The following is a 113,452-nucleotide window of genomic DNA, read 5'->3' on the forward strand; positions in this document are numbered from 1 at the left end:
ATGATGCCAAAGCCTTCAGGGCCCAGGAGGAAGTTACCCTTAGTGACATCAGAAGCAGTTGCCTGGCTCAGGAGAAACACGTTTCTAAAGAACACCTCAGCAAGAGTCTGGGATGGTGGACCGTCTGCCAGACAGGAAGTAGTTTGAGACAGAATGGAGATAAGGATAAAGTGGGCTGTGTTGTGAAGAAACTTTCTTACAGAACTAAGTGAGGTGGGAGAGGAGAGAGTTTTCACACTCAGCCGGGAGCCATGGAAGGTCTTTGAGGAGGACCAAACTCAACAGCCTCTGCTTCCTCGTGACTCTTCTCTTAAATTTTATTATTTCTACCACTTGACAAAAAGTGCAAATGCTTCTAGAGTAGTGGTTCTCAACCTGTGGGTCGCGACCCCAACGGGGTTCAAACGACCTTTTCACAGGAGCCATCTATCAGATATCCTGCATAACAGATACTTACATGACCATTCATAACTATCAAAATTACAGTTGTGTCGTAGCAACAAAAATAATTGCAAGGCTAGGGTTACCATACTATGAGAAATTGTATTAAAGGGTCGCAGCATTAGGAAGGTTGAGAACCACTGGTCTAGAGAATAATTCAGGGTTAGGAGCAATACTGGTGGAGAAGAGAGGCAGTGAGGGGTGCCCTGCACTAAGAAATTAGAAGAACAATAACCCTCAGAACTGGCTCTTGTCCCTTTGAGACAATCAACTTGCGTTGGGCAAGTAAGAGTCTCTGCAGGGGTCAAACATGGCTCCTTCCGCCTGCCAGGATCACAGAGAGTAGAGGCATGGAGGGAAAAACCAAGGTAACGCTGAGCCCAGCGGGGCAGGAGGTGCTGAGGGGCTGGGGAATCGGCTGATTGGAAGAACGTATGAACACGATCACTTCCTGTTAAGTCCCAAACCTGGGCCAAAGCACCAGGGCAGGAGGAGCAAGAGCATCCATTTTTCATGCTCCAGGCTCGAACGTGAGAAATGGGTCGCAGGGGTGATGTGGAGCAGAGAACGGATGAAACATTGATAAAGAGCCAGGTTAATATTTCAGGAGGGGCCGGGCCACAGGTGTGCAGGAGAGAGGCGCCCCTCCCAGCTGTGGTGAATCAGGAAGTGCCTGCGTGTGTGCATTTGAAAGGGAAACTGCCAGAGAACTAAGGGTCCCGAGTGACACAGGTGCTGTGTGACCAGGATCCGTGCTGCTACTGTGTGTCTGCGGCTCAGCATTAATTCACGTGCTCCCTAAGGTTAGGCCTTAACTAGACCCTGACTTGAATCGTCCGCACATGGCGCTGATCAAGTGGATGCTGGAAGACCAGCCTAAGGACAATGAGGAAAACGCTGTAGTAAGGGCGAGACTCCAATATATTCATGACTTCCAGCTGGTTTCCAAATCCAGTTTAGCTCTAGAAGCTGGCCTTCCCCAGACTCAGTCCTAGGGGTCTCCCACAGGGGCTGCCGGGTAGCACCTTCCTCCTGGGCGCTGCTTTCTCTCCTAGAAAACGGAATTGCTGGCACAGTGGCAGTTTTTCAGGTTCAGAGGCTTGGGTTTCAGCTTTCAGTGGGCATCACAGGCTGGGTTGCTCAGGGTTGAGGGGCTTAGGGGTACCCTACAGCTGAAGACTAGGGCCTCACCAGGGTCTCTAGACTCTGGACAATTTTACCTACCAGGCCCTGCAGCCTCTTTGTCTACACGGGGCAGAGACCCAGTCACTAAGTTCCCTGAATTCAAGCCAAACCAGGCAACTCTGTATTCACTGAAAATTTTTTTTCTTGGGAAAACACAGAGAGCAACCTGAAAGAAAGAAAGAAAGAAAGAAAGAAAGAAAGAAAGAAAGAAAGAAAGAAAGAAAGAAAGAAAGAAAGAAAGAAAGAAAGAAAGAAAGAAAGAAAGAAAGAAAGAAAGAAAGAGAGAAAGAGAGAGAGAGAGGAAAGAGAGAGAGAGAGAAAGAGAGAGAGAGAGAAAGAGAGAGAGGGGGGAAGGATGGAGGGAGGGAGAAGGGGGGGAGGGAAGGAGAGAGGGGGGAGGGAGGGAGAGGAAGCCAGGCAGTGGTGGCTCACACCTGTAATCCCAGCACTCTGGGAGGCAGAGGCAGGCAGATTTCTGAGTTTGAGGCCAGCCTGGTCTATAGAGTTCCAGGACAGCCAGGGCTATACAGAGAAATCCTGTCTCTAAAAAGCCAAATCCAACCCCTCCCCCAAAAAAAGAGAGAGAGGGAGGGAGGAAGGGAAGGGGAGGGGAGGAGATTGGGGAGGGGAGGGAAGGGAGGGGAGGGAAGGGAAGGGAAAGCAAGCACAAAGCAAAAAAACACATATAGACAGACGGACAGATGGACAGACAGACACACACACACACACTACAATAACACTCATAAAAACATGCTCATAAAAACATAAAAATCAGGGGGCTGGAGAGACGGCTCAATGGCTAAGAGCACTTGCGGTTCTTGTAGAGGATCTGAGTTCAATTCCCGGAACCCATATGGTGGCTCACAAGTGGCTATAACTCCAGTCCCAGGGGATCCAATCCTCTCTTCTGACCTCAGTTGGCACCAGACAAACATGTGGTGCACAGACATGTATACAGGTAAAACACTGATACGCACACAAACAAAAAACAAAACGTCACAAATTCAGAAACCATAATATACAAGCAGAAGACCAGTAAGATAAAAATGCACACACATAGCAATAGAAGACCAAAGAAAAATCTACAAACATACCACGGAGTTAATCTATGCTGGCCTCTCCTGCTGGCTTGGAGCCTGCCCTTAAGGGCTTAATAACCAATTTTAAAATAAAGCTTTTACATTGAAAATGCTATGTCCCAAAGTGAATGTGGCACCCTGGACCCAAGGGCCCAGGTGACTTGCCGCCTTCAGTTACACAGGGCATGAGGTCTTTCTCTCCTAGAGCCTCACACAAACAGCCCCGCACACAGCACCATCCCTTCCTGCCTGTCCTCTATAGCCACCCCCTTTCTGAGCAACCTTATAGGACACCCTCGCATGCCTGAATGAACTTTTGTCCTGCCCCGTCTACGTACAAAGTGCACCCCTACCCCGCTAACCCCTCATTGTTTCCTCAGCAGAGTAGAGTCACCAGGGAGTAAAGCCTCCAGGCAAGGCTCTACAGGTGGGGTGGTGGGATTTGAGCTAAGCACTTTTGTGCATATAGCAGGGCTGGGCTTGGTGGTGCACCCATGCCTGTGGGTGAAGTATTAAAAAGGAGAGGCAGGAGCTGGTTGGCCCCATTGGGGTCCTGCTTGGTCCCACAGAAGAGTTGCCGCTCCGGTTTGCTCTGCTCTACTCTTCTCCTGAGCCCTGGGGGTCCTGTTAGGGGAGCTACGAGGGGGCTGGCCCCGGCTCCTGGTACGTTAGGAGTAGTAACACAGTTGTGCTCAGAGCTGTAGAACATTATCATGTGTGCATTATTGATAGCGATTCTATTCTGCCGGCAATGAATTATTGACAGGCCAGACCATGGCTGGTGAGGGGCTACAGAACAGGAGAAGCCCTGGGGTGGGAGTGTGGTGGGGAGTGGCAGAGCCTCACAACGTTGTGGGAAGGTGTGTGGTTAAGTCAGGAGGATCAAGGGTCAGAGAATGTAAGCATGCTTCTCTCGGCCTCTTCGCCATCTTTCCTTACCCTGTCTTCTCTTCCCGCCTTCTCTCCCTACCCATTACCCACTCAGCCCCAGCCTCTCTCCTTTCTTCTGCCGCTCACTTGTGGATCTTGAAGAGAGTCTCATCTCTGTTGAAGACTATCTCTGTGGACTGGAAGGCATTCTGCTGAGGCTTGGCCCCAGCTCTTAAGTATTCAGATACCCAGGGGCTGGACTGAGAGGCCTGGTTTAGCCAGGTTGTTAAGATCTCGGTCCATCAGTGGAGGTGGCCAGGGTCCTGATTATCACAGGCATGGCTTTCATTCACTGGTCACACACATTCTTTCTCCTTTTCTTTTCTTGGGTTTTTGTTATTTGGCTTCTATCTTTTTGAGACAGGAAATCATGTAGCACGGGCTAGCCTCAAGGTCCTGATATAGCTTAGGATGACCCTAACTTCTGCCTCCATTTCTTGGGTGCTGGGCTCACAGGAGTCTGATGTCATACCTGATCTCACCGGGCTCTTAATATATGCCAACACGGGGCTGGAGAGATGGTTCAGCGGTTAAGAGCACTGACTCCTCTTCTGAAGGTCCTGAGTTCAAATCCCAGCAGCCACATGGTGGCTCACAACCATCAGTGATGAGATTTAAAGCCCTCTTCTGGGGTGTCTGAAGACAGCTACAGTGTACTTATATATAATAAATAGATCTTAAAAAAAAAAAGTTACCTTGGTCAATTATGGTGTCTCTTTATAGCAATAAAACCCTAAGACTTTATATATATATAAACACTTATGCGCCAAACACTTATGAATTTCCACTCAGTTCGCGCCAAACACTTATGAATTTCCACTCAGTTCTTCCAGCAGGTCTAGGAAGGAGAGACCCACTGTTCTCGGGTGCTTGTTCAGGGTCACACATCCAGCCGTAGCAGAGCTGGTTCCCAGCCCAGAGAGTCAGGCTCTAGTCTCAAGCGTGTCTGCATACCACACCTGTCATTTAAGACCCAGTGCTAGGACCCAGGACTCGAAGCATTCTGTACTACACAGACCGTGTGCACTGTGTCCGGGGTCCCCGCCTGTGCTCCTGACCACCACACTGGCTCTGTGAGTGGCTGTCCCCCAGTGGGGAGATTAGGAGCAGGTTTTATTTGCTTTTTTTTTCCCCCTTGCTTATCTCTATTTTCCAAATTTTCTACAATGAATATGCATTGCTTTTGTAATCAGAAAAGACACACATAGCAAATTATATTTTTAATAGCATCTCTTCTCCTCCAGGGTCCCTGGATGCCTCTAACCTCTCCCACAAGCCCCTCCCCACCCTCCTTTGGCAGCCCAGCTCTGTCCCCAGCAGGAGGGGGAGGGGTGGGTCCTCCCTGCAGTGTGGAGGATGTTGTCACCGTGGTATCACCTTCTCTCTTCACCTGGTCCAAGCCGAGAGCTGTGACCAACGCATCAGAGGGCAGCTCCCTCCCATCTCCTCTGGGCCTGGCTCCTTCCTATGCCTCTTCAGGGACTGGGCATCCCACCATACCTCTATCTGCACTGAGCAGCTGCGCGGGCTGCTGGGCCGGGGCCAGAGTAGCTCTGCAGAAGGGATTCTTGTTGTGCCGTCTCCAGCACCCAGTACCTCTGTCTCCTGCTGCCAGGTTGCCCAGGGCTCCGCAGCATTCCCTAACAGGGCTGCTCTGAGCTCACCTGCAAGGTGCTGGATCATCCGCAAGGTACCCGAGGGAAATTGCCCAGGGCTTCCCTATTCCTGGCTGTCCTGGGTATAGTGGGGCAAGCAGGAGCCTGCACCCATGATAGGAGTCACACTGAGGGTGGCTGGCTGTGTGCTGTGGCATGCTGTCAGATACCCTGGCCTCCACACTCAGATCCGGGTGCCAGCCATTGTCGTAAGTCAAATGGCAAGGATGCCAGGTATTACTGAGGGATGGCATTTCCTGTCTCACAAAGGCAACTGGCCCAGGTGGTCCTGACATATTGTCTAAACTTACTGTGAGTGTATGTGCACACACACACACACACACACACACACACACACGAACACACGAACACTACATTCAGAGGACCTGCTAAACCAAATTCCAGTACATCCCTCCTGTAGAATGCCATGTCTGCCCCTCCCCCTTCCTTCTCCTCCCTTCCCTTTTCCTCTTCCCCCTCTCCCCTCCCTCTTCTCTTTCCCTTCTTCACCCCCTCCCGTGTCTCCCCTTTTCTCCCTTTTACCCTCTTCTTGCTCCTTCCCTTTCTCCTTTCCCCTTTAAGATATAAGTATCTTGATATATTGTCTGGCCAACCTGGTCTCAAGCTGCTAGGCCCCAGGAAGCCCTTTACTTCAGATACCCAAACGGCTGGGGTGACAGTCGGGCCTCACTTCCCGTGGCAGATCACGTAAGTGTCCCACCCCACTGGTGAAAGTTGGAGAACTCTGCCCCAGCAATCTGAAATAGCACAGTCGTCGGGATGTGGAGTGGACCCATCACAGTGCGCACGCCTGTTTTAGTTTTAAAACGAGACATTTCCGTTATGTCGGTGTAAATCCACCTTGGGGACTTACTGAGAAATGCCCTCCCCACAACTGTTAGGATAGGAAGTGAGTTAGGAGCCACAGCTAAGGAAAGACTGCCAAGGGACAAATGGACACACCTTGGTTAGTCTGTGTCCGTCCTTTTCTGCCCACCATCAACAAAATTACGAAAATGAACTGAACAAGGTGAGACCCTGAGGACTCTGAACAGCTGTCCAGCAGAGCCAGAACAAGGCTGCACCTGTTCGCAGCTTCCAGGGCGTCCTCTCCAGCACCGCCCTGCTCTAAGCAGTGTCTGATAGACAAGCGGCCCTGGGACATCTGGGCAAGCCTGGTTTAGGCTCTGGGAAGGTTGTTTTAGTACTCTGGGGCATCTCTAGGGTGGCTTCCCTCTCTGGATCCTTCAGGCAGGTTTCCAGTCTTTCCTGAGGGTCTGTCTGGGGAGATGTTCTTCTGGAGGGGATGGGGGAATCTACCTTGATACGGGCCAGGGAGGTACAAGGTGTCTGTTTCCTCTCTTCATTGTGGTCGTAGATGCACTTCTGACTGTGTAGATGCACTTCTGACAGTGTGGGGGACGGGAGAACACACATGAATCGACCTAGGAAGAGGTGGACCTGTCCCATTTGAAAATGCAAATGTAATCTCTACTGGTTTTGCAATGCCCAGGTGGGTTCAAAGAACCCTTAGGTGGCAACAGCCGCAGGGGGCCCTGGGAGAGTGAGTGTTTGCCCTGAAACCTTGGGGACACTGATCTATTTGACAGCCTGACTCACTGGACACCCTCCAGGTTCATAGGACAGAATAAATAAAATCCCCCTGAAGCCAGGAGTGAGCCAGTGAGGCAGTCTTTCTTCGGATGAGCAATCAAAAGAGGAGACCTGGAGGCAAGAGGGGTCCTGGGATTTGTGGGGCCTCAGTTCCCACGGTCCTGGAGAAGGTATCTATTAGCAAGAGGCTCAGAATGGAACCTGGACACATTCTACTCCTAGATGGTTAGGGGCAATCCAGGTGTGTACTAGACTGGGTAGCCCATACCAACTGTCCCTTCAAAAGTCACCATGATCAAAGAATTAGACAATCTTACTGGGCATGTGGGGAAACTGGGGCTCTGAGAGCTTGGGGGACCCCAGAACTGGAGTAGAAGTTGTGGAGTGGAACCTGCCTTGGGTGGGCCATGGCACCACTGAGCTGGTATTCTCCAACACTGTGGCTCCTCCATCCTCAGCCCCTAAGGGGTTCAGATCTCTGAAGATGGGGAGCATGGGTAAGGGGGGGTCTCACACATAAGCCAAAAGAAACAACCCATGTGTCTGTGATTGTCTGTCTACAAACTTAGCCTGATACCAGGAGTGGGGAAGGGGACACAGGCGGAGAGCTGGGCAAATAGAGGGAGGGGTCTTGGCCTGGCTCTGCTGCTGATGGGTAAGTAAGTCCCCATGAGCTGCAGGGACAGGAACAGACGCAGGCCACAGAGAGAGACAGACTGTGGGTGGAGACACATCTGCCCCAACCCCTCCCACAGGGGACAACAAGCCAAGGGTCTCATGGGAATGGTGGTGTCTTTGCAGAGGGACCCCTCAAGAGGTGGCAAGGTCTAGAGATGAACCTGAGGACTAAGGATGCTTGAAACTAAGGGTGGTGGCCAAGGAGCTTAGCAGAAGTGGAAGGGGACAATCTGCCAATACAGCAGCCACGGCCACCGATGGCCACTGAGCACCTGATATGGGACTGGAGTCACGAGGGGGGTCCAGTTTCCTATTCAACTTAATTTAATTCATTTGCATTTAAAAACAAATCCTCCATTCACTTATTAGAAAACTGTTTAACATGCTTGGAAGAACGTGAGTACTTTATCGAGGTAAATTTTATGAAATCTAAACACTGATCAAGTAATTCTAATGAAATGACAGTGTCCAAATTAAGATGAGGGTTCAGGACAGCACCAAAGGAATATAATAACTTAGAATCATTTTTATATTGATTGCATGTTGAAATAAATTGTATTCAGGACATGTTAAAAATCTACCCAAATAGCCCGGCAGTGGTAGTGCACGCCTGTAATCCCAGCACTCTGGGAGGCAGAGGCAGGCGGATTTCTGAGTTCGAGGCCAGCCTGGTCTACAGAGTGAGTTCCAGGACAGCCAGGGCTATACAGAGAAACCCTGTCTCGAAAAAAATCCAAATCCAAAAAAAAAAAAAAATCTACCCAAGTTAATGCCACCTTAAAATTATTTTTGCTTTTATAATGTGACCACCGAGAAATATAAAATTGGGGTCTAGGAGGTACCACATAGGGATGAGAGCCTGAGTTTGATCCCCAGAACCCACTTAAAAAGCTGGGCATGGTGACCTGGATTTGTAATCCCAGTGCTAAGAAGGTGAGGACAGGTGTAGCTGTCCTGAGGCTTGCTGGCCCGTCAGCCCAGCCTTAATGAGCCCAGTGAGAGACCCTGTCTCAAGAAAACTACACGGACCTCACCGGAGGTTGTCCCATGGCCTCCACATGTCATGTACACACATGCCTGTGCACACGCACATGCACAAACACATGAAACACACACACACACACACACACAGAGAAACTTTAAAATAATGTACACATGGAGCTTGAGAGATGGCTCAGCAGTTAAGAGCACTGACTGCTCTTCTGAGGTCCTGAGTTCAAATCCCAGCAACCACACAGTGGCTCACAACCATCTGTAATGAGATCCGATGCCCTCTTCTGGGGCGTCTGAAGACAGCTACAGTCTACTTACAAATAATAAATACATAAATCTTTTTTTAAAATGTGCACAGCCTGCTTGCTTTAACAGCAAAAGCTGTAGTGGCCGTGGCTTAGGGTCCTTCCCTTATATCATGTGGAGTAGAAGTTTCTGGATATGTCATGTGATGAAGACTCACGTGGTGTTTTGCTAAGGCAGACAGACTCGTGTGGTGTTTTGCTGAAGCAAGATCCGTTGGAGGACACGTGATGTTTGGAGAGAGAATAAACAGGACTCCATGGACAGCGACTGGGTTCTTGCACAGTTAGCTTTGCAACGTTTTGTTGGTCTCACATCTTTATCTTTGCCTTTGCTGATCTTTGTTTGTTGAGAGAGGCACAGCAGAGATCCGGCGTCCCGGCTGGTCCTGGCAGCTTTTGCTAGCTCGTGCCAACTCTGCTGATTCATGTTTAGTATCTTGGCATTATTGAACTGGACTGTTAGTATCCTGACAGGAGACTGGAATCACCCTGAAGAACTCCTTCTAAACAGGTCCATATTTCCTTGTCTATTTACCATCTTTCTCCCCTTTGGACCTTTGGATGGCGGGCCAGAAGGGCGGGGATGGGGGCGGGGGCGGGGGCGGGGCATCGAAGCATTTCAGAACCCTTATTAAAAGTAGGTTTTTAAACATCTAAGCCTACAACCATGCGTGCTGCTTTTCTTCTTCCGGGCAGTTGACAGTTGGCTAGATGGACAATCTCCAGGGAACAACTTCTGGCTCTCGACTCTCTCCAGTGTCCGGTTCGGTTTGTTGGCCTCCGATCTTTTCTTGGTTATCATTTCTCTTCACGCCAGATTTTCCTCGCACGTATCTTCATCCCAAACACATGCGTGTTCACACTTGTGATGGAACTGTGGAATGTCCTGCCTTCCGTCGTCCACGGTGCATTTGGTCCGCCTGATAAAAGGTGGGGCACCGAGCTGATTATTTTCCCCATTCTTTGGAGGATCCGCCACATTCTGGGACTATTTACTCATGCGAAAGCATCTGCCAACACTGCTAAGAAAGACAGCATGAGCCAGGCGGTGGCGGCACACGCCTGTAATCCCAGCACTTGGAAGGCAGAGGCAGGTGGATTTCTGAGTTCGAGGCCAGCCTGGTCTAGAGAGTGAGTTCCAGGACAGCCCAAGCTACGCAGAGAAGAAACCCTGTCTCGAAAAATAAAATAAAAAAAAAAAAAAAAAAAGATTATGTTTGCCACTTGACAGTGCTTGAGATCTCAGATACTGGCTTCATTGTTATCTTGGAATACGCATTAGCCGCTAAGTGGCTCAGGCAGATGTGAGCAATAGGATATCTTCATGATTTTCATGATTCCAAGGGTACGTAGGACCCGGTCTGTGGGTTCTCCAACAGGAGGGAGGAAGAATGCTTTGATTAGAAGTATATTTCATTCCATCAGGACATGATGGTACACAACTTTATCCCAGCACCCAGGAGGTGGAAGCAAGTGGATGGGTCTTTGAGTTCAAGGCCAGCTGGGTCTACAGAGTGAGTTCCGGGAGAACCGGGTTACACAGAGAAACCCTGTATATGTCTATGTCCGTGTGCCCATGTATGTATATTTCAAGATAGCCAGAATCCAGGGCTGCAGCGTAAAGATCGGGGGTTTGTTGTCAGTTCTAATGTCCCCATTCCTTTGGATGTCTACGGGCCACACCCAAAGACTTCCTTAGTGTGGCCCGGCAGGAAAGGCGAGCTTCCCTCTCTTTTCTGATTCACCTAGCACCTGCACAGGCACAGGGTAGATGGATGGTTTCCGGGGAGCAACTTCGGGCTCTCGCTGGAAGTCACAGCTTGCCTACCTCCCCACCCCCTGTCACCATGGTAGCCTTCCTGTGACTGAAGGCCGGAAGAGGCACCCAGGAGAGCACGAAGCTGGACAGATCCTCAGATGTGACATGTGTCATGCCTGTCGGCTCTGATGCTGTAGAAGGACACAGCCCAGTGAAGTGCAACACGGGTCAAACTGGGAATGTCTGCATTCAGGCTACCAGCTCTAAAGCTCCTGGGTCGGCCTGAGACTGCCCAGATCTGGCCAGAGAAAGGAGGTTGGGGCCTTCTCAGGCCTAAAGGGAGCCTGATTGGCTGGCCTGGTCTGGCCTGTTGCATCCTCTCTGCCATTCTCTCTCTCTCTCTCTCTCTCTCTCTCTCTCTCTCTCTCTCTCTCTCTCTCTCCCTCCCCCTCCCCCTCTCTCCCCTCCCTTCCCCCTCTCTCTCCCCCCCACCACCCCCTCTTTTCCCCTTCTTTCCCTTCCCCTCCCCCTCCCCTTTTCCTTCCCTCCCCCTTCCCTCCCCCTCCTTCCCTCTCCCTCTAACCTGTTGCCCCCTGATTGGCTCTGGATTCTCTGCTTACCACCCGATTGGCTGGCCTGTCCCTGATTCCCTGCCTACCTGTCATGGGATGGGTTCTATCTCCACCTTTGAGCTGATCCTTGTCACAAAGAGAAAACCTCAAGACAAAATTCTACACGGATCCCCTTATCCCACAACCAGAGTCCATCAGACCTCTATGTAGAGGAGATGGAAAATAATGTCTACGGTGCCATCACATCTAGACGGACTAATAGACTGGGTGATGTCACAGGCCAGCAAAGGACCCAAACATTCTCCTTCCTGTTTCCCTTCAAACATTCCTGCCTGAGGCAGTCTCCCCTTTCAGCAACAGCCCAACTCGGGCTGGGTGGAGGTGGGGATTAGCGCATCACCTACCACTGAAAAACGTGAAAACAAAACAAACAACAATGGACAAAACCAAAGGACGAAAACCAAAAACCAGAATAGAGCCATTTCAAGTGTGAATTCAGTCAACAAACTGACATTTCTCCTTTAACTTCTGTAATGGGTGCTAAGCATGCTCAGCCCATATAGACCCGTTCTTTCTCGAGCCAGTCCCTGCCTGAGTCATCCCAGGGGTGCTCATCCCAGGGATGCAGAGGAGCACGCCTGCCTCCTCCATTTGTGCAAAGACCCCAGCCACTCACATTGTTGGTCCAGGCTCACTGTGGTTCCCAGCCTTTTACACATCAGGGGTGAGACTCTATAAAGGCCACACTGTGTAAACCAGCGTGTCTGAAGGAAGTAAATGGAGAAAGAACCTGGACCCCTCTCCCTAGCTCTTCTTCTGTAGCCACTTCTGGGCAGCTGCTAGGAGAAACCCAGGACTCCCTAGATTACAGTTTGCAAATTACGGTCCCACAGAAAAGCTCCAAAGCTGGAAAGACTTTGGAACACAGGCCTTCCTCTTGCTGTGTGACAAGAGTTGCAGGATCTTGTTGACCGTGTGAGGATGATGAGTATGTCTGGATCTGGAGACGAGCACCAATCCCACCAGAGAGAACAGTTGCTATTCCCAGAAACAAGGCAACGACTCCATCATTCCCAAAGCAGGTGGCTCAGGAGGCTCCGCATCGCTTCAGACGGCTGTCTTCCAGGAAGCAAGTCACTCTAGACCAGAAAGACTTCGGATCCCACTGAGACATTGACTGTCCCCACTACTTGATCCCACAGCTTTGTCACGATGTGTAAAGGTGTGCCACAGCTCTGCAAGCCTTTGGCTCCTCCTGGACTCACTCTATTGCTCCAATCTTGTCAGATACAGATGTGTGTCTTGCAAGGTCAGCACAGATCAGGCAAGAAGCTGGCAAAAGGAGCGAGTGTCTGTACCTGTGGACACCAGTGGCTGCTGAGAGTGTGGTTCTGTGAAAACCAAAGGCTGATCCTCTAGCAAGAGCAACTTTAGGCTGCCAAGATTCCTTACAAGCCCACGTCTGTGTTCGGCCGACTCTCTACACATGTACCAGGCTGCGGGAGGCAGCCCTTCCTCAGGCACTTCCCATCACCCATGGCAAATTGTGTTCTCCGTGCACTTGAACAAGCCAACAAGCGAGGCCCTGTAGCCTGACACATGGAAAGAGATGGTCAGCATGTTGTTTATACACAGAATTTTATGTAGCTCATGCTGACCTCAAACTCACTTTGTAGCTGAAGATGATTTAGAACCCCCAATCCCCCTGCCTCTGCCATGTGTGTGCTTCTGTTGTACAGAAGTTTTCTCCTGATTGAAATATTTCACCCTGCAAGGAAGCTCCTTAAGACCCAGGAAGTAGACAACTCACAAATCTCAGGAAAATCCCTGAAACTCACCAGATTTGCAGGACCCCTTCCCTTCCCCAAGGTTACATCACATTAAGGGGTGTTGGAGAAAAGAGACTCTCCAACGTGAGGAGCTGCCTGCAAGCCCTGTGGAGATCCAGGGTTCCAGCTTTCATGAGTTGTCACATATGCTGGGGTGAGATTTTTGTGATGTAGTTGTATTTGAGTGATCTAAGCTTCTGATAGTAGCCCTTCGCCAATTCTGCTATCAGTAATCCCAATAAACTCATTGATCCCCAAGTTGGACTTTGGTGTTACTATTACTTTGGTCTCTTGTCAGTTCCCTATCTGCAGCTATTTGTTCATATCTCCCAAAACTAGTGCCACATAATCGCCACCGTGCCCAACTGGGTGATGATACTCTAGGGGCTTTGGTTATGTGTTCTGCTTCTCATGAAGCCCTGGAGACAGGCAAGAAGCCTAAGAACTACCTAGTCCCTCATTTCACAGCCGGGGAAATAGACCCAGGAGGAGGAAGAAGCAGCAGCTTGGTAATCTGGCAGCCCACCTTCACTGGGACCCTCAATGATGTCCATGTTGGCTTAGGTGGAGTTCCTGACAAGCAGCTCCAAACCTTCTTCCTCTGGAGGAGGCCAGCACCCGGCAGGACCTGGAATGACCTGGAAGGATCTGGAAGGATCTGGAACAACCTGGAAGAAAGTGGAACAACAGCAGAGTCCAGTATACAGCAGGAGCCTAGTAGATAGCACCATCGTGAACACCAGGGATAAGTCACACGGGGACCCAAGCATCAACAGTCTCCAAACCAGTGCTGGAAGAGGGGGAAGATGAATGGGTGTTAGGCAGTCACTAATGGACACCCGAGGATGTGCTGTCTTCACAGGGAGTCTTTGTTTTTCTATGTGCTTCCCCTGGAGTGGCTCTATGGGAGACACAGTGACTGTTCAACAGGAAAAGACCAGACCAGACCCAGGACTCTATCATTACCATCTATCATTACCAAGAAGAGGCCTTGTTTGTACAGCTAGCACACGGTGTCTAATAGCATGGAGAGGCCCCAGGACAGAGGCTAGAACCATGGGTGTGGGCAGTGTACAGTGTGACCCCAGCCATGAAGTCAGCTTTGGGGTCTCAGAGGTACCTGATAAATCCCATGACCCAGGTGAGCCATTTGAAGCAAGTCACCCGGCCTCCAGGAGCCTCAGTGTCTAAGCAGAGCCTGGAGCATAGTCCTGGGAAAGGAGGGTGTCTTAGCCATAGTCTTATTGCTGTAAAGAGACACCACGACCATCGCAGCTCTTAAAAAGGAAAACATTGGGGCTGACTTACAGTTCAGAGGTTTAGTTTATTGTCATAGTGACGGAAGCATGGCGGCATGCAGGCAGACATGGTACTGGAGAAGGAGCTGAGAGTTCTACAACTGGATTCCGAGGCAGCAGGAAGTGGATGCCACACTGGACATGGCTTGAGTATCTGAGACCTCAAAGCCCACCCCCATAGTGACGAACTCCCTCTAACAAAGCCACGCCTACTCCAACAAGGCCACACCTCCTAATAGTGCCACTCCCTATTGGGTATGAGGGCCATTTTTTTTTCAAAACACCACAGAGGGGTTATGAAAATTACTATGGAGCCAGGTCCACCAGCTAGGTCTCAGGGAGGATACATAGATACATGCTTCCCTGTGGGTACAGATGCCCCTGTGGGAGGTGACCAGTTAGTGAGAAGGTGTGAGAAGGACAGGGTTGGAGAACGGAGCCAAAGAGGAAGAGGCCAAAGAGGAAGAGAGGGGACTTGGGAGCTGCTTTTCTGAAAGAGACTGGGGCAACCCAGGGTTGGGGGTTCTCAGATGAGGAGCCTCAGAGAAGGCAGTAGGGCAGTAGGGCAATAGGGCAGTAGGGCAGTAGGGCAGTAGGGCAGTAGGGCAGTAGGGCAGTAGGGCAAGTAGGGTGGTAGGGCAGTAGGGCAGTAGGGATATGAGTAGGGTAACATATCAAGGCCAGTATAGAGTAACTTTTCTAGGGTTGGCAAGAGGGCTAAGCAGGTAAATGCACTTGCTGCAAGTCTGACAACCTGAGTTCAATCCCCGGAACCTCACGATAGAACTGACTCTTGGAAGTTGTCCTCTGACCTCCATGTGTGCACGGTGGCATAAGCGCTCACACGCACTCCCACAGTCAGTATAATATTTATAAAATTCAATCAATCAATACAATAAACTTTAACAAATAAAGAAGTCACATTTCCAGGAACAGGACAGATGATTCTGTCGGTACAGCGATGCTTCCTGGGCAAGTATGAGGACCCAGGTTTAGTCACCTAGAATTCACTTAGAAGTCTCCTGGTGCTTAATGAGGTCCCAGGCCTGTCCTGACATAGCATGCACACTCAGTGACTTAAGTAGCCACAGTATCTCACGGTTGAGGAGGCTAAAACTCCAAGCTCAGGGAACAGGCTGTGTTCCCTATAAGTCCGCAAACCATGCTGGCCTCTTTCCCAGCTTCTTCTAGCAGCCAGTATCACTGGTGCTGCTGGTGGTGTGGTGGCCTTTGCTGGAGCGTCCTGACTGCCCACCCTCCCCCACTGCCTTCCCTGTGTGCAGCAGTGTCCAGGTTTGCCCCTGTTTGTAGGGACACAGTCCCGTTGGATCAGAGCCATTCTGTGACCTCACCTAAACATGAATACATCTGCACAGACCCATCTCCAAATAACGTGACGGTCCAAGGCGAGGAATTCGAATGCACCTCTTAGAGAGGGGAGCAGAGCACAGGCCTCAGAAGCATGTCAACTGTCCACATGGGCACTTAGGACTTTGATGACGTTGATATAGAACAGGTAAAATCTATGGGGGAAACTGAATGGCGTACAAGGACCTTTCCGTACCAAGAGATGGGGCTAAGAGGACTCTCTTAGTTGGGGTTTTACAGCTGTCAACAGACACCATGACTAAGGCAACTCTTATAAAGAACGACATTTAATTGGGGCTGGCTTACAGGTTCAGAGGTTCAGTCCATTGTCATCAAGGCAAAAAGCATGGCAGCGTCCAGGCAGGCGTGGTGCTGGAAGAGCTTTGACTTCTGAAGGCAGCTAGAACAAGGGTCTCAAAGCCCACGTCTACAGTGACACACTTCCTCCAACAAGGCCACGCCCACTCTAACACCGCCACACCTCCAAATAGTGCCACTCCCTGGGGCCAAGCATCCTCAAACCACCACAGAAGCCTTCCAGGAAAATGAAAGTTCTGTTTTTGAGGGATATAGTGGCTGCCATTAGGGGAGGGTCCTATCCCAGCAGGCACTGGGCTAGTCACAATGCCCACTCCGCCTTCCTCGACAACAGTCATAGAGAGGAAGGCATTTATCTCCCTGTGCAAACTGAGCCGGAGATGGCCAAGTCTTTTTTCTTTTTGGTTTTTCGAGATGGGGTTTCTCTGTGTGGCCCTGGCTGTCCTGGAAGTCACTCTGTAGACCAGACTAGCCTCAAACTCAGAAATCCCACCTGGCCTCTGCCTCCCAAGTGCTGGGATTAAAGGCATGCACCACCACTGCCTTGCCCAACTGATCAGTGTTTTGTCAACAATAGAAACCCTGACTAAGACAGGAACCAAACTAGTGATTATGCAGTGTGTTGGTGTGCAGAGGCAAGGAGAACCCTGTGTGGTCCAGGGTAGCCTGGCTACACAATGAGCTCCAAAACTTCTAAAGGCTATTTAGGCCTGCCTCAGAACAAAAGCCTGTCACTTCCCCAAGTCACTGGGTTAACCTAGTTCAGGACATTCTCTTATAGTGGGATGCTATGTTAATAACTTGAACAGATTCTGCTGCGGCTTCGAGAGGAAAAATATGCAGCATATTTTCCCATGTAATAATAGGCTTGCGAGTTGAAGCCAACCTCAACTCAATCAATGCCTTCTAGCTCAGCAGTCTTGAATGGCAGAAATGAGGAACGATTTTTTTTTAACCTTTTTCGAGACAGGGTTTCTCTGTGTAGCCCTGGCTGTCCTGGAACTCACCCTGTAGACCAGGCTGGCCTCAAACCCAGAAATCCTCCTGCCTCTGCCTCCCAAGTGCTGGGATTAAAGGTGTGCGCCACCACCGCCCAGCAAGATGGTCAAGTCTTAATCAAAGCTGTACAACTGTGAAGCAGAGGAACCCGGGCTGTGCCTGCAGAGACCTGTCACCCCAGCTATTTAGGGGACTAAGGCAGGAGGATCACATATTAAAGATCAGCATGAGATACAGATTCAGTTAAAGGCGGTCTGGAAAACTTAGTGAGATCTTGTCTTAAAATAAAAGGACTGGAGCCCAGTAGTAGAGCCTCTGACTGTAATCCACCAGTGAGGGGCTGGGGGGCGTGGCCCCAGTGATAAAATGTTTGCCTAGGATCCACCAGTGAGGAGATGGGGACATGGCTCAGTGATTACATGTTTACCTAGGATCCACCAGTGAGGGGCTGGGGGCGTGGCCCAGTGATAAAATGTTTGCCTAGGATCCACCAGTGAGGAGATGGGGGGCATGGCTCAGTGATTACATGTTTACCTAGGATCCACCAATGAGGGACTGGGGGTGTGGCTCAGTGATAAAATGTTTGCTTAGGATCCACCATTGAGGGACTGGGGGTGTGGCTCAGTGATAAAATGTTTGCTTAGGATCCACCAGGCCAGAGAACAACTTTTGGGAGTCAGTTCTCTCTTCTTCTACTTCTACTTGGGTTCCAGGACTTAATCTCAGGCTTGGCCACAAGCCCGCTGAGCCCTCTCATCAGCCCGGTGCTCAGCTAATCAATACAGTATCGTTCAGGTAGGTTCTAGTTAGGACCTTCAGGCAAGTCCAAAGACCAGAAAGGCAAATGAATTGACAAGAAATAAATAAAGCTCTCTCTGCTAAAAATGACACACGCTCCGTGTAAAAAAGAAATCTGATGAATCTACAGAAAAGCTAGAGGAATTAATAAGTTTCACAACTTCACAGAAAAGATCAATGTTTAAAAGTCAATTGTGTTCCTACATATACTGACAAACAGCTGAAATTTTAAAATTTAAGTAGCATGCACAGTAGCGTTGAAATACAAGGTGTGTAGAAAGAGATCTGACAAAAGAGGTGATATTTCCGAACACACCGTAGATGACATTGCTGATACAAATTAAACACCCAATATCGTTAAGATATCAGATCTCAAAGCTGCTGTAGAAAATAGAAGGCAATCACCGTCCCAGCGGGCTTCCTAGCTGACATCCACGGGAATGTCTTGAAATTTACATGGAAATAGCGCAGGGTCCGGACTAGTCAGAACTCCCTTGCAGGAGAAGTGCCAAGCTAGTGAGCTAATGTCGTATGATGTCAAAGCCTGTTGACAGGGCAGCACCATCAAAAGAGAGCAGAGTGGAGTAAAGACGGGGGAACGGAGACGTGAGGTATCACCTGCCCACAGGTGTGCGACGGAGTTTTAACGTGGACACCAAGGGCATGTCAATGGTCTGGGTATTTTTGTTTGTTTGATTGGTTGGTTTGGTTTCTTTTTAAGATTTATTTAATTCATTTGATGTGTGTGTGGGTTGTGTGTGTGTGTACATATATATACGTATGTATGTATATATATATGAGACATGCCAAGAGAGGGCATCAGATCCCACTACAACAGATGGTCATGAGCCACCCTGTGGTTGCTGGGCCTTGAATTCAGGACCTCTGGAAGAGGAGTCAGTGCTCTTAACCGCTGAACCATCTCTCCAGCCCCCAAAATGGTCTTTTCAACAAATTATGCCAAGATGTTTGGATATTTGAAGACAGACAAATGGATGGATGGACAGAAGGAAGGAAGGAAGGAAGGAAGGAAGGAAGGAAGGAAGGAAGGAAGGAAGGAAGGAAGGAAGGAGAAAAAGAAAGAAGAAAGAGAAAGAGAGGGAGGGAGGGAGGGAGGGAGGAAAGGAAGGAAGGAAGGAAGGAAGGAAGGAAGGAAGAAAGAAAGAAAAGAAAGAAAGAAAGAAAGAAAGAAAGAAAGGAAGGAAGGAAGGAAGGAAAGAAAGAAAGAAAGAAAGAAAGGAAGGAAGGAAGGAAGGAAGGAAGGAAGGAAGGAAGGAAGGGAAGGGAAGGGAAGGGAAGGGAAGGGAAGGGAAGGGAAGGGAAAGGAAAGGAAAGGAAAGGAAAGGAAAGGAAAGGAAGACAGAGAGAAAGAGGAGGGAGACAGCTGACACGGAGGGGAGGGGCGAGGAGCTCTCTAACTTGGAGCCTTGCAATGTTCACAAAAAGTAATTCGGGGGCTGGAGAGATGACTTAGTGGTTTAGAGCACTGTTCTTCCAGAGGACCAGGGTTCAATTCCCAGCACCCACATGGTGTCTCACAATCGTCTGTAGAGGACCTGACACCCTCTTCTGGTCTCCTCAGGCACCAGGCACATACATGATGCACGCAAAATAAAAATGAAAAGCAAACACAAGCCGGGCGGTGGTGGAGCACACCTGTAATCCCAGCACTCTGGGAGGCAGAGGCAGGCGGATTTCTGAGTTCGAGGCCAGCCTGGTGTACAGAGTAAGTTCCAGGACAGCCAGGGCTATACAGAGAAACCCTGACTTGAAAAAAAAAAACAAATCCAAAAAACAAAAACAAAAAACGAACACAATAACTCAGCATGGATCACTGACCCAGATGCTAAACCTTTAAAAAAAAAAAAAAACTGTACATTTTCTAGAAGAAAGTGCATTTTCATGGAAATTTTTTTTTCTCCCTGAGTACAAACCTGTTGTAGTACAAAATAAATACCTGGGGTCTGGCTAGGTTATAAATAACGGAAATACACGGCTTGCAGTTGTGGAGGCTGGGGAATTCAAGGTCACAGGCAGTGTCTGGGCAGGGCCTGCTTCATAGCTGGAGTTTTTTTTTTACGGCCTCCTTAGCGAGAAGAAACAGCAACGTTCTGTTCTCATTTGGTAGAAGAGATGGAAGGGCCAATGCCATTTTCTGGAGGGCAGAGCCGTAAGACCTGTTACCTTTTGGCTTAGTTAGGGTTTCCATTGCTGAGAAGAGACACCATGACCAAGGCAACTCTTATAAAGGACATTTCATTGGGGCTGGCTTGCCGATTCAGAGGTTCAGTCCATTATCATCGTAACAGGAAGCATGGCAGCGTCCAGGCAGGTACAGTGCTGGAGAACCAAAAACTCTACTTCTTGATCTGTCAAAAGACTGTCTTCCAGGCAGCTAGGGAGGCCTCAAAGCCCACCTGCACAGTGATGCATGTCCTCCAACAAGACCACACCCACTCCAACAAGGCCACACCCACTCCAACAAGGCCACACCCACTCCAACAAGGCCACACCCACTCCAACAAGGCCACACCCACTCCAACAAGGCCACACCTCCTAATTGTGCCACTCCCTCGGCCAAGCATATTCACACCGCCACTGCTTCTAATCACCTGCGCGGCTTTTCTGTGCCATCTCCTTGGAGAGTAGCAGTGAGAATATGGCTGTTAGAGGGGTGCAGATATAAATACCTCCCACTTCAGACCCAGAGCAGGGGAAGACGTCCATTCTGGGCTCGTCTGTTCAAGTGATTTTAGCACAAGACAAGAGAAATAAATACCCAGTGAGATGATTGGGAAGGAGCAGAAAGATGCATTATTTAGCTCAAAGACTGTCTGTCTGGCATGGGGAGCTGGCATGGGAAGCCCTGAATAAATGTGTGTCCTTGACACAGTTCTCAGTGCCAAAACCCCACAAAGTCTTTCCCAGATGAGGCTCAGAGGGACAGCAAAGCCTGTGCAGAAAATATCCACCACAGCTTTCTACCCCAGGTATTAATGGCACGAAGACACCTCACCAACAGAGACCACGCCTACTGAGATTAGCTGAACCTGGCTTCTTTATCCGGAATAACCCCACCTCCTTGTTCATGTGTATGCAATAGTCCCGCCTCCCTGTCCACCTGCATAATGTAAATACTAGAGCTTCAGAGACGCTGAAGCTTCTCCGTCAGAGCCCAGTCCACCAGGTCCCAGCTTCTCTGTGGGTCTCTGTGTTTATCTCTTCTTCATTCAGAAGCCTCCCTCTGCTCAGTCTCTGGAACCGAGCTGGACATGGCTGTCTAGAATCCAAAGCCCTTGAGAACAAAATGAGCGGTATTATTTTGCTGCCACAGTCAGTTGAAGGGTATACAAAATCAATAGATAAAATCAATTGCATCCCCCCCAAGTACTAAGACATGCGATTTAAAACATTTTACTTCATACAAATTAAAAACATACTCATAACTGTAATAGGAATCTTTGTTTCAAGTTTAAAACCAAGAAGACTAAGAGAGGTGCTGCTTGTGTTTGGGAGACTAGATGTTAATATGTAATGTTCATGAATTGGTATCTGCATTCAATGCTATCCTACGGGAGTCCCCAAAGCTCTTTTATTAATAATAATATCAATATTAATGTTTCTTGGCCCTAAAGAACAGCCAGCTGAGTGTGTGGAACAGCATCTGGGGGTTGCCAATTGGAAGCACTCGTTGAAACTCTCAGCGGACCATCAGAACAGAAGTTCAGCTCAGTAGGAAGAGATGCGGGAAGAAGAGAAACAGGTCTGAGGACCCCAGGTTACTTAAACAGGGGCCAGCCTGGGAAATGGACAAAATTCTCATTTGGGAAAGAGACAAAGATGTTCCAATGTCAGATGGGGGTATTCACCAGAGACCTGACGTCTGCCAAAGACCTGGGGCTAGCCATGGGCCTAGCCAGCATACAGAGCTCCAGTACCTCAGGGCATACCCCCTTTTGTAAAAGTTGCCGTGTTTCCGTGTGCTTAGAATGACACAGCCCAGATGCAGGCCTGCCTACCCAGAGCGGCTCTGAGCTCACCTGTCTCTGAGGGCACCAGCATACCTCAGGGTAGACCTTCTATATCACAATTATACTAGTAGCCTGTCTTCCCTCCTAAGGGCTGGCTTGTTCCAATCCCTCTGCCTGCCCTGCTGGAACTGACCTGGAATGAAGTCAGATCTCAGAGTTCCTCACTGAGGGGGGCAGCCCCGTCCTTCCTCTGGTCATGGGATCTCTGACACAACAGTGAATGAGAGTCTTGAGACCATACCCATGACCCCACGGAGCCGAAAGGCTGACATCTCCAAGGGGGGCCTCCACATGTGATTTTAGATGTTCTGGGTTAGCATAGAAAGCCTGATGGTCACAGGAAAGGACCGTGAGGTGCACGAACATCATGAATGTGAGCTTGTAAGATGGCGCAGCCAGGAAAGATGCCTGGTGAACAAGCCAGGTAATCTGAATTCCTTATTCAGATCCCACAGAAAAGGTAGAAGGAGGGAACCTACTCCCAAAGTTGACCTCTGACCTCCTGAATCCCCTACTATAATGAATAAAATTTAATTAATAATATATCAATTTAATAATAATATATCTATTATATTTAATAATTGTTATAATAATATAAATTTAATAATAATAACATTTAAAACCCATAAAATACAGCATGTAAAATACATGTGTGTCGTGATTGGATATTCGTTTTATGGTAGTCATGTATTTCTTCATAATTAGAAACATATTAGGATACAAGAATTATGTGTTTGAGGGATGGAAAGATGGCTTAGGTATTTGCCACTAAGCTTCAAGTCTTAAAGTCCCATTCCTGGGACTCACATGGTAGAAGAAGGGAACTCCAGCTCCTAAGAGTCGTCCTCTGACCTCCAGGCACGTGCTGCAAGGCCCGCATAGGACACACAGTAAACAGATATGTGAGTGTTCCCCGATCACGAATCATCTTCTTACATGCTATCAAACCTGCGGACATTAGTGCTCCCTCTACGTGTTGGGAAATGAAAGTCCCTTACATATTTTGCATCGTTTACACACACCATATCAATTGACTTACATATTTAGCATAGGAAAGTTGATTAAGCTGGGGGATTATCATCTTGTCATCAGCTATGTGATCTATATAACCAAGCAATGTTTTTGACTGTTTTATATTTAGACAAGTGCACATTGCATTCATATTGAGATTTATTTTCATGGTGAAAACCATAACTACCTGATTCCAAGTCAAGTTGAAAACATAGGCTGTCAAAATAATATTAAAAGCTGCAAACGGGGTAAGAGGCTTGAAGATGAACTCTAAACCTCTGTAGGGCCAACAAGATGATGGCTTTTGTCAGCAAACCTGAAGACCTGAGTTTGAGTACCAGGGCCTCCATGATGGAAGAAGAGAAGCGACTCCCACAAGCTGTCCTCTGATCTGACATGTGCTTCCCACACTAAACAAAGAAGCCTAATTAAAACAGTATAATCTTATCAGGACAGAGAAAAGGGAGAGAGATGATTGGAGAATGGGTGGAGAGAAGAAGGTTTATGGGACATATGGGGAGGGGGGATCTGGGAAAGGGGAAATCATTTGGAATGTAAACAAAGAATACAGAAAATAAAAATATATTAAAAAACAGTATAATCTGATGTAACACGTATAGAATGTTAGGGTGGAGTTGGGTACCTTCCGCAAGAGCCCAGAACAGAGCGTAGCCTACTGATTCTGATCGAAGCATCCACAGCAGCTCAATGGGGAAGGAAATCTTTTCAAAAGATGGCACTGGAGCCTCTGGTTAATCATGTAGAGAAAAGGCCACCTTTCCCTGTCCATAAAGAACAATCAGGACTGTCTCACACACCTAAACACAGAAGGAAACAGGAGATACAAAAAAAAAAAAAAAAACCATGATCACAAAAGAAACATTAAAGAACTGCTCTCTACCAATCTTTAAAAATTAGATGTAATGAGAGACAGAGGCAGAAGGATCCAGTGTTCAAGGCTAGCCTGGTCTCTGTGAGAACTGCTCTCAAAACAAAAACAAAAACAAAAAAGCAAAACTAAAACATTGTTGCTTTGAAAGACACTGTTAAGAAAACAGAAAGACAGGTTGCAGACTCAGAGAAGACTCACCTCACCTCTAGCTGACACAGGTTTTGTACACATTATATTATCAGGTAGTGGTGGCACATGTCTTTAATCTGAGCACTTGGGAGGCAGAGGTAGGCATATTTCTGAGTTCAAGGTCAGCCTGGCCTACAGAGTGAGTTCTAGGACACCCAGGGCTACACAGAGAAACCCTGTCTTGAAAAACGAAACAAACAAACAAACAAACAAACAAACAGAACTCCTGCCAGTCAGCAGGACAATCAACCCAATAAAAATGAGGCTATAGATTTCAACAAACCCTTCATGAGAAAGATTATTAAATGGCTGATAAGCACATGGAAATGTGCCCAGCATCATCTCAGTAACCAACAGGGGTGGAGCAACTAGAACTAAACTGGCATCACTGTCTAACACGGAGTGACAGCCGAGTGTATCGAACCTTGCTCAGGGTGTAGAGAGGCTGGTGAGGGGGTCTCGCACGTTGATGATAGGGATCAAATGGCAGCAATGTTTTTAGAAAGTTTTGCCAATTTTATTTTATTTTTAAAAATGTATGTGTGGGACTGGAGAGATGGCTCAGCAGTTAAGATCACTGACTGCTCTTCCAAAGGTCCTGAGTTCAAATCCCAGCAACCACATGGTGGCTCACAACTATCCGTAATGAGATCTGACGCCCTCTCCTGGTGTGTCTGAAGACAGCTACAGTGTACTTAGATATAATAATAAACAAATCTGGGCCGAAGCGAGCAGGGACTGAACGAGCAAGGTTAACCAGAGCAAGCCGGGCCGACCGGAGCGAGCAGGTTTGACCGGAGCGAGCAGAGGTCCTAAATTCCATCCCCAGCAACCACGTGAAGGCTCACCACCATCTGTACAGCTACAGTGTACTCATATACATAAGTAAACAAATAAATCACTTTTTAAAATTGTTGTGTGGTCTGTAAGGATGGCTCAGTGGTTAAGAACCCTGACTGAAGTTCTGTTATGTGAACGTATGTCATACGTGTGCGGGTGCCCGTGGAGATCAGAAGAGGGTATCAGATGCCCCTGAGCTGGGGTGGTTGTGAGCTAGCCGATGTGAATGTTGGGAACCAAACCTGGGACCCCTGCAAAATCAGCAAATGCTCTTACGTGCTGAGCTTCATCTCCGGTCCCTTGGCAGTTCTCGAGAAAGCTAAATATATATTCACCTGATGATGACCCAGACGTTTTCCCCATAGGTATTCACTGCAGAGAAATGAGAACATATGTCCACGAAAAATTGTATTTGCTCAAGAATATTCACAGCAGCTTTGATTGTGCTAGACTAAAATGGGAAACAGTCCAAACATCTACGGCTAAAAGAATGGGGGGGGGGCGCGGAGGAAGGAAGGAAGAAAAGGAGAAAGAGAAAAGAATTTGGTATACTCAAGTAATTAATATGATTAAGAAATAACAAAAGATGAGCCAGCTGTTTGAACGTATCACGAGACTTTGAGAAGGATGCTGTTCACAGAGGACATCCTCTGACTCAGCTTAGATGACTTCTGGGGACAGGTGAGGGTCACCTGCAATCTTCCAGAGCTCTTGAGTGTGGCTGGGGAACGGTTGGGGGTCTTCTGAAAGGGCAGAGGTGTTCCTGTCCTGACTAGATTCCTAGGCCTAGTGCTTCGCCAGGTTCCACAGAACTTCACATAGTCTGTATTTTCCCCGTGTGTAAATTACACTTCTTTTCAAGAGGGAGTTAAGGAGGTAGCCCTGACAGGAAAGACAAGAACCTGATTGTAGGGGTTCTTTGACCTTGGTCGTCAGAACTTTCAGCCTGGTTCCCTGATTCAGAGAGTATCCACCCAGTAATGTCTCTCTGAGTCGTTTTTGCGCATGCCTGGTGCCTTTGGCGGCCAGAAGAGGGCAGTGGATTCCCAGGAATTGGAGTTAACAGAAGACCGTGATCCGCCATGCGGGTGCTGGAATTGAACCCGGATCCTTAGGAAGAGCAGCCAATGTTCCTAACTGCTGAGCCACTCCTCTAGTCCTGTCTTTCTGGATCTTAATTTCCACGCGTGTCCTTGAGCGATGAGGCTATCTTTGGGCGGTGGCCCCTGGACTTTTTTTTTTTTAACATCTCCTTTCATTTGCAGCTCAAGGTTTTCCTGTTGAAAACACCCTGTCACACCATGTGTAAACGAGTAAAATCTTGGAAAGACGAGCCGTTGTTCAGAGAGAGTGTGCAGCTCTCAACAGACACATCTAACGGCAGTGTGATCCCACTTAAACTTGCCAACCGGCATGGCCAAGTTCACAGTCCAGAGTGCAAGAAATTTTGTAGCAAATGAGCAAAACCAAAGGAAAGCTAAATATTGAGAAGAGGCGTATTGACGACTTCACTCCCAATGAGACCGATTCCAGTGCTGATCGTGGATGGGGTTAGAGTTCAGAAGGAGGGATTTCCCTGTGTCTGCCCTACGAAACTGGTCACTTACCGTAGTGGGGCTTTTCAGTGTACACCTTAGAGAAATGAAAAATAAATTGTCCTTGGTCGCCAGTGCATCTACGGGGGACCCTCCTCCCTCCTGCTCTTCCAGAAAGAGTGTGTGAATCAGCTCGGATGGTTCCCGCTGGAGGATGTGCCTGGCGTTTGTCCTAAAAACGACAGTCCGTTATCTTCAGCGCTGGCTCAGTCTCCAAGAGAAGCGGTTGCAATGCCGAAAGCTCAGAACTACAAGAAACACGGCTTCAGAGGTTGTCGCTGTTCCAAATTCCTCTTGAATTGTCTCTTGCCTTTAGTTCAAGTGACAGCTATAACTTCAGCGACTGCCTGTCTGCCTCGATGCAAACCGTCCAGAATCACGTCTCCAGGAAAGCTGTGCTTTGTAAAGAAGTTGATTTAAGTATGAACCCCATGGAGTGGGTTGTTTATGTAGCCTTGCCCGCTCTGAAAGGGATAGATACTGCATTTAATTCTATAAAACTGTCTATTATCGCATGAACGATATTAGAAGCGTCATAAATGCAATACAGAAACTTGACAGACTTGGCCTAGCAAAAGGAAGTTGTATTGCCAAGAACTGGATTCTTACACGGTTAAGATAAATATAGAATAATGTTACCGGAGATGCTTTTATTAAATAAGGTATCTCCCTGTTCACCTGAATGCATTGAAGTTGGAATGTCTTCGCAGTCAACTATGAGAGAGCAGAAAAAGATTGTTTTGTGTTTTGGGGTTTTTCGTTTTGTTTTTGGCAGGGTAGTAATTGTGTTCCCTCCTTTTTTCTGACCTTTATATCCATAATTCCCATTCCTGAATTAGGAGAGACTGATGGCATGGGCTGGTCGTGAGTCACAGTCTGTCCCCAACAGAGACCTCAGATCAGTCCTTTTTCTTCAGATTTTTATTTTCCTTTTTTTTTTTTTAAGAAAAAAAAAATACTTATTTTTATTAATGTGGGTATGCATGTGTGTGCCTGATAATTTGTGGATGTGCCACATCGATGCCAGAAGAGGGCGTCAGATCATCCCGAACTGGAGTTACAAGCTGTTGTGAGTGAGCTGCCTGGTGTGGCTTTTGGGAACCAAATGTGGGTCATCATAGTAACTGCTTGCCACTGTTGAACATAAGAATATTTTTTCTCTTGCCAGACTTGGCAAGACGAAAAAGGCATGGTGGCACATGCCTTTAACTCCAGCACTCAGGAGGCAGAGGCAGGTTGATCTCTGAATTAGAGGCCAGCCTGGTCTCTAGAGCAAGTTCTAGGACAAGCCAGGGTTACACAGAGAAACCCTGTCTCCCAAAACCAAAATCTCTCTCTCTCTCTCTCTCTCTCTCTCTCTCTGTCTCTCTCTCTCTCTCTCTGTCTTTCTCTCTCTCTCTCTCTCTCTCTCTCTGTCTGTCTCTGTCTCTTTCCCTCTCCCTCTCCCTCCCCTTTCCCTCCTCCCCTCTCTCTCTCTGTCTCTCTGTCTCTGTCTCTCTCTCTCCCTCTCTCTCCCCTTCCCCTCCTCCCCTCTTCCCCCTCCCTCTCTCCCTTCCTGCCTTTTCTCCACCCTCTTCTCTCAACCCCTCCCCCCCCCATAGTTAGATCTCACTATTCTACTTATTTGAGGCAGTCAGATGTACTGTTACATACACACACCGGGCTAGCTGGCTCCAGAGCTGCCATGGATTCTCCTGTCCCTGCCTCTGTCTCGCCACAGGAATGCTGACTTTCCAATCTTAGGCTGCGCAGCTGACTTTACATGGGTTCTGGGCATGCAAATGCAGGTCCCTCATGCACTCCCCTCAAGCACGTTAGCCCCTGAGCTGCCCTGTGGCGCCCTGGTTTCCAGTTTAATACGCTCACAATTCACATCCACCTCCAGGACCATTCTAGTGACCGGTGAGAAAGCACGCCCTAAATCAGAAGGACGCGAGTGTGTCCACAGCCCTTCAAATCACACCAGGGATTCAAGGGGTTCTGTGAGCCTTGTCTGTTGGCTTCCTGGGCTCTGGCTTCTGGAACCAGTAGCCTGGGTTTGAGCCTGCCTCTGCCCCTTTAGTGGAGTCATTTAAGCCTCAGTTTCCCTGGTTTTAATGTGGGAACGTCCATGCTTCTTCTGGCTTATCTCAGTGATTGGCAGCTAATTCTTCTGGCACTCCTGGCTATAAGAGCTGAAACCCTCCATGTGGCCCTCAGCCAGTGTCCTTATCTTTTAAGCGATAACCACTCCTGAGCATACCAGTCCGTGCTGTGCCCACAGTTGTTTGCCGGGGAGTCCACAGAGACCGGGGAGTTCTCCACTTCCCCCAGTCCACACCTCCTTACCACCTCACAGCTTCTACTGACTCCAAATGCCAAACACTTCTTTTGCCCTCTAGGTATTCCCCTAGGTCGACTCTCTATAGCCCTGGGACAAGGTCCTCTTGTTGTAGGACCGCTCAGTGGCTGCCACCCTCACAGTCCACCCCACCTCAGATTTCCATGACATATAATCCAGAAGATGTACCCTGGCATGGCACCATGAGGCCTTCTGCAGTCAAAACAATGAGTCCTTGCTGTCTCCCTAATTAGATCTCAGCTCTAGCACACAGGACTAACCCTGGCTGGGACCACCCCTCCTGGTCTCTTCCTTCCCTAGTATGTGATCATGTAGTTTGTGGCACACACACACACACACACACACACACACACACACACACACCTGCCAACTCTCCTCAGGGGCTTTGTCCTTTGTCCCTGTGACTTAATGCCTGGAATCCTTTTTTCCCCTTTTCCATATTTGCAGCTTCCTATCTGGCCCCTGGGTATACACACCTCGTAGCACCCCAACTTTAGGACAGTGAACTCACCCAGGACATGTTGAAGGCATGCCTGCCTATAATCAGTGCCCACTCTACAAGTTGAAGTGTGTGGCGAGGGAATATCAGAACCCCTGGTTGGAAATGATCATGGATGTCCAGATGGGCAAATACCAGATGGGAGACATCTTCCAAAACACTTAGCTGGTCATCCTCAGCTGCCAGCGTCATTGGAAATGATGGTAGGGTGCCGAGAAACTGCTATAGCCAACAGGACCCTACGGAGTCACCGTGAGACAGGTCCTGACTGGGACCTCATTACAGAATGAGGATACAGGCACGTGCCAAGGTGACTTGTGTTAACTCTACTTCCACATAATGTACCATCACAGGCTCATCACATGAAGTAAATATTCCATACGTGTGTCAGACATAGCCAAGGGGACTTCCTAAGGGACATGGGAAGCTTTTTGTACTGTACATTTAAATGTTTCCGCAAGCCAAAATCATCACTAAAATAAAGGTTACTTTCTTTTCTTTTCTTTCTTTCTTTTTATTTTATTTATTTATTTATTTATTTATTTATTTATTTGCTTTCTTGGATTTGGTTTTTTTCGAGACAAGGTTTCTCTGTGTAGTCTTGGCTGTCCTGTCCTGGAGCTCACTCTGTAGACCAGGCTGGCCTCAAACTCAGAAATCCGCCTGCCTCTGCCTCCCAGAGTGCTGGGATTACAGGTGTGTGCCACTACCGCCCAGCTAAAGTTTACTTTCATAAATTGCCTATAAAAGAATTTTGAAGGCGAGTGTGGAGGCCCTTGCCTGTAATCCCAGCAATCGGATGGTTAAGGCAGGAGCTTCAGGAGGAGTTCATGGCTAACCTGGGCTACAAAAGATCCAGTCTCAAAATCAGGCAAAATTAGAGACAGTGTATGTATGACTCAGGACAACTTTTGGGAATCGGTTCTCTCCTCCCACCCTGTGTGAATTCTGGGAGTGAATTCAGGTTGTCAGGCACAGTAGTAAGTGACTTTACCCACTGAACCATTTGACCAGCTACATTGATTTCTTTATGTACTGTGTGTGCTATAAGAGTTCCTGTGTGTGCACGTGTGTGCACATCCCTGTGGAGGCCAGGGGATCATGTTAGGTGTCTTCCTTAAGCACTCTCTCTACCTTACGTTTTGAGAGAGAGATTCTCACTGAGCCTAGAGCTTAACTCCAGTCCAGGGTTTACAGGACTCACTGAACCATTGTTTTTACTGGGTGTTCTGCATCTGAATTCAAGTCTTTCTGGGTTCAGGTTTGCAGCAAGCACTTGACTGACAGAGCCATCTCTCTGGCCCCTCATCTCAATTTTTTTTTAAAAGGTAAGTTCCGGCTTGAGATCCACTCTGTCAGATAGGACTCTCCATTGTCCTCAGTTTACTATCTGGGTCTCAATGCCTTCATCCGTGAATGGGGTCCTCACAGCACCTACCTTGAGTGCCAGCATTGAATCTGATAGTAGCAAATTGAAGGACTTCAACCACCATCACTTCTGCAGCTTACAAATGACTTGGGGGTCCTTCTGTCCCGGACTAATTAGGAGAGGCCTCGTGAACTTAATTCTCAACTCTTCCCACTCACCGTCGCGTCTCCCATCACCAAGGCAAGAGAAATCTCTCTTGGGAGGGTCCAGGAAGAGTGGACAGAGACCGGTCCATAGCCTATTCAGTCTGCCTTGCAGTCTGCTGGGCGCCAAGGAGGCTGAGGCTGCAGTGCGCCGCCTAGTGGCACCCGCGAGCATGGCCAGTGTTGGAGATGGCACGTCCAAGCTGCCAGCCACTCTTTGAGGGAGCAGCAAAGGCTGCTTTCAAAGCATAATTGTTATGAAATAGGCAGCTGTTACTCAGCTAGATCAGATGCATATTCCTTTTAGTCCTGAGAAGTGGTGATTATTTCCTTTTTTACAACGCAGGGGACCGATGCCCGGTAAGTAAGATCTCTCAGCAAGCAGGTAAGAACAGCGGGGAGTCCGGATGGGGGCAGGGATTTGGGCGGGGACCTGGGGCCTGCATTCATCCGCTGGGGTCCACCTTCCAGTCCTACCTGCTATCTTGTTAAGGGTGGTCCGGTCCCCGAAGCATCTGTAGCCTCCATTAAGGGTCAACACTGGCCCAAGCTCTCAAAGCAGTTGCACCCAACAAAGGCTTCCCTACCTTCCTTAAGCCTGCCCCCCTCCTGGCACATCCCCAACATCCCCCAATAAGTCTCTAAGACATGCAGGTGGAGTTTGTGACTCCTTCTCATGGCCCTTGTAGGCCTTGAATCAACAGCCTCTCTTTTTCTCTTGCCTCATAATGCATCCGACTGTGTGCAGGAAACTGTATTGACATGCCATGATAAATAGGAAAAACGGAGGCCAGCCTTGGCAATCCAGTGCCCTTGTTTTTGCTAAACTAGAAGCGGCACCCCCTGCCCTGACTGAGTGCCAAGGCACAGGGTGTGACGACTCTTCTGGGAAGTTCTGTACAGCTTCTCCACTGTGTTACCCTTAGGGCTGTGGGGCCTTATGCATGGGAGAGAAGTGGTCATTCCCAGTTGAGGGCCAAAGATGAGGTTCCCTGGACTACAGGGGGGCTAGCTCCAAGTGGCTGAAAAATGCATCTCCCTGAGATTTAAAACAGATAGGGCCAGGGGAAATATGGGAGATTCCTTCAAAAGGCTGACTCTAGTTCCAAAGAGACCTCTGTGAGCAGACATTAAGATTGGAGAGGTTGGGTGATGGAGGAAGACAGGGCAGCCAAAAGGACACACAATCATGAAAGAATATGAATCCTTTTAACAAGATATATTTATGTATAGAGAGCTCTACCTGCTTATACACCTGTGTACCAGAAGAGGGTGCCAGATCCCAGGGTAGATGGTTGTGAGTCCATCATATGGTTGCCGGGAATTGAACCCAAGACCTCTGGGAACACAGACAGCGTTCTTAACCACTGAGCCATCTCTCCAGCCCATGAATCTGCTTTTTTTTTTTTTTAATCTAGTTTCCACTCTGTTATAGTTTGTGGAACTCCATGGCCTCAGACTGGCTATTCTAAATGCAGAGATGTTCACAGAGATAGATAGAGCCCGGAAGCAACGGTGCCAGGGTTAGAGTGGCCGCCTTAAGCTTCGTGATGCTTTTATTTGTGAGTTAATTAGAATAAAGAGATGTTTGCTTTTTTTAAAGTAGAGAGAGAGCTTCCAGACTGAAGGGTGGATCAGGACTAGGTAGGAATAAGGGAATTGCTAGATATTCACACACCCCTTTTTCCCCAGAAGTATTTAAGCAACTTCTAAAGAAACCCCCCTCAATATCCCAGCAGGGGTGTATGAGCCTGTAGATCTACTGATCTCTAGGGCACAGCACCCTTGACCTCCTTGCCTGGATCTTGGGTCTGAGCATGGGATGTGAGTGTCAGTACCCAGGCACTCGCGTGTGGAGTGCGTTTCCTGCCAGTCTTTAAATATCCAAATACCTGTTTGCCTTTCCAGTCAGATGTCTCTGTGTGTGTGTGCCTGGAGCTATGTTTGGGGTTTTTAATCTCACCGGCTTTGGTCTGTGGGTGTTTTTCTAGGTGGATGCCTGTTTGTACACAGGGTGTTTCAGGAAAGGTCACCTTGCACCTGTGTGTCTCTGTTGTGGATTTACTTATATGTTCCTTTGCAGGTCTGTCCAAGGGGCGTGTATGGCGGCATGCTTGCGGTCTGGAATGGGTGGAGCAGGCTGGGTGTGCTCAGTCTCTACTGTGGCTCGAGCTGTTCCAGGCCAGGCTAAAAATAGCCCGTTTACCTTTGCCCTCAGAAACCCAGTCCTGCCCAGGGCCTGCACTCCACCCGGATTCGTCCTCCTGGGCCTAGGTGGCCAGCCATGATGTAGGGCATCGCCTATAGCCACAGCCTCCTACAGATCTCCAGTCGTCACTTTGTGGAGCTGGGATAGAGGGGGCGTCCAGAAACCCCGCTTTCATTGCCTCCCTCTCCAATCTAGGAACAACCTGGGAATCCTGTCTTCTTTTGGGTATCTCCCACCCTCCCAGACTTCAGAGCCTGGCTAGGCTGCTCTCTCCCTGAAGACGGCTTAAAGAGGAAAAGCTTGCTGACAAGGTCAGCCGCCGAGGACTAGGGGGCAGCAGGGAGCCGCTTGGTATCTGCCAGCTCCCACTCAGAGCCAATCTAGGCCCCAGGGAATCGCGGGGGAGACCCCAAGCGATCCTCCCACCCCATCCAAGGTCTCACTAAGTAGCCTTGGCCTCCTCAAACTCACCAAGATTGTCCTGCTTCTGCCTCCTGAGAGAGTGCCGGCATTACGGGCGTAGGTGGCCATACTCCGCCTGGAGGGCTTTCCCCCTTATCCCCTTCAGCCTTCACTCAAAGCCTGGACCAATGGTTTTACATCTCTATGCCCCACTTCTGTCCTCTGTAAAAGAGCGGGTATGGTACTGCTTCACAGAGTTGTGGAATTAGCTGAAACGATGCCCACGAACGGGCTGCCACACAGAAGTGCTGTGAGCGTCACGTGAGCTGATGCACAGACATCTCCCAAGTCTCCTCTGGTCACATACGCTCATGGGCCCACCTTTGGGTGATGAGGACTTCCCTCAAGAACCTTGGGAACAGACGCCACCATTTGTCTCCCCACTTTCTTTCTATTCCCCACATTCTGCTCCTCAATCCCTTACGAGACAGCTAACATCATTATTCCCCATTTCACAGGTGACAGTGATGGAGGCGGCTAAGCAGCGCCTTCAAGGTCACGCGCCTCAGGAGCAGTACCAAGTTTATACACTGAGCCAAACACAGCAGCAGGCCCCTCCCCACACACGTCCTTTTATCAATTGGACCGGTTCCCCATATCCTAGGATGAACCATCCTTCCGGATCCCACGTAAAGAGTTCTGTCCTGGGTCGTGGAGAAAAAGAGAACCAATCACGATCCTAACTCAAGCCCAACTATCCACAGCTGGAACTCCCCACCTACATCCCCCGCTCCACCAGGACTTGTGTGTGCGACATTTTTCTTAAACACCCCCCCCACTCCCATTTGAGACCGAATCAAAAGCGAAAGCTGATTCACATCCAAGTTAAGAAGTGCACGAATGTTTATTTCCTCTATTTTTGGAAAGAAAATCCGGTAGACACCGCCGCTTTCAGCGGACCGGTTTTCCGGTGCTTTGGATCCTGCGTTCTTCAAGGATCCCCTCTGATAAGGCCCCAGCGCGGCCGCGCCTACACAGAGGTAGGGTACCCCCTCGCTGGGCCCCGAGGCTCCGCCCCCGTCCCCAGGCCCCGCCTTCTATCGCGTGAGGCCCCGCCCCGGCCCGCTGACTCTAAGGCGAGCGCGCGGCGGCGCTGGGCATTGTGGCCGGCGGCAGGGCGGGTGAGGGCGCCGAGCCGCGGGGAGCGGCAGGGCGCGGAGGGGAGCACACACCCCACTCGGACAGACTTCGCGGCGCGGCCGCTGCGAGCGCCGCTGAGCGCACTCCACTGGGATCGCACAACTTCGGAGCAGGGCGCGGACGGCGCTCGCAGCAGGAGAGCGCGGATTCGGCGCACGGGAGCTGGGATCCCCAGCGGCGTCCGACTCCCGGAGCGCTCCGAGTCGCCGGGCAGCCTCCCGGCGCTGCGTGGTTGCCCGCTGCGCCCGCGGAGGGCACGGGCTGGCGCTGCCGGGCGCCTGCGAGGACTGCGAGGCGAAGGCGAAGGCGAAGGCGGCGAGGCTGGGGACCGGGAAAGAACCCCGAGGGAGAGGCGCCCGGGCCAGGCGACAGGAGCATGAGGGCCCGGAGCGGGGTGCGGAGCGCGCTGCTGCTGGCGCTGCTGCTCTGCTGGGATCCAACACCGAGCTTAGCAGGTAGGTGCGAGGGGGAGTGTTGTGGGACACAGGGATGCGGTCCTAGTGCGTCCCAGAGTCCAGCTGCAAGTTCGGGTGGTTCTTGGCGGAGTCATTGCGCTCCGAGAACGCAGTGGGCGCGCCCAAGTTAAAAGGCAGCTTCGGTGCCCGGGAGAGGGGGCGATGCATGGCCACCTGGGGTGCCACGTAAGCTCGAAGCTCCCTGCTCCTGCCTCCAAGGGGTAGTTGCTTCCCGTGGAATGGGGTCTGACTCACTTGCAAGTGACCCCTGATTGCCACCGAAAAACTGTCGCTGTCAGGGCCAAGTGTGTATTCGCTGCGGTTCGCTTGCAACTTAAGTCTTGAGTCCACGCTCCCGCGGGCTGCACGCGCAGCATTCTGAGGGTCAGGGTCACGGAGAGGGAGCGGGAGACTGCGGAACCCTGGAAGCGCTTCTTCCCCCTCGGCCTTTGGGGAGCCGAGGCCCGAAGGCTTTAGCTATAGAAGGGGGAGGGGTTGAGCCCTATATACCCTGCTCTCCGGAGGTGCGGCACGGGAGGGTGTGAAAAGGTTTCGTGGTTGGTGGATTGTTTTGGGGTGAGTGTTGGCAGAGAGTGGAAGGGCGTAGTGCGTCTCCTGTCGACTTTGCCTGTTTTCAATAGGTTATTGACATTTTCACTGTCCGGGGTTTAGACCAGGTGAGCTCGCCCCTGCACTGCACTTGGACCCAGTCAAGATGCCCTCAGAGGGTTTGGCGGACTCCTAAGTTTATAAAGTCCCTAGTTCTTACAGGCTCTGTAGTAGCTCGCCTAGGCGTTGCAAAGTGGGCTGCGGCTTCCTAGGAAGAAGTATACACTCGCACCAACCTCTCTGGTACTCAAGCCGGTGAACTGCTGCTAGGGTGAATCGACTTCCGGAACTGCACCGAGTAGGCAAAGACCTCCCCGAGCAAAGGCTGAGAATGGGGAAAGTAGCCGAAAGTGCTGGAGTTGACGCACCTCTCCCCACCCCACCCCCACCCCCCTCAGTGATGATGGCATCCGCTCTCCCCTCCTCCCCACCTCTCAGTCTTCAAGAGCTAAAGGTCCCTCCTCTGGAACGAATGAACCAACGATTCCCACGGCCCGAGCTTGCTTTTAGCACATCCACCCCCCCCCCCACTTTTTATTTCTCCCCAAGCCTTGTGCTGTAAAGTTACAACACTCAATCATTTGATCCGAGTTAATTATGATTTGGGCAGGCTTGGGTATTTAAAGCAGTGTTTTGAAGTTGGAAGGTAATGATGAAGAAAGGGAGGAGGCACGCTAAACCACCAGCCTCGTTTTAAAGGGTGCACTTAGGTGTGGGATGGCCCGGATTGGGTGTTAGTTTCTGTTTAAGAGTATCTGGGAATGGTTGGAGGGTAGAGTGAAGACTTTGGAAATAGCACGTGGGCCAGGTTGCATCTTGGGAAACATTTTTTTTTTCATATTTATCAGCAGGGTAGTGGGATCGGGAATAGATACCACGGTTACTGGGGGTGGGACTCCATTTGGAGAAAAATAGGACTGCTGGGCCCAGAATTCTCTGGGAGGGGTGGGCTGGGCCAGGAATGCTGGAGACAGCCTGCGTTTTTCTGCTTAACAAAGCATTCAGCCCCCATCTACCCCGGAAGAAACTCCAGGCCCAGGGCTTTGATGGATTTGGGCATGAACGGTGCCCAGTCAGAAATGGTCTCTAATACGCAGCTTTGATTTCTCACCAGTGAGCGGAAGCGGTGTTGGAATTGTGTTCATTACATGGCACGGCGGGGTCCTCCTGCCCACTAGTCTGGAGAAGGGCCAGCTGCCGGGGTCTGCCTGCTGCCTTCCTTTGCCAGAATATGCTGCCCTTAGAGCCTACCTTCTGGAGGGAGAGCATGCCTCTTCCTCCCACATAGCCTGGTTTCCCCAGTGCCACAGGCACGAAGCATCTTTCTGTTGCAATGCTCTTTGGGTTTTTTCCAGTGACTCCCCCCCACCCCCCGTTCCCATTTCACTGATGGGGAAAAGCGAGGCCAGAGCTCAGGCTTTCCCACATCTTGTCTTCTTCACACCGATCTCTGACTAGGAAGCTGGGTTCCTTTCTGTTAGCTAGACCAGCTTCGACTATCAGGTGGGGGTGGGGAACCGTTCTTCCAAGCCCTTCCACCTGGCTGTGCTGTGAAGTCTGTTGCTGAGGCAGGAGAGATTACTGGGAAGGCTCTAAACACAGTCCAGGTACATCCCTCCTTTCTCCTCAGAATCTGGTAGTCAACTCCTTGAGAGTGCTGAGAATGTATCAAGTTTGATTCTGCAAGATCAAAACCAGACCCGTAGAACCGCAGACCCTTAGGAAGACACCAGCCAGCAAATGACTGAGTCTTCAAGGCACCGTCTGGCTCTGGGAGCTCCCTTCTACCCCGCCCCACTCACACAGGCCCTTCCAAGGCCCTCTGGCTGGGACGGTTGAGCTGGGAGTTGAGAGCTCTTGATCAGTCTTTTAAAGGTGCAATTAAAGAGGGAGTTTTCCTAGCGTCTGAGCCGGTGTGGCTTTGGTTGGTGTCTTAACCCTCCTATCCCTCCACTCTAAAGCTGAGCACCCAACTCCCTTAAACAAATGGAAATTCAAGTGTCTTAATGGGCTTTCTCATTAACTCGGAAGTACAACTGCAGGGGAGGAATTTCTCCTGGAATCTCTCTGCTCTGGTCCACCTCCTGCCCCTACACAATGGGGGAATTCCAGGATCTAACAACTCCCCCTGTTTTTTAACTGCTGGAGCTTTGGGAACAGTGTTTAGAGTTGCCCAAGGTCTGGGTAGAGCTCAGCAGAGACAGGATTCGAACTCGGGGCCCAGGGGCCTGCCTCGGCTATTGTTTCAGCCTCCTCCCTCCCTCCACCCTCACCAGAGGTCAAGATGCTGAGTGCTGTTGAGGTGCCACCGATGTTGGAAACTTAAGGTAGCATCCTTTTGGCAGTTGGGTTTCACTGGACTTGCACAAGAATGGGGAGAGAGGGTTAATTGGGGAGCAGAAATTCTACTTAGCAAAACACTGCTGGACCAAGGGCTGGGCCTGGGGGCCTCAAAAACCAGGTAGACGCTCACAGATGACACCAACACACAGCTCCGGCTGTAGCAAAACATAGGTCACCGGCTAGGCTCCGTGGCCTACAGTCAGATGTCCACCTTTTACAGGGTCACATTCATTTGTAGAGTTGGGGACCCAACTGTCTCTGCTGCTTTGCTTACGGAATCCTTAGGTGAAATGCACCATGACCCCATTCTTGTTCGTCTGGGCTAATATGAGGTTTGGTTTCTCCAACATCCTTTCCCTGAGTCACCCCGATGTGACTAGGGTAGGGCTATGGGCTGCCCTGGACTTTGGGGGACACGCAGAGTAAGCTATATCCCTTCCATCCAGGTGCTTGGGCAGCAAGGTTGGTGATCCTGAGTGAACACGACTTAATTGTCCCCGGGGCTGGCCAGCCACAGTACCATCCTGAGGGCCCCGGAGTAGGGTTTTAGGTAGCAGGTTGGCAAATGGAAGCTCAGGTCGGCAGGAAAGGGGCAAGGGGCTGGATCCTGGGCTGTGAGTTGAAGTTGGTGGCCGTGGGCCCAGAGAAACTGCTGCTTAGGCAGATGGCCTCCAGAGGGGAGGGAGAGGCGGCTGCCAGGCCTGAGCTGGCTCCTCTGCTGGCATCCTTCTCCTCCGCCTCTCCACCAGCTTCCTAAACAGCTTCCACAAATGGAGTCATTAAAGCTGTGAAGGCAGAATGAACCCAAACACGTGCGGGCTGTGCTTCCCCCCGCCCCCTTTTAAAGGAAATTTAGAATACCGTAATGAGAATCATTCGGGGGGGGGGGGGGGACCTTGTGTCCGAAGGCACGGAGAGCCCTGCTCCCCTCCGGATTGGCTGGGTCCTGAAATCTGGGCTGGAGCGCCACCTCCTGCCCTTTCGGATCCTGTACGGGCACGGCGCCCGGGAGGGGGGTGCTCCTCCCCCCTACTCCCCTGTACCTGGACTCATGTTGGTGAGCTAGGGCAACAAGTGAGCCCCCTCTTAAAGCCTTTTGGGAGAAGACTGGCACTCCGAAGCCGGCTGCCCGCTGTTCCCAGGGAGTTGGTTGACAAGCCAAATGTGGATCGCAGGATCCGGAGGCTGTGGATCGGATCGGAACGGAACTCCGCTGCAGCCCGCGGGCAGACAAGCCCAGACTGAGCTCCCTGAGCCGCAGGTCCCCACCCCCCACGCGCCTTCCTCTGGCTCCTAGGCTTCCCGAGGCTAATGGCAGGGAAAACATTTGCTGAAGTGCAGGCATAAATCAGCTGTCTACCCCCTCCCTCCTTTTGTGTCGTTGTCTCCCCCTCCCAAAGCTCCGGGCTGCTGGGAGCTCCTTCTCTACCAAACCGCCTGATTAGCATCTCCGGAGCTTGGAGGTTGGACTCAGTTCAGTCACCTGGTGTCACCAAGTACCAACCACCCTCCACCAAAGCTCTCCTGTTCCTTGTGTTTCTCCTCTTCGTCCCTCCTCACCCCACCTAAACCAAACTGATGTGGGTCTGCCTAGTCCTCGGAGCTCAGCGGTGCCGCCTAACCACTGAGCAGTACGTCCCGCTCCTTTCCGACGCCCCTCTTTCTCAGCTTCCCCAAGGTGCCCCCAGCACATCACAACTTCCCCGGCTCCAGCAAGGCGGACCCGTGGGTGTGAGATCGTGTGCTGAGGAGTATTTGTGAGAATGTGCGGGGTGGGAGGGTGGCAGGTGGAATTAGTGTTTGGGAGGGGGTGGGGGGGATGCTATTTCCCTCTTAGGTGTGTAGTGGGGTCTGTGTGTGTGTGTGTAGGTGAAGTGTGCTATTTCCCTCTTAGGTGTGTAGTGGTGTGTGTGTGTGTGTGTAGGTGAAATGTGCTATTTCCCTCTTAGGTGTGTAGTGGTGTGTGTGTGTGTGTGTATAGGTGAAGTGTGCAGGAGGCACCGAGTGTGCTGTGGTTTCCACCTTTTGTATAGGAGGGTGTGGCTTGTGTGTGGCTGTATGGCTGTGGATGTTTGAACATGTGGGGGTGTGCGGTGTCATCTAGGTGTGGTGCGTTTTGTTTGGGTGTACATAGGTGTGTGTGATGAATCATGACAGGCCTGGGAAGCTCCATCCATTGTATCTTGTCAGGGATTCCTCTTCAGGACGGGACCTGCCATTGCCCTGCTAGGTTCGAGAAGCCCTCTGGCTATCTCACTGTGCGCTGTGCGCAGGGTCTGGCCTGAGTGTCAGAGCCTGTTGTTGGGAAGGCTGGGACCAGGAAGCTGAGGGTGAAGCCTTGTGCCCTAGAGGGACCAAGAAAGGTTACTCATAGCCCAGGAGCAAGGTCCGTTGACCCAGGAAGCTGAGACCCCTCCTCCAGCCCCAGCTCACCCAGAGCATGGCTGTGGGGGGTGGTCTGGGGGTTTGGTGTGAAGGCTCACCCTCGGGCCTGACTGACTCCTACAGCCCATCTCTCTCCGGGAGGTCTCTGAAGTTTTCTGGGGAAGGAGCTTGCAGAACTTGCAGGAAGGGTTGTCTGCAGAGAGGTCTTGGAAGGTGTGGCTGGGCTTGGCCGTAGGCACACCTGAGCGCACCTCGCTCGCCCACTCACGAGCGAACCACAGCACATCTCCCATTCCTCTTACTGCTGTCTTGGTGGAAGGAGGGCACCCTGCCCTCCCTGTTTGTGCCCACACTAAGGACCGCCACCATTCTACTCTCAGATGACATGTCATATTTGAGGAGATTCACACCCCAGCTCATGTGCATAACACTTCATAGTTTGCAAAAACAAAACAAAACAAAAAAACCTTTCCTGTATGGGCTTCATCATGCCTTCGAGCACCCCGCCTGGGAGGTAGATGCACTCCTGGAAAGCTGAAGAGACAGGCCCAGATCAGTCACAGACACCCAAACTCTGGCTCCCATAGAGGTGACAGTCTATAGGGCACCCCGGTGTCCATCCCAGAAATGCAGAATGGCTCCTAAAATCTTGGATGCTACAGGAAGACAACAAGAGGAGGACAACAGCAGAAAAATCCTAAAGGTCCGGGGGCTTCCTGGAGGCAGCGATGACCATACCTGGAGCTCCACTACCAGCCCCCTCCCCCTATCCAGGTCTCGGGAACCTTGAGGATGCCCCTCCCAGTGCCTCTGGCACCAGGTAGAAACTGGGGCAGGAGGTTGAGATGGAAAGGTTTCTTACAGCGCTGTCTCTGTGTCTCTTAGAAATGGGTGGAGCCTAGTGAGTAGGGGCGGAGCCCAGCAAATAGGGGTGGGGCCTAGCAAGTAGGCATTAAGTTCCAGCCTGCTGTCATCACCCCTAAGCCCTAGTCTTCATATACCTCCTTTGATACCTTCTATGCAGGGGCCAGTCCCTAGGGCCTTAGCTGCCAGGTAGGGGGCTAACATGGCCACTTGGGATGCTGAGAACACTAGCATAGTCTCCCCCAGCCCCAAGTGTCATTTACTGGCTTACTTAACCACTGCCCTACCTCAGCCCCCTTGTTTTGAGGTCATATGAGCTACTGTGCCCAAAGTAAGAAAGACTTATGTAGTGGCCTCTTACACTGTTAGCAAGCTCAGAAAAAGGAGGGGGTGTGGTCAGGGAGCTTCAGGGCTTGGAGGCCCAGCCCCTCCTGGCCTCCAACTTGAGACTGCGTCTTACTGTTTATTCCTCTGCACTGTGACCCTGGGCCATCTCCTTTCCCTCTCTGGGTCAGGGTTGACTGCTCTCTCTCTCCCTGTCTGTGTTTGGAGTCTAGAAGAGGGAGAAGGTAGATCTTTAAGGGCTGTGGGGGTTTCTAGCTAGCAGTTAGCAGCAGACAGAGCTACCAGCGACCCAGAACCACTTCACTTCATTTGCGTTTATAGAGGCCCGTCTGGAAAGTCGATTTATTGACAGAGATGGCCGTGTGTGCATTATGTAGCCCTGGGTCTCTGTGTCTGTCTCTGTGTCTGTCTCTCTCTCCCTTTCTTTCTCTCAGTGTGCCTGCCTATAAATTACCTTCTAGGACTTAAGTTCACTTTCCCTGCTCCCTAAGCATCTCTTGCCTCAAAGACGGAGAGCCCCGGGTACTAGGGGCCTCAGGAGGCTGAAGGAAGGAAGGAGCCCGCCAAGGCTTAAGGGGGTCTATAGCAGTTCTAACAGGACAGACAGACAGACAGACAGACAGACTGACAGACTGACAGACTGACTCTGACTCCGTTCTATTTACTTTTAGAAGTAAGGGAAACTGATTTCAGGGCAGAGGTGAGGATTCCTAGCACACACTGGTCACAGGAACCCCAGCCCACCCCCCAAACTCCCCCCCCCACCCCCCCACCCCCCCACCCCCCCCACCCCACCCCCACCCCCCGTCATCATTATCATCATTACCGGCAGGATTGGAAACAACAGGAAGTGATGGCAGGGAGCTGGGGTCAGGAAAGTCTTCCTGGAGGAGAAAAGGGTGTCTCTTAAGTACCCCTTGAAGGATCAACAGTTTGGGCCATGGGTGGAGGGAATGCCTGGAGGAGTTATTCGTTTGTGGGGATGGAGGGAGAGAGACAGCCACAGTCCCACAAGGAAGGCTCTGTAGATTTGTGTCTGACTCAGAAGACTTCTGGAGCCTAAGGTCTCTCTGCTCAGCGTTGAGCAAAGAGCCCCTGGCTTTGGAGCCTAAAGGATGTAATTTGGTTCAGTTCCCTAGCCTCTTGGTGCAGTTAGTTCCCTGGTGAGCCATGCGACAAAATCTGACCCCAGTTGTGATCCTCTGAAGTCCTTTACCTCCTCTTTGGCTCTGGGAGGGGGATGGGCCATGCTCTCCTGAGTGATTCTGTGGGAGAAGAAGGGACAGAGCCCCCCCCCCATAGGGTAGCAGTATCCCCCTTGGTGGGAGAACAGGGGAGGTGGGGGGGGGGACAGGGTGGCAGGAAAGAGGCTCGCTTTTCTGCTTCTGGTGGCCACCCTGCTGCCTAGTAACTCAGAGGCATCTCCAGCTCTGATCACCCACTAGTCAGGCAATCCCCCAGAGGCCCTGTGTGGCGCCCGGAGGCATTACTGGCGTCAGGAGCTGGAGCTGAGGCCGAGAGGCTGATAATGCTCTCAGGCAGGCGCCCGGCTGCCCCAACCCCGGGGCCCTCGGCACCTAGCGCGAGAAGCAGAGCTCATAAGAAGTTAAATCAGAAATGCCAGTGAGTTTGTTCCAAGTTCCCCACAAGTCATTTTGTAACACAGAAGGGCAGAGGCAGAGCCAGCAGTGACAAGAGGTGGGGTCCCAGGGAGCAGGACCCATCACACCTGTCTTGGGGACCGGTTAAAATGACCAGGAGATAGCAATGCGAGCAGGGCTGTCAGCTGGGACATCAGTCACTGTGTGGTCAGGGGTGATGGGGGAGCCTGATATGTCCTGGGACCAGCAGTGTCAGGTGTGAGGTGGCAGTAAAGTGAGACAAACACTGCAGGCGCCACTGGCCAGGAGGGAGCTCTGACCGGTGCCTGTCAGCCTGGATGAGTAACCGGAGAGTAGGAGGTGCCCATCTCTCTGCTCAGCCGTCTCCCCTCTGTCTTGTCTGAGTCTCTTCTCACTAAGCACTTAACAAAAGCAGGCCCAGTAAGTGCTAAGAACTAAGTGGTCAGAGCCCTTGGGTGAGAAAGAATTTGTTCCGAAAGTCTTATAAAGCCACGAGGAGTTAATGAAGTTTTGCGTCTAGGTGTCCTGGTCCCTGCTGTGTGGGTAGCGGGAGAGCAGACTAGACACACACGAGGCTGTCAAATCTTTGCATTTAGCCAGGCATGGTGACACACACCTGTAACCCCAGGGCTCTGGAAGCAGAAGCAGCGACATCACAAGTTCAAGGCCAGCTTGGGCCACGTAACCAGTTCCAGGCCACCTAGAGCCGCATACGACTGTAGCTCAAAAATAAAGCTGTATCTGATATGCGTGCCCAAGCCCATCGGTCACGGTTTGGAACTGCACAGAGTGGCCCTTGCATGGACCCTGGCTCGGCTGCCTGCAGCAGGTGCAGGGTAAGCAGCTTGCGGGAAGGCACAGGGCCAGGGGAGCTGAGTCCAGGCCCAGCCCTCCGCAGCAAACTGCCCCTGCCTTCTTGGCATGAGTGGGGCCTCGGCAGCGTAGCAGGTTTGGCTGCAGGGTCAGGCTGCTCACGGCCGCCCCGTGGTGCATCCCGCACTAATATTCAAGAGCATTCCTAGGAGATAAATATCCCCGGGCCCTTGGCTGAGGCAGCGAGATGCCTGGCTCTGCTACCAGTCTCACAGCTGGGTACCCGCTGGCCCTTGCCAGGAGTCACAGGCTGCTCTGAACTCCTGTCTGGCAGTTTAAGCAGCCCGGGTCGCTGGACGCACTGACCCCTGCTGCAAATTTCATCTGGTCTCACATTTCCTGGCTTGCTCCCTCCTCTCCTCTTCTCCCTCTCCCCTCCCCTCCCTCCTAACCCTCCTCCTCACACCCCCACCCCCATCCCCACCCCCAATCTCACACAGAGGAACAGCAGAAAAAAACCTGGAGAGAAACTGGAAGCCTGGTTCTAATCTCATTCTCAAAGCGGATCTGCCCGGTAGCATTAGGCAGGCAGCCTGTTTCCCTCTCTCCTTTCTCTAATCAAATAAGCAGGGCCCGCCCTGGAGTCAGAAAACACAGGTTCAAGTCCTGACTCCATCTCTAGGTGCAGTTCCCTGAGCCTGGGGACTCTCCTGTCTTCCGGTGGTCCACCTGAGGGTTGTTGATTGGGAAGGTGGTGGGGGTGGGTGGGGGGTGGGGAGGGATAGTCAGCCTCAGTGAAGGGAGGGAGCCTACCCATAATTCCCTGCTCACCTTTCTTCTTCCTAGAAGGTGCTGCCCGACAGGCTATACTAGACCTAAGGTGGACGGGATCATTCTAGGGGGGCGGGGGAATCTTGGAGCCATCTTGGATAGAGCTTTAGTTGGTCCATGAGGTCATTCGTAGATAGATCCCAGGGGTTATCAGTGGAGGAGCCTTGTATTATCAGAAGAATCTCCGGGAGTTTGGAAGCTTTGGCTCAAAGGCCAAGTCTCTGTGTGACCCAGGGATAACAGACCCTCCAGGACTCTTGTTCAACCAGCCGGGACAAGAAACAAAGAAACAAACAAACCAAAAACTGAGCTGGGCAAAGCCAAGCCAGCGCCAAGCCAGCAAACAGCTCTGCAACTTGCAGAGAGAGGCCCCTGCTTTGGAAACTGTCCTCTGAACCCCCTCAGAGGCTGTGACCCAGGGATTGCACTGCCCAGAAAGTGGGGCAGAGAGAGAGAGAGAGAGAGAGAGAGAGAGAGAGAGAGAGAGAGAGAGAGACCAAGTTCCTGTCTTACATGGCTGGAGCCTGCTTGCTGGCGCCTGAGTGGCCCTGGCTTCTTGCTGGCCTGGCTGGGCCGCAAGTACTGAATGACGAATGTTTGGGCCGCTTTCCACACCTCTCCAGGCCCCCTTGCCCTGGCATGTGCCCTGTGCTCACGAGCAGAGGAGACCGGGTGCCATGTCAGGGCAGGTTAGCGTCAGCTCCGGCTTGGCTGGCACGTGAGCCAGCGTACCATCTGCTGTGCCCCCGGTCGAAGTTACATAAGCCTCTGCTGGCCACCGGTTCTTAGAAAACGGGCAGGTCGGCCTGTGAAGTCTGTTCCCTTCTGGTCCACCATGGACAGGCCAAGCCAATCGCAGGCTGTCCAGAGAGAGAGAGAGAGAGAGAGAGGGAGAGAGGGAGAGAGAGAGAGGGCCTCTTCTCTAGTTCCTGGGGTCATACTGCTTCCTATCTTGGGTCAGATGCAAAGCATTTCTAAGAATGCATTTCATTGGGGGCAATTCATCTGGAATCACCAAGACCTTCGGTTGCCAGCAGCCTGCTGCCTTTGGCCAAGAGGCTTTGCTGCTTGCCCTGTTTTCTCATCTGAGATGTGGGAATAGCATAGCCTGCTCTCAAACAGCCCACAAAGGGCTGAACCAGATTATCCCTACGGACGTCAGAGGAGACGGTCCACGGTTGTGCTCGTGATCACTGTCCATTTCTATTCTCTTTTGTTTCTTTTTTAATGTATGTATGGTGTATGTGTGACCACATGCATGTTGGAAACTGCAACATGCATGTGCGTATGCATGCGGAGGCCAGGAGAAGATGGTGGATACTTAGCAGATGCCTGGAGAGTGATGGGTGCTGACGGGACAGAAGGACGTGGCTGTCCTCAACTGCAGACCTTCTACCATGTAAGTGGGTCTGGGGAAAGACAGGAGGAATGATGGAGCTCTTCCAAAGATGGGCCCAGCCTCAAGGCAGCCCTTGGCCATGTAAATATGGCCTGGGAAGGCATGTTTACTAGGGTGTGGTAGCCACAGGAGTATGCCAGCGTCATCCAGGGCATATGGGGCTAAACCACCTCAGTGTGCCCATGCAGCGGGGCCTGGCAAGCCAGGGGGCACTCGAGCCACTGACTGGAAGGGTGTGCTCAACCCTGCGAATCTTGCTTGGTGGTCAGTGAGAGTTTATAACACCTTGATGGTGCAGTCCACCCTGATCTGGATCCTGCAGCCTTGCAGAGGAAGGGGCGGGGCCGAGAGTCTGCCTCTTCTGAGGGGGCCACTGGCAGAGTCGGGTAAGGCAGGCTCCCCACTTCCCACCTTGCTTGGCTACTGTACCAGAGCGTTTGCCCACAGCCAGGACACTGTGGAAAAGGAAACCAAGAAAAATCCCTGGGTGCTGGGGGCTCTCTCACATCGTGCCCCGCCCCTGCCCCCGCCCCCGTTTTCCTTTCCAAGGCTCTTTCTAGAGAATTCTTATGTTTAGGCATAGAAGGAGCTGCCCTCAGATCTTTTTAGGGACGGTAAACAGCAGTGTCACCACAGAGCGCATGAGGGTGACCTCTGGACTTGAATAAGCCAGTGTGAGAATCACGTCATCCTGCTGGACACCTCCCAAGCTTGTGTCTTCACACACTTTGTGTATGCATATATTCCTGTGTGTGCAGCTGCGCATGTATGGGGAGGTCAGAGGACGGTCTGGGGCATCGTTCCTCCGGGATTATCAATCTCTGTTTGAGACGGGGTCTCTAACTGGTGTAGAATTCACTTAGCAGAGCTCTAAGTCGGATAGCCCCAGGAATCAGCCAGTGCTGGGATGCAAGCGTGTTCTACTCTGCCTACCTTTTCTATATGAGTTTTGGAGGTCAAACTCAAGGCAAACATTTTACTGATTGAACAGGACTCTGAGCTCAGAGAGGGAAGCCTCTGCTTCCAGCAGAGCCAATCCCAGGCGGTTTCCAAGCCTTCCCGCAAAGGTAGAATCAGGGACCACTCTCCACAAGCCAGTCGCCATGCTAGAAATCGATGTTACTTTCGTCTGCCCACTGACTGACCAGCGAGCGACCCGGCCTGCTTTTCCTGAGCGGAGGCATCTGAAGACGCCCATCTGCCCTCTCCCTGGGTACGTGGGTCAGCCCCTCCAACCCAACTATGTCCTGTTTCCTTTCTTGACGTAACTGAGCGGTGGGTAGCTGGGACCTGTGTTCCCTCCAGGCGAGGTTCCAGATCCCACCAGACTTCAAACTCCATCACCTTATCTGGTACCATTCTGTCTGGGCAGTTTTGGTATTGTGAGAGGAAAGGCCACCCCACCTTCACTGACTGGGGGAGCCATGGACGTGCCCTGGGTGTGTCCCAGGCTTGTACCGTGGCCAGAATGGGGCTGCTTGCACAGAGAGCTACTGAGTGACAGAGACTTGGTGTGGGTTTGGTGCAAGGGGTTGGTGGTGGTGACAACTTTGAGACGTTAGCTAGGACACAGTGGGGGTGATGGGGTCATTGTCCCCATGCCCCTCCAAGGCAGAGATGCTACATCTAAGCAGTATACTTCTCTCTGAGACTCAGTTTCCCTACCTGTTAGGAGTAGGGTTAGCTCAGTAGACACCCACCCTTCCTTCATTCCGTCAGACAATGTCTAGTGTGACCATAGCCCAGTCGCCCATGGAATGTCCTGAGGAGTAGAGAGAAAGTATTAATATCCATTGGCCTCACATACCTAGGCGCCATTTGAACACAGCAGGAAATCACCATGGCGCCCCGTGAATGTTAGAGGTGTTGGCTGGAGCGTGGATTCCATAGCTCATAAAGAAAGAGCCCTTGCTTCCGCATAAGGAAATCTATTCCAGTGTGGAGCCCTGGAACCCCGAGCTTAACCAGACCGACCGACACCTTTTTGTCCTGTGTCCCCTCAGATGTCCCCTCTTAGAAAGCTTCCTAACAGCACCTGCCACCGCCTGGAGTTCTCACCTTCTCTGGTTTATCTGGCCCCTCCCCCCACGAGGGCAGGGCTGTGTGTGTCCCTTGGGAATGTCCCAGTGGCCAGAACAGTGTCCCACTCAGAGTAGGCCTCAGTGAGCATTTGCTCGCTAAGTGTGTCACAGAAGCGGCAGCTAGAGTTTGCCCGAGTTCACACACCTGCCTCTCTCCACCAGGGTCTGCAGATCTAGGTCTGGCTTAGACATTGGGTCTTCGCCAAGGCTCCCAGTGATTCTAGCCTGTATTCCCCAACAGTAGCTGAACAGAGAGATTTAGAGATTCCCCTGACGGTGGCTGTAGGCTTGGGCCTGGGTGCTGGGACTCCAGCTCTTTTGTACTTCTGTCTGCAAAGAAGGCAGAGGGCTGGCATTAGGTATACTCTGGACCCTCATGTCCCATTGACATTTGCCTTTCCGGTGATGCCCTGAGACCTCGCGGCTTTCTTTTGTTCCACAGAGCAAACAGTTCCCTGGTGAGGTAACCAAACCCTATTAGGAAACTGGTATCCAGTCTGTCACTCCCCCAATAAATGGTAAAGTGATGTCCGGGGCCCTGTTAACCCCTCTCCTAGTGCCTCAGAGATATCGTCGGCTCTGGGCCGCCGCCGCCGCCGCAGCAGCAGCAGCAGCAGCACCATTTCAGCTGAGCTGTGTTGGAACCTGTCTCTTCTCCCCCGACAGCACACAGTTTAAATAAGATCTTCATTTACCAGAAGTTCACACCACAGCTCATGTGTTATATGAGAAGCAGCAATCTCACATTTGTTCGTTGGGGAATGCTGTTCAGGGATGCGATTGGGGGGTGCGGGGGGGGGGCTTGTGGGGAGAGCATCACAGAGACGGTACGTGAGGAAGGAGGGACTCATGGAATCCGAGCTGGCAGCCCAGTCCCAGCGCTGGCAGTGCCAGGCTCCTCTTGGCTCAGCGTGGGTCTGCTGGGGGGAGGTGCCATGGTTCTGTGAGCTGACCTCAGGCTGCTGGAAAGCTCGGAGCCGGATGGGCGCGTGATGTCACCACCACTTCCGCCTGTTGGCACTCCCAGCAAGGCACTGGGTCATTTACACGTCTTCAGTCTGTTAGGAAGAGAGAGAGAGACTCTTGGTGAGAATTTATTGGTTGCTTCTGCCTTCCTTAGAAGCCTTTGTTAGGAACCTAGTAAGGAAGGCACTTGGTGACCATAGACAGCCGTAAACCCCCACCCCGAGTGTCTCCTCCGCACATCCCGGGCCACATAGAAGTGAATAAGCAAATTCCAGTCGCAGGGTGTCTTCCAGCCAGGGTATGAGGTGGGTGACATGACCCTGCTCATACAGAGGGGGAAACTGAGGCACCTTCAGTGTTGAGCTAGGATCATCTGGGCTGACAGGCAGGTTGCTACTGCATTTCCGAATGCGGCTGGAGTCTTTTCTCTTCATACAGTGACCAGTCTGCTCTCTGACCTTGAGGTAGGATGATGCCTCAGTTTCCCCCAAAGTAAACCAAGAGCTGAACTTTGGCTGTCTTTCAGGAAAGCAAGACCCTTCAGATTTTCCTTGCAGGCTTCAAGGTGTATGCCACACTAAGGACATGAGGGGAAGAGGGTCCTGTGGTCACCTCATCACAGGGTCTGCCCGCGGTCCAGGCTCATGCACCTGTAATAAATACCGAGCTGACAGTTGTTAAGCCGCATCCCCAGCCTCTGAATAAATAAAAAGCTGCCTAGAATAGCAGGCCCGGAAAATGTTGGAGGTTCCTGCTAGCTCTCAGTGTCCCTTCCACTGGCCAAACCTGTTTGCCCAGATGCCCACCCACTCCCATTGTCTCCTCTCCCTCTCCCCTGTGACTCCCCAGTCCCCTGTCTATCGCTTCAGCCCCAAGGGCAGGTACTGCCTGGCCTGGCTTTTGTTCATAACCCTATAGTCTGTCCAGTGCTCCTAGCTCCTTCAGCAGCAGAGCAGCTAACAGAGACCAGCTCTGCAGGCGACAGCTGAGGGACAGGCCAGTCAGGCCTTCCTGGGGCTGGGGGTGGGGCACAGAAGAGATGCCCTCCAGTTCAGTCTTCAGAACCTTGCTGGCCTTGCCTTCTGGGGCTCTTCCATCCCTGTGATTAGGAACCAGCGACTGCCCCTGGCAGAGGTCACCAGTAAGTTAAAACCAGGACCCACAGGTGGCCCCAGGATGTCCCAGAGCACGTGGACACCATTTGATGGTCTGTGAATGTTGTGTGTGAGCTCTCTGTGCCTCCTGGCTTTCTCGGTCCCAGGTAGTTCAGCTTCTCAGGAGCTGTTAGGTCTCGTGTTAGGGCTGTGAAATGTTAGATCTGGGAATGACGGCACAGACCTGGAAAGCCCCTTTTATAGCTAAGGATACTGAAGCCTCCAGCAGTGAGTGCTTCAGACTGCTGTTCAAAGTTCAGAGTGGCAGATCCTGGGTTTGAACAGGAGGAACCTGGGGCCTGTGCCCTTGATCCTGACACAAGGGAAAGGCCCAGGAAAGGCCTGGCCTGGGAATCCATCACGGATAAACAGCGCCCACCCAAGACGCGCCTTCCACACTGGAGCCTGGGGTCTTCCTGAGTGTCCTAGGGGGTCATAGTGCTACTCTGTGGCCTTCTTGGGGCTGCTGGGTCCTCCCTTTGTGGGGTATTTTCTCCTAGATCAGGGGTGAGTGTCCTAGAATTTGGGGTAAAACTTGCATGGGGGTTCTGGGGTGCAGGAGCACAGCTAACCAGGGGACCCAGCTAGTCTTGTGACTCAGACAGTCCTGCCAGTTAAGGACTGCTAAGTTAAGGTCTGGTTGTCCTTGGGAATCTCGGTCCCTCTGCCTTCTCTGTTGGGGGAGGTGAGAGTTTAGAGCTGCGGGGGTGGGGTGGGGGAGGGGAGCGGAGGTTTAACAGGATGTGGCATCTAGTCCTTTCCCGGTAGGTTGCATTCCTCTCTGTCTGGGCCAGAAAGTCCCCCCCCGCCCCCCCCCCCCGCCATGTTTGTCCCCTAGGACCCAGGCAGGTCCCCTCTGCCCTCCCAGGCTCAGATGCAGATGTGGCCTCCTCCAGGCCTCTCGCACCAGTGTGCTGCCTCTGACATTCCGCTCCAGCAGATAAGGATCCTGTCTGGCGCCTGGGTGCTTTTTTCCTCCTCTTTTCCAAATCTGTCCCCTGATTATCTGCAGACAGCCCCTCTCCAGGGGGCCACCAGGGACCGGTCTGAGAGCTCCGAGCCAGACCGAGGTGGAACCAGTTAACAGCCACCGCCCCCCATCCCCCACTCCCACCCCCTCCAACCCTTCTCATCTCAGCCAAGCTCCACAGGAGGTTTCGCCCCAAGCTAAGGACTAGTTTCCTAAGGGTAGGGCTGACTAGCTTTCTCTGGGAGAAGGGAGTGTGTAAACTAACGGCTGGGCCTGAGTAGGCCTTGATGGGGACTGAGGGTGGAGCCACTCCTGTGGTCCTGCAGTCCTCAGCCCTGGGCTGGATAGTGCCCAGAGGGGATGTGGTGGAGATTGCAGCCAGCCAGCCAGACATCCACATCCTGTGGGAGCAGCTGGCCTGGGAAGGGCTCGGGACACTTCGGGACGGTGAAAGGGAGTGCCAATGGGCTCCCAGAGACTCTGGGGAGCGGTCCCCCAACACCCATGATGCCCTCTGGCTTCTGGCTTTCCCAGCCTTTGAGCCCCATCCCCTACTTCCAGAGCTTCTGGCCTCACAGGCAGGCTACTGAGAGGATGGACCAGAAGGAATCCCTAAGCCCTCTGGCGAGCCATTGAGTCTGGTCTGCTCTCTCCCCTGACCTGACTGCATCACAAGCCTTGCCTCCCTGGGAGGTGGGAGCCCTCAGTTCTGGCTCCTTGGTTGTCTTTGTCAGTTACAACCTTTGTGATTTTGGGGCAAGTTCCTTTTGGTGTGTGGATCTCCTATTTCTGCTGTAAACCGAGGGTGTCTTCTGGTAGGGGTAGGAGGAAACAGTCCCCACTTTTCCTGACCCTTCCAGCTTCCCAGAGTGGTTAGAGGGGACGGACACCCACAATTAAGAAGGCAGCCGCTGATACAGCCCAGGCCAGGGACCCCCAGTACAGGGCAGAGCCTATGAAGTGCAAACAAGGCCCTCTCACCTGGCACTCTCTGCGGTACAGGCTTTCCCCAAGACTCCAAACCTTCCCTGCCTCCTGCTAGCCCCTCCCCAGCCTCTAAAACGCCCGCTGGGGGTGGGGGGTGGGGGAGGGAAAGTTCAGCAAGATCATCTTTATGGCTTCCTGGACCAGGAGCCCGAAGGCAGTATGAGTTGGATTTCTTCTGAGCGCCCCTGCCCCCTACCCCAGCCTTTCAGCTCGTAAATTTACAGTCTAGGGCCAAGAGGAACTGTCCCTAAGCTGTCAGCAGGGCGCCCACTTAGTAACTAACCTTTGGAGCTTCGAGGAGTCAGGTCGCCCGCCCCACCTTGACAAAGCCAGGCCATGGCCTCTTCCCTGTATGAGATGTTTTGCCTTCTGTACAAGGAAGATCTGCCGCCTCCTTTGGGGAGATGAATGAGGAGACATGAGGTTTTAGGGGGCCTCTGGAGTTTGAGGCTCCAAAAGACTACGGGACTCCCAGTATTCCTAATAGTAGCGAGCTCTTGGCTTTATACTGCTTTTTTCTGGGTCCAAACAACCGAAACAACATCCACGGAGCTCCCAGAATTTCACTTATAGTAAGAAGAGTTCACCTATAGCCCACTTGGGAGGCGGAAGCAGGGCGATCTCTTGAGTTCAAAGCTAGCCTGGTCTATAGAGCAAGGTCCAGGACTACACAGAGAAACCATGTATCAGAAAGAAAGAGAAGAAGAAAGCATCTGTCTGGATGGGGCCTGGGAGTTGGGGGTCCTTATGGCTTAGGGAGGAGGGGGAGGGATATTTAGATGAGGGTGGGGCTCGCTGGTGGGGATGGTGGGGGTGTGCAGGCTGGTTAGGGTTCTGTCCCAGTAAGAGAAGGCTAGGAGCCCAATGTGGGACAAACAGTAAAAGGTCAGATAGCCAGGAATGGTCCCTTTGGGTGTGAGCAGAGGCCATCTTGGGACCACCAGAGGCCCCTCTTCGTTGTCACAGCTCTGATAACTGATTGGCTTCAAGTCACCCCTCTCATGCCTTAGCCCTTAGGACAAGCTCCTGAGCCTATCTGAGCCTCATCTTCTTTTTCTTTTTTGGATTTGGTTTTTTTTCGAGACAGGGTTTCTCTGTGTAGCCCTGGCTGTCCTGGAACTCACTCTGTAGACCAGGCTGGCCTCGAACTCAGAAGTCCACCTTCCTCTGCCTCCCAGAGTGCTAGGGTTACAGGCGTGCGCCACCACCGCCCGGCTGCCTCATCTTCAACTACAGAACAGCATCCTTAGCATCCTGCCATATAACATTGCCCCCAAGTTCAAAGAGCCCTCTGGCTCTGGCTTGTTTGCTCCTACTGGAGCCTGCATCTCAAACTCGCTCTTCCTGATCCTGTCCTCAGCTCTCTGGCCTGTAAAATGGGTAGAGGAGCCCTCAGGCGGATGGAAGTAAAATCACCAAAGGTCCTGACGGAGCCTGACGCATTCTTAGCACCAGTTAGTGGAAGGGTCACTGCCCCTGAGTGTGTGTGTGTGTGTGTGTGTGTGTGTGTGTACCCGCCCGCCGCCTCCCCCCCCCCCCCCCCCGTGCTAAGCGGTGTGCAGTGGAGTTGGACGGGAAGCCTCCTGACTCCACCTTCAGACTATCGACACCCCTGTTTGGAAAGCTGGAAGCATCTTTCCTGGGGAATAAATGATGTGTGCTGGGACGTCAATACTTGAATTTATTTCTAGCTGTGACCAGCCAGAGGGTCTGGGACAGTGGGGGTGGGGCAGTGGGGAAGCAGGCTGGAGCCCAAGCTGGGAGAAAGAAGTGAAGAGGTGGGTGAGGTCCCCTGTGCAGGGGTCCTGGTCCTCCTCCCGTGTCTTCCCACAGGTCTAGGTACAGCGTAGGCAGTGCTTCATTAACTCCCCCATCAATGAACACCCGTCATTGATCCCCCAACCCCCAGATAGGAATCAGGGCATCTGAATAAATCGGAATGTAGAAACAGGGAAAGCCAGTGGGCCGCAGTCCTGACAGGAGACTCACTTCCTGTTAGGGACTCCAGCCTTTCCATGAGGTGGAGCGCCGCCAGGCACTGGTCGCTTGTGAAACTTGGTGTTTCAGAGTAGGGGCCAGGAGAGCCAGGCAAAATCCTCCAGAACCTGCCCTAGCGCTCACAGGGCTCCCCCGCGGCGGTGGGGGCAGAGCTGGCCTGGGTGGGTCACCGGCCAGACCTGCCATCTTTACAGGCGTCTAGCTTCTGCCCCCCTCCCTCCCCTTGATGCTGAATAGCCCACCACCTCAGCTTCTTACTGCCCACGAGGTTCGTGGCAGGTTCTTTACCTCTCTTCCTGGACGTTCAGCCTCTTCCGTGCCTCTTCCCAGGATCTGGAGGGGGAGTGTCTGGACCTCCTCAGGAAAGAGCTGCAAACTGTGGCGAAGCAACCTTCCTGCTCCTCTTCATCCGCGAGCTGTCCCGGTGGACGGGGAGCAAGACCAGGTTTTAGGGGCCCTCTGCAAGCCATCCTCAGTGCACCCTCTCCTGCTGGGCTACCTATAACCTAGAGAAGGCTGACTGCTCTCCTCTTCCTCCTCCTCCTCTTCTTCCTCCTCCTCCTCCTTGAAGTGCCAGCCAAAGCTTCTCCCCAGTGCATTCCTGGAGGCTGGCTGATGGGTAGCAGGCTCTGAGAACTGTGGATTTCAGGGGAAAGCATTTCCCATACAAAAATCGGCACGAGACAGCAGCTCCACCAGTTAGGAGACCAGGTTACTCAGAAGAGGCCCCTCCAAGCCTGGGAACTAAGCATGGTAATGAAGAAAATGAACAAGGCGGGTCTGGTGCATCAAGTCTGAGCAGTTAAGGGCGCCCCATGCAGGTCCCTGGCCAGTCCCTTCACCTCATAGGCAAGATCCCTGTGAATTCATTCTCCCAGTACAAGAGCAAGATTCCCTGTGGTAGCTGGCACCAATGACTCCCAGGCGACTGGAAGCTAGGTTCTTTGGGTCTTTTTCCTGAATTTCTATTCTCTGGTCTCCACTAGCTCCTTGGACTCTAAGCACACATGGTGCATAGACTCATATGTGGGCAAAACATTCATACACAGGAAATTGATGATGACGGTGACGGTGATGGTGATGATGATGATGATTTCTTTAAAAAAAAAAGTGTAGGTCTGGGCTGATGGCTCAGTATAGCCATATGTGTGTAAGCCACTGTGCCTGTCCGGTGGGACCTGCTTGTCCACGAGAGGTGAAACAGAGTCAGTGAAGGGGCCTTGAGGCAAGTGAGAGCAGGGCGTGGTAGGCTCTGCCCTTCCTTCCCCAACCCTGTGCCTCTGGGTTTTCCTCAGACACTCTGCTTATAGCAGAAGCCCTAGGGATCACAAGCCATTCTCCTCGTGGGCAGCGGGTGCAGCCTGCCCTCGCGCCCACTACACGTTTGGGGTAGCTTGGCTGCCTTTGTGCTAAAATTGCTATCCTCCTCTCCCTCCCAGTCCTCTCAGCTCGGGCTAGCTCGGACTAGCCGCTCACTACCAAGGACCTGTGGATTCCTCGCCAATGCCGTCTCCCGTTTCTCTAGTAAAGAGTCCTTAAGACTCCGTGAAGAAAGGCAGGTCTCAGAGGGAGGGCAGCCAGTAGCCCAGCCATGGAGGTTGGGACCATGGCCTGCCTGTGATAGGCCCAGGCTGTGGCATGGGAGTTGACAGGTCAGGAAAGTGTGAGTGGTGAGGCCTGGTAGATGCAGTCTCCTCATCCTTTCAGTGCCCCTTAAACTTTGGCCTCCCACAGGCCACGTGGTGACTTTTGCTTGTTTATTTGCTTGTTTGTTTGTTTTTGAGACATGGTGGCTCTGTTTAGCCAAGGCTGACCTCGAACTCACAGAGATCCGCTTGCCTCTGACTCCCAAGTACTGGGATTAAAGGTGTGTGCCACAGTGCAGTGACCTCTGAATGGTTACATCTGAGCAGAGGCCAGAGTTGGGCCACATCATGCCCTCCTGTGCCCACCACAACCTTACTACTTCTCAGCCTGGTTGGTGTCTTAGAAACTGTGGTGCGGCAGGGAGAGAGCACGAGTTGCGTGTTCCTGCTATTCCAGACCTCTCTGCCTGTGGTTCAGGCAGACTCCTTCAGTCCATACACCCAAGGACCAAGAAGGTGGAAGGCGGCTTTTATGAAGGTTCCAGCCTAGAGGACAGGTTCAGATGACCCTCTCTGAAGCTAGCCGCCTGATGCTTGCTGTAAGTTTTGTGGTACTGTCTAATTTTAGACTCGGTGTGTCTCTGAGCCCATCAAAAGGCTTCCTGTGTGCCAGGGCCTGTTCCGAGCACTCGGCCTGCGTGGAAGCGGAAACTAGGTCCTCAAGCCACAGGAGAGGGAAGAGGGCAGTCAAGCCACCAGCTAGGGCCTTGCATACGTCGCCATACCCTCTGAGGTCTTGTGTTGCTAGGATGTTCTTCCATTGGAGGACAGACAGTGCAAGCAGGTCCAAGAAGCCTAATGGGTCACCTAAGCCAAGGCCACACCAGTGTTTGCATCATGGAATCTGGTATGATCATATCAGGTAGGGTGAGGGCACAGAGGCAGAAATGCACCAGTAAAGTGTCTCTCCCTTTGTTCCTGGGCAAGGATGGTGTGGACTTGAACTTACAGTGATCCCTGGCCAGGATGACAGCAGGTCTTTTTAACCTAACCCATCCCTAGGAGATCTCTAAATCATGGGCTGATAGAGCTGTTGGGAAACCTCCTGTTATCAGTCCAGTGGGAGTTCTGTGTGTCCAGGGCCACCCAGGGATGCAGGATCACAGTGGTGCCTCTGGGTTACCAGGTAGGGTGAGGCCAGGTTTTGAACTCCTGAGTTAGGCCGCTGTGCCCTTTCTCCACAGCGGGTGCGACCCCGTTTAAAGAGATCAACAGTCTCCCAATGGTGGAGACAGACTTGCTTGCTGGGGAGTTCTGAGGGGCTTTGCCTTCCAGGGCAGGTAATGGGCTTAAGCTATGCACCTTGGGGCACCTGAGTGTGACAGTCTCTTTTGTGAGGAAGGGTCCTACAGGCTGGTTCTGCCCAGGCGAAAGCCCACACAGAGAGAATGGAGGTTAGGCTGTAGGTAGGCTGCACCTGCTGGGGACCACAACTACCCAGCAGGAGTTTCCCCTCTGAGACAGGGCAGTGTGGGGCCGACACAGCTCGCAGCAGTTCTTTGCAGAGCTGGAAACTGGCAGCGCTGGGGGTTCAGTCTCTTGTACAGGGCTGTCCCCTGCTAGACCATCATGTGTCCCTCAGAGGGCTAGGTCTGTGTCCCAGCAGACCAGAAACATCCGCTGCCTCCTGTGCTACACCTCTTCTCTGGACCCCTGGGTCTTGTTGTGGGGTTAGTAGCATTGGGAGTCTCTTGGGTCCAGGAAGTATCTCACCACACCACTGTGCAGATACTTTGCCACACAGGAAGGGTGCAGGCTGCCCAGTGTAGAATTGGGAGGCTGCCTCTAGTCTCCGTAGACCAGGATGACTGCAGACAGGTTCCTGTCTGCAATCTTAAGCTGTGACTGCTACAAGAGGGTGGCTTCCCACTCTGGTGCGCCTCAAGTATATGACATCCTGTTCCTGGATGCAGGGGTCTGGACCTAACCTCCTCAGCATCTTCTCATGTGTCAGATGGTATTACCATGGTAACAGATCGGGGTGGGGGGACTGAAGAACTGTCCTACCTGGGTCTCCCCCTGCTTAAGACTACAGAACGGGGTAGCCCCAGCTCTCCTACCCCCTCTGGACCGGACTTTCCTCTTCTGCTTTCCTAGATTAATAGAGGGGATCAGGTAAGCACTCAGGTCATAACGGCAGCCTCCCCGAGAAGGGGGAGGAGGGGGAAACGCTGAGCACAGGTGTCTGCTTCTTTGCGCAGCTCCTCCTATGCACCGCGAGCTGGGACTGCCCCCACGTGCTTGCGTGCATGTTTCCGTGCGTGTGGTTTGTGTTCCAAGCTGGGCCACAGACTTTGGCGTGCTGGCGCGGCCGGCCGTGCGTAGCTCTGGGTGACCACTGCACGCAGCCCGTCTGGCTCCTGCCAGCCCCTCCCCAACCAGCTTCCCACTGCTTCCCTCTTCCCCCAGCAGCCAGATGTTTCCCAGATGTTCCTCGCTTCCTGCCTGGCTCCGTGCGATGGATGTGCGTGTTTATTTTGGGTAGCCCACTAAATAATAACCATTTTAAGAAAAGCTTTTCATAACCTTGTTCCCACGAGGAGTCAGAGTTCAGGAAATAATCCTGACTCTATTCACTATTGTCCTCCCAGCTCCTTTCTCACCGACCGACCTCCCCCCTACCCTTGGGGACTGCTTTTAAAAAGCGTTCTTTTTATACCACATGGTGTGTGTGTGTGTGTGTGTGTGTGTGTGCTGTCCGGGACTCTAGCTCCGGGACTCTAGCTCTCTGAGAAACTGATGCTTGGGAAAGTGGAGGGAAGCTATGATTCAGCTGAGACCTCCTTAGGAGCATCTCTGTCATTGTCGCCTGGAAGCTTGTTTGCAGAGTGAGATCCCAGTGCTACCTAGACTCAAGCCAGAAGCTCCTAGGCCTTCCTACCACACTTCACGCTCAGAGCTCAACTCTGCCTTGTGGATGGAACCGGGAGCCCAGTGGAGCAGAGCCCGGCATCATCAGCCTGGGCATAGGCAGGTCCTGAGAACACAGAAGCTTGGGCTTTGAGTCGTCCTTCTGGGTGGTCTGGGGCAGAGGCAGCTTAGCTAACTCCCTCTGATGATGAGCGCAAGATGGGTATGTTGGGTGTTTGTATCCAGAGCTGATGATGCCTTCCTAGCCTTGATCAAGGCAGCAGGCTGGGTACCATACTAGCCTAGCCACAAAACCTGGTAAAAGATCTGGGTTCTTCTAGTCATCTGCCCAGCCCCAGATGTACTCTGAGAAAGGTCACATGTATACACACAGACAGACAGACAGACAGACACACACACACACACACACACACACACACACATGCACGTGCACTCTACTCTTTCTCCCTCTCAGTCTAGAGGACCCTGGCCCTGCAGGGATGCCATGGAGTTGTGTTCTGTCCCTGTGTGGCCTGGATGGTGGCCTTGTCTCCTATTAATAGAACAAATAATATAGCCTCTAGGGTTGTTCTGTAAATGATCTGATGTCCTGTGCATGCCTGCGGCTCTTCCCCTGGCTCTCAGTGACTCTTTGCAGCTGGCTTGGGTGGAGACAGCAAGGGTCCCAAAGATGGACCCGCTTAACTCCCCGCCCCCCACCCACTAGCTGATAGATTAACGGGGCGTGGGGAGGACAAGGCTCCCACCTGTGAAAAGTCAGGCAAAAACCAGAGTCTGAGCTGACATGGTGATATATATGCACCTGTGATCCAGTGGTTGGGAGACTGATGCAGGAGGATTGGGAGTTGCAAACAACACTGAGCTACAAAAACAAAGCAAGAAAACAAGAAACAGAGGGGGAGAGCGGGGGATATTCTGCCTTGGGGGTTTGGAAATAGACTGGAGCTCTGTGCCCTGCAGGGGGGTGGGGGGGGATGAGCAGCACGGAGACTCCCAACGAGCCAGAAGTCCCCAGGGAAGCATATCAGTGAGGCTTTCCCAAGGAGCTAGATGGCTTGGTGGCTGTCTCACTCAGGGGCAGGTGGGTTCAGAGGAGGATGGGGGGGGGGTCTCTGCTGGAATCTCCCCTGCTGGGTTGTCAAGAGAGCCTTTCTGGAAGAGGCAGAGCATTCTGTGGGAGCCTGGCACCCCTTCTGCACTGACACACACACAGTCCATCAGGAACCACTAGGTGAGTGATGGGTAATCAGCTGAGGAGCAAAGCCATGTGGACACTTGAATAAATGTGGGTCATCCTGTCAGAACCAGCACCGGGTTGACACCACCCTCTCTCCCTCTTGGGCCTTGGAGCCATAGCACTATCCAAGGTGGCATGGAACTGAGTTAGGCCCACAGGGGAGCCTTGAGCATTCAGCGGCTTGCCTCCGCCCAAGGTCCAAGGCATCGCTGTTCCCTTACCCATCCCCCATCTGACCAGGGACCTGCCTGGTCATGCCTCTGCTACTCCAAGAGCACTGGTGGCGCCAGCAAGGTCTGGGCTGAGCCTTTGCTTAGATTCCAGCATAAACCCAGTGTGAGCGTCATCAGCCTTGACCATCCACCAGCCGTCTGCTCGGACCAGGCAGGTTGTCCAGAGAGCCGGTTTGTTGGACAGTAATTGAGCTCTGGCATTTGGCAGAGGTTCCAGGAGACGGTCAGAGCAGTTAAGGGACATTCCTGTCCCAAAGCTATAAAGTCACAGAGATGACGGGGAGGGAGCGCTAAAGAGGAAACACCCCAGACATTGGGAATGCGATCTGGAGTTGGCCATGGCCACACAGGAGCTGAATGAGCTGGCGACACTCTCTGAGAAGAGTTCTCAGTCAGTGTGTGAACCCGAGGTGTAAGGTATCAACAGTTCTGGCTCACGTCCTTCTCACTGAGGGCTCCACGTAGGCTGTGGGTATCGCAATGGATGTCCGGTGGCCTTGCCCTGTGTCATCCTAGGGACTCTCTGTCTTCTACCTGGCATTTACCCTCAAGCCACGCCCATGCTGACTCAGGAACTTGAGTGTGGGCTTTTCCCATCTTTGAGCCTTGAGTCCTGGTCAGGGCATGAGCAGTGAGTGGCTTTATTCCCATACTAGAAGCTTCCATACATCACACACAGCTGGTTCGGGGACAGCCGCCCCTCTCAACTAGCTGTACCTGGGATGCAGGGCGAAGGACGGCTCCCCGTGACTTGGAGGTCTCAATGTGTGTGCTGACCCATCTCTCAAGCCTTAACAGTGAAAGGATGGGGAACTTCAGTGTATGACTAGCCACCCCGGCTGTCTTCTCTCCCTGGGAGTAATCCAAGCCCCAGCACCCCTGGCTCTAGTTCTCAGCTCCTGGGGTGGGGTCGTCCTGAGACCTCCCTCCATCCTGCCTCCAAGGAGCTGAAGAAGTCTGGGCACTCCCCTTCCCGCTGCACCCCTAGGGGAGACAGCCTTGCCTCTAGCCCAGCGGTGCTTAGCCAAGCAGGAATGGTCTCCTGGGAGGCTACATGGCCAGGAGGAAGGCTTTGTAGACAGAGCCAGGAGGAGTCCCAGAACAGACAGCTGGAAGCTGGTGAGAGGCACGGAGGAGGGGCACCTTTGCCTGTTCCCCTTGAGCTGGCACTTTTTTCCCCCTCTGGGTGTTAAAGTCAGCTCTTCCTCCCTTTTCTCCTATTCCTGACTACCTGCTAAATAATTTACATTTGGGGGCCTAAAGGGCTTCAATTAGCCTTTAATTTACATTAGTAATTTATGCATTAGGCAGAATGGACACGCGGTTCATGTAACAGCCCCCAGTAGACCCATGGAGATCCGATGAGCTCCGTGGTCCCACGGATCTCAGCATTTTTCTCTGCAGCCCAAGGTCTTTGTTTTAAAAGGGGCTCCCTTGCATGCATATTGACCAGAGCCGGAGCCGGAGCCGGTGGCTCTCTGCTCACCAGGGCTCAGGGACGCTGTCTGTAATCACAACGAATGCAGGCTCACACTCATCGCAGGTAGACATACAGAGACGAGGGTAACAGTCCTCCCTGGCCTATGTATACCTCCTCAGAAAGCCGTAAATGCTCACCCCATCAGATATACCACCTGCGCGCATGCTCCTGTGCGACACTCCTCAGTATTCCTGCAGATGATCAGTACACACATTTGTCCTCCGCACCTGTTGTCCCAACCTTACCACTTCGGATGGGGACCACAGGTATTCATTCATTCACACAAGGCATTCTGTGGCCAGGAATGCGGTCCCTCCTTGTGTGCCTCCTTGTGGGCACCTGACCCTAAGACCTTGAATATAGGCCGTGGCTGCATGCTGCCAGCTTCCTTGTTTGGCATGGGCTGTCACTGCATGTGAACGCCACCTAGGTTTCTTGGGCATGCTGCCAGCCTGGGCCTTGGCACAGCCCAGGCTCTTGCCCTGACATAACAGTACTGTCAAGGGGACCACATTTGGGATGGCTGGTTCTTGGCTGCCTCCAGAATCCTGGCCCAGCTTCCCCTGCTATATCTTGGGCCCTTGGCTTTCCAGGCTTGAGGACAATGGCGACAGAGAGTGATGACCTCCCACGAGCTTGTTTGACTGAGGTGTCTCCCTTGTTCCATACTCCCTGGGCAAGGCCCTCGCATCTGGAGCTGTCGCCCTGAAGTTGCTTCCCAGCGGTTTCCTCTGTTCTCGGAAGAGCCTCTGGCAGGATCTGTGGCTGCTTCTGCCTCTCTCACAGCCAACAAGGAGAGTGAAGGCCCATAGCCAGGTTGTGGAGCGGGTGGTCCACAGTACAGAGAGAGGACTTGGGAAGAATCTGGCTATGGATCCCAGCGCACATGCTCCTGCTGCTTAGACAGAATGCAGAAGCATTCTGAGTTCCAACCTAGCTTGGTACAGAGTGGTGTGGCTACAGGTGTCCGTTTCCCTATCCTCTAGGGTGTCTGTGGTGGTGCCAGACACCCGCCCCCAACTCCAGGTGTGGAAGCCCAGAGTTGACTCTGTTGAGTTTGAACCATCAGCTTGCGAAAGGCCTCTTAGCATACCGGAGCCTCACAGCCCCTGTTCTTCAGGATGTCCTTAGTGGGGCAGTACCAGCCAGGCAGACATGAGAGTCCTCTGCCTTTCCCCGCCAACCTTCAGGAATGCCCCTGTTCATCTGGACCCAAACAGTATCTCCTTCTTTGGCTGCATGCTCTAGGCCTTCTGGGAGGTCTCAACCATTGTCCCCACCCCCCAAAAAGCCTCCATTCCTGAGTAGGACATCTGAGTGGTTCCTGGAGTCCTATCCTAGTTCCTGTCCCTGACCCCAGCCTCCCTGGATTCAAGCAGCCTGTGCCTTCAACCCAAGGATGCATAAAAGTGACCTAAAAGGCTCATGCCAGAAAACCTGAGGCTGGTCTGTTGCGTGTTGCCTGGTGTATTGGGCTGAGAGCTCTAGAGCCAGATATGAAACTGTTTGCCGAGGTCAGCATCGCTTAGTGATGTCTGCTTTGGGGTGGGGACACAGTAATATTAGCCGTCATAGAGCCAGGAGCAAATTACAGTGTCTTGTTACATCTCCATAGTGGTTCCTACAGGGTTATCCCCTGGCTGCTTATAAAGTAGAGAACTTCTACCTTTTCATCTCAAAAACCCTCACATGGAACCCATGTGACACTGCTTATGGTGGGTAGCAGTGACTGCCAGCCTCACACCAGGAGGCAGGTCCCCGGGCACACCTGCTGGGCATTGTTAGAGTACGGTTAGCCTCTGAGAGTGAGGGACTGTCTGGATCACGTGGATCCATCGAGGAAGACCATCTTAATTGTGGATGGGACCATTCCCGGGCCAAGGAGACCCGTGGGTGATATAAAACCCGAGAGGGTGAGCTAAGCACTAGCGTCTTATTCGTTACCTGCTTCTGGTTGTGTGTAGGTGTGGCAGGATGGAGTGGGGTTGGCGTGGGAAGGGGACCTCAGAGGAGGTCTGAGTGTAAAGCAGCCTTCTTTAGTATCCTGCTCGGCTCTGGGTTTTTTGTTTGTTTGTTTGTTTGTTTTTGTTGTTGTTGTTTGTTTTGTTTTGTTTTGGTTTGGTTTGGTTTTGGTTTTTTGAGACAGGGTTTCTCTGTATAGCCCTGGCTGTCCTGGAACTCATTCTATAGACCAGGCTGGCCTCGAACTCAGAAAGCCTCTGCCTCCCAGAGTGCTGGGATTACAGGCGTGCATCACTACTGCCAAGCTATCGGCTCTGTTCCTATTTCTGAGACAGAGTCTTATACATCCCAAGCCGATCTCGAAATTCTCGTCTTCCTGCCTCTGCCCCTCCCTAGTGCTGGGATGCCGGGTCTGTACCACCCCTAGGTTATGAGATACTGGGGATCGAATCCAGGACTGGATGTATGCAAGGCAAGCTAGCTACAGCCCTGTGTTCCTTGGCTGCCTAGCCTGTGCTCCCCGCTTCTGGCGCCCACTCAGCTCGCCGCAGACTCCTTGGGACAGCCCAAAGCCTGCCTGCCTCACCCCACCTGGAGTACAGGAAGCACCAATGCTGTTGGCAAGGCTCTCCTGCCCCTTTCGCCAAAAGCTGGCCACAGCTGCACTAGCTGCCCTATACTGGTGCATAGGTCCCAGCGCGAAGCTGGTACAGTGTCCACCACCTCCTCCAGAGTCTGATGCTCTGCCCTTCCTCCGACACCCGTGCCCAAGAGATTCTGATGCAAGGAGCCGCAAGAGCGACTCCCCAGGAATGAAGCCGTCTTTCCACTCCTCCCCTTGCATTGCCCAGGAAGTACTTGCAACAGGCCCAAGGACTCTGTGGTACAGACTGGTGTCACCGTTCTCCATCTTTGTCTTAGACTAAACCGAGATGGCCGTGGGCGTGTGTGTGTGTGTGTGTGTGTGTGTGTGTGTGTGTGTACATGTGTGCATGTGCTGTGTCCAACCGGTTCCAGGACAACCCGGGGCCTCACCTCCTACTCCCAGGAGCCCTACCAAGCTCCCTGGCACCTGGCTGAAAGCATTTCCAGGGTGCCAGAGTGACTGTTTTCCCCAGAGGCTGCCTAGGGGGCGGAACGCTGGAACAGCTGGGTAGATCAGGAGTGTGGGTGGGTGCTTCCTTGGGTGTCCCCACAGCCTGGGTGGGGAATACGGTGGCAGAAGCCAGGAAGTTAGCCATGCTGTCTCACCAGCAAGTTTTCAGTGTCTCCCAGGAAGTTTTCAGGAAGCACCTGTCCAAAGTAGGGATTATAGTAGGGACCCACTCCTGTCCACCCAGCTGTCAGTCTGTCCGTTCGTCTGTCTACTGTCATTCAGAGCTGCTGTAGGTCCACACTTCCTGGCAATGCAGTCCTCTCGTTCACTACATAGGGAGACTGATGCTGAGAGAGGACAGTGATTTGCTCAAGGTCGCACAGTCAGTTAATCATATCTCTGGGACTGGGCTCCAAAGTGTGAGTCTTGGTTCAGTGCTCTCTCCACTGTAGCAGGTGGCTATGCAAATTGATGTAAATGTTATGCAAATTAGAAGGACTTCTTACTAACCAGCGCCCTGGGGAGTAGGGTGTCCAAGTGGAACTGCTAGAGAAGTGGGGTGGGGAGATGTCCTCTTTCACAGATTATCAGATCTCACAAGGTCTGGGAAGTCGAAGGTCCCAACAGTCTGTGGATCCAGGAGGACAACTAGGTAACATGTCCAGCTGCTGCTGCTGCTGCTGGGATTATAGGGTCAACAATGCCAGGAAATAGCCAAAGGAAGCCTCTGGGATGGGCCCTGGAGCCTCCTCAGTGGCGTGGGCCCAGCTTGGGGAGACTTTTCTCACGGAGTCCTCAGACTCCCGCGTCCCATTAAATGAGCTGACCTGAATGAAGGGGAGATTTATTTCCTGGCTTTGGAGTGAGCTCGGTTCCTCGCCCCTCACTTTCCTCCTCACCAGAGAACAATCAGGGTCCCCAGAGGTACTTTTCCTGTGGGAACAGGTGCAGCCCCTGAGCTCGGCCCCCAGGCTGCCCAGAGTGCCATTCACTGGGGAAGCTTACATCCCAGCATCCCTGGGTCCTTCGAAACAACTCCAGGCTCTGCTGCCCTCACAAGGATCTGGGAGTCCAGGAAGAGCTTTATTTGCTTGTTTGTTTACATTGTCCAGATAAGTGCAGCGCATTCCCTCCCCCTACCCCCCCCCGCCCCCCAGAAAAAAATTCTGAGAAACACTCACTCACTCACTCACTCGTAATCCCACCCAGACCTGACTCCTCCTTGCCCGCTAGTACATTTCCTCTCAGGCACATGCCCGGGTTTGTTTTATGGTTTAATCATGTACTTAGTATCTCTCTGATCTCTCTGTAACATCCCCCGGGGACTGCCCTTGAATAATTGGGCAGACTTCTTTCTTAGCTTCGTCCTGTCTTAGGCCTTCCTTACTCTGCCAGAGGGGCATTTCACTCTGGTAAGTAAACACGGTGGCGAACATCTTTGTGATCACAGCTAGCAGAGTCCCTCCCGAGAGTTTCTCAGAGAGTTTCTCAGAAGTGGGGCTGCAGGTGGAAAGTCGTGCCCTGTGTCGTTTGCCCTGTCGGGTTGCTTTGTGGATTTGGGGTAAGAGTCACCTCCTAGCTTCACATTTTCGGTAGTCCCAGAGGGTGGGTAGCGAAGTGGCGGAATCTTCCATCCATCACCGTGCCTCTCCAATTCAGGGAGGCACTTGGGGGGCTCCTCTCACTTGCAGAACCCCTAGAAGCACCAGCTTCACAGAGCAGGCCACTCCTCATGGCTAATTAGCGCCATCCATCCAGTCAGATCTGGACCAAGCGGAAGCCCTTTAAAGCAATTTGCTCTTTTAATATCACCCTTGTGATCTCCTTTAATTTCCTCAACCAAACTTTGTTCATGGAGGGAGCCAGAGGCTCTGCTGCCTCACCCAGCTAAGCTAGCAGGCTGAGTCTCACCCTTTCCAACGCAATCAACTTCCAGATGATCTACTGAGATCTCCTTCACTCCTGGCACCCTGCACCCCAAAACAAAAGCGCTAAGCATCGCATGCCACAAAGGGGGAGGTGTGGTGTGGAAGAGGTAGCTGTGAACAGGGACAAGGCACCCACACTTCCTGGGTCGCATTCTTTCCGAGGGCCCCTGAGGCAGAGGTAGATTTTTCCTCTATGAGCTTGCTGTAAAATCATCCTCAAGGCTGAATGACTTGATCTCTTCCCAACCTTGGCCCTTCCCTCTGGATAACCAGGTGTCACTGTGAAGAAAGTTGAACTGTTATGGTCATAAAGGCTTACTCAGAAGGGACTCGGTGAATCCTGTGTGCCTGCCTGCCTGCCGCACCTGCACAGTTGCTGGTGCCTCACGGAGCCACATGCCACCCAGCCCCTGCACCTTCAAGAAGGCAGGCGCTGCGGAGCCAGCAGCCTTGGCGGTGGTGAGGGGAGAGACTAGAGATTTATGGCCACCTTCTCCTCCCCACTGTGCCCCGCCTGTAACTGGTGTATTTCCTGCCTAATGGAAGCTCACACAGAGGGAAATAACTCTGCCAGGAATGGATCTAGTGACAGGGGCAGCCCCCACAGGTAAAGAGCGAAACGGGAGCCTGGGGGACGCAGACGGAGGCCTGAGCCCAGCCCAGAAAGCTTGGAGAGAGAGCAGATCTAAGCATCTCATCCTTTATGGACATTAATGGGAGGGAAAGCAAGGCTGGAAGAGGGTCAGGACTTCTCCAAAGTCGCATACACATTTCTGACTTCTGAGCTGAATGCGCACACACACCCACACACCTCTCTGCTGAGTTGTAGGAGCGCGGTCCAGCCAGCATGGAGTGAGGGAGCAGAGAAGATAAACTTGAAGAAGCCATGAGGACATGGGACAGCTGTGCAGGGAATGTCAGGGAGGGTCAAGGGTGACAAGGACCGCGGGGGGTGGGGGGTGGGGGGTGGGGGTGGGGTTGGAAATGGCCAGTATCCGGGATTGTTGAGGAGGACAGTGGGCCCACTTTGGGTCCCTCGTTAGCTGGAGCATCCTGTGGTTTCTCTGTCAGGCGCTGAGGAGCAAGCAGGAAGGGACTGGACCCCAGGTATCAATCACCACGTGCCTTTCGACTGAGATGGGAACTTGAAGCCTGATTCCCACCCGGGTATCCCATAGCTCCGTGTGTCTTGCCACTCACGTCTGCCCGCCCCACCCCCACCCGCTAAATAGAATAATTATATTACCTCATGGGAGAGGTGGGAGGCTGGGTTGAGCTTTCTAAGCCTACGGGAATGAATGCTGTCGTAGTTCAGATTCTTAGGTCCTGCTGTGTTCTCAGCCTCCTCCCCTGAAGGCCTCAGAGCCAGTCACCTAGGTGGCCAGGGCTCACACGCTAGAGCCCACTGAGAAGCGGCCAGCACACGGGGCCACTTGCCTAGGCTCTGGCGTCCCTTCTCCTTGGCATCCCAGTGCTGGGCCGAGAGCTCCTCCTCCTCATGCATGCCAGGTGCTCCTGGGAGGTGTGTGTGTGTGGGTTTGGGAAGGTGTTGTTTCTGGCCGGGGGCCCAACAACCACCTGGGACCTCACGACAACATGTGCCTGTTTCAAGGCTGAGAGGTGACTGTGGCCAGGTGTGCAGAGAACGCTGCCAAGTCACCTGGTCGCAGCGGTTCCCACAAACACTGAGTGCGTGCTCTGTATGTGTGCCTTGCTGATGGTCGCGTGGAGGTGTGCCCACTCCGCAGCCAGGAAAGTAAAGGCCAGAGACCTAGAGTGCCCGTCCAGCTAGTCATACCTTGTGTGAGTTGGTTTATCCTTAATCTCTCTGTCTAGGGACTTACAGGGGAGGAATAAGTCTCAGAGAGGCAAAGTCACTCACATAAAATCTCAGTTTTTGAATCTGAGTTCCTGTCCTGTAGGTTGGGTTCCTTTTTACTAAAGGCAAGGCCCCCTCAGTGTCTGGGTGAGGTAGGTACCCCTAGCTCTGGGTACCAGGCCCCCACTTCTTGGTAAGACTGGAGGCACCCACACTAATTGCTTTGTGCTTGTCTCTGCCCATCTGTGGCCACACTGAGATGTGGAAGGCAGATCAGGTCAAAACCTGGTGCCCCTCCCCCACCCCGGTCTTATTCTTAAGGGTCAAGACTACAGCTGCCCCTCAACCTACTCTTCTACCCCACCCCACCCCACCCCAAGGCAGCATGGCATCTTCTCCAGCAGCTGAAATACTTTCCCTGGAACCTCTCCTCCTGACACCTCGGTCTCAGGACAAGCCACCGAACTTAGAAGCACTGCCTATCTTGAGGAGGGAAGTCTGGAGTGGGGAAGGCTTTGCCAGAAGAAGTCAGACAGCATGGGGGGTCTCCCAGGTAATCGTCCCAGATTCCTATTTGGAAGAGGCAGAAGGAGCCAAGGGTGGATCCGTGCAGGGAGCCCTTACCTTATTCCCTCCCTCCCCCAGTCACCATGGTTCTCAGGCATTCGTGGCTGTTTCTTTTGGGTTTGGTTCCCAGTCCTGCAGAGAGATCATCCTTGTGATGGATAAAGGTCTTCCTGTCAGAAAACCAAGCCTTCAAAGGCACTCTTCCTCCCCTGCGCCCCTAAGGGCGCCCTATCTAAGGAGGGGGGATCAGGCCTCAAGGTGCAGGCCTGGGGGGGGGGGGGTCTGCAGACCAGCTAGCACTTGAGTTCTGCAGGCCGAGCCAGGATGGAGGTGGCTATCGTGGGCAGAGCCGGAGGCGAATCAGTGAAGTAAAGTAGATAATTAGAAAAATGACAGTGACTAATCTCAGGCTTGGACAGCCCTTTACAATCTATAAAGCACTTCTGCATTTATAAGACTGAGGTGTTTACTTATCCAAGGCTGTGGACGAGACGGAGGAGCCTGAAAGGCTCAGCGCCATAGCCAGCTAGTTAAAAGTCTGTGGGGCAGACTTGTGCTCCAGTGCCCTGCCCTGCCCTGCCCTGCCCTGCCCTGCCCTGGCCTGGTTACTGTCATACCAGGACTATGTTTGCCTTAGCAGTGGGAGTCTCAGTGTGACTCGCATTTTATAGAGGAGGAAGTAGGTGGCTGGGGTAAGGTGGAGGGTGGAGCACGGGTCGCTCATTTGAGACAGACAGCAGGGCAGGCAGTTGTTCTTGAGGTGAAAGCCATTGTCTGTTGGGGACTACACCTGAGACCCAGGGTTTGAGCTGAAACCTCCGTGAAACAAGGCAGTGGCAGAATGAGACTTTTGCCATTGTCTCTGCTGGTGGGGACAAGCAGGAGCAGGGCTCAGTGGCCCGGCACAGGGATTTCGGTGCCTTTGCCTCTGCCTGTCACGAGGGGCATCTGGGCCTGCACTAGCCTCGTTGGTGATGTTCTTACCTCTAAGAGCCAGAGCTCTGCACCGGAAACACATCTTAGAATCCAGTGCTCTGTGCCAGAGGCCACAGTCTGAGGAAGCATGAAGGTGCCGTGGCCTCTGCCCAACCACACCGAGGAGGTGGAAGATGCCTGAGGTCAGAGAGTAGGCTGGGCCTTGACTATAGAGGTCTCGGATTGCACAGGGTGTGGCCCATAGTCCGGGTGGCTAGCTGCTCTGTTCCCTAATTAGTGTCCTTCTGAAAAATGCCCTCCGGTCCTGGCTCCGCAAAGCAGATGAGGGAGTTAGGTCCCCTAGTCTCAGGGGCTCCTGGTTTTCTTCCATGCAGTGCCCAGAGGCCCAGGACCTAAGCTGTGAAAGAGAGGCCGGGGCTGACGGAACTGTGTCCTTCTGGTCCCATCCCACAGGAACCTAGAGCAACTCTTACACACACACCCTTGACGCTGCTGTCAACAGCCAGGATTGGAGGCACCATTGAGAGGCTCTGAGGGTTCCAGGCAGAGTGGGTGAGAGAGGAAGGACCTTAGAGACTCCACCATCGCGGGTTACCTGTGGCCCGAGTGGATGGTGGTTGTTGGAGCCTGGTGTTGGCCTGGGAGTGGAGCCCGGGAGGAGGCTGTGGGAGGGAGAGGGCCTTGGGGGCCGAGTGCAGAGATGGCCGCTGCCACATGGGATGGCTCTCCAGAGAAGATGCTGCTTCCTTGCAAAAGCTGCCTTTGGGTCCGTGCATTAGAATGGCCCCTGGTTTGCACTGGGGTTCAACAGGAGCCTCATATGCACAAGGTTGGGGAGGCAGGCTGACCGAGCATGGACACTGGTCACAAAGGAAGGCCAGGTCACCCAATTCCAGGTGGTGGTCCCTGGGTGGAGGGAGGGTGGGTAAGGACCAGTTAAATCAGGGATCGTGGAATCTCTTCTTCACTGTACTCTGTGCTAAGAAGGGCATGGATGTGCCGCTATTGATTAGTGATGTCTGTCATGCCTGGAGGGCATGCCAGACAGTCATGAACTACCCCCTGGAAGAACTTTTTCCCACCTACACTAACATCCTAAGGCCAACAAAGCTCAGGATGGTGTAGACAAGACCCTTGCTGTGCTGGCTGGCTCTATATCCCTGGATTCTGCATACCTGCCAAAACATGAGTCTGAGATTCTAATCTCTGGACCCCATCCTGCTGATCAAACCCAGTGTCTGGTCTTGAGCATGCTAAACAAGGCACCCTGCCACCTAGCAACACCCTGGCCCAGGTTTTTCATCTCTTAAAGGAAGAGGGAGAGTCCAGTGGGCTTCCCACGTACCAACTTGCAAACTGTACGGCTCTCAGGCTTGGCTGAGCCCTGCCTGTGCCTTGCCCTGTACCACTGACATCAGGGACACAGGCTAGGCTGGAGTCTAGGATCTCTGCCCTTACTGGCTATGTGATTGAGGCGTCTAAGCCCTGACCCTTAGTTAAGTAAATAGGTGTGCTATGTCGTCTTGAGGCTGTTGTCTAAGGCCTGTGACCCTGGGCCTAGTTGAGGAGAGGCACAAGGACGCCTCCGTTGGTGTCCTTCTGTGTCTGACCTCTACCTCAGATGGGAATGTTGGCGTGGGTGGGGCAGGGGTGAGGCAGGAACATAATTTCAAAGCAGTACAGGCCCGGACTCTCAGCGTTCAACTCTCCCGAGACCGCAGTCCTTAGCCCGAGCTGGCTTCTCCACAGTTCCTCCCTTTAACCAGCCCCATAAAAAGGGAGCAGGCGGGCGGGAGTCCCGCTGCAGACTTTGTAATGTGGCTTGGAGGCCGCCCCTGCGCCTTCCAACCAGGCTGTAATTACGGCTGGCACCAGACACCCCCTCATTACCAGGGCCTGCAAGAAGCGCTCTAATTACAGCGTGCTGGCCGGCTGGAGGGGCTTCAGGGGCAGGCCACAGAAATGGCCTGTCTCTACAGGGAGGTCCCCCACCCCAGAGCTGGCTGAGGGGTGGGGGCTGTCCTTGGCCTTGGGCAAGGCTCCCTTAAGCTCCTTATTCCTCTTGTCTGTGGGAAGGTGAGGCCTCCAGAGGAGTGTCCAGGGACTTCAGTACTTTATGCAAGAAGCACTTCTTAAGCATTTACAGTATATACAAACATCTGGGGACATGGCTCAGTCGATAGAGTGCTTGCCCTGGCCTGCATGAAGACCTGGGTTCAATCCCCAGCACTGCATAAAGAGGTGTAGCAATGTGGGCTGATAATCCTAGCACTCAAGAGGAAGAGGCAGACTGTTTAGAAATTCCAGGTCATCCTTGGCTACATAGTGAATCTCAAGGCTTCTTGAGACCCTGCCTTAAAAAAATGAAAGATACCTACCATATCCCAGCCTAACCCAGAGGCACAGCCATAGACAAAGTAGACCCTTCATGGTATCGGACTTAAAAACGAGCGCCTGGTGAGGCCATGCTGCTTGCGATGGATGTGAAGATGTCCCTGTGCCAAGCCTCAAGAGCTTCAGTCAGTCTCCCAGGACCCGGTGGTTTCAGCTGGCACAGCGGGGTCTCTGGGCCCCTGTCCCAGGGTCTTGAGATTACTCTGCACCCACACACATGGCTTACGGCAGTACGTGTCGAGCGCCCTGTTGTAGAGTGTCTGTCCCCTGGGCTCTGGAGGGGCCTGATGCTAACAAGGAGGCATACCTGAGCTTTAGGAGGCGGCGTGGGTAGTAAAGAGGCAAGCCAGAGAAGAACAGGACCCCACTGGTGGTGGTACAGGGGTTACAGGCAGAGTGGGGCCTTTAAGGAGGGGGGCACTATTAGGTCAGGCTGAGGAAGGAGCCAGGAGTCACCAGGTAAAGGGCAGCGGAGTGGAAAGGCAGCAGACACACCCCAGTGGAAGTGATAGAATTTCTGCACACTGCTCACACAGCATTGGCCTAGGTGTGTATATATAGATGGATGCCCAGTCCAGGGTCAGCTCTGCCGCAGTGCTCTGTGACCTCAGGCCGCTCGCACCCTCTCCGAAGACTGCGACGAGGCATTAGTCCCTCACGCTGCCCTGACCCTGAAGACTGGAAGGAGTTGGCTGGTCTCTCCCCTCTCCCCCCCCCCCAATGCCACCTCTCTCGGGAATCCTAACAAGGGGACCTTGAAGCGGTGGAGACCGAGAGCGGCCAGAGAGCTGGGGCTGAGAGCTCAAGGCTGACCATTCTCTGAGCTTTAAGAGCCACCCGGAAGCAGGCACAAAGGGAATTGTCCTGAGCTCCAGGCAGTCCTCTTAGCTCCCAGCTGGAGAGGAAAAGCAAGGCCTTTTTGTCCAGGGCCAGGGCCTAGACAGTGGCCGGTGACGGTGACGTGCCTGGGAAAAAGGCTGTAGACCTCAGCTAAAATTAGCCACCCACAAAACCTCTACATCAAGGGCAACTCAACAACTACGACGCATTCTATTGTTTTGAACTTTGGATCCCAGGGGACTTGGGGAAGTTGGTGGCTGTCCCTCTCCTGGATGATAGGAGCCACTCTTGAACCTCAGAAATGTCCAGTAAGGGGACCAGAGAAGGAATGTGTCGGGCTAGCCCAGGCCACGGCCTCCCGTCCCCGTCTTTGAGACATTTCTCCCTTCCCCAGTGACACTGACTGTGCCCTGGGCTTAATGAGGGGCAGGTGTTGAACTGGAGGAAGTTAAGGACATTTTGCAACACACACGGCTCTCTGTTCCTTCCAGGGGAAGCAGCCCAAGGCACATGCTTGCTCTTTTCTGGTGGCACATCCGCTGCCCCAGGGCTGGACACCTGGCTTTGAACTCTGCCATCTAGTGTGACTTTCTTTGGTTGAGATCCTGTATATGACTTAGACGCTCGTGAAGACCATAATAGAGATACGGAGAGCTTCTAGACCGGAACCTCCTGGTTTTACCCGGTTCCGCTCTGAGTGCTGTCTCCTCTGTCCTCACTGGATATTCCAGAGTGTGGCATCTGTTTAACAAGAAGAGGAGGCGTTTTCCTAGGGAGGACAGGGACCAGAGCTGGCACCGGGTAGCTGTGTCTTTCCTTGGGTTCCTTGTGAAAAGTCCCCTACCTGCCAGCTGACCATTGATGCGAGTCAGTCCGACACCATACCGAAGAACTTAAGAGAGCACGTGGAGGAGGGACTCAGGTGAGGTGCCGACGCTCCTCTGTGGACTTAGGCAAGTAACCGAACCTTCCCAGGTCCATTTCCCACCTCCAAGGACTGTTGACCGGGGACTGTGGTTGTGTGGCCTGGGAAGTCATGAATTCCACCCAGCACCAGTGGTGGTGTTAGCCACCGAAGCCCTCCCTCCCCCAACCCCAGTACCAACTTTGTGGGTAGTGTCCGGTGACTTTCTGATCCCCCTTGGGGGGGTTTATACAGGGCCAAGCAGGGAGTCATGACCTAAGGCCCCTGTTACCCATTTGCAGGGAAGGGTCAGAGGAAGCTCTCTACAAGACTAGTCTAGTATCCACAGCCGTAACTGGAACTCTCACCACTCAGCCAACCGTCCCCAGTGCCTCTGGGGGGGGGGGGGGTCCCAGCAGGTCTCTGCCCCAGCATGTTTCTGGTGGCTCCTCCAAGACCCTGGGGAGTTGGTTGTCCTCTTCTGTGTTTTCTCCCCATGGGGAGGCTCTTGGGGTTCCATCTCTGCCCAGCCTGTGGTTGTAGCTCCCTGGGCACCCAGAGCTTCCTCCGCTCCTCCACCCAGTCCTGCTGTCCCCAAGTACCACAATGTCCCCCTAATGATTTCACTCTCTGGCCCCCAACTGCCTCAGAGGTCGGTGGGTACAGTGCCACCACGCCCACTCTATAGATAAACAAACTGAGGTCTCAGGAGGTAAGGCAGCTTGATAGCCCAGAGTCATCCAGTGGGTTTGTAGCTGATCAGGGATTGGTCAAGTACTTTCCTTCCTTATTCCTCCCAAGAACTCCGTGGCTAGGAACTACCCAAGAGTCTGTTGTGTCTTCGGTTTATGCCCTAGGGCCATCAGTGATGGGGCCAGCTCCCCTGAAGTGACAGTGGGTCCTGTGACCGGGAGTGCATGTCATGCAGCTCCTGGGACCGCCTGTGTCATCCCCCTCTGCCCTCTCACCCGCCACCTGCAGCTCACTTGGAAAACCAGGTGAGCAGGCCCAGCCCTGAGCCAAGGAGGCCGGGTGATTACATCAGCAGGCACAAACAGGCAGGCGGAACAGGGACCTGTGTCCCACGGGGCCGGCAGCAGCTCCATCTGCCCCACGGAGTCTGTTTCATTCCCTTCTTCCAGCTTGCGTCAGCCTTTCACAGCTCTGTGTCATCACAGAGCAGGCCAGGGAGAGGCTGCAAGTCTGCCCTGGGACCCTGGGAACCCGAAGCTGTCTGTCAAGCTCAAGTTGGGCATGATTGCGTGCCTGAGATCCCAGCACTCAGGAGGCAGGAGGATTGCTACAAGTTCAAAGCCAGCCTGGGCTCTGTAACAATACCCCTGTCTCAAAAAGACAAATGCTGTTAGCTTTCTCCCTGGCACCGTTTTGAGGCCCACCTACCTTTCTTCTAAAGGCAGTGAGAGAAATCGGCAGTCGGCAGAGCAGCCCAGCTGAGAAAAGGGTTTTAGACTTCCGAATTTAAGAAGCCCGTCATCTTGAACTTGGCAGAGCAAATTAAAATGTTCCCATGTCCCAGATGGGAAAATCAAGGCCCCGTGAGAAGTGGGCTGTCTGAGGAGGATGAGGATGAGGAGGAAGTAGAGGAGAAGATGCCTGTGCATGTATGAAATTCTCTAGTAATAAAGTATTTAGGCTAGGTGTGGCAGTGCACATCTTTAATCCCAGCATTGTGGAGGAAGAGGCAGACAGATCTCGGTGAGTTCAAAGCCGGTCTCTTCTTTTTTGCTTGTTTGTTTTGTTTTTTGTTTTTCAAGACAGGGTTTCTCTGTGTAGCCCTGGCTATCCTGGAACTCACTCTATAGACCAGGCTGGCCTATAAGTCCCAAATGCTGGGATTAAAGGTGTGCGCCACCACTGCCCCGCCCAAAGCCAGCCTCTTAAACAGAGAAGTCCTGTCTTGAAAAACAAAGACAAATTTAAAAACACCAAAACAAAACAAAAACATCCCAAACAAACAACAAAATGAAAAAAAAAAATCAAGCCATCAAAAGCTATGGGGAAACAGATTGGTTTTTATTTTCATAGTTATTTTTCCCAAACCCATTCTTAATGTCAAGGGTATGATTATCCTTATAATTGGAACAGACCAAAAAAATTTTTTTTAATTTTTTTTTATTAAAAGCAAATGTAAGATTTTAACTTACTTGCTTATATGCTGCCAGAGATTGAACCCGGGACCTATGGGGTTGAACCCTGGGGGTCTAGTGCCCGCTGACTCTACAGGTCATGTGCGATGTGATCTAAGATCAAAACACACCCTCTCTGGTTTCTGTTTCAGAAGACAGGTCTCAGGAGCTCTGAGGATCCAGGTTCCCAGTGGATTCCTGTGGTCTAGGCTCTCTCCTGTACCCCAAGTGCTACCCTGATTCCAAGGAAGCTGGCTAGTGCAGCCTGAGACAGCCTATCTCCCTAGCGGGCCCAGCTCCACAGACAGGGCCCTGGCCTTCATGGAGTTTGCTCTGTAGAGGCCTAGTTAGCTTTAGGGCCTGTAGGCCAGGGCTACACGGTGAAGTTGAGAGGGTTTGGTGTGGGACGCTTGGTCAGGGATGCCCTGAGCTTACAGCATTGGAGCTGAGAAGGCTTCCAAAGAGTCGGGGACCTGGGGAAGGGTTCTAAAGAGAGAGGTCAGTCAGGGAGAGTATCCCAGGGGCTGGAGATGGCCTGCACGGCTCTAGAGCAGGAGCCGTGGATATCTAAAGCAGGGTTAGGGAAGCTGTTGGAGGGTCAGTGGAGGACTCTCAAGACAGCCCCAGGCTGGGAGCAGGGTGGGTCCAGGGGTCAAAGAAAATGCCTCAAATCTGATAGGGAAGGGCCTGCAGGCTGAGAGGTGATCAGAAGGAGCAGGGGTGCCATGTGTTCTGAAGTATCTAGGGTTGTCCACGAAGCGTCAGAGTTGGCTGTGGGGTGACAGAAGAGAGGAACAGGGCTGGGCGGTGGTGGCACACGCCTGTAATCCCAGTGCTCTGGGAGGCAGAGGCAAGCAGATTTCTGAGTTCGAGGATAGCCAGGGCTACACAGAGAAACTCTGTCTCGAAAAAATCAAATCCAAAAAAGAAAAAAAAAAAGAGGAGGGGGGGGAGCAGGGGAAGGAGGAGGAGGAGGAACAGGAACACACTTCCCACCCCGTCCACTGTAGCAGAAGAACATTTCACCCTGTCTACAGGAGCAGCTGAGTGTTTAGTGGATTCTGAAATTGGAAGTCACCAAATTAGAAAAAAAAGGGGGGGTGGGGTGGGGGTGGGAGGCTGGTGTCCCCTGCAGAGGGGTGTCGGGAGGGATGTCGGGATGGCAGCATTATCGTAGCACCCGAGGGTGGAGCCTCTGTCCCAGCCAGGAAACGATTCTGATGTCTAGGGAGATGGTAGTGGGTGATTTTGGTAGGGTGTGTGTGTGTGATCCTGCGGGTATTATTTAGCTGAAGTGCCCACACACAGGTCTGGAACATAAGAGGGTCAGGCCAAGGGGAAGGGGCCCACATGCTGGGCCTGATTCTTGCCTCCTAGGTGACAGGCACAGCTATTCTCAGAGGTCCCCAGGATCGATGGGGATGGATGCTCTTGGGTGTATCCTTTGACTTCCGGGCCTCAGTGTCTAGCCCTGTAAAATGGAGCAGTAACTCCATTGCTGCTTGTTGCTTGGCTGGTGTGTATCCACAAAGGCTTTCAAATGCTGTGAGCGAGATCGAAGGTCATTTTCTGGTGGGAGAGGGGGATGAGAGGAAGCAGAAGACCGTTCCTCAAGTTAACTATAGAGGTGTCCATGCCAGGGAGCCCGGGATTCAGGGGAAGGATTCAGAGGGAGGTAGACAGCAGGGCTTCCCCAAGGGCCTCTTGGCCCAGTGACCCAGGGACTGTGTGTCCTCATGACACACAGCCTGACTCTAGCCTGATGTCTGGGCCTTGGAGGGATACCTACCTCATAGGAGCATCTGGACCCGCCTTAGGTTGCAAGTTCCGGCTCTCTTGGCTCTCTTGGCAAGGCCACGTCCTGTGGCCATCACAGGAAATGACATCATGGGCACGGGTGGGTCTGTGGAGGCTGTGGGAACAGGGCTGGGTGAGAGGCCTTCTTTGTCAAGAGCAGCTTGGTGTCCTCCAAGCTGGCCAGCCCCCATTTGTCATCAGTCACACGGGCATTGTAACAGCCTCTGAGGGGGAGCGCAGTCTGAACCCCACAGGAGGCAGGGCCAGATGGAGGCAGGGTTTTGTGTCCAAGGAGGGGCCCAGCCTTGTGGGGTTTGTGTTTTTAAAACATAATAATACGTTGGCTCGCCTACTCCGGCTCTGCCAACTCCCCACCGAGCATAGTGGCCTGCCGTGAATGGGAGAGATTTTCCATGCAGTGGGAGACAGGGCTGGGAGAATTAGCGGGTGTCCAGAGGCTGGGGAGCCACTGTGATTACTGATGATAAATGTGCCCAGCGTAGGACAGCTCCCTGCACACTTCCCTCACCCCCTCCTGGCCTCCCTGGCCGGTGCCAGCCAGCCCTGGACATTTATATTTTTAAAATATATTTACATTTATATTATATATAAATTTATATTTATATTTATATTTTTAAACATATTTACATTTATATTATATCTGGGTATTTATATTCCGATGTGGGACCCTGGGCACGTCCCTGCCACCGCTGGGCATCTTTCTGAACCGTCAGCCCTGAACCTGCCCACTCCTGAACCATCGGCCCTGAACCTGCCCACTCCTGCTCAGCCTGGTCAAAGGTCACCTCAGGGAAAGCAAAGCTATTCTCTTCATAAAGTGACAAGAGTCAGGGCTGGGGCAGGAGGATCAGATCTGAGTGTTGTTTTCTGCGTTGATTTCTGTGGCTGCCGCTGCTGACCGGGCCCACACGTGCGCACCCCGGGCGCTGGGCCGCGGGCCGCGGTGGAACCTTGAACCGCAATGAGACACGCTAGACCAGATAGCTCCACGTGGGCTTTATTTAAGAATGGGAAGGAGTAGCCTGCGGGAAGGGAAGGGGGAAGAGAAAGAAAGAGAGAGAGGAAAGGAGCGCTGCTCAGTTATATACCGGCGGTGACGTAATTACAGGTAAAGGTGGGCTATGGAATTCTGGGTAAATGGCAGCCGTTGCCTAGGCAACAGACCTATACATTGCTTTGCATGGTGTCACAAGCTTTGCAGGCCTCAGGCCTCGGGTACCTACACTGAGGGCAGCCTGATCTACAGAGTGAGACCCTTTTAAAGGAAGGAAAGAGAATAGTGACTTCTGGGAAACTGGTCCCTTTTTGGTCCTCTGCCTCCTGGCTATTCTAGTGCCTCTCGCTCTGGCACCTTTGGAGCCAGCGTCTTCACTGCTGGCCCAGCTCAGGCCCCGGGGAGAAGCCTGTGGACTGACAATCTTTCCATCCCCACTGCCCTCCAGAACAGTCGCTGAGACTGCTAAGGAGCCTCGGAGCTCCAAGGCACAGTGCCCGCACAGCCCGCCTGTGCCCGCACAGCCCACCTGTGCCCGCACAGCCCACCTGTGCCCGCACAGCCCGCCTGTGCCCGCACCTGCCTGCGTCCCTAGTCAAGAGAACAGGGAACTTGTCTCTAGGAGGACAGCAGGGTGGTGGACTCAAACCTGGCCTCAGAATGAATGAATGAATGAATGAATGAATGAATGAACCAAAAAGGGTAAGAAACTGGGGGCTGAGACCCAGGAAGCTTTGTGACCTCCAAGGTCAGTGTCCTGACTGGAATGGCCAGCCAGCGGCATCTGTGAGTCGTTGTTGGTCTGTCGAAGCAGCCAAGGCGAGAAGGGTCCTCCCAGGGTCCGTGGAAGTGAGTGTGTGTGTGTGTGTGTGTGCGTGCATGAGTGCATTAGAAGTTATGATCCATAGGTCCACATATGAGAAATATGAAATACCACTTTCTCTGAGCCTGGGCTCCCACACTTAGCATAATTTTCACGGCCACCCCTTTCTCTGCAAAATCTTATTTTTGTGGATGAGTAAAATTCCACTGTGTGTGTGTACCACATTTTCATTATCCATCCATTGACAGGCATTTATGCTGATTTGATTCAGTTTCCTTGCTCTTGTGAGGAGAGCGGTGGTGCACGTGGTTGTGTGATTACACCAGGTATTTTCCAAGTGATGACTCAGCTTTTAGGAATAAATACATACTGAGTTCCTTGACATAATAATAATAATAATATAATAATAATAACAACAACAACAATAACAACAATAAATTCTTTGTGGCCTTGTGATATCATTAAAACTGATGGATCTACTAACAATTGTGACTGTGTTGATGGTGATCATGAGATGTACCTAGCGTCTAGGAAGTATCCTCCAAGCAGGGCCCCCAGGAACCCTGAGTACTTCATCTTTTTGGCTGGTGACAGAGGACCTGGTAGAGGTGACCACACCTGCTGCACCTCTTTGGCGGCGGGCCACAACCTGAATGTTGTTTCTTGGGTTCAAACCTTAGCTCTGCTATATGATCTTGAGCAACTTGATCGGCCTCTCTGAACCTCAATTTCTCTTCTATAAAATGAGGACAACGGGCAGGGCAGTGGTGGCAGCACCAGAAGGCAGAGTCAGGTGGATCTCTGAGTTCTAGTCCAGCCTAGTCTATAGAGTGAATCCAGGACAACCAGGGCTACCCAGAGAAACCATGTATTGAAATCAAACCAGCAAGCGAATGAATGAATAAATGTGGACACCAAAACACACCCAGAGGGTTGTTGCAAAAACTTGATAACTCAACTGTTGCCAAATGCTCAATAGCTCACTGCTTGGGTGAGCATTTGCTTGGGTGAGCATTTGGTAAGACTTCACTGGGGCAATGGGTACTTACTTATCCAGTGGCAGGCCCCACCCCAGACCACCATGTGATCTTCAGAGCAGCCTAACAGGAGACTGCTGCTCCCCTCCAGTCTTCCTCAGCAACAAGAGAGCAGGATACCCATAAGACACACTCCTGGTTCACATAGAAGGTGCTAGAAGAAATGGGTTTACATCCCCCCCCCCCGCCCCGCCCCTCTAAAGCCAGTATCTTTTGCCCCAGTCTTAGGAGAGTCTCCTGGTGCACAGAGAGAAAAAAACAGATACATTTTGTCTATTCTGGTCTTGGACAACTGTGTATCCCCTGTCCGTCTGCCTACAGGGGTGTTCCTTAGGGCCACACCAGGCCTTGTGACCTGAAGGACAAGTTCATGATCCCTATTTAGGCTTCCAGAGACCTCTCTAAGCACTTGGCTGGTGGGAGGGGCCGTGATCACACACACACAAACACATACACACACACACACACACACACACACACACTCACCACCAGATTCCATTTTCCCAGTAGTGAACACGGAGCACGAGCCCCCCCACTGCTTGTCCCTGATTGTTCTGCATTTGTGATACAAAGCCAATTTTCCTAAGTGGCCTGCTTTCCTCCCTTCCTGTTTTTCTCACCTCCCAAGGTGCGGTTCTTTCCAGGGACTCTGGCTTTTCCACTGGGCCTTGAGGGGGAGGAGGTGGCCACTAGCTTAGCCTAGTTGTGTGGTCCAAAGGTTCTCCTCTGTTCTGCTAAGGGTGTGGGCCTGAGAAGGGTGTCTGAGCCCTGGGCTTGGCATTACCACCATCAGCACACACACACACACACACACACCACACACACACACACACACACACACACACACACACACGGATGCCTCTGTGTCTCCAGTGGGGCTGCACAGGACCGTGGTGACTTTGAGGCAGAGCTGGCCTGGTTTATGCTTTAGACTCGTCCTGTAGTATATTGAAGCTTCGAAGTGGGAGATGGCTGAAGCCAATCAGAGCCAGAGTGGGAGACATGGGCAGATCTTGGGGGTGTCCTGGCCTCTGAACCACTAACATCCCAGGGCTGGCCGGCCGGGACAGGAAGACTGCAGGCTCTGGAGACCTTGCGTGGGCTGCAGTGCAGGTCCCCCAGGATGAGGTGAGCGGGATGTGGTGTTGATTGCACGCTCTGCCTCCACAGGCGTTGACTCTGCCGGCCAGGTGCTCCCGGACTCCTTCCCATCAGCACCCGCGGAGCAGCTGCCCTACTTCCTGTTGGAGCCACAGGACGCTTACATCGTAAAGAACAAGCCAGTGGAACTGGGCTGCCGAGCCTTCCCCGCCACGCAGATCTACTTCAAGTGTAATGGCGAGTGGGTCAGCCAGAACGACCACGTCACCCAGGAGAGCCTGGATGAGGCCACAGGTGAGGCCAGCCCCACCTGGGCTCCTCGGAGGTGCAAAGGAGCCATGATGTCCCCGGGGTCCCCTCCGGGTCCCCAGGTATTGGCTACAAGCCCCAGCAGGGGCTCCCCACCCTCCCACACAGATGGCCAGTCTTGAGGTTGTGCACCAGACAAGACGACCAGCCGTATCTTTCCATAGCTTTCTGTTAGGGAAAAATGGTACTGTTTTCCGGTTACATTCTTGGCCTGTTTCCTTGCCAGAAGTTGTTCTTGGTATAAAGGAAAGATTCACACGTGTTAAGTGGCTCTTGTCAATACAGTTGGGACCTGGAGTGTTTCAGACTTTTTTTGGACTATGAATTTCCTTAAGATTCTGAATCAGAGAGTTTCCGCCCCCCCACCCCCCCATAAAAAAGACAAAACAAACCCACAACATTCAGAATGCTCCAAAACCTGCAATTTCTGCAGCATTCTGTCAACGATTAAGTTTTGGTTTGGGGCTGGGAACTTGTGATTTATGGGGTTGTGATCTCAGCCTTCTCTGGAGGCTGAGGCAGGAGGATGACAGGTTCAAGTTTATTTTGGGACCCTGTCGAAAAATAAAGTGAGAAGAGGGTCTTGGGCTGTGGGTTGGCAGAGTGCTTGCCAGTATTCACAAGGCCCTGGGTTCAGTCCCTTATACGGCATAAACTAACGTTGACTGGGGAGATAGCGCTGTGGGTAAAGGTACCTGGTGTACAACCTCAGTTCAGTTTCTGGCCCCACAAAGGAGAACTGACTCCAGAAAACTGTCCTGACTTCCAGATGTGCTGTGGCACACGCATATACATACATACATACATACATACATACATACATACATACATACACTGTCATGAGCACACACACACAGACACTAAATGTAAAAAATATTTTAAATAATAAGATTTCACTGGCCAATGGCAGTACATACCTTTAATCCCAGCGCTCAGGAGGAAGAGGGAGGTGGATCTCTGAGTTCGAGGACGCAGAGAACTTTGTCTCAAAAATTCAAGAACTGAGAGCCAGTCTCAAAACAAAAACAAAAACCAAAAAAAAAAAAAACCAAAAAAAAAAACCCAAGCAAATAGATAAAGTATAAATAAGTAGTAAGATTTCATTTGGCGAGCATTTTGAATTGCAGGCTGGGGGTGCACGTGAATGATTAAACAGTTGGTGCTAGAATGCAGTCCAGACCCTCAGGCAGGAAAGACAGTGACTGGACCTCAGGCTGGAGAGAGGCACGGGCCTTCCTGCTGAGGTGTGGCTCACCGGGGTGCCCAATGGAGGCACAACCAGCTCTAAACCTCTCCCAGGGGCTGGCAAGGGCGGGTAGCATTGACTTAGGGAAGGCCCCTGTCACTAGGCAGGGGACGGGAGCCCTGGGTAAAAGGCCTTTCCCAGAACACAGGGACAGGGAGAGACAGGCACAGGTGCCCGCTGTACTGAGCCCAGCAGCCTGTGCTGAGCGCGCTGCTCCAGCCTGGCTCTGACTGCTCTTCCTTGTCCTTCCTGACTTCCTGTTTCCCTTCCTTGCTCCCATCCGTTGTTCCCTTCTCCGCTTGTGTTTGAGTCTCTCCTGCTTTCTTCTGGCCCCCAGACACCCCCCCACCCCGGCCCCCTTTTCTCTCCTTCAACTTCTGCTTTGCCTTGAAAATGCCCTGATTTCAGGCCCACCCAGATTGGAAAGCCACACCCCAGACAGCACATAACCACCACTGGGGGGGGGGGGTGTCCTGAAATTAAAAAAAAATAAATAAAAGACTGAAAACTCGAATTCTCATCTACAATCTGATAAATAAAAGAATAAGAAGGAAAACATAGCAGGCCAGTCAGTGTGATGATACGGGCCTGTTGGCTGCTGGCCACACCGTGAGACCCTCTCAACAAAACCAGAAGAGAACAACCTAATCCACCATCCTGGCGTTATCACTCTGGCTGTGTGACTGTGGGGCAGTCGCACAACCTCTCTGGGCCCTGTGTCCTTCCCTCTGTTAGCAGGAGGTCCCGGTGGGGAGACCATAAGATGGCACCAGCCCAGAGCTAGCCAGGAACTAGAACCCTCTGGACCCTGCCAAACACCTCTCTGTGTTCCTTATAGATTTTCCTGGCTTCTTACAACTAGTTCTTTGACCTATGAGTCTCTTCTTCCAGTCAGGGCCAGCCATGAGTTCTAGTCCAAGCAAGAGACAGTTTGCTTGCTGCAGGGCCTCAGATGATGACCTGTGCAGTAAAAATCCCATGGTTCCTAGAAACAGGGACATACATACGGCTCTTGCTCCTATCAGGGGCATATGGTACCTGCCAGCTCTGGGATCTGGGGCTGTTGTCCCCAGTAGCTATGTATCGTGACAGTGGTCCCACAGCCCACGCGTAGAAGGACAGCGGTGACGGGTGAGGTGGACAGGTGTTAGTTACTTGCGGCTCGCCAACCTGCTGGTGACTGGAAGTGCCCTGGGCATAGAGGGGGCAGGAGAGTTCCAGACAGGAGACAGACAGTGTGCAGTGCCCGTGACTGCGTGAGGAGGTCTGGAAGCTGTGTGGAGGACCTGGGTCTTTCTGCAGGGCGAATGGCTTTGAGGGCCTGGAAGGCAGGCTTTGGTGGTTTTCACCTGGGAATGGCCTTAGATATAGATCCAGATGAAAGCCAGTGGGATTCTGCAGGAGAGCCACAGGCTGAGGTAGAAGGGAGGCGGTTTCCTCCCTTGCCACTGAGGGGCCCGCCCGTCCTGTCCTGGCCAGGCTTGCGGGTGCGAGAGGTGCAGATCGAGGTGTCGCGGCAGCAAGTGGAGGAACTCTTCGGCCTCGAGGACTACTGGTGCCAGTGCGTGGCCTGGAGCTCATCGGGAACCACCAAGAGTCGCCGAGCCTACATCCGCATTGCCTGTATGTCTCCCTGATTTTCCCACCCCACCTCCCCGGTGAGGTCAGAAAGAGAAATACCCTCCACGGTATGCCAGGCGACATGGGCTCCTAGACCCAGAGACCAGGCTGCCCGCCTTCCCCCCCCCCCCCCCGGGGCTCCGGGGTTTCCAACAGCCCTTGCCACCTGTGAAAGGAAGCTGGAAGATTCCAGATGAGGTCCCAGAGTCAGGGAGGGGGATCCCGTTTCCGCAGGTGAAGGGCTCCTATAAACAGTTCCTTAGGTGTGCCCTGCCCCCTAGTGGCCACAGTGGGCATTTCATGCTCACATCCGCAATCCCTTGATATTCTTGAAACTTCTCCTCAGACCTGCGCAAGAACTTTGACCAGGAGCCTCTGGCCAAGGAGGTGCCCTTGGATCATGAGGTCCTCTTGCAGTGTCGCCCCCCGGAGGGAGTGCCTGTGGCTGAGGTGAGGAGAGGGGAAACAGGCCTCGCATTCACATCTCAGCCCCCAAACTTGGTCACCCGGTCTCTTCTGCTTGTGCCCTGCTAGGCAGTGGTGGGTAAGGTGGGGCCCCTGAGTGGCGGTTGCCACCTGTTGGGCTCTGATCTCCTCAGCTGCCCCACAGTGTGGGCACAGCCACCGTTTAGTGATGAGAGGGATGGGGTGACCACCTAGGTTATGGATGCTGGTGAGTAATGGGGCGGGAAACTGACCCCAGGATCCGGCTGTTTTTAGGAATGTAGGGAAGGCCAGATGCTAGTGGCCTATGCTTGCTTGGTACCTCTGTGAGCTCAGCAGGGTCACATTCATCCGAGCCCCGTGGGACGGGTGCTGTTCAGGTACCATCTTACAGTTGGTAAAGCTGAGGCCTTGGTTCTCCTGAGATCGCCCAGCTGATACATGATGAGCCCCACAGCGGCACCGGTGCCTGTAGCTGCCAGGTGTGAAGCTAGGCATAGGCGCGGACTCAGGCGGAACCGCCATTCTAACTATGTTTGGATCCCTCCTCCCCCCTGCGGGAGGCCCATCCCCAGAGTCAGCTGGCAGACAGTGAGTCCCCACTGTCCCCCTTCACAGGTGGAATGGCTCAAGAATGAAGATGTCATCGACCCCGCGCAGGACACTAACTTCCTGCTCACCATCGACCACAACCTCATCATCCGCCAGGCGCGCCTCTCGGACACGGCCAACTATACCTGTGTGGCCAAGAATATCGTGGCCAAGCGCCGGAGCACCACGGCCACGGTCATCGTCTACGGTGTGGATGGGTGTTTGCTGGCATGTGCTGTGATTATCCGGGTGCCCTCTGGTGGGAGCTCTTTGGGACCGTAGGGAGACCTGAAGTAATACATGCCCTACCCGCCCCGCCCCCACCACCACCCCCAGGAGGCCCCCTGAACTGTGTGGGGAGGCAATCCAAAAAGATAGGTGGCCACGTCAGGACTCTGGGTCCCCCAGCTGGGAGCACGCCATACTTCTCAGGACCTCTTGGCCCCCTCTAAATAAAGACCCACTTCTCCGAGTTAGTCCCAAAGCAGGGTCACAGCCAGACAGCCAGGTCATTTGTCCCAGTAGAGGTAGGAATGCTATCCGGGCCTGCACGCTGCTCTCTGCTGTTTCTCTGGGCTCAAGGATAGAGAGGGAAACCACAGTGAGGTGGCTAAGATTTAGTAGAGAACCCTCTCCTGAGATTTAGTCCCAGGCCAATTCCCAGGTACCCTGTCACATACTGGGTGACCCTAGCTAGGTGTCACCCTCTACCAAGTACCCCACCACACACTAGGTGGCCATGATTAGGTGTATCCCTCTAATAACTTCACTGTATCACTGTACAACAGGCCAGGATGAGATAGAGGCATCTCGGTGCCCAGCCCCACGGGTCCCAACCAGAGTGGCTAGGTTAGTAAAGGTGGGTGATGGGCTGAAGATAACCTGGAGGCAGCCACATCCACGTGACTCATGTGCTGGCCCCTCCCCACAGTGAACGGAGGCTGGTCCAGCTGGGCAGAGTGGTCACCCTGTTCCAATCGCTGCGGCCGAGGCTGGCAGAAGCGGACTCGGACCTGCACCAACCCAGCCCCGCTCAATGGAGGCGCCTTCTGTGAGGGACAGGCCTTCCAGAAGACAGCGTGCACCACCGTGTGCCCAGGTAGGAGCCACAAGCCCACCCAGGCTCTTCTGCTGATGGGATATGTATAGAGTTGGCACTGGTACCTTCTCCCAGCAGCCAAGAGTACTGAGCCCAGGTCCTCCGGGTCCTCTTTGGTCTCTAGTTCCTGATTCTGTCCCAGGAGCTGGGATCAGAGGCAGCAATCTGCAGCTGGACAGGGCTGAGCCTGGCTTCAGGAGCTGCTGGGGTTCCAAGGAGCTCCCTGCGTGTATCTGTTGAGCTCCCCGTTGGCCACAGAGCCTCACCTTGTCAGCAGCCTCCTCCCCGACTGTCCTACCCTGGTTGTTTTGTTCTCGGTTTATCTGCCCCTCTGTGCCTGTGCCCTGAACGTGTATGTGTGACAGAGTGAGTGTTTTCTCACCTAGATTTTGGTCTCTCTTTGTGTCAGTAACCTTGAGTATCTTAACCCTCTTCGATATGCTTGGCACATGCATGCGTGCATACATGCGTGCATAGGTGGGTGTGTGTGTGCCTGCATGTATGCATACTGTTTCCGTGTTCCCGCTGGAATGCGGAACCGCGTGCCCACGCCTATGCTGTGCTCCCGCAGTGGACGGAGCGTGGACCGAGTGGAGCAAGTGGTCGGCCTGCAGCACGGAGTGCGCGCACTGGCGCAGCCGCGAGTGCATGGCGCCGCCACCCCAGAACGGAGGCCGCGACTGCAGCGGGACGCTACTTGACTCCAAGAACTGCACGGATGGGCTGTGCGTGCTGAGTGAGTGCTTTGGAGCCGGGTGACAGGCCCCTGTGCCCTGGCTCAGCCTTGGGCCACTGTGCTCACGCTGAGCAGAGCAGCCGGAGGTCCTCTGTCCCGCCCTCACTTCATCTCATCCGTGCCACTCACGCCCCAGTACCACCTCCTCAACCACCCTTTCTCTATCACCTGAGTCATCGTCTTCCCCTTTATTTCCCTTAACAGATCAGAGAACTCTAAACGACCCTAAAAGCCACCGTAAGTCCCATTTCATGTCTCTCTTCTTCCTTCTGGGGATTTCTTAGCTCTTCTTGGCTGGCTCTCTTTCCATGGGTGTGGGGTCCAAGGCAGGGAGAGTTGATATTATTTCTTCCCAGTATAACCCCATAGGATCCCTGCACCTAGTGCATGCTGCCACAGGAGAGCACATTGACTCTCCTGTCACAGAGAGGCAATGAGACTCTTGGCTGAAAGGCCCCGGACTCCCCCCTTACACTCCTGATACAGAACGGGAAACTGAGTCTCAGAGGAGGAAGAAACCTGTCCAGGGAACAAACCAGGGAGTAGTACAGCCAGGACTTGAACCCAAATATTTCTGTGGCCAAAGTAGGTGGTCTTAATCTTTGTCCCTCCCCTCGGCGGCATGCCAGGAGACAGTGACATGTTTGTCCATCTCTGGGTACCATCCCTAGCAACTGGGCCACACCTCCCAACTTAACCCTGGTCTGTGTGCTGTTTCCCCGAGTCAGCTCCCAAAGGACTCCCCTCCTGCCCCCAAGGGCCCTTACTGCTGTGACAGCAATATCAGGGCAACACAGCCTCTCCTTCAGCCAGTGGTAATTAAAGAACAATTTCCAGGTCGTTCTGGAACCATAAAATCTGCAGGGAAGGAAGTCTTCAGCTCACTGAGATGCCAGGCCCCGGCCCGATTAAGAGAATATAAATTAGAGTGTGGAGCCAAGCTTAGGGGAGAGCCTGTTCCTGCTGGGACAGCAGCCTCCGGAGAAACCCAGCCAGAGGAAGAGTCTGTAGCACCTCCCGGGTTGCCAGGATACTGGGTCGGGGTGTGTGTGCTAGTGAGATTGTTGAGGTGAGGTGAAGAGACAATGTTCTCAGAGCAGGAAGCCATGGCCGCCCACGCTACCAGGCATGGGTGTGGGCTTGCCCAAGGGTGCAGAAGGCCAGGCTAGACCTCAGGCTACCTCTCCTAGAGTTCCCTGTTTTTAATGATGCACAGGTGCTTCCTGGAGCCCCGAAAGACGTTAGCCCAAAGAGCAGCAATCGGGTGGCCTCCACTTTGCTGTGCCTGAGCTGACTGGTGTGCTAGTTACCGACCCGGGGTGGCTTTTAAAATTCATATTTCACGTAATTAAAACTAAATTCATTAGGAAACTCAGCTCCTCAGTTGTACCGGTCATATCCTGGTCTTCAGTAGTCACATAGGTCTACTTGAGCATACCCAGGATGATGGAGACAGGATATTTCCATCCTTCTAGAATGATCTGTGGACCCCGCAGGACAATGCGTAGTTATTTGCAGCCGCAGCCCCCTGCTGGAGGAAGGCGATATAGCTGCATAGGTGGCCTCCCCAGGTCCATCTTTCTTTCTGCCATCTGCTAACCACCTCTCCATCCATCGCTCTGCCTCTCACCACAATCTCCCCTCCCCTCCCTACTGCACCTCCCATCTGATGCATATCAAAGAGACTAGTTAAGATGGTTTTGGGGAGCCAGGACATGTGGTCATATGGAAGTTGCTGTGGGCTTGGAGCGAAGCTTCGTCACGCAGGTGGAATCGTGTGCCCTCAGGGTTCCAAGCCTCACACCCCGACTCCTCAGCAATGAGACACAGCTGAGCTTGTGAGCCAGATCTATTGGCTCTGTTATCTTCCAAAACTGTAGGGCAACAGGGTGGGAACTTTGGAACAACTTAATGAAGAAGAGGTGGATTCAAGGGTTGTGAGACTTGCCCGAGGCCACCAATCTGCCTTGGTGGGCAAAGCACAGAATCTGGATTTTCCTTGGTACCACAAAGGGCCTGCTCCTCACCTAACCCTACTGCCTCTGCAGCCCTGGAACCGTCGGGAGATGTGGCGCTGTATGCAGGCCTCGTGGTGGCCGTCTTCGTGGTGGTAGCGGTTCTCATGGCCGTGGGAGTGATCGTGTACCGGAGAAACTGCCGGGATTTTGACACGGACATCACTGACTCCTCTGCAGCCCTCACTGGTGGTTTCCACCCTGTCAACTTCAAGACTGCAAGGCCCGGTAAGGACCTGGAGAAGCCTCGTGTGGCAGGAATGGCTGGAGAACCCCAGAATGGTGTAGCTGTCTTCGGAGCTGGGGTAACTTCCCCATTTGCCTGAGTTTCCTGTGGCACGTGGCACTTGAGCCTTCTGTGGCTAGACATGGGTGGGACAGAGGCTTGGAGGGAACAGAGTGGGCAGGGCCAGGGTGGTGAGGAGTGGGAACTGTGGTTCTGACGGTCACATCCACCCCTGCAGGCAACCCGCAGCTCCTGCACCCATCTGCCCCTCCAGATCTGACAGCCAGTGCTGGCATCTACCGCGGGCCTGTGTACGCCCTGCAGGACTCCGCCGACAAGATCCCCATGACTAATTCGCCCCTGCTGGATCCCCTACCCAGCCTCAAGATCAAGGTCTATCACTCCAGCACCATCGGCTCTGGATCCGGCCTGGCTGAGGGAGCCGACCTGCTGGGTGTCCTGCCGCCTGGCACGTACCCAGGCGATTTCCCCCGGGACACCCACTTCCTGCACCTGCGCAGCGCCAGCCTTGGCTCCCAGCATCTCCTGGGCCTGCCTCGAGACCCCAGCAGCAGCGTCAGCGGCACCTTTGGTTGCCTGGGAGGGAGGCTGAGCATCCCCGGCACAGGTAGGCCTCTGGTTCCGTCGCTCAGATGGGGAGTTAAGGCTTGGGGCGGATTACACGTAGAGAAGTCTGACAGAAGACCTGAGATCAGAACTTCCTGAGCCTCTCTAGGCCAGGAAAGTCTTGGGTCAGCCTCTTGGAGGGGCGTGGTCTCACTTCAGTTTAGGTTGGGAGAAGGCCTCTTATCTTTAGTCCTACAGAGCGGTCTTGGTTTGAAAGGGCAGGAGGGCCAGGATGCCCATCTCAGTTTGTGAAAGTCGTAGCTGGCAGCTTTTCAGAGTCCTGTCCTGAGCCAGCGTGAAGGTAGACTGGAGCCTTCTGACACCTCTCCACCCCCAGCAATGTTAGAGGCTCCCGTATTCCTGGGCAGACTAGCCTAAGTAGCCTGTGTGCTCCCTGGAGCTGCCCACCCCTACTTCCCCTCCAGTCTAGAGTCCCTTCCTTAAATTAGAGCCAGAGCCGGCCTTCACATCTTTCCTACCCTCTCTTCCCCCTTCCTCCCTAGGGGTCAGCCTGTTGGTGCCAAATGGAGCCATTCCCCAGGGCAAGTTCTATGACTTGTATCTACACATCAACAAGGCTGAAAGCACCCTGTGAGTAGACCCGCCAGCCCTGGCCAGCCAGCGCCTGCTCCTGCTCAGGCTACACCAGGCACACGGGTTCCCATTTGCCCCTTGGAGCTTGGTCCCAATGCCCAGGGTCCCCCCAGAGAAAGCATGTTGTAATGGGTGAAACCTAGCAGCAGCAAGCAGCCGTATTGCGTGTGTCCCATGGCTCTGGCAAAGGCGTGATAAGAACTTAAGGAGGTGGGGTTCATTTGGGCTCGCCATGGTGAGAGCCCCTCTACCTGTGGTCATGGGAACGGGAAGCATCCGTAGTCGGGAATCAGAGAGGGATGAGCGCACTGGTGGCCAAGGTTCCCCTCGCCTTCTTTCCTTTCCATTCAGTCTGGGTCCCCAGCCCACAAGTTACACGGGTGGCCTCCATTTTGCTGTGCCTGAGCTGGCTGGTGTGCTAGTCACTGACCCGGGGTGGCTTTAAAATTCATATTCCACATACAGATTGGATCTTCCCTCTTACTTAAACCTCTCTGGGAACATGCTTACACACAGGCGCATCAGGGGTGCATCTCCTCGGTGACCCCACATCCAGTCAGGTTGGCAGCAAAGATTAGCAATCATGGCTACAGAGAAAAACTGACCATCTCAGTTTGAACATGGGTATAGAACGTGAACAAGTAATTCATGCACACACACACACACACACACACATATACACACACAGAGAGACACCCATACACACACACATACACAGAGAGACACACACAGGCACACGCACACACACACACATGCACATACACACAGATACACACGCACCTATATACACACATACAATATGTCTTTATTGTTGATTTTTCAAGATGGGGGGGGGTCTCACTTTAGATCTCGCTGTCCGGGAACTCACTCTGTAGACCAGGCTAGTCTTGAACTCAGAGATCCCCCTGCCTCTGCTTCCCAAAGTGCTAGGATTCAAGGCATACACCACTAAGCCCAGCCTCAAATTGTTTTTTGTTCTGCTGTTTTGTTTTAAGAAAGAAAAGAAAAAGATGATGTTCTATAAAGCCTCAAACCTTGAGGCTGTTCAAAGCTTTGGCTGAGACTGTTTTGCTGTGACATCAAAAATCTAGAACTTTTTTTTTTTTAAAGATTTATTTATTGTATATAAGTACACCATTGCTCTCTTCAGACACACCAGAAGAGGACATTAGATCTCATTACAGATGTTTGTGAGCCACCATGTGGTTGCTGGGAATTGAACTCAGGACCTCTGGAAGAGCAGTCAATGCTCTTAACCACTGAGCCATCTCTCCAGCCCTCTAGAACTTTCTTTATGCCGTCTGGGCCATCTCTTTCTTCCCATCCCTGTGAGGTCTGGTTCCGGTCCGCAGAGGGCAGAGACTTGCCTTGGCGCAGGCCCTAGGTGGAGTTGGGGGTTCCTCAGGAGTCGTGTATCCCCGATGAATGAGTATTTCTGTTTCCCGCCTCCCTCTGCCCTCCCCCTCAGCCCACTTTCGGAAGGTTCTCAGACAGTATTGAGCCCCTCGGTGACCTGCGGGCCCACAGGCCTCCTCCTGTGCCGCCCTGTTGTCCTCACCGTGCCCCACTGTGCTGAAGTCATCGCCGGAGACTGGATCTTCCAGCTCAAGACCCAGGCCCATCAGGGCCACTGGGAGGAGGTGGTGACCTTGGATGAGGAGACCCTGAACACTCCCTGCTACTGCCAGCTGGAGGCGAAGTCCTGCCACATCCTACTGGACCAGCTGGGTACCTACGTGTTCATGGGCGAGTCTTACTCGCGCTCCGCCATCAAGCGGCTCCAGCTGGTCATCTTCGCCCCAGCCCTCTGCACCTCCCTGGAGTACAGCCTCAGGGTCTACTGTCTGGAGGACACCCCTGTAGCACTGAAGGTAGGGGCATGTTGGGGCACTGGACCCTCAGACAGGCATGGAGGCCACAGCTCCCAGCTCTGGGCCGGAAGTGGGAGACCAGCAGGGGAATGTCTTTGAGAAGTCTGGGAGAGCGTACCTCAGGCCTAAGCCCTGGGTGGCAACTTGCCACTCTGGGTAGAGAAGGGGAGGGGCATTTCAGACCAACAGAACAACCTTCTGCCAAGCTTCCCAGAGGTCCAAGATTACGCCTGTGGGGCTAGCTGCCAAGACAGGCGTGCGGCTCAGCATTGTGAGCAGAGTAGGGTGTGTGTGTGTATGTGTAAGTGTAAGTGTAACAGGAGCGTTGGTGAATAAAAGGCAGAGGCCAGTTGGGAAACTGAGGGTAAGGCAGTGGCAGTGGCCAGGAGCTGAGACTGGACCTTGTAGTTGGCCGGTGGGGTGAGCTAGGAAAGCCTGAGTTTCTAGCAGACACAAAAGAAAAGGTGGTGGAGACCGGAAGTGAGGGAGTGGAGGGGCAGAGATGGAGGGGTTAATACTACCCGATGTGGATCCCAGTGTAGGCACCACCTGTCTGTCAAACATGCCTCAAAAACCACTGCCCCGTCCTTCCCCAGCCCTGTCCCATTCCCAGGTCCCCGGTCTCCTCGAGACGTGATGTGGAGACTATAGAGTTGTCTCTCTTCTCCGCCCTGCCTGCAGCCATCTAAGAAGCCTCACGGTTCTTTCTGGCTCCTCCTCCGGGCTCTGAGTTGTGGTCCCTCCTAGTCACTCTGTCCCCTGAGTCTGATGTGGCTTTCTCAGGCTGTGTGCTGCGGACTGATGCAACCCAGATGAAAAGGCCCCCTGGGGGAGAAGGGTGTCAGTCCCCTGTGGGGACCGTACTACCCAGACATTCCAGGAGGCCTCCAGAAGGGGGGGGCGGGCACTGCTGGGAATTTCTTCCAGCTGGATCTGGTGGCACTGGTGTTGGCCGGTGTCCATCTTAGCCAGAGGGTGACGGGCAGATCAGCAGGGAAGTCGCCACACTCTGGCCCAGTTGAGTTCTTTACTAAGCCGCGTCTGTTCACCCGTCCATCCACTCGTTGTGGTAATACATGATACACTTGCGCAGTAAGCAGCCTGTGTGTTCATCCAGTGCTTACCCTTCTCTTCACTCGTGTGTCTCTCCTTCCAACGTTCTATTCATAGACCTGCTCCTCTGTGCATCTGTCTGTTTATGTTATGGTCCATCCATCCATCATCTATCCATCATGTTACTGCAGTTGGCTAATCTGCTCTAATCTCCTCGGCAGGTAGTGAGGAACTGACCCCAATGTTTGGGATTCTTGAATGGAACACACACACACCACACACACACACACACACACAGCCTTGTATTTAATATGCCTTAAACAGCTCAGTGGTTGGGCACTTCCAAACTTCCCCATGGCTAACACACTTTCCCCTCTGATATTCCTGAATTATTACTTTCTAAACCCTTATCCATCCCATCTTGACCTCCCCATACCCAGACCTATACCCCCCCCAGACCATGATCCCCAACTCTCATATGTTGGCTGTCTCTCTGTTTTATATTTCTCATGCCTGATCCTTCTGCTTTCTCGGAACAGCGGTTCTGCCTTTTTCTCTCTCCTGTGTCTCTGGCCCAGGAATCCTAAAAGTCCCACCTCTGTCTCCCTGCCCAGCCTTGCATAACTCTATTTACCAATCAAAGCCAAATAGGGGCAGGAACCCTCGGCATCTTACATGGAGATGTGCGAATTCCCCATGAAATTTTGGAAACCCAATGAACGTAATGCAAGCAATAAACCAAATTCACAATGCCATCATCCGTCTGTCCATCCATCCTTCCTTCATCCATCCATCATCTATCCCTTATCCATCCATCCATCTATCCTCTTACTTCATCTGTCTACTTATCTCTGCCATTGGTTAGTCTGACTATATCTATCTACCTATCAATCATCTATCCATCTGCCTACCCATTACTTTTCCATTCATCCACTGGTGTATCTGTCCAGCCATTCATCTGAAACACCTTCTTAACTGGATCAGACTGATCTGGCCCCAGTCCAGCCACTGGAAGTCTAAAAAAGCCTTAGGTCAAGGGTAACTAATGAGTCCCTCCCTCTGCCCCACCCACAGGAGGTCATGGAGCTGGAGAGGACTCTGGGTGGCTACTTGGTGGAAGAACCCAAGCCTTTGCTCTTTAAGGACAGTTACCACAACCTCCGCCTCTCCCTCCATGATATCCCCCATGCCCACTGGAGGAGCAAGCTACTGGCCAAGTACCAGGTGAGCACTGTAGCAGGGGAGGGGCGGCCGGGGCGGGGAAATCACTGCTGCAACCTTTGTAGTGAAGCCCCGCTTCCCAGGTCTCTTGTCCCTGCCCTGTCTCCCTACTTGACCACTCTCCACGTTCCCAGATGTCTTCAAGCCCAAGCTTAAATTCTCAGCCACAAACAACCACATCTTCGTCCCTTTTGGCCCCTCCCCCAACACAAATCCCCCACACCCATCAGAACAAATACAAGTCTGCAGACTGATTCTGCTCATCGCTGGCTCTCAAGTCCCTCCACTCCGACACCGAGGTCCTGCATATTCCCGCTTCTGTGTCTATGTGCATTCAAACTCCTGCCTTCCCCCAGCCACACAGGCCCGCTGCTTCTCCCCTCCCTCCCAGAACCAAGATATCAACATCATTTAGCTACCCAGCCGCCTCCAGAGCCCAGCCCTCTCTAAGGCTGGGCCCCGCCCACTTCTCCAAGCGCCTGTTCTTACCTGCAACACCTTTCCTGCAGGAGATTCCCTTCTACCACGTCTGGAACGGCAGCCAGAAAGCCCTGCACTGCACTTTCACCCTGGAGAGGCATAGCCTGGCCTCTACTGAGTTCAGCTGTAAGGTCTGTGTGCGGCAAGTGGAAGGGGAAGGCCAGATTTTCCAGCTGCACACAACGCTGGCTGAGGTGAGCTTCAGTGATACCTGGGGGGTTGGGGTGGGGGTCCTGGCACACAAGCATCTCAGTCCCCAGCATCTCCCATAAAGACCCCTCTCCTTCACCACCTGAGTCACAGCAGGGGCTGGTCACCTAGCGTGAGTAACAGTCACATGCTAGGTCCCCTGTGCTCTCTAGCATGTTCCCCACTGATATGGAAGCTGGTCTGTGTGGGCTAGGCAGTGGTTGTGACTCCCCTGTGGCATCCTTATCCCAAGGCTTAAGTCAGCATGTGTCCAAGGCCCGATCCCAAGCAGGGTCACACCTGCCTGACTGGGACACAGAGCCACCCTTGCCCTCCAGACGTGGGCAGCTAGAGAGAACCCAGAGGAGATAAAGATGAGCATAGAGCCCAGTGCATCATGGGTACTGGGCAAGCACTGTACCCAGTTAAGCTCCAGCTTCAGCCCTCAAGCCCTTACCCAGGTGGGCAGACTGGGTGAGCCCCTGTGTAGCGCGCTGAGGTGATCTCACTCCCGTCCCCCACCTTCCAGACACCTGCTGGCTCTCTGGATGCCCTCTGCTCTGCCCCTGGCAATGCTGTCACCACCCAGCTGGGACCCTATGCCTTCAAGATACCATTGTCCATCCGCCAGAAGATCTGCAACAGCCTTGACGCCCCCAACTCAAGGGGCAACGACTGGCGTCTGCTGGCGCAGAAGCTCTCCATGGACCGGTGAGTACCCCAAGCTGCAGTCACCCCACTGTCCTTGTCCTCAGGGTCTGGCACAGTGGTGCAGTGCGTATCCTGGCTGACAAAGGTCAGCCCCCAGCTCAGCTTCCCTTGTGCCATCGTCCGTGACGGATCCACAGCTGGCTTCGGGTGCACCGAGTCTGGGGTCCCTCTTCGTGTCCTTCTCAGAGAGCACGGTCCCTCTCAGAGAGCTGGCCTGCTAGCCAGGTGGGCTTGAAGTGACTGCCACCATTCTCATAGCCTGGGTCTTCTGCCGTGTGGGAGAGCCAGGGATAGACCCAGCCGTGACACCAGGTACACATAGTCACCACCAGCGCTGAAAGCCAGATAGTTCTGATAATCCCAGCACTGTGCAGACAGAGACAGGAAGCTTCCTTGGAGCCAGCCATTCTAGCTGAATAATGAGAAACCTTGCCTCAGATAAGGTGGATAGTTTTTCTAAGGATGACACGAGATTGTCCTCTGACAGACATAAGCGTACGCGCACGCGCGCGCACACACACACACACACACACACACACACACACACACACACAAGCACAGACACTCACACACATGCACATGTTAGAAATTAATTTTTAGGGCCGGGCATTGGTAGCGCACGCCTTTAATTCCAGCACTTGGGAGGCAGAGGCAGGTGGATTTCTGAGTTTGAGGCCAGCCTGGTCTACAGAGTGAGTTCCAGTACAACCAGGACTATACAGAGAAACCCTGTCTCAAAAAAAGTTAATTTTTAAAAAGATATCTAGTTACTCTAGACGGGAGAAGCTTAAAGATGGCCTGAGACTCCGCTCCTACCCTCAGAGAAGCTCGTGTGGCAGGATCAGGCCCAGAGTGATAGTAAATGCGGAGAAGAGGGCAGCATGCCTGCTTGGAAGGTCTCTCAGGGTCCCGGCATCTTTTGGTGATGGTGATAAAGAGGAGGAGAGGGTGCTTTGTGTGAGATCAGCTGTGCCAGGAGACGTGGGAACCAACCCCTCCTCACTGTGGAGTTTTATCCGGCAGTTTAAAGGAACCAAGATGGATCTTGGCCCAGCACTTTAGGGCCTTCTGTCCCTGCAGTTCCCACTGCCGCTGCTGTGCATTAAAGCAATGCTGACCACTGTGTCAGGAAACTGTGATGGATGAAGCAGTCACCTTGGACGTAGCCACACCCCAGTGACCGGTCTCCCCCACCATGGTGCCCCACCTTCCACAGGTCTAGCCCTGGCCAGCAATGTATTGAGATGTTGGACACGCATGCATTTATCATGTGTGTGTATACAGCACACGCTACATGGAGTATGTGTGGAGGTCAGAGGATAACCTCTGGTCTCTTCGTTCTTCTGTCTGGTGTGTCAGGCCAGCTAGCCCAGAAGCTTGCAGGGACACCCCTATCTGTGTTCCCCATCTCCTTGAAATGGAGTGCTCAAGGAATGGTGGGGTTATAGACGTATGGGTTTCATGTTGGCTGCAGGGATTTGAACTCACGTCTACACTTTCACCCACAGAACCATCTTGCCAGCCCTCATGCAGATCCTTTTTATTTCTTTCTTTCTTTTTTTTTTTTTTTTTTTTTTTTGAGTTGGTTTTTTCAAGACAGGGTTTTTCTGTATAGCCCTGGCTGTCCTGGAACCCACTCTGTAGACCAGGCTGGCCTCGAACTCAGAAATCCGCCTGCCTTTACCTCCCAGAGTGCTGGGATTACAGGCATGCACCACCACCGCCCGGCTTCTCATGCAGATTCTGAGTCCTTCCATGGGTTTATCTGTTGATGACAGCAGATGCTCTGGTTGCAGGAGGGACTTACTCAGAGCCCCATCTCTAAAGCCTGCTAGTAGGAGATCAAGAGATGGATGCGTCTTAGCATGCACAGACTTGCCTAGGACTGCAGAGCCTACAACAGGGGGAACAGGAATCAGTCAGACTCAAGACTGCGGGGCTCCAGAGCCCACAGTCTTCCCATTACCTGGGTTTTCCCACTTCGCAGGCTGGTCACCTCAGGGGCGCCAACATTTCTGTTTCCTTCCGACAGGTACCTGAACTACTTCGCCACCAAAGCTAGCCCCACAGGCGTAATCTTGGACCTCTGGGAAGCTCGGCAGCAGGATGATGGGGACCTCAACAGCCTGGCCAGTGCCTTGGAGGAGATGGGCAAGAGCGAGATGCTGGTAGCCATGGCCACTGATGGCGATTGCTGAGTGCCTGTGAACACAGGCCTGTGGGGACCAGTCAGAGACGGTGCAAGGAGGCCTGGCAGCCTCTCCACGGGGGTGTCCAGCCTCCACCATCCCTGGCTCACAGCTGGAACAGTCCCTCACTCCCCTGCCCGCCACAACCCTTAGACCACCACCAGCCTTAGAAAGTCTCTGTGCTCTACTGCCAAGAGTCTGGGACCTTCTGCCCCACCATTTCCCCAGCTCACTCTGGGGTGGGCTGAGGCCTCTGGGGCAGCTGAAGGCCAGAGACTTTCCCCCTCCATGACACACCACCCTCAGCCCTGTGACGTTGGGGGCACACAGGTTTCAATTCTGTGTTCACGTGGTCCTCAGCTAGAGACCGCTCTCCTATCCCTGGTCCTCTTTGAAGGGTCGAGTTTAGTTCTGGCAAACTGCTTGCTCCTGTCCACAAGCAGAGGGGGTGTGTTGGAGGCGGGGTGGAGAATGAGTCTCTGAGGTCATCGAGACTCAGGCTGTGGGAGAGCAAAAAAACCGATAAGGGCAAAGAAAGACCCAGTTTCTTAGGGAACGCAAATGATTTATTATCCAGATACTTGGATAGGTCCTTTTTACAAAAACAAACAAGCAAAACGGTAAGAAAAGAAAAAAAAAAAACTTTTATCCTTGTATGTGGCTACGAGTGGCTATGCTTGTGATTTGGGCCATAGGCGAGTGCACTCGTGGGCACGTGTGTGCGTGAGTGTGTGCGTACATGGGTGTGGTCAGTAAGAGACTGCACGGGGGAATGCTTTGCTATGGCAAGGCCTTAGTTTCCCCAGCTGTGCAGGGAGCTGAGGCAGGGTTTTAGCCATGGTACTGAGTTCTAAAATCACAAGCAGAAGCTGAGGCCTGGAGGTCCTCCTACTCTCCAGAGCCCCTCAGCAGGCGCCCTTCTGTGGCCTCCTGGTTTCTGAGGGTCCACATAGAGGTGCAGGCCAGCTGTGGTCCGGGGAGACTGACCAGGTCTCTTACTTTGCTGGTTCCTGGTCTTGTGTTGGCCAGGGGTAAGGCTCTTACTGAGAGGGAGGGGGTACTCCAGCAAGGGTCCTCTCTCTCTCCCAGGCTCTGTGTCTAGGCTGGCACTAGTCCGTCCGCACCCCTGTGCCTCTAGCCCCCGGTTATCCACTGATCTTCCTTCTGGAGTCAGGAGATATGAAGGTAACTTTTCTAAGGAGACAGCTATATACCCACTCTTGGCCATAGCCCATTCTGGGGTGTTCCACAGGGCCACCGGTTTGTCCCTTCAGCCCACAGGCAGTGATGGAGATCAGGACCCCACTGTAGACATAGAGATCCTACTGGAGGACACTTACCCTAGAGTCAGGGCTTGTTGTAAAACTTCTCTGAACTACCGTTGCAGCCTGGACGTGTCCTGAGCTTTGAGAGTTAGGGCCTCTGTGGGAGGCCAGTTTCATGGCCATGCACCCAGCAAGCGTCTGTGCCCTGGTCTTCCTGCAGTGGCTTCTGAGGCGGGGTTCTGAGACTAAGACCAAGGCGCCCCTGGCATCGTGGTGAACAGTGCCTCATAGAGTAGTCCTCAGCTTCTGCTGCCAAAGACACTCATCCCTGTGGGCATACTCTTGCTGGTCACTGATAGCCTGCACGTAGAAGGGGGAACTCTGGGAGCCAAGTTGTAGCTGTGCTGTGTGACTTCAGGTGCAGAAATGCTTTCTCTGGGCTTAAGTGTCCTCCTATCCTGAGATGTTCCACGAGGCCCCTTGGGTTCCCACACTTCTCTGGGAATCCAGCAGAGACAAGTTGATTGTGGTCTGCGTGCTCTCTCCTTTGCCCGCCCTGGGAAACCTGCCTGCCTGGGCCCCGACTCACTGAGCACTCGGTGAGCGAGTCTCAGTTTACAGTCCGACTCTTAGAAGGTGCTCGGCGTCTGGGGTGCAGAGGCTGGTGCTGGAGCCTGCGGTAGGGCTCCAACCGGACAGTTGGGTAGCAACAGCCCGGGTAATGTGGGCCAACTCTGGGCTGAGCCAGTCAGGGCTGTTGGGTTGGGTTTCCATTCCTGCCTCCAATGAGATGGAGCCCCATTCCTGGCCAGCTCGGTGTTGCCAGCTCCTGCAGGGTATTTCCGTGTCATCTTGGATGTATGTGTGATTGCCAGTGTGTGTGTGTGTGTGTGTGTGTGTGTGTGTGTGTGTGTATGTACATGCGAGTGCGTGCATGCCTGTGCTCTTCAACTTGGGCACATCAGGGCACCCTCCCCCCCCAACCCCAACGCACACACCTGTCCTCCCCACACACATGTGGACATGACCTCTGTGCCCAGGCTTGTGTCACTGGAGGTGGGCATGCCTGTTTGCTGTCCCCGAGTCACAGTCAGTCGTTGTATCTCCTATGTGCCTCTCCTGCCCTTTCTCAATGGGGCCAGGCTTCTGAGCTCTGGCCAGATAACCCCAGAGGGACAGGGACCCCCCTCATCCCTGGACGTTACAGGGCTTCTCTGGCCCCCATCTTGAGGCTCCCAGGCGTCTGAGTGAGCGCCTTCCTCCCACCCTCAGTGGTAGGTGGGTGGGAGCTTGGGTGCCAGGCTGTGAACGTGGCTGTGTGTCTGTGGGTTCCGATACGCTGCGGACGGTGGGCCGGTTCATTCTGTAAACAACTTGTAAATAGTCTTTAGCATTCCTCTTGTAACAAAATTAATTTTTATGAAATAAATTATATTTCCTAGTCTAACAAAAAAAAATCCAGATCTGATGTCTTCTCAATGTCAAAATTTTAGTGGCAGTTGGGAGTGTCCTGTCCTTTCTGTATTACCACAGCAGTTCAGAGCTCCAGCTCAACAGCCCCATCCCACAGAAGGGGAAATGGGCTTCCGGGCAGTTGCACAGCAAGTTAGGGCCCCTGGATCTCGCCTTGCACACCAGCCAGGACTTAGCCAGAGAAGGGAGGGATGAAGGTGTAAGGCCGGCCCCTATTGGCCCGAGCAGAAGAGGGCGGGATGACAGCATAAGACCGGCAGCCATTGGCCCATACAGTAGGATGTGCGGTAACTGAGGCTGAGTGACGGTCAAGTTGAATGCCGTGCAGGCGGGAGGAGAGTGACCTGAGTACAATGTGAGTGTGTGGTTGGGTATCAGGATGTGAACCTGGGTGGTTTACACCCCAGGCAAATACTCCATCTAAGGAGGAGTGTGTTCGAATCGTTCCCACACAGATGACAACACTTGTGTGTTCTGCCAGAGTCTGCCAGCAGGTGGCGCCTGCTAATGAAATCACAAACCTGTTTTCCTGCCAGTGGACCAACCTGCAGGCGGGAGGAGGGGTGCATATTTTAATTTTCATGGCTGATAGTTACCTCTGCTTAAGCTGCTTCCCATAACCCTGTGGACCTCAGGCCTCGCCCTGCATCTGCTTGGCTGTTCCCAGCCCCATGGCCTCCAGTCCCTCGAGTTTGGCGTGAGAGCCCTTGACCTGGTTGTGGCAGACACACACTTAAGGGTCTGGAAAGTCCCGTGGTGAGACTGATCTTACACTAAGACATGGCCCTCTACCAAACATCCGTCTCCAAGTGTGAGTTCCCTGTGGGCCTTGGCAGCTCTGGCTGAGGTGAGCAAGTGGGGTGTGTCCGGAGTGAGAAATTATCAAGACAAAAGGAAGTCCGTGGGTGTTTATGGTGTGTGTGTGGGGGGGGGGGCAGGGCACATGATACATGCACACAGACACACACACACACTTGACCTGCTTTCACTACTTTGTCAGCCAAGACCCGTGATAAGCACACTCAGCAAGTTCCTAGACGCTGCCAGGGTGAAGGTCTCTCAAGAGGAAATTATTCATCGGGCAGGCAGGTGGACATGTCCTGGGGACATGGGAAATGAGCCAGGCTTGACTAAGCCAGGCAACTCAAGAATCAAAAGTGAAATGTATGGGTGCTACGTGGAAGGACGGGAGAGCAGGAAGGAAGGGTCCTTGCCTTGAGGGAGTGGTTATCTTTGGGTTAGTGGCGTAGAGAGGACATGCGGACCTGGGCACAAGGGTTGTGAAGCCCAGTGGCTGGCAGTGTGAGAAAACAGGGGTCGACAGTCTAATTTATAGAGGCACGAGAGTCTCCCAAGCCACCGTTAACTCTAGGTCACTTCCACTTGGGCTACTGAGTCACGGGACTAGAGAAGCAGCTGCAGCACTTCCTGGGGACGATCGATCGGCAGCTGGTCTTTGTTGACCTATTAGTCGCTGATCTCCATGTTGGCAAAAGTTCACAGATGCTCATCTCTAGGGTCCCGCCCCCCCAATAGACCTCGGTGCGAAGGAGAGCTTCTCAGACCCCCTGGAACACCTGGCCCTGGGGACCGTAGCTAAGCCACATTTTGGCCACAGGAAGAATAAGAAACTAACCAGTAGATGGCGCCCGAAGACCTACGCAGTTAGAACCAGGAAGGCTCTGGCTCCCCCAGCTCCCTAGTCCCCGATGTTTACGACTGCCGCCCGGGGAGCCTGGACTGCTTTTCTCCAGGCAGCTCAGGCGCGCCCTCCTCTGGTCGGAAATGGGAAGGGCAACGAGACTCCACGCTCATTCACAGAACTCACCATTAGAAGCAAACGGTGATCAATCAATATCCGTAAAATGAAAAGAAAACCAACTAAGAATTCCAAACCCTTTTAAAAAATATTTATTATTAGTGTGTGTGAGAGAGCACACGTGCACCACAGCGTGGAGGTCAAAGGACAGCTCTGTGAGCTGGTTCTCTTCATTTGTCCTGTCTTAGCGTTTTACAGCAGTGGACAGACACCATGACCAAGGCAAGTCTTACAAGGACAACATTTGATTGGGGCTGGCTTACAGGTTCAGAGGTTCAGTCCATTATCATCAAGGCGGAGCATGGCAGCATCCAGGCAGGCACGGTGCAGGAAGAGCTGAGAGTTCCACATCTTCAGCTGAAGGCTGCTAGCAGAATCCTGGCTTCCAGGCTGCTAGGATGAGGGTCTTAAAACCCACACTCAGTGACACACCTACTCCAAGAGGGCCACACCTTTTAATAGTGCCACTCCCTGGGCTGAGCATATACAACCAACCATCACATACACCCCTTACATAAGTTCCTGAACCCACTGAGTTATCCAGTGACCCCGGAAGCTGTCCTTCTAAAGGCTAACTGACCTCGATGGAAACAGAAATGATTGCAGGTGAAGTTGGGCACGGGGTGGGTGCACCTGGGCAGAAATAGCAATTCTCAGATTAAACTACTGCAGCACAGGGACACGAGACCCGGCAGGGGCTGCGGCAACGGAGTGTCTTGGGATCTCTATGATGCAGTTTTGCCGTCTTTAATTTCCTTCCAAAATGACCTGGACATTCCTCTTATGAAATATAATGCAGCCGTGGCCAGGGGTAAAAAAAGTATCTGGTGGGTCCGTGCCAAGTCTCCCTGAGAAATCACAGCATGCGACAGACCTGGTGGTATAAGGGAGGTTTGTTTGGGGCCAGCCAGGAATATGTGGGAACAGAGAGAGACAGAGACAGAGAGCACTGAGGTGACAAGCAGTCTTTTTATATATACCAAGCCACCTGCACTTGGCCGGCCAGCAGGTGAACAGATGATGACGTAAGCTGTTGCTAGGTCCCTGAGACAAGCCTGGCAGAATCGCCACTAACTAACAACTCCTCCATCTAGCGATGAAGATTAGCCAGGTGTAGTGGTGTACAGCCCTAATCCCAGCACTGGAGGTTCTAGAGCTCAAGGCCATCCTCGGCTAAGTAGCGAGCTGGAGGTTAGCCCAGGGAGAATCCACCTTGGATAATTAATTCCTGGCTCACAAAATGGTGACCGCCCTCAGAGACCGGTGGTTAGAACAGCAATGGCCACCACACGCCTATGTGCGTGAATGCTTGGTCCATGGGGAGCGGTACTATTAGGAGGTGTGGCCTTGTTGGAGGAAGTGCGTCACCGTGGAGGTGGGCTTGAGGGCTCAAGCTCCGCCCAGTGCAGAATACAGTTCTCTTCTGGTGCCTTTGGATCAAGATGTAGAACTCTCAGTTCTGCCAGCACCAGGTCTGCCTGTGCACTGCCATGCTTCCTGCCAGGATGATACTGGACTGACCCTCTGAAACGTAAGCCAGCCTCCACTAAATGTTCTTTATAAGAGTGGCCTTGGTCACCGTGTCTTTTCACAGCCATAAGAGCCTAAGACAGAGATCATCACCATGCAACAAAACCTAAAGTCTCAGTAAGAAGCTGCTTATACTGTGGTCAGGGGCTCCAGCTCAGGTGCCAGCGACAGCCAGCACCAGCAGTCAGACACACAGACAGGTAAAGAATTGGAGCCTCAGCCTTTGAGCCTTGGTGATGTAGCAGAAACCACCAGACAGAGAGTTGTGCTCGCTGCACACCGCCCGTGGTATAGTAAACACTTCATACTGTAGTGTGTAAAGGGAATTCATTTTAAGCTGTAGGAAGCAGAAGGAAAGACCTTCTGGGGCTCAGGTATTGCCCAGTTGTGTGATGGTGTGGACTATTTGTGAAGGGTTCTCTAGAAGCGTTATTGAAGCGGGAAGACCAGCGGTACAGTCACATAGGCTGGGGTCCCTGACCAGGCAATACTCCTTCCATTCTGCCTGGCCCTGCTCAGGTATGCCATCTGACGAGCTGCCTCACACGGTTCCTGCCAGGCCTTCCCCACCAGGATGGAGGACTGGGAGCCACCAAACTTGGAGCCAAGAAAAGTCCTCCATTAAGTTCCTTCTGGCTGATAGCTTATCACAGCGGTAAGAAAGGTCACTAAGGCAGGCTTCTTGGTGGGGATGTGGATGGTCTACTCATCACCATGTGAAGTCATTTGCAAATACCCTGTGAGGTTTGCATACAGATCTCTATGTGGATTATAGGAAGCTGAAACATGTGAGATTAAAAAATAAATATTAAACCGGGCGGTGGTGGTGCATGCCTTTAACCCCAACACTTGGGAGGAAGAGGCAGGTGGATTTCTGAGTTCGAGGCCAGCCTGGTCTACAGAGTGAGTTCCAGGACAGCCAAGGCTACACAGAGAAACCCTGTCGAAAAACATCATCATCATCATCATCATCATCATCATCATCATATAATTAGATAGCACAATGGGGCAGGGGATACAGGGAAGGGTGAACACCCCTAGTTGGTGATGCTGATCTTTTCTGTGTGGACAGGAGGACAGACCATGCTGGTAGGGTGTGGCTCTGGGATTTGAAGTAGGTGAAAGAGAAGCTGAGGTGTGCAGGGAATGCTGGGAAGCCCTGGCGTGGGTTGGCAGTCATGGATTCGAATGGACCCGCGGCATTGCTAGTGTCTCTCTAGACACACTCATACACTGGGTCAAAGTGAGCCTCCCAGGGCACCAGGAAAACAGAGATATGGGTATTTAGGTGTTACTAAGATCTGAGCAGACAAAGGGTGAAAGTAAAGGGGTGTCTCCACGCATAGAGCAGGGACCCTCAGAGGGCTCAGAGGCCGGAGTCCCCTAAAGGTCAAAACTTTCCCAGGGAACTCATGAACCAGCACATATCAAGGAGAGGTGACTGGAGTCCACTTGGGACAGAACTTGGATTAGAACTAGTTATTGTAGGAATCTTAGAAGTACAAGTGCCTCGTCTGGGGGCCGTGGAACCCTGAAGAAAATCCTGCTGGCCAGCCTAAAACAGGGACGTTGCGGTGCAGAAAATGACCTCAAGGTGGCAGCATCTACCAGTAAACTCCGATGGACGCCCTTGACCCTGCCAGGCTGATTCCAAAGAAGGTATTCCTAGGACTTGAGGGAAAAGAGTGGGGAGAGGGGACGCTGGCGGGCCCCAGGCAGGAGGATGAACTACATAGGAAGACTCTGTCCTTCTTATTTTTATGTTTTTGGTTTTTGGGGGGGCAAGAAAAGTACCAACTAATTTTGTTGAAAACGTTTACACAGTTTCTTTTGTGAATTTAAATTTTTAATAATTTTATTAATTTTTAAAGAATTTTATAGAATGTATTTTAATCATATTCACCCCAGCTCCAGTCCAACTCCCTGTCTACCCAACTTGCTGTACTATTCTGGTTCCTTTCTCCTCTCTCTGTCTCTGTCTCTCTCTCAGCTCAACTTACTCAATTTGCATTGTATAAATTATCTTGGGTGTGGGGCCTGCCCTGGAGAGTGGTCCCGCCCCAGCAGCTATCAAATGGCACCGGCTCATCCGGTAGGGGCAGAACTTCCTGCCCACCTCCCCACCTCCATGCTGGGATTTTGTCTGACTTAAGTTTGTGTGGGCCTTATGTGTGTGTCTTAGTTTGGGTTTTATCCCTGTGCAGACACACCATGACCAAGTCAACCTTTCTAACAGCAAGCATTTGACTGGGGCTGCCTTACGGCTTCAGAGGTTTAGTCCATTACCATCAAGGCAGGAAGCATGGCATCATGGGAGCAGACGTGGTGCTGGAGGAGCTGAGAGTTCCACACCAGGAAGGGACTGGATGTGTTTCACACTGGGCATAGCTTGAGCATTTAAGACCTCCACAGTGACACACTTCCTCCAATAAGGCCACACCTCCTAATAGTGACACACTCTGTGGCCAAGCATCCAAACACAGGAGTCTGGGGCCACAGGTGGTGGGGCCGGGGGTTGGGGTGGAGGGATGGATATCACATTAATTCAAACCACCCCAGCATGGTTTTACAACCCCTGTGGCTCACGTGTGCAGCCTCCCTGTTGTGCCTCAGAACACTGTGTCCTTGCCACGTTTACCACCTCTGGCTTTTATCATGTGTCCATGCTCTGTCTCTCGGTGATCCCCGAGTCTCAGAAAGAAGGGTGTTCCATAGACATCCCACTTAGGACTGAGCACTCCACGGTCTCTCATTCTCTACCTGGGCCAGTTGTGGGGAAAGACCATGTAGTTTAAAAAATAAACAAAACAACAAACTCTAGGTATAACAAACGCTGTTTATGGCCAACCAGACAGAAGTTAAAAAGAAACACAGCAAACAGGCCTCCGGCCACGTCTGCGTTATTTAAACTACATTAACTGAAGTGGGGGACCCAGCCCACGATGAGCGGCACCATTCCCTACCCAGGGAAATCTTGAACTGTGTAGAGATGAAGAAAGCTAGCTCGGCACATGCATGCACACGTACGCTGCTCTCTGCTGACTTCGGCTGGAATGCAACCTGCTGCTTCTGCCTCACACTGCCTTCCTTCTCTTCCCTGCCAAGATGAACAGGAAGCAGAACTGTGGCCTAAACCCTTTTCTCCCTTAAAGTGCTTTTTCCACGGCGTTAGATCACAGGAGCAGAAAAGTAAACTAGATCATCTGGTAAGGGCTGCATGTAGACCGACAGTCTTGGGAGGCGAGGACCTTTTATGGACCCACTCAACTTGAATTTCCCGTAGCTGCCTGTGTATTTTGTTATGTGGACACAAGCTGGAATCATCTGAAAATAAAAAAGGAAGCCTCAAATGAGAAAACTCTTCCATCAGATTGGCCCGTGGGCAAATCTATGGGGCATTTTCTTGATTAGTGATTGGTCCGCTGGGGACAGTGCCAAGTGTTGCAGGATGTTTGATCACACTGTGAACCCTGAGATTGTGCTGCTTCCTGTGAAAACCTGTTTGTCGTTGTGATGTGGCTCAGTCTTCACACACACACACACACACACACACACCTTTAATCCCTCTGGCTGGAATGCAGGCATTCCGGCAGCACACGCCTTAAATCCAAAACAATGAAGGTAAGGTTAATTTTTAGAAGGAAGCACCATGTTTGAAAGTGATGTCTAACTGAGGGGCAGACAAAGTGATGAATCAGAGAAAGATTTGACAGAATAGGTTTTGCCCAACAGAACAGAGAGGAAAGGGAAGCTACTTAAGAAAGAGCAATGCAGAGAGGAAGAGGGAGGAGACAGCTTTTACTGGGACAGTTGTACAGAGACAGGTGACAGAGAGAGAACAAGCTGGAGACACGTGAAGACAGAACGATCCAGAGAACGAGAAGGAGCCTGAGGACCAGACCATATTGCTAACATTAGGATGAGGCCAAGCAGAGCAATTCAGGAGCAGCCTAGAAACGCCAGACTGAACCAGTCAGTGTGGGGAGGAGTCTGAGCCAGAGCAGCTGAGGTGAACCAGCCAGCCAGAACTCAGGAAAAAACTATGAAAGCACGAGCTTGAAACTCAGCAGTAAATCTCAGAGGCCGAAAACATTCTAGGCCTAGATAAGATTGTACGGAGGATAGAAGCTTCCAGGACTAGACCCAGGTTAGCAGAAGGAGCCAGTAAGCCTCTGAGATGACAATTACATTAGGCCAATGAAAGGTACGTTTATAGCCAGGCCTTGTATGAGGCACCATCAGATGGTGGCCCTGGCTTGTATTAAAAGCAAGCTGAGCAAACCGGAGGGCGGCTTCTCTCGGCGGCTTCTGCTTCAGTTCCTGCCTCCAGGAGTTCCTCCTGCCTCCTGAGTTTCTGCCCCGACTTCCCTTCATATGGACTGTGTGTGAGTGGAACATTTAAGCCAACGAAATCCATTCCTTCCCAAGTGACTTTTGGTCATGATGCTTATCACAACATTTTCCCCTTGTCCTCCATTCCCATCTCTACCGGCTACATTTATGTTGACTTGACACAAGCTAGAGTTATCTGACAGGAAGGAGCTTCAGTTCAGAAAATGCCTCTGTAAGATCCAGCCCAGAGACACTGGTTTTTTTGTTTGTTTTTTTTTGTTGTTGTTGTTGTTTTGGGTTTTTTTGTTTGGTTTGGTTTGGTTTCGTTTTTTTGAGACAGGGTTTCTCTGTGTAGCCCTGCCTATCCTGGAACTCACTCTGTAGACTAGGCTGGTCTCAAACTCAGAAATCTGCCTGCCTCTGCCTCCCAAGTGCTGGGATTAAAGGCATGCATCACCATTGCCCGGCCCAGAGGCTCTTTCTTAGTGATTGATGGAGGAGGTCCAGCTCATTGTGGGCTGAGCCATCTCTGGGCAGGTGGTCCTAGGTTCTCTAAGAGCAGGCTGAGCAAGCCATGGGGAGCAAGCCAGTAAGCAGCACCCCTCCATGGCTTCTGCACCAGCTCCTGCCTCCAGGTTCCTGCCCTGTTTGAGTTCCAGTCCTGACTTTCTTTGGTGATGAATTTTGCATGATGTTGGAGGCATAAGCCAAGCACACCGTTGTCTCCCCAGGTTGCTCTGGTCATGGCGTCTCCTGTCTCATGACAGCAATGACAGCACCAACTAGAACACCTGGCTCTCCTCCTCTTCCTCCTCTTCCTTTTCCTCCTGTAAGAACAAAGAAGGTTGATACAGAACCTTTCCCTGCTCTGACAAAGCTCACGCATGCTTCAGTGGTGATTGTCATAGGTACTCCTCAGCTGCAACGTCCCAGGGACCCCAAAGTTGGAGTCTGAGCCCTCGGGACAGAGGGTATGGCTGCCTCATGCACAGACACTGATGAGGCCGGGCCAGGTTACCCCAAACTAGGACAGCAGGAGACCAGAAGCAGCCAAACCACAAGATGCCTCTTTCAGTTAGTTATTTTGAGAAACTGAAGAGATGTGGCGTGCTGGTTAGTTTTATGTCAACTTGACACAAGGAGCTACAGTCATCTGACTGTATGTCATTGCATGTCACGTGAGCACAGCAGTTAAAGAAAATGCCAGCTGGGCGGTGGTGGCGCACACCTGTAATCTCAGCACTCTGGGAGGCAGAGGCCGGCAGATTTCTGAGTTCGAGGCCAGCCTGGTCTACAGAGTGAGTTCCAGGACAGCCAGGGCTACACAGAGAAACCCTGTCTCAAAAAACCAAACCAAACCAAACAAAAAAACCCCAAACAACAACAAAAAACAAAACCAAATCCAAAAAACCAAAAACAAAAGGAAAAAAAAAGAAATGCCTTATCTTATGCAAGATAAGGCAAGCCTGCAGGGCATTTTCTTAATTAGTAGTTGTTGGGAAAGGCCCAGCCCACTGTGGGTGGTGCTATCCCTAGGCCTGTGGTCCTGGGTTCTATAAGAAAGCAGACTGAGCGAGCCAGTAAGCAGCATCCCTCCATGGCCTCTGCGTCAGTTCCTGCCTCCAGGTTCCTGTCCTGCTTGGATTCCTGTCCTGACCTCGTTGGTGGTGAACTGTGATATAGAAGCCAAATAAACCCTTTCCTTCCCAAGTTTGCTTTGGTCATGGTGTTTTATAGTAACCCTTACTAAGACACATGTTAGGAGAGGCTGCCCTTCAGTAGGAGAACTTTCTGTCTATGAGGAAGGTCTCTGCGTGGAAGGGTGGCCCTCCAATCCCAGGGTGCTGGTTAGTTTTTGTGAACTGATACAAATGCAAACATCTGTAGAGGAACTCTCGATTGAGGAATAACCACCATTAGACTGGCTTGTGCAGCGTTTTCTTGATTAATGCTTGACGTGAGGGTCCCGCCCACTCTGGGCGGTGCCACCCCTGGGCAGGCAGTCTTCAGTTATATAAGAAATAAGGCTGGGCACCAGGTAGTGGTGGCACACACCTTTAATCCCCCGCACTTGGGAGGCAGAGGCCAGCTCTGTCTACAAAGGGAGTTCCAAGATAGCCAGGACCACACAGAGAAACCCTGTCTCACACACACACACACACACACACACACACACACACACACACGACAGAGCAAGTCCTGTAAGCTTCAGTTCCTTCCTGGTGTCTGCTTTAATTCTTGTTTCCAGCTTCCTATCTTTAGTGTTTGCTCTAAGATGAAATTAACCCTTTCCTTCCCAAGTCATTCTTACGCAGGGTTTTATCACAGCATAAAACACAGGGAGACAAGAACTGCTCAGGCCATCTCCTGTTTGCTGTGCTTTTTCTGATCCCGAGGTAACCTTTGCCCACACTGTGCCCTGTAGGGAATGTGCCCAGGGTCTGGAGCATGCTAGCTTCTGGTCTCCCACAGAGATACGTTCCAGTCCTCACGTGCTCCCCTTGCGGTTGACGCTGGTATTTAGGCCATGTTTTGAGATAGACTCACCCATGTGTGTATGTGGGTGTGCATGACTGATGTGGTGTGTGCATGTGTATACATGTGTGTATGTGTGTGCATGGGAGCATGTATACATATATATGAGTGTGTCTGAACATGTGAGTGTGCATGTGTATGTGTGTGAGTGAGCAAGTGTGTGTGTGTGTGGTGTGTGTGTGTGTTACACATTATTAAAAGCCTGTTGGTTTTCTTCTTTATTTGATGTTAGGGATCCTTTGTCAACTAGGAATCATGATGGGTAGAGAAAATTCTATTTTTTTTTCTCCCCTCCACACTTATAAAAAGAAGCCTACTAAGATCTGGCACCTGTAAGTCCCTAGCTGGTCTCTGGGACTGGCCCACACCAGCCTTGCTTGTGCCCACGTGTTTTTCTCTGGTCTAGCCCAGGACAGCAGCCAACTCCTGCTCTGTTCCCCTCATGCCTCTACCCCCTCTCCTCGGGAGATCTGTAAGGACAGCTCAGGCTTGTATCCCCCACCCCGAACGCCACCGGGGTCTCAAGTAGCTGAGGCTGACCTCAGTTTTTACTATGTCGCTGAGGTGAGCCTGGACCCCAGATCCTCCCAAGAGCTGGTGGTAGGTGAGCATCTCCACGCCCACGCCCACGCCCCCTACAGGTCAGTGGAGGAAGTCACCCCCAGTGGTAAGGGCTTGGGTAGAAATGAAGCCCAGACTTCTGTCACTCTTGGGTGTTTCCTTAGGTTCCTTACTTTTTTTTCCCCCCTCAAAAAGAAAACAAAAACAAAGCAAGCCTGTTCCTTAACCTCCACTTTTCTGTCCTGCCCTTTGGAGCACAGGAGCCATCTGCAACTCTCTCCTCAACTTTGACCTCAGAGTCTCCCAAAAAGTTTCTCTTCTGCAGGCTTGGCATCTGGATTGCCCCTCCACACACACCTGCTCTGAGTAAGAGCTGGCTTCGCTCACTGCCACCAGATAGCTTCAAGCTCTTTTCTAAGTCTCTCCACCTAGACTTAGGAGGCCGAGTTCATCCTGAGG

At 52.6% G+C, this 113,452-nt stretch overlaps 1 protein-coding gene across 2 annotated transcripts; it reads left to right on the forward strand.

Moving 5' to 3' along the window:
• Positions 1-34,546: 34,546 nt before the first annotated feature.
• Positions 34,547-102,211, forward strand: Unc5b (unc-5 netrin receptor B). 2 transcript variants are annotated; one of them, XM_052163669.1, is made up of 16 exons: positions 34,547-35,057; positions 82,327-82,551; positions 85,292-85,435; positions 85,779-85,882; positions 86,495-86,675; positions 87,399-87,566; positions 88,138-88,302; positions 88,507-88,539; positions 90,351-90,545; positions 90,782-91,171; positions 91,674-91,761; positions 93,233-93,635; positions 95,763-95,912; positions 96,419-96,583; positions 97,108-97,289; positions 99,322-102,211. In XM_052163669.1, the coding sequence occupies exons 1-16, from the start codon at positions 34,979-34,981 to the stop codon at positions 99,485-99,487; spliced, it is 2,838 nt and encodes a 945-aa protein (XP_052019629.1). In that variant the 5' UTR covers positions 34,547-34,978; the 3' UTR covers positions 99,488-102,211. The 2 variants fall into 2 exon arrangements, with proteins under 2 accessions (XP_052019629.1, XP_052019630.1); XM_052163670.1 differs by lacking the exon at positions 88,507-88,539.
• The last annotated feature ends 11,241 nt before the right edge of the window (positions 102,212-113,452 follow it).

Source organism: Apodemus sylvaticus, chromosome 19 (assembly GCF_947179515.1).
Source record: "Apodemus sylvaticus chromosome 19, mApoSyl1.1, whole genome shotgun sequence".
In the NCBI taxonomy this organism is placed as follows: domain Eukaryota; kingdom Metazoa; phylum Chordata; class Mammalia; order Rodentia; family Muridae; genus Apodemus; species Apodemus sylvaticus.

Coding starts and splice junctions, on each gene's coding strand:
- Unc5b (XM_052163669.1), top strand. CDS start 34,979: ATGAGGGCCCGGAGCGGGGTGCGGAGCGCGCTGCTGCTGGCGCTGCTG. Junction 85,436..85,778: donor AGCCTACATCCGCATTGCCT/GTATGTCTCCCT, acceptor ACTTCTCCTCAG/ACCTGCGCAAGAACTTTGAC. Junction 87,567..88,137: donor GTGCACCACCGTGTGCCCAG/GTAGGAGCCACA, acceptor GTGCTCCCGCAG/TGGACGGAGCGTGGACCGAG.